Below are 144,179 nucleotides of genomic sequence, written 5' to 3' on the forward strand. Positions count from 1 at the left end.
TATATGCTAATTTGTTTCATTTATACAAGTTCATTGAACAGATCATTTTGTGCTATATCTGTTTCTTCTTTGCAAGAGAATCTTTCTGTTTATACTCTGAGTAATAACTCTTAAGATTATGATATAGTGTATTAACTATTGCTATTCTCTTATTATTTTGTTATGAAATTTTGTGGGGGTTTTTGTAAAATAAAAAAAGATTTAAAATAAAATAGCCATGGGCTTTCCCTGGGGTTAGAGCTGCTGCTCTGGCGATGCCACCTGGGGGCTTACCTTGGGCCCACAGGGACAGGTTCCCTCCCCAGGAACCAGACTGAGCTTTCCAGACTGCTTCGCCCTTTCTCTGTGTTGTGCTCTATTTATGTAACTTCTCTGTAGTTTCTAATTTCCCTTTACTTCCTTCCCAATTTGCAGAGATCTACTTCTTTTTTTTTTTTTCTTTCCACTAAATTGTTACTTTTCCAGGTGTGGCGGTGCATACCTATAATCCCAGAACTCGGGAGGCTGAGGCAAGAGGATTGATATGAGTTTGAAGCCAAGCTGAGCTACAACGTGAGGTCAAGGTCAGCCTCACTACATAGCAAGACCTTGTCTCAAAAAAGAAGACAAAAACAAAATGAAGTTGTTATTCTCCAGGTGTTTGTATTTCAGGTACCAGAGACGCTATATTGTTAATTGAACTGAAGCAGGGCACGATGATACACATCTGTAATTTCAGCATTCTGGAAGGCCAATGCAGGAAAACACAGTTTCAAGCCCAGTCTGAGCTACTTAGTGACTTAGCAAGACCCTGTCTCAAAATAAAATTAAAAGATGAACAGGAATGTAGCTCAGTGCAGAGGCCTTGTGTTCAAGCCCCAGTGCCAGAATGAAAGAGAAAAAATTAAATTCACAGCTTTTAACTTCTGAAAAACAAATATCCAGCCACAAATAGTTTTGTTGGAAAAAAACTGAACAATCAAAACATAGCATTAACTCTACATAATTTCTTCCTCAAAAGACAACGTTTTCTAATTATTTTATGGAATTAATGTTACCTTCATATCAACACCAGACATTGATCTGACGGTGTACGAGAAAAATTATACACCAAGATCAAGCAGGATTTATTTCACTTATGCAAGGATAGTTCAACATTTTTAAAGCAGTCCATGTAATGCACCATAGCAAAATGTATAAAAAGGGAAATCACATGATCATATTAACTGATGTAGAAAAATCATTCGACAAAAATTCAATACTCATCTACAATACAAAGAAGAATAAAGAGAGATTTCCTCAACTTTATGAAGGCGTCTGTAACCTTATGCTAACATTGCCCTTCATGGTGAAAGAATGGATGCTTCTTTTCTCTAAAATCATGAACAAAGCAAAATGTTCTTTGTCACCACTCTGATTCAGCATAGTACTAGGACTTTTTAAAAAAATATCTTTCCAGCCGGGGATGTAGCTCAGCGGCATAAGCGCCTCCCGTGCAAGCGTGAGGTCGTGAGTTCGATCCTCTGTACCAAAAAAAAAAAAAAAAAAAAAATTGATATACCTTGGATGTGTTTAAATGATGAGTTAAATCAGAACTACTGTGAGGGGAAAAATAAAAAGAATCCTTGCGAGCTGTCCAAAGCAGAAGAGCTGTGGGTGGTAAGTCAAGAGGGCTGGAGAGGGAACATGTTCCACAAACCTGCTCCCCCCTCATTTCCTGTGCCCAGGAACTGTGCCTGAAACACGGGGAGCACATGCAGAGCCTAGAAACCCTCAGGCCCGCAGAGGACCACTCTGCCCCAGGCCCCACCCCACCCTGCTCCAGGAGGATAGTCTGCCATGGCTGCTGCCATGCAAATATCCAACCCCTTTAAGAATAAACTTTGTTACCTTCCAGATTTACTGTTTTCTTGATGATATAACTTATAATGCTATATTTCAAATGCTAAATAATCTAGACACTCAAATAATTTTTAAAGCAGGTCATATTCAAATAAGTCTTTTTTTTTTTTTTTTTTTTTTTTTTTTTTTTCTTTTCTTGGCACTAGGGGTCGAACTCACAACCACATGCTTGTCAGGTAGACACTTATGACACTGAGTTAAATCCCCGGCTCTCAAATAAGTCTTTAAATTAATAAATAATCTCCCTGGCCCTGCCAAGCAAGCTACAAGAGAGATGTGACAGATATGGTTCCTTTGATCTGTCTCTCATCTTCTCCCCTATAAAGTAGCAATCATAATAACACCTATCCTGTAGGGAGCCAAGAGGATTAGAGCCGCTCATCCTGATAGGGTACTTAACAGCGGTGTTTGTGTGTGGTGGACCTCGAGAAGTTCTCCTAGCCTTTGCCCGTAGTCATTGAGGAAATTTCTCTTTCTGAAGCACACGGAAGGTCTTGCTCTGTATTAATCCTGACCTGCAATCAGAAACATTAGCCAAACATGGTTGCTCATCACTAGTCACTAAGGGCTAAAGAAAGGGAACAGCTTTACAAGAGTGAGTCAGAGATCACTCACTGGCTGGCTGCAGCTGCATCCACCTGCCCGGCCCCCTAAGGTGCTCTGTGATATCTGATATTTTGCTAATCATCTGCATTATAGAATTCCCCACTACTTCAACCAAACAACTATCATTTAATAGCTGAAAGAGAGCAGTCCTCCCACATGTAGAAGAATTAAAGATCTTCAGCATTTTTATCACTTCATGATAAATCACTTGTTTAAAGGTTTCATATGGGAAACCTCAAGACTAAATAAAGAAGGGGCTAGGATGGATTTTAGGGAGTTTTCAAGGGTACTTTGGGCTGTCTGTCCCGCTGGAAGCCATCTGTATGCCGTCCAGGTCCTCTTTCCACCATCTCTGACCCAGAACAGCATCAACAGGCAGTTCCGTCCGCTGGGTTAAGCCAATGATGCTCTGTCAGGTGACTGTCCACACACTTTCTCTGCCCCTGAGTTCCTATATTCAGTCTCTCCCATGGCCCCTGCAGGCCTAGAAAGGCTAGAGAACTTGCAGTGACAAGCCCCAGCTGCTGCCTAATGCTTCACAATTTACCTACATACCGCTGACACCTTCATAAAGGATCCTGTGGAAGCTCCTTAAGCCTGCAATCCCAGCACTTTGGGAGCTAAGACAGAAGTATCTCAAGCTTGAGCCCTGTCTCAACTAAATTGTAACTTAGAAACTCATCAGATATAGTGTCAAAATAAAAAAATAAAGCCAGGGATAGTGTAGCAGTCAGTGTTTTACTAGAGAAACAGATATAACACAAGATATACAAATGTATAAGAAATTACAAGATTGGCTTACCATGGTCGGCCAGAGTTGAATGAGGAAGGGTGCAAAGAGTGTCTGAGACCAAAAGATTGAGTCCAAGGTCTGGAGCTGACTGCAGGGTCCCGTGCGAGTCCATATGAGGGGCCAGCGGGTGTGAGGCGGAAGGCTGAAGAGCACTCCGGAAGCTGAGGAGTGTGCTAGAAGCCAAGAAACGATGTCCACGCTGAAGATGAAGACTGGAACTGCCCTGAAGAACAGAAGCAGGTCTGTCCTTCTACATTTCCCCTTTATACCATCCAGGAAAGGAGCCATCTTAGGTGGGTCTTCCACACCCTAGGGTGCAGAATCGCTGAGCCAATTTAGTTAAGCTTCTGTTAACTAAACTTTTTAATCTGACACAATCAAGCAACCATTACACATGCTGACACACATCCGTAATCCCAGCAGTCAAAAGGCTGAAGCAAGAAGATCACTATGAGTTTGGACTAGATAATGTGACTTTATTTTAAAAAAGAAAGAAAGAGAAGGTAGAGGAGGAGGAGCAGAAGGAGGAGGAGGAGGAGGAGGAGAAGGAAAAGAGGAGGAGGAGGAGACAAAAAAATTTTAAAAGAAATCTAACTTACTACAAAAACCCTGAGTTCAATTCTCAGTACTGCAAAAACAACACTCCTCAAGTTCTTCACTTGACATCTGTTTCCTGTCACTCTCCCTGGTGAATACATATGATCTCTCCACCTTCTTCATCTTTGAATCTAATCTTTGGTTAAAATCTGGCTCCCTGTACCCAGGATCAAAGATGGCAAAAGTAATAGTTTCCAACCTCAGCCTAAAAACCCTCACATGTGATGAAAATACAATTTTGTCAGCTTTTCTATAACCCAGCTTACTTCCTGTTTCTGTCCCAATCCTCCAGGGTGGCAGAAACAGAAGCTAAATCAGTACACAATGCCAATTGACAATTAAAACATGAAATGATGTGATAGATAACGTTAGAATAGAACGGCATGCCAGAAGTTTGGGAACCAAGAAGAGAGATACTTAGCACAGCCTCAGAGGAAGAAAGGATTGTCAGGGGCCTCCAGAAGAGTGTGACATCTGAGACAGTATGGTAAATAGAGTCGGGCAGGTAAGGACAGAAAATAATGTGCTAGACACAAGGTTCAGAGTGAAGGACAGCTCAGAGGCGAGACACCCTCTAATACGTGGGAAACCATGACCATTCAGTCTTGTTGGAGTATAAGGTCAAGCTAAAGAGAGGTGACAGATAAAACAATGACCAGATCATAAAGCCTTTGTTACACCAGTGTCTTAGCTGCTTTTCTCTTTGCTAGGACAAAACACCTACCACCCAAAGTTAAAGGAGCAAAAGTTTACTTTTAGCTCGCAGTTAGTAAAGTTTCAGTCTTTTGTCAGCTGATTTCAAGACTGGATGGGATGGCAGAGGGGAATCACAAAGGAGAAACCATCTGTGGTTTAGAAGACAGATGGCAGCAGCATGTCAGGGAAAGGGTTAATGCATATAGCAGCACAATTTGTAATAGCTAGATCTTGGAAACAACCCCAATGCCCATCGACTGAGGAATGGATAAAAAGATGTGGTATTTTTATACAATGGAGTACTACTCTGCCATAAAGAAGGATAAACTTGAAACTTTTATAAGTAAATGGATGCAACTTGAAACCATATTCATCACTGAAATAAATAAGACACATGTAAACAACATATTGTCCCATTATTGTGAGATGCTGAAAGAAACAACATGTATATATGTATGCATATACATATGCATAGGTATACAAAAATAGTTAAGATAGTTATATTCTGATTTCTCTGAGTTCACTAAAGAGAAAGATTTGTGCTGGTTTTGTTCGGACAATTGAATGCAGATGTCTTGTGCTCTGGGTGAGTCGTTTGGGGATGACAGTGTGCAGTGTATGTCCATTGTTGCCCCCTGATTGAAGTATTTTGAAATTTTGTTTTAGTTTTTCTCCTTCTTCCCCTTCTTCTTCTTCCTCTTCTTCTTCTCTTTTTCTCCTTGAAATAAAATGGATTTGAGGGGAAATGCCATACTGTTGAGCTCTTTGCTCTTGATTTTCAACATAGATCTGGCTAAAAACCCCAAAAGTATACCATCACTTTAATATTAGATTGTCTTGAAATTTCTTCTGCCAGGTTAATTATTCCATTCCCATTCCATTCCATTCCTTGGTCTTGGACAAAATCTCTAGACAAGAACAAAATGCACACAAATTTTCTGCCAAAGCATAACACACATAGTCTGTGTTATGCTCTATGCTTATAGCCCTAGTACCTGGAGCACTGACCACATTGTTATAAATGTGTTATAAATTAACTGAGCATGTCGTCATGCTGTTCTGTAATGCGTCTCCCCCCCCCCGCCACCTTAGTAACCTGTTTGCTGTGTCAACCTTTTTTCCCTTTGAGAGAGACAAATGTTCCTAGAATTGGCAGACCAAGGGCTATGAATTGGCTAACCACCCACTGTGAAATCCCTCTGACCTCAAGCAAAGGGGAACAAAGGCCCACCTTGTTTCTGTTTCTCATCACTACTTAATGATCAATGAGCTAATCATAAATGAACTATAAAAATCAGTCAAAATTCTAGCTCAGTTGCACAGCTTTGCAAATTCCATCTGCACTGTGTCGCTGGGCCAGCTAAAATAAAAGCGCTTCTTTTTAAAACGATGTCGTCTTGCCCCGTTTTTCATCATGGGGCACTTTTGGGGGGTTACAACAGTCTGGAGTCCAACAACCAATGCAGTCCTTCTTCCTAGCAAAAATATCCTGAGCCTGGTCTTTGCCAACAGCATTTATATTGGAATTTGGGTCTTTTGAGCTCTGGCCAGAATCTCTCACCAAGTCTGACTTACAGCATTTCAGGACTTCTTCTTTAGGAGCAACTCTAAACTTTTCCAAAAATCTTCCCACAGGCCAGTGCTAAAGGCCTCTGAACCACATGACCAAATAGCATCACAGCAACGACCCCAATTCTTTGGTACCAAAATCTGACTTGGTTACTTTTCTTGTTGCCGGAACAAAATACCCAACACCCAAAGTTATAGAGGTTTATTTCAGCTCACAGTTCACAGAGGTTTCAGTCTAGTCAACTGGCTCCAAAGCAGGGTGGCATGGCAGAGGGGCGACAGAGAGGAGAAATAGTTTATGGTGTAGTGGGAAGAAGGTAGCAGCAGCAAGCTAGGCTCCTCTTTTCCTTTTGTCCATCTAGGCTAGTCTCTTGGGTGGTGCCACCCACACCCAGGGTGAGCCTTCCCATTATCCGTACCCAGAACTATGCTAATTCCAATCAGCGGGCTAATTTAGTACCACACGTCTTTAATACCACTTTAACATCACACACCTTAGATCCAGTCAACTCTGAAAAGCCCCATCTATGAGCACAAGACGCATTGGGGGGACGTCTAGATCCAAGCCGTAACACCGGATTAAGGCAATTTGAATTTTATGTTATAGGCAGACCTCAAGGTGACTGTATATGCATAGGCAGGGGAGGGGATGGGAGTAACACACCCCAGGGCATGCACAAAATACCCCACTAGGCAATAGGACAAAAATGCTACAGCTTCTATCTCATGCTTTACTTTGCTTAAATTTTATGTTTTATAATGTACATAATATATTGCTATATAGGCATACACCAAAGTTTGTGTTCAGCCTCAAAATTCAACCAAAATCGGGGGGGGGGGCAGTTTTAGCATCTGCACACACGAGGTTGTGAGTCTGATTCCCATAGCCAAAAAAAACAACCAAAATCTGCCGCTTGACTTTGGCTTTGACCAGCTGTCTACTTTGACACTATTTCTGACATAGCTGAACCGAGTTATCAGTAATCTAGATCACTATCCTATCCAATCAGCAATAATTTTATAAAGAAGAAATGATTTGGTTAGTATATGTGATAGCTAGTATTAACTGTCAACTTGATTTTATTGGAAGACACCTAGGAGATTAGTAAAGCACACTTCTGGGTGTGTCTGTGAGAGCATTTCCACAGATGATTTGCACATGGGACAGTGAAGTAAGTAGCCCTACCAGATGAGAAGGGGACCCAGGGATGGGAGAAAGGGGCCAGGGAGAGATCAGGAGGAAGTAAAGAATGCACCAAATCTCCATGATGAATTGTAAGCACAAAAACCTTCAAATTGTCATCCAGGCCTCATGGCACACACCTGTAATCCCAGCACTCAGGAGGCTGAGGCAGGAAGGTTTCTATGAGTGTGAGGCCAGTTTTGAGAGAGTAAGTCCCAGACCAGCCTAGAGTAGGCAGTGAGACCTTGTCTCAAAAACAAAACAATAAAAGCTTCCAAAGTGTTAAGTAAATAAGTAAATAGATTGACAGCCAATGTGACAATTTAGAAAGAAGGTAACAGCTAGAAAATTTTATGACAAACTTTACCTTCTTTTGAGCCACTACATTTATAAATCTTTAATAATATAATGCAGAATAAAAATAATTCTAATATTATAATTCTAATATTTATGAAAGCATTTGGTGAACTAGCCTGCATATTATAATTCTAACATTTGCAGAATGTTAGAATTAATGAACTTGCTTGCATTCATAACACAATAGTCTATAAGAATTATATTAAAGTTTTAATTAGTTAATTCCATTTTGGCTATGAGGCTTTCAAGAAAAGAACACTTACTTGGGTATTCATTATGTCTTGTGTATATGAACTGTCTAATGTCAAATAGGCTGCTTAAAATTTTCATGCTTGGCAGGGTGACACATATCTGTAATTCCAGCACACAGGAGCCTTGGGCAGGAGGATCACTGTTACTTTGAGGCAATGTAGACTGCATAGTGAGACACTGTCTCAAAAAAGAAATGCTATTCCCAGGTCAACTACCACAACAACTGTGATAACTGTTATGGTTGATACACAGTTAAACTTCTAAACTTCTCAAGTTGACACAAAGAGACTCAGCAGGGAGCCAAGATCCTTACTTTGTATATAGCCTCACTCGGTGCAAGAGGAGGGCACAGAAATTTTTTGAATGCTACATCTGCCCTGGGGGTCTGGGGGTGACCTGTGTACAATATAAGGGGGAGGGGCTTGTACCTCCACTTTTGCTCTAGCTGCTTTTTTGCTGGCTGCTGTCTTTTTTTTTTTAATTGGTACTGAGGATCAAACTCACGACCGCCTGCTTGCAAGGCAGGCACTTATGCTGCTGAGCTAAATCCCCAGCCCCCTCTGGCTGCTGTCTTGAAGTGCGGCCCCTGTGTCATGCCACCTTGTCTTGGAGCCAGCTGATTATGGACTGAAACCTCCACAAACTGTGAGCTAAATAAACCTTTCCTTCCTTCATTTTGGGTGTCAGGTATTTTGTCCCAGCAACAAGAGAAAAGTAACCAAGACAATAACCAATTTGTAACTCATTATAATACAATTAACATTTAAAAGGGGAAAGTTCTAAAACATAATAACCAAAACATATTAATTCATCAAACTTCTATCATTTTCCATAGATATAATGAAAAAAACTTTTTAGATTTCCCAAGTTGAGTCCTAGGTATAAAGTTCTTTCAAGAACACAGGATTTTGGGAAAACTTTCTTTGGATCTCATTTGCTATGCACAAAAAATGCAGTGTTTTTATTGGATGTGCTGCTTCAGTTTTGTGCCTGTGAACATTTTGAGCACATCAGGAAGATCTGACATCTTTAAATTTGACAGCTTTGTGGACTAGTAGACCAAATCCTGTGTTTTCCTGCACCTTCAGAGGTCTCTGAATCTTCCCTCCAATCAATAGCAGGGTGAAACAGTGATAGAATGAAACATCAGCTCAGTGTTATGCAATTGCCATGGCGAGGAACAAGCAGGACAAAGGCTAAGAACAATTTAAGACTCCCAGGCTTTCAATGTTTTGTTCACATCCTTCACCTTTATGTGCAGTAAGGGAATTAAAGTCTAGAAAATGCAGTGGGGTTCCTGGCTGTGGTTTCACAATGGTGAGCCTCTCTCAACGCTCCAACTACCAGTAGCCACGGAATGTGTAAGAGTTTGGGAGCTCTTTTATCTTTTGCTTATCATGAAAGACATTCAAAGAGGGGGGCCAGCTCCTTCATGCTTAAAGTCACCAGAACAAAAGAAAAGCCTGATAGTGTCCTTCACTGAAAACAATGCCAAGGTAGTTGGGCTTCATAGCAGGTCAACAGGTGCTTACTGAGAAAGTATTTTATTTGCTGGAGCTGATAAGTAACTAAATTGACTTGCGTTGTGAATTCAAGTATCGCCTTTCCTACATGATGCCTGCTGTAGAGACGCTCCTATCACTGTATTTCAGGAAAAATCCTGAAAATGGCACCCAGGCAGTTATAACTGAGACACACGTGGAAATTTGGATGCTATTTGATTATTGTGAAAGACAGTTATACTCTGCCTTTGCCCCAATCCTGAGTTCAAGTTTCAAAATGATTTTCAGATGATTGTGTGCAACAGCAAGTAAATGCTAAAATATGAAAAGTTCGAAGTGTAAGGAAGGACATGAATCTTGTATTTATCCCAGAAAAATACTCAGAAGGCATTCTTTCAAGATCTGCTGAGTTAAGATTATAGGAGTCCTTCAGGGAAACAGCATTGTTACAAACATGTAAATCTTTGGTCTATGAGTAGATTTAGTGTCAGTTGCTATCACAAAAAGATTAACATTAACACAACATTAGTATAGTTATGCATGTATATTAGAATACCTAAAGCAAACACAGAAAACTATACAAAGCAATATATCCTACAAGCACCAATAAGTGAACCAAAATGTTCAGATAGCTAAGTACAGCAGTGCACACCTGTAATCCCAGCACTGGTAAGATGAGAGGGCGGATCACCATGAGTTCAAGGGCAGTCTTGGGCTGTATAACGAGTTTGAGGCCAGCCTGATCTATGTAGCAAAACTATGTCTCAAAAACTTTTTTTAAACTAAAAAAATAAAACGTTCAAATCAACCAGGCACAGTGTGCATCCCTATAAGCCCGGCACTCGGAAGACTGAGGTAGGAGAATCACCATGAGTTTAAGGCCAGCCTGGGCTACACAGTGTGTTCAAGCTAGCTTGAACTACATAGTGAGACTCTGTTCAATTAAAGGAGAAAAAAAAAAATAAATGAGCTAGGTGTGGTAGCACAGGCCTGCAATCCCAGCCCTCTGCAAGGCTGAGGCAGAGGTTCAAGTTCAGTCTGGGCTATTCAGCGACTTAGTGAGAACCTAGTTCAAAATTTAAATAAATAAACAAATCAATAGAAAGGACTAGGGATGTGGCTCATTGTGAAGGTTGCAGATTCAATCCCCAGTGAAAGAAAACAGAGACAGAGACACAAGGAAGGAAGGAGAGAGGGATTAGCAGGGTAGGTTTTCAAAAATTAGGGTCAAAACAAAGCACACTGATAGAGCCAAGAGGAGAAACACAAACACACAGACACAACCGGAAATTAAGCACTCTGCTCTCAACAACTGAGAGAACTGTGTAAGTAAAAAACGAAGATACAGAATTCAACAATACAATCCACCAGAAGAACTTAATCTACAGGATACCCAACAGTACTGGGTACATTTTTGTCAAGAACCCATAGACTATTCACCAAGATAAACCAAAGCCAAGCCACCAGATAATCCTCAACAAATGCAAAAGGCTTCCAAAATCATGCAGAGCATGTTCTCTCACTGTAATGGAGTCAAACTACTAATCAGTAACAGAGACAAGAGGAAAATCTTCAAACATTTACAAATTAAACAACACACCTCTAAGTAATGCAAGAGTAAAATAAATCATGAGAACAATGGAGATTATGGATACTAGATGAAATGAAAATAAAACATCAAAATATGTGGAATTTAGTTAAAGCATTGCTTAAATAAGGAATGTTATACTGTTAAATGCTACTGGGAAAAAGAAAAAGTTTCAAATCAGTGATCAAAATTCTTACTTCAAAAAGCTAGAAAGAAGCTGGATTACAGCTACAGACCTGTAATCCCAGTTATTTGAGAGGCTGAGGCAGTTCTGAGGCCAGCATGGACAATGCCTGCCTAAAATAAAATGTTTAAAAGGATGTAGCTCAGCATTCCAAGTCCAGTTCCCAGTGTTTAAAAAAAGAAGTACAAAGAGTAAAATAAATCCCAGGCATACAGAAGCAAGGGGGGAAAAGGAACAGAAATCAATGATATTTAAAATAAGAAAAGAACGGAGCCAGGAGTGGTGGCACATTTAATCCCAGTATATAGGAGGCTGAGGCAGGATTGCCGCGCATTTGAGGCCAGCCTGGGCTACACAAGGAAACTCCATCTGGAAAATGAATAAATAAATAAACAAAAATAAATCATCTGTTCCTGAGGATTTCACCAGAGATTTCAATCAAGCATTTAAAAAAGAATTAGCATCAATTTGCTTAATCTCATCCACAAAAGAGAAGAACATACACTATTTCCCAACTTTTTTCATAGTATTAACCTGATACCGTGGCCAAAGACAATAGTATATTGTAGTGTTGTAGCCTAGTTCTAACCAGTGCGCCTCTTTCCTGTTCTGTATGTGCCACTTCAATAGAGATTAAAATTCCATTTCCAGTAAAGATTTAAGTTTCAGCTCCTTGTAAATCCCCCTCCCCTCCCCATTCTTTTTAGGTTAAGTCTCCATTTCCCATAAAAGCCTTAAGTTTCAGTCTCTTGTAATCCCTCCACCCCGTTCAGCCTATCTGTAATAAAATGTGCTGTTCCTTAAAAAACGTTTAACCACAAGAAAATTACAGGAGATACCAAGAAGCCCAGATGCTATCAGACTGTGTCAAAGTTCACAACATTCCTGTAGTTTTTTTCAGCTTTAAAAACCCAACCCTTTAGCTGTAAGGTGCACAGTCTTCCATGTTGGCTCCCAGAAGCTGCAACGCCAGGCCTGGCCTAAAATAAAGCCTTTGCTCCCTAAATTTTAATTTCTTGCTTCCTTGGATTTTATTCTGGAGCCCGAGCTATCACATTTAGGGGCTCGTCTGGGATGGAAGCAAGACCCTGACTCAATTCTGAAACCTAAAAGTAAGTACTCTGGAGGGATTAATTAGACCGCGGTCAATTCTACTTTGTGAGGGGACGCCCTCAATTTGGGGAGCGGGAACCTCCCAAAGACAGAGTCCATTGGTTTTTTGGACGAATTTCGTCCATTTGTGACTCTGCCCCAGGTGGGGAACTGCTCCATTGGGAGGAGATGCCCTCAATTTGGGGAGCGAGGACCTCCTGAGGACAGAGTCAGCTGATTTTTTGGGACGAATCTCATCCATTTGTGACTCTGCCCCAGGAGGGGATCTGCTCTGTTGGTTAATTTATTGATTCCTCCAGATCCCAAAATTTGACCAGTTCCAAAATTTGACCAATTTTTGAGCAAAGGCCATTTTTGCTGCAGCTTATCTTGTCTTGTATGTATGTCTGTGTGTCTGTTTGGTCTAACTGTTCTCCTTTTGGTTACCCCAAATCTAACAGAACATTCTCTCCTAGGAACCCCTTCTACGAGCTCAAAACAGACAAAGGGATTTAGATATTTATGTTCAGTGTTTTTGTACTTTAGAATTGTCTACCTGTTTGAACTTGTTACTAACTTAGGGTTAGTAACCCATCTCTCAGAGTTGCCCATCTCTGTTGCAGGATCCATATGGCTTATTAGACTCAAGGTTCATAATAAAAAAATTATTTCCTTTAGCTCACCAAGCTGTGCACAAAACAACCTTTGTTTGTGTCTTTAATGTTGTGGCGCCTTGTTTAATGCTTTAGTCCTCAACTGATTACTTGCAACCTTGGCATGCCTTTTAAAAAGTATTTTTCTTTCTGGTTAAAATGTAAACATATGTGCACATATATATGTATAGTTATGGTTTTTAAAAATTATATCAACTTTACCAAGTAAAAACCAGGTCATACTGTAATTGAGCCAGTTAAAAGGTTACAGTTTTTTAAAATACAGCATTTTAATGTGGTAAAAAGACATAAAATGATTAAATATGTTTTAGACTACTAAAAAGGTCATAAACAGGATTGTTAAAGGTTTTAATGTCTAAAAAGCAAGAAAAAAAGGTAATTGACTGATAATAAGTTTTTTTAAAAGGGTGGTTTTGTCTTAAAGTAAAAATGTAAAAGAGAAAATGCTTTCTGTGTCATGGCTATTGTTGGGGGCTCTTAAGCAGCTATATGTTGCAAATCAAGAGCAAACAGCCCAACAGGATAATTTACAATACTGTGAGTTTGGGGGAGGGGAATTTCCAGAAATGTTATAGATTGTAAAAACAGACTTGAGATTTTGGTTGTAAAAAAAAAAATTTTTGTCTTGTACTGGAAAAAGCCAATCTAAATTTAAAAGGAATAACTATTGTGCCTAATGTGAGTGATTATAGAGATAAAATACAAGTTCTTGCATGTGCTGTAGACATCTAGGAGATTATGTGGCACAATTAGTTTTGTTACCCATGAAAAAGCCCTTTTTTGTTAAGTATATAAATTCAGTAAAATGATGGCCTGCCATGTGGCACCCTGGGACAAAAAGCAGTGTGCCATCCAGATGAAGCCTGCTCTCTGATCCGGAATGCCAAAACCATGTTCTCCTTTTGTCCCACCCCGATTGGACATCCAGAGGTAAGGAGGTTCCCCCAGTATAGCCAGTTGTTCTCTTTGCAACTCAGTCGGCCCCAAATGTTAGACAAAAATTGCAAAGGTTTGAGAGATTTGAGAAAATGTCCCTCAGCCAGTTAATGGGGATAGCACAAAAGGTCTTTGAGAACAGAGAAAATTTACAAGAAGCTACCAACAAGAAGATAACCAAGGTGTTAAAATTACTCTATGAGAGAGAAACTAAAAAAAAAAAAAGTATGGGAGTTTCTGGGGGCAGTTGGATACTGTAGGCTATGGATCTAAATTTTGCTGAAACAGCTCGCCCCTATATGACTCCCTTAAGGGAGAAACTCAAAATTCACTAAACTAGGCTGATGAATGTGAATGGGTCTTCCAGCAGCTCAAGCGGGCCTTGACAGAGGGCCCAGCCCTGGGACTCCCTGACGTTACCAAGCCATTCACCTTGTTCATAGATAAACTCAGGGGCATTACCAAAGGATTAGGCAGATCAGGCTGCTCGAAAAATAGCCACTACATCAGAGGGGCCAGCCAAGGAGGTAACTGCTCTGATGTTGGTTCCTCCCACTTTATCAGAACCAGTCTATACAAAGAAGGACCTGCAGTTAGCATCTCAACTTGGAGCTAAGTCCCTCACCCCAGGAGGCTGGTACCAATTAGCAGACAAGCGAGAGTTGTTACCTGAGGCATTAGGATGTGAGCTGCTACACCAGGCTCACCAAACCACCCATTATGGGGAACTAAACTTGCTGAATTGTTCAGAACTCGGTTTTTCATTCCAAGACTCTCCAAAGTGACTGCCTCTTTGAGCTCTAGATGCCTGCAGTGTTTGTTAGTCAACCCGACTAAAAGCTCTCCATTGGAGACCACCCAGCACCAAGGAACTGCCCCTGGAGAACACTGGGAAGTAGACTTTACAGACATGGTAAAACCTGGTTTACAAGGACACCGCTATCTCTTGGTATTAGTAGACGCCTTCACTGGCTGGGTAGAGGTTCTCGCTACTAAGTCCGAGTCAGCCTTAGTGGTAGCCAGAAAGCTATTGCATGAGATCATACCTTGATTTGGCCTTCCATTATCAATGGGGTCCAATAATGGCCCAGCTTTCATAGCCCAAGTCACCCAAAAGTTAGCCCAGGCATTAAAAATTGATTGGAAACTTCACTGTGCCTATTGGCCACAAAGCTCAGGGCAAGTGGAACATATGAACCGAACTGTCAAGGATGCTTTAACTAAGCTGTCCTTAGAAACTGGCAATAATTGGGTGAGCCTTCTTCCCTTTGCACTGTTAAGAACTAGATGCACCCCATATGTTTCTGGAATTTCCTCCTTTGAGGCTATGTTTGGAAGGCCCCCTCCACTGGTCCCGAGACTGTCAGAGGACAAATTAGTTGAAATAACTAACCAAGATCTCATTAAGTCCCTGCAGACACTCCAGCCTGTGTTGGCCTCGATCCACCAGCTGTTAAACAAAAACACCTGGACCTGCCTTCAGAGAAGCCACTCAAAGCACCCATCGAGCCAGGAACTTCTGTCCTGGTACAACATCACCATCAAGACTCCCTCAAACCCCCCTGGGAAGGACCCTTCACCGTGGTGCTCAGTACCCCCACTACCTAGCAGGAAAAACTGTGTGTATTCACCATACTCATGTAAAGGCACTGGAAACAGCGGACAATGAGGGACATACTCGTTGGACTATACAGCAGACTGGTAACCCCTTGAAGTTAAAATTGACTAAACATAGTTAGATTATACCAGTCATGAACTGCTTTAGCTTGCTTGTTTTTGCTCCTTCTATCCCACTGCTGGGGATTTTAATAACATTGATGCCGACCTTGCACAGCGGCTTTGGTCCTCCTATAAGCAAAGAACAATTGTTAGGATCTTTGTATGGGAGCCCCTGTGATTGTGGAGGGGGCTATGCTAAAGGTGAGGACACCGGCTGGGGGGAATTGTACATACAATAGGAAAAAAAAATCATGGTCCTTCCCACATAAATGATAAATTATATACATATAGTCTTTGGACAGATTGTGGGGACAAGTTAGCATTCCTTGTTGCTATACCCTCAGTTACAGGGGGTTTGACTCAACTGTGGATGTGTAAGTTAAAGCCCTGCGTGATACCTAACAAAGGCAGCCAGCGAGCGCCATGCCCGCAGAATTGTTCTTATTATTCAGAAATGCGTTCCTCCTGCTATGACTCTATACAACTATGTATAGGCATGGATAGCAAAACTTACTTCACTGCTGAGCTTATGAGGACACGGGTTGGAAGTGTTGGAGGCAATCCGACAGTAATAGAAAATTCAAAGTATGCCCAAGCCTCATGTCACGGCACAGTTGGTGAATCAGTGTGCTGGAGCAGGGTGGCCCCCAATACATGTGTCTGATGGGGGCGGCCCACAAGATAAGATCAGAGAACTCATGGTTGAGGAACAAGTCAAGCAGCTAATAAAGATAATGTTTCCCCAGATACATTACCACCCCTTGATGCGGCCTAAATTGCGGGGAGTTGATCTGGATGCTCAAACTTCTGATATTCTAGAAGCCATTCATAAAGCCTTAAATGCTTCCAACCCAACTTTGGCTGAAGATTGCTGGTTACGCATGGCACAGGGCTCCCCCATGCCCCTTGTGATCCCCACCAATGTTTCTCTGACCACGCTGGAGGAACAAGATTACTTAAATTGTAGTGCTGCCCCCCCTTTTAGAGTATAACCAGTAGGCTTCAAGGACTCTCTCTGTCTCCAAGGAGGTTTTCATAATGATACCTCCAACATTGACGTGGGGTTCGTTGTGTTTACTAATTGTAATTCTATAGTTAACTGGTCTACCTCCCTTTATCCCGCTGAAGGATAAGTATTTATTTGTGGAGGAAACATGGCCTATACTTTCCTCCCAACTAACTGGACACTGGACAGGGATATGTGTAACAGCTGTCCTATTGCCTGATATAGAGATATCAAATAACACCATAGCTGATTTCTCTCCTAAATAAGAAGATAAAAAATTAATTAAACAGGCCATCCTCCAAAAATCAGATGGCATTAGACATTTTAATAACATAAAGAGATACTTATATATGACATAAATGATATGTCAGTTCCTAAAATTCTCTGGACCGGTCCTCCTTATGAGAAGCCATTGCTAAACTCATAAATACCCTGTTGATTATATTTGACTCCTGCATACTTACTTAATTCTACAGATACCTTCTACTGTAGTCCAAATCCCAAACAAAAAGGCAAAACTTGACCTTCAAACCTCATAGAGACCTTAATATGGCTTTTCGTGTTTTCAACAACAGAGATAACAGTAACACTTGTGATACTCGGAGTTCTGAGACAGGTAAACCGACACAAGGTGGAGCTGCCTGGCCCCCCCCCATGGACCATGCCTCAAATGCAGCAGAAGACATTGGGCAAGAGAGTGCCCCATCCTGTCATTCCTTTGAGACCTTAACCCAGGGCTACTAGACTGTCCTAGCCACCAGAGTGGGTAAGCCATCCTAACTGCCAGCCCTCACAGGAAGTGCCAACACTACCAGATTCATCACTGACAGATCTGCTTAAACTTTCTGCTAAAGACTGATGGGGCTCAGGGCCAACAACAGCCCCCTTTATGGGTGCCCATCTCAGAGTCCAAGTCCCACTAAAAGTCTCAGGTAAGACATTCTCTATATTTGTGGACATAGAGGGCATATGTACAGAGTTCTTCCTGAGTTTTCAGGCTGCTATATTAAATCCTCAAACTCTTGGGGGTATTGAGGGTCAACCTATGCCATTTACAAACAGGGCCTATTTCATGCAGGTTCCAGACTGCTTCTTCCCAATCCACCCAGTGGTGCCAAATCTTCCCTCCACCACTCACTCTACAGTCCTAAATCTTAAAAATGCTTATTATTCCCTTGTGTTTATACAGGGTGACTCAGACACTGAGGTCTCAACAGCTTACACCTGTTATCGCTAGTAAACTTCTCCTCAGGGATATCCTATCCAGAGATGAGCCTGTCCCCATTCCTAGTTTAGATTACATTACAGTCCACTCAAAGAGGGCAATTAATTTATTCTTTTATTGGTAGGCCTAGAAATATCAAGAGCCTTAGGTATGGGAACAGCAGAAATAGGGGTTTTTCTCCCCCTTTCCGTGGGTTCACATGATGCTCTCAAGTCCTTAGACAGCCCAAGGCAGAGTCTTTCTGGACCACCCTGAGTTCACACTGAAAGGCTCTCACATCCTTCAGAGCTTTAAGCTCTTGTGGGCAGAGCTGTTACTAAAACCCACGGGAAATCCATTTGTGGATCTCTGTGACGACTGAGAAATACAAGCTCATTCCCCAAAATCCCTAAGTAATTGGCCAAAGATTTGGACTCAGTCACAACATCAGAGGGGGAATGTTGTAGCCTAGTTCTAACCAATGCGCCTCCTTCCTGTTCTGTATGCACCATTTCAATAGAGATTAAAATTCTCAGTAAAGACTTAAGTTTCAGCTCCTTGTAAATCCCCCTCCCCTCTCCATTCTTTTTAGGTTAAGTCTCCATTTCCCATAAAAGCCTTAAGTTTCAGTCTCTTGTAACTCCCCCCCACCCCCTTCAGCCTATCTGTAATAAAATGTGCTGCTCCTTAAAAAACGTTTCACCACAAGGAAATTACAGGAGATACCAAGAAGCCCAGATGCTATCAAACTGTCCAAGTTCACAAAATTCCTGTGGTTTTTCGGCTTTAAAAACCCAACCCTTTAGCTGTAAGGCACGCAGTCTTCCATGTTGGCTCCTGGAGGCTGCGACACCAGGCCTGGCCTAAAATAAAGCCTTTTCTCCCTAAATTTTAATTTCTTGCTTCCTTGGATTTTATTCCGGGGTCCGAGCTATCACAGTAGACATGTAATCCACCATATCCATGAGCTAAAGAAAAACAGTATATGATGATACATTTAATGGGGAAAAAACACTTGGCAAAATCTTCCATAACATCTTTTTAAAATAAAAACTGTAGGGTCTAGAGTCTACACTCTCAGACCTTTTAACTGTCCCCACGTGTGAACCTTCTCAAAAAATGCCCAAATTCAAAACGACCTCTGCCCAACCTCCAAAATCTCTGGGTTCCTGGCCAGCAGATCTTGGTTGTGGATTGGGTGATGTTAGGGGGTGAGGAGAAGAGGTGGGGCCCAAGAGGAGCCGGAGAATGTGGGACACCGGCTGAGCACCTCGGATTTGCGATAAGCCAGGCAGCAACAGGAGGAGCCTAAGCCGAGCAAGAAACTGGACCTGCAGTGCAGAGCCAGAGAGAGCGCCCCGCAAGACCAGGGATCAAGGGACAGATGAAGACCAGCAGTGGCCCACGTGGAGAGAAGGTGGCATAAATGCAGGGGGGAGCCACCATAAAGAGGCGGTCACGGACCCTGAGGGCGAGCGTGGCATTGAAATTCTTGAATCAGAATCCTCCTGCCAGGCGTGCCCAGGCTGGCATCATCCTGAGAGGCAGAATGGGAAGAGGTAAATGTGGAGATGGCCCTTCAGAGGTGTGTGCTTCCCTAAGCCACAGCAGACTCCTGGGTGCTTCAGGTTTTCAAAAGATGCTGGAAGGTGTTATCTAAGAATCACAGAGGGAGGGGCTGGGGATTTAGCTCAGCAGCATAAGCACCTGCCTTGCAAGCAGGCAAGGCGAGTTCGATCCCTGGTACCGATGAAAAGGAAAAAGACAAAAAAAAAAAAAAAAAAAAAAGAAGAATCACAGAGGGAAACAGCCTGAGGTTTTTGAAATTGTCCCTCCCCACAGTCTCCTATGGGAGGCAGATCTTTTATATCATGGAGTCTGAGGCCTGAAATGCAGCCCTCATGCACCAAGCCATCAGGATTTTCCTCTCTAACCCCAGGGAATGAGATGATGTCAGCCAAACATAAACACCTCAGCTTTCACTGTTACATGGCACTCAAGAAGTCACCTCTTCAATCCTGGAGTCTGGTTCAAAGGATCCTGACCTCTCTATGTGCCAGACACTTATACCCTCCAGCAAGCCCTCATCATGGGCAGCAGCATCACCAAGTGCCCCCACACCACACTGCACTCCAGCTCAGCTGAGGCCAGTGGGGCCAACAGCATCTTCCTGCAACTGCTGCTGGATAAGAAGTTGGCACTGCGCTATCAGGAGCTGGTGCGCTCATCTTCTACTTCCTGAAGGACAAGCATAAACTGCCCATGCTCTGCCATCAGTACCTTCTGAGACTGGCTCAGCTCTACAAGGCTGACTTGGCGCTATCAGCAAGAAGCTCTTCTGGAACTGTTCCAGCTGCAACCCCCTCATCCACAGTTGCCCCCCTAAATCAGCTTCAGAAGACAATCCCAGAGACGTGCAAGACATACCATGGAGTGAGAAAGTAGTCATCGAACTCTGTTCCCTCTTGGAAACCAAAGGTGACATGGTCTTCATGGCTAAGAACCTAGATCAGCACACTAACAGGTCACAGAGGCATCTGGGGCTCCCAATGCTGGGCAGAGAGGACTAAAAGTCTAGCTGTCTCCTCTTCCATTCTAAATCTTTGTCCTTTCCTTGCTCCTGGGGCCTGACTCAATTCCGCACCCCAATATTCCCACTCCCCATCTGGGGCTTGGTACAAGTACTTTCTCTCTGGCTGTTGTGTCAGTCACTGGATGCACATAAAAATAAAGGCTAAGAATAACAAACTAGAAATAACAGAACCTTCCCAACTTAATAAAGAATGTACTGAAACCTACATCTAATGTCACTCTTGATGGACAACTGAATGTCTTCCCTCTAAGGATATAGTAGTTAGGGGTTGTGAGAACAATTAGAATCAGGACACAGAATTTATTTTATTTTTTGTGATGGTCACCCAGAGTTAAATACATGAATGTGCAGGAAATCTGTCCACAACACTAAAAAAGACCCAGAATATTCAGCCAAGGGACTGGATCTCACAGCAATGTTCTGCATGAGTCCAGACAAAGATCTAAAGCCCATGATAATCCTTCCCACAAGTCCAATCAGCAGTCTAAAGCCAAGAACTCACGCCAGCCTGTTCTATGGATCTGCACTGGGAAGACCCAAAGTTCAGTGGTGGAAGCTAGAAAGTCTAAGCCAGCGGGGTGAAGGAACTGGGCCCGGTAGGTTGAGGTTCTACAATGTAGCCGAGAAGTCACACTTAGAATAAGGACAGGGGTACCCTGAAAAGTACCTCAGCGACACAGAAGTCCCAAGTTCTTCCAGTGATGAGAACAGATGAGTACATTCCAGAAAGGCAGTGTGACAAGCTTCACCTGGAGATTAAACCGCACACGTCTTCCCTCCAGAGCCAGGAAGCGATGCTCTGTGTAAGGACCGGGGCTCCCCAAAGTGAACCACAGCCACTCTCAACAAGGTCCAGAGCTCCTCCGATGATATTGGCCAAACTCATACTGGGGAAGCTAGTCATGACGAGCTCTTCCAGGAGAACCAACGGCCCCAAACAACACCGAGGAGAACCCACAACACCTAGCTCTTCTTCTCCATGTCTCTATTTATGCTGGCAACTTTCCTCAGGTGGGCCGTCTACACAGCTGATTTAATTCAGCTGATGTTAACTTGACTACCGGTTTTTAATCCATAACAGCTACCTTCTCACCACTTTCATTCAGCATAGTACTAAAAGTCCTAATCAGTGCCATAAGAAAAAGAAATTAAAGAAAAACCAGATAGATTAGTGTGTTAGTTACTTTCATTGTTGCTGAGACAAAATATCCAACACCCAAAGTTAAAGCAGGAAAAGTTTATTTAGCTCAGTTTGTACAGGTCTCAGTCCATAATTGGCTGGCTGCAGGGCAAGGTGGCATCATAGAGGAGAAACAGTTCATGGTGGATAGAAGGTACAAAGCAGCAGGGGCAATCAGAACTCTTTCTATTCCTTACATTTTACCCAGGCTTCTTAGGGCAGAGAGCACTCACACCCTGACCCCTAGTGCCCATAACCCTAGCACTGCACCTGTTGCATACACTCTAGATCAAATCACCTCTGGAAAAACCCCATCAACAACTACATGAGGTTTTGGGGGGACAACTCAACACAAGCTGTGATAATCAGGAAGCAAAAAATAAAACTGCTCCAATTTGCACAAAATACCAAGGAATCTACCAAAAACTTATAGAATAAAGTTCAGTGGAGTCACAGGATATAAAGCTGACATACAAAGAGTAATCACATTTCTGTAAGCTTACCATGCATAAAAATTAAAAACAATACTATACATATAATCACTCCAAAGAAAATTTAACAATTAAAGATAAATATACAAAACATGGATAAAATCTGTATGCTGAAAATTGCAAAAAACTTTCGAAAGATATTCAAGAAATAAATGGAAAAACATAACCATGTTTATGAACTAGAAAATTTAGCTGTTAATTCTATGCAAATTTATGTATAAGTTTCATATACCTCCCATATGAACTTTAGAAAGGTTTGTTGAAGGCATAGTGGATTTTATTCTAAAATGTACATAGAAGAATGTGGACCATAGAATAGCTCAAATGATCTTTAAAAACTAATTAAATCTGTGTGACTCTAGACTGGTAAAAAACAAAACTAAATAAATTAGGAAGACCTGCTATAAACCAATTCAATGTTAATATTACTAATAATGTAATTGTTACATTTAGCTTCAGTGATAGAATGTAATATTGGTGATCTATCTGATAGATCAATGAGCAAAATAGAGAATACATAAATAGATCTGTACATATATGAACTACTGATTTTAACAAAGGTATAAAAGCTCAGTGGAGGAAGGAAAGCCTTTTCAACAAATGGTGTTGGAGCAATTGGACAGCTACAGGTGAAAAAATAAACTTCAACCTAAGTCTCACACCTTCACAAAACCTAACACGAAATGCTTCATGGTCTTAAATATAGTCATAGCTTTGTTATTCAACTGCTTTGAAAGTCATTAAATTCGTTGTTCATGTCAACCCACTTTGACATGAACACTTTGTCCCAGTACTCGTTTGTTTGGTACCCAGCGCCCAAAATAGAAGTTATTGGCGTCCTTTACCTCTTGCTACTGTTTGCATCCAAAACAATTTGTTTGGTGCTTCTCCTGTTAGGTGCTTCCTGGGAACCAATTAACAATAAGTGCTAATATACCACTGTATAAAACACAAAACTATAAACCATTGAGTGAAAATGAAAGTCTTTGCGGTCTCAGGTTAGGGTGGATGGCACTCACACCCAGGGTGAGGCATCCTTAATCTTAGCATCACACCCTGAATCAACCCCGGCATCATATTTTTTTTTGTCTTTGATTTTGAACTTTATTTTTTACTCAATCATACTCCCCTGACCATTTCCAGCAGCATTAGGAATTATTTTGAACTATAGATTTCCATGGAGGATTGCCCTGGAGTGGTGGTGGGATGTTCACTGTTTTTCCAGAGGCAGCCTTTGTAGACCATGTATGAAGACACTCTCTGCAGGGCAGCAGGACAAATATCACCCAAGTTTGGCTCAGTGCTTCCCAGAGTGTGAAAGTATTTTTTCCAAATCACCAAAAACTTCTTTGTGCAATACGCGTTTCAATCATTTCAGTTTATCTCAATCACATTTTTAATTTTTTAGCTTCTATTCTATAGTTTCAGAGGAATCCAAGCATGAGACTTTGTACAAGAAGAGGCTGTGTATACTACACAAATTTGATGCCTGTGATGTATATGTGTGCATGTGTGTTGAAGACAGTCAGGGATATATTTTCTTCAGAGTTCCTTGGAGGACTTGCTAATTTTTTTTTAAATTTTATTTAAGGAGAAAAAGAAAAACAGAAAAAGGGTACAAGTTATACAGAATTTCAGAAAAAAATAAACAGTAGGGAATCACTAGTTAATAGATTACATATTTAAACAGTTGTTCAAGTTACAAAATTAAAGCATATAAAGTGGACTTTCAAACAGTGAGACTGCAAACAGTTCCACTCAACGATCCAACAAAACTCAGTAATGTGGTTATCTATTTTACACACTTAAATATACATGCACTTATATCCTTTAGAGCACTTTCTTTTCCTCTCTTTTGTACAATGACAATTATACATTTTAGGTTTTGTTAATCCCACAGTTCTTATTACTTTTTTTTGAAGAGAGTAAAACCAAATATGACATAACAGAACAGAGTCAGTCAAATCAAAAGGATGGACATAATACATTATGTAAAAACAAAATACAAAGTGATCAACAATGGTTACCATCCTGCCTCTTGCTATCTTAAGAAGAATTGCCTATATCATCAGTTATAATAAAATTGAACAAAACAGTAAAGAATAAAACCAAAACATTGGAGACATTACAGGACTTCAAAAGAAGATAATAGTCAACCAGAATGGGTGTCACAATGAATCTTATTGTCTTCACAGTTTGGCCTATACTTTCGAACTTGGTACTATCAAGCAAAGCAGAATAGGGGGAAATCAGTCAAAACAAGATGGTGAGGGCAATACAGGGTTTCAAATCAAGTTAATAGGAAATCAAAATGGGTTACTATAATATATCCTGCTATTTTTTATTTATTTTTCCCTTAATTAAAAAGATAAAAATATACACCAAGTGCTTCCTGAAAAAAAAAGATAAAAATAAAAAAGTAAATAATTTAAAAAAGGAGATTGAGATAAAAGAGGGCATAACAACAAAACAGCACAGGTCAAAACATAACCATTTAAGCAAAATAGTGTTTCACCACAAGATATCCTGACATAAAAGTAGTTACCGTAGTGTCTCTTTCCTTGAAATCTTTGAGTATACCTTCCCAGCATCATATTTTTTAATCCCAGCATCACACACCCCAGATTGAGTCACTTCTGAAAAGCCTCACCTATGATTGCATGAGGCTTTGGGGGATATCTAGACACAGCCATAACATTATTTAGATTATCTTGATAAATTCTTTTATTCTTAACTGAATTCTAGATGTTGCCTGTAGTCAGATGGTTTGGTAAAGAAACCAAAAACCCTGAGTCTAATTTCATACAGAGCACTTAATTTCTTCCATGCTTGCTTTCCCATTAACAAAATGTTACTGATAATTATAGTCTGCAAAATACTTTCCTTAGGAAAAAGTCATGATTTGAGTGCAATTAACTGTTTCTAAGTTCTTCAAACTCAAATTTCTATTTGATGTTCGCCTAAGAGTATGAATACTGTGCTCAAACCGATTGTTTCCTAAAAGCGATTATTTTTTGAGTCATGAATTCATTTTGAGGTAAATTCATAAAATGGAAATTAAATTGGAACTAACTCAGATAAAAACAATATCTCTTAATATTAGTCATCACAACAGCTCAGCATCATCCTAAGAGGAAAGTTGCACATCACGTGGAGGTAAGAGAAAAAATAAAAACAGTAAGAGGTCAGTGCCTACATAAAAATCCAGTTTCAATAATTATTCTATCCATTCATCCTGCAAGCTTTCTCACTAAGAAACTGGCAGAACTATACACAGTTGAAATTAATTTAAATTAATAAATTCATGATGAACAATAGGCTAGAAATAATAAGAGATTATCAGTGGGATGTTAGAACAAACTTTAGTGTGGGAGGCCAGACATGGGGCCGTCTCTTAATCTACATGGGGCTGGGGCTGGGGAGTTAGCTCAGCGGCCTAAGCACCACCCCAAAAGTACCTATGCCAACCCTCTCTGTTTACTCGTTTCCTACCTCTGCAGTAGGTCTCTCAGGTTATTGTCTTGTTTTATGTTTTGGTTTTTTGACACAGGGTTTTCCTATGTAGCAGACAGGCCTTGAATTCATCGTGTTGCCTAAACTGACCTTGAAGTCATGGTGATCTTTCCACCGCAGCCTCCTGAGTGCTGGGCTTACAGGTGTGTACCGCCACACCCAGTCAAACTGTTCTTGAGAAAACTGGCATTCAGGAAGAACAAATCACTCACATATTCATCATCTGTCTTCAGAGAGAAACAAAGAATTTCATAGTACAGTAAATTTTAAGTTATCTCCTTTTCTATTTTAATACCTCTAATTTAAATGGACTCATAAAACAATAGTAATCTTAAAATCATGAAATATACTGTCAGAACAGAAATCGAAGAAGAGCTAGTGCTTAGAATATGCCTGAAAAAAATTCTACCAATCACTTGTTAAACTGAGGCACATAACTCATACAGCTATCTAACTTTTAAAATTTTTATTGGAGTATTACTTACACACAGAGCAACGCATACGTCCTAAGTGTACAGACTGAAAATAAAAAGATCACAACTGTGTGACCTAGAATCAGGTAAAAAAATAATCTATGAAAAAAACTAATTCATGGAATAAAAAAAATCATAATAGTGATTATGGTTAATGAGCCAGGCATGGTATTACACAAGTGTAATCCCATGATCCTGGAAAGCTGAGGCAGCAGTAACTCAGTGACTTAGCAAAACCCTGTCTCAAAATTAAAGTTAAAAGGACTAGGGATAGGGGCTGGGGATTTAGCTCAGTGGCATAAGCGCCTGCCTTGCAAGCAGGCAGTCGTGAGTTCGATCCCTGGTACTGAAAAAGACAGAAAAAAAAAAAAAAAAAGGATTAGGGATGCAGTTTAGTGTGAAGGCCACAAGCTACAAGCAGATTCCTGAAATTTCTTGGTTCTATTAATTTGGTAGGACAGCCCACAATTTATAAGGAATTCATATTATTTCTCTTTGTCTTAGGTGTGCAAGTTACTGGGAGGTGAATCCAAAACCCTCACCCAGCCCTTTCAATTTTTTTTTTTAAATTTTGAGTCAGGGTCTCACTATATCCCTGAATTGCCCTGGTTAGCCTGGAATTTGAGATCTTCCTGCCTCAGCCTCCTAGAATGATGGGATTACAACCATTATGCTCAACTAAGGATATTAAAATTATCCAGAGGTACAACCAAATGATGAGATGGATGAGACAAATGTTGAGAGAATTAAGCTTCCATCCCCTCTTTAAGCCTAAAATAGATTAGGGCATAACAAACCTGGCTGAGGACTTAAGTATATCCCGTTGAAAGAGTTTTGGCCCAGACAGGACACTGTAGCCAGGAAAGCCTCAACTGGAAGCAGGAAGCCCTATCTCCCCTGCCCCTAGGAATTTACCTGTGACGCCATCTTCCCGCCCCTGGAAATTTACCTATGGTGCGAAACCTAGGACCAATGGGCTCCCTGTGCATCCCTAATGCCCGCCTTAGGTTCCACCCCAAACCGAGGCTACTTACATAGCTCCACGCCACGTGTCTGCTGGAGAGAGCACTGGACTCCAGCCATAGGGGGTGCCTGTCATCTCTCTCCGTGTTCTCAGAATAAAGACCGCTTTTTGTTGTATACTTCTCATCTTTTGGAAATATTTTTCATCTTTTGGAAATAATCCTATCACCCGTTACTTATAAGAGCTCAGAGACATGTGCAGAATAGTTCCCAAAGCCCTGCCTTGTGGACTTCTGGAAAGAACTCAAGCAGGTTTCTGATAAAATGGCCTGGATTTGATATCAGCCTGAGGCAAGAATTCATCTATAGAAGTTCTTTCCAATTTCCTCAAGATTTAAACAATAAGCCAGGCGTGGTGGCTCACGCCTGTAATCCCAGCACTCAGGAGGCTGAGGCAGGATGATTGTTGCAAGTTCAAGACCAGCCTGGGCTACAAAATGAGCTCAAGTCCAGCCTGAACTGCATATCAAGACCCTGTCTCAAAAAGACAAAAATATATATATACTTGAACAATATAAAGGACATATTGATGTCCGGAAGAGCTTGCTATCATAACTTTCCTCAATAACCCACGTTGTAGTCAGAGTTTGCAAGGAAAACAATTTAATACACATAATTTATAGAATTATTTCATAATAATCACTCAAAGAATGAAACACAAAAAAAGTGCTAGAAATCTGTCCACACACTAAAGACCCAAAGAATCCAGCAGGGGGCCTGGATTCCATGGCAATGTCCTGCATGAGTCCAGCTGAAATCTAGAGCCCATGACAAGTTCTCATCCAAGTCTTTTTCATGGATCTGTACTGGGAAGGCCCAAAGATCAGCAGTGGAAGCTAGAAAGTCTGTGCTGGTGGGATGAAGGATCTATAGCAGTAGGCTGAGGGATTCACATTGGAGCCAGGAAGCAACGCTCAAAGTAAGGGCCAGAGCTCCCTCAAAAGTGCCACAGCCATCCGAGTGACAACAAGATCCCGAGCTCCTCCGACAGTGAGAACAGCCTCGTTCATACCAGGAAAGAAGCTCGACAAGGAGAACAGCAGCAACAGAAGAAGCGACAAATCACTTTTCCCTCTTCAGTTCTTTTTATGTTGGCAACTATCCTCAGGTGCACCATCTTTAGACCCAACACCACGCTGATTAAGTTCAGCTGGGTGTTACAAATTGACCACCAGTTGTCAACCCACCGCGCCCATGCTGCATTTCCCAGAGGCAGTGTATACTCTTTTGCTTTTCCCCTTTTTTCTCTTTCCTTGGCCCAAAATTGCTTTGCAGAGCCAATTTTTCCTCCTGTCTACTTTCACTTTCCTGAGTAAACTCTGTCACCACTTTTTGATCATTTTGTCCAATTGAGCAAGGTTCAAGAAGAGAAGAACCTGGAATCTAACTCTAGATTCTGGAAAGGCGAGCAACCCAGAACCCAGTAACACTTAGTTGGCAAGTCACTTTTAGAAGTGGGCTATCAGGTGACAAGCCCACAACCCTCACAGCACTCCGCAGGGTCAGCAAGCCCTTAACTCTGCAAATCTTGTCCAAGCATTTTACTGGGCTTGATCTTATGTCCCTCAACTTCTTTGATGTTGGTGGGTAGGGCTGAAAGCATCAAGGCTCTGATCCTCTTATCACTTGGTCTTCCTAGTAACTGGCTCCATCCTGAGGCTATCTAGGGGTCCCACCCTAACTCACCTCATTAACGTAAATTCAGGCTGTGATCTGAAAGGGGTCATTGTGAATAATAAAAGACACTTCTATCGCTTAGGGAATTTCAGGGGCTTCTTTGTATCAAGAAGTCTAGAACTACTCAGGGAGGCAGTTCTGCTCAGTCTCCAGACTCGGATGGCTGAATACCGGACCACTTGGGACTCCTCAAATATCTCCTTTTGACTCTGCAAGCATGCATGCGTGCATGTGTGGTAGTCTAGCCCAGCAGCATCAGTGTAGCTGGATTTCACGGAAGCTCAGCATCCCTAGGCCATGTCTCATGGAGAAGGAAGGGCTGCACTTCCATTATGATCTAACCTAGATCACACAGCTTCTCCCCGGTTTGACAAAAGCCTAATCAGGTTCAACTGTTGGAACAGAGACCTGGCTCTCAATGGAGAAGTCATTGTAAAGAGCTGCTAAAATGAAACTCACAGTGAACAGTGGTGCTTATCAACTTTCAGAGTGTCATCCAGAGATATAGGAAATATGTTAAAGGATGCTGTATTGGCTGAGCATTCAAGATCCAAACTATAGCAGATAATAAGACAAAAGGCAGCATGATCCAGTTTATTTACTTATTTTTATTGATTGATTGATTGATTGATTGAGACAGGGTCCCACTATGTAGCTCAGGCTGGCCTCAGATCTGCAGTGATCCTCTAGCCTCAGCCTCCCAAGTGCTGGGATTACCATGGTGTGCCACCACACTTGGCTCATTTTGCATTTAAAAAGTTCACACTAAAGCCAAATGATCACTGTCCCTTGATGCCTGGAACAAGGTGTACTCAATTATATTTTAGACATAAAATCTCCATTACAGTGTGTTACACATGAGAAATAAGTCCAACTCAGAAAGATGAGCATTGTAATATATGCTCTCATAGTAGAATCTAGAGGCATAAAAATTGAAAGGCTGGGTGTGGTGATGCATGCCCAGCACTCGGGAGGCTGAGACAGAAAGATCACACTGGGCTACACAGTGAGTTCAAGGACAGCCTGAACTATATATAATGAGATTCCAACTCGAGAGGGAGAGGGAGAGGGAGGGGAGTAGAGGGGGAGGAGGGAGAGAAGAGCTATTGGAGAAGAGGTCAGGGACGGGGAAAGGGGAAGGTGGACAGGACGACAATGGGAGGGGGAAGGATGTGGTCAAAGTATGCTATATGCATGTATGAGGATATCACTGTGTGCTACATGCTAATAAAATTTTAGAATCCCGCCCCCGCCCCAAGAAAGAAAGAAAAAAACCTCAGTGAGATTTCTTTGACATGAAAACTCTGAGAGACATTGGCTGACTGCAGACTGTGGGGAGGAGAGGACCAGGCCTCATAAGGAGGTGGTCCCCACCTGGGAACAACATCGTTTTCATTGTTCCCTTGGGTTGGGTTTTGTTTGATTATTTTGATTATTTTGTTTTGTTTGATTATTTAAATCTGATGGCGTGAACAGCTATTTAAAAGATAGCAACACATACTATGGTAGCCATTTTGAATTTACTATTAGCATTTTGAAATCCTTTATTTCATTCATTGTTGTTTTTATTGTTTCTGCTCTATTGTGTTCTGTTCTGTTTTTACCACGTTTGAAGGTATCTGCAGTTATTTTGAAGACAACAAGAGGCATTATGGTAACTATTGCTGATTTCATAAGGTTTTGAAGTCCTGTATCACTTATACTAGTTTATCTTGATTGGTTTTATTCTGTTTAATTTTTCCTCTGTTTTATCCTCTTTAAAATTAAAAAAAAAAAAAAAAGGTCTGAGCAATATACTGTGACCTAGCTGCTTTTTGTACAATCAGGAAGCACACACTGAAAAACACTTGCAGCAAAATGGCATTTGCTTTCCTCGGTTCTGAAGACAGTATAGGAGTTCCAATAAATCCATGCTTCTAAACAATTTACTTCAAAGCTGACACACCTGTCATTCCAGCACGCTGGAGGCTGAGGCAGGAGTGTCACTACAAATTCAAGGCCAGCCTGGACTACATAGTAGTGAGTTCAAGCAAGACTCTGCCATACACAAAGTCATAATAACAATAATTTACTTAAAAGTTGATTTGTGGCTCATACCTGTCATCTCAGCAGTCTGGGAGGCTGAGGCAGGTAGATTGCCAGCCTGGCATTTTACGATTTATCAAAACACTGTTTCAAATATAAAAAATAAAGGGTGGGGATTGGAGATGTACCTTAACACAAAGGCTCTGGGTTCAGCTCCAGGACCACAAATAATAATAATAATAATATACTTCAAATTCTGAATTAACTTTTACCATTCCAACAGATACCACCTACTGCCACTCGGGCTGAAAAGCAAGCACCCCCCCCCCCCATAGCTACTGGGGATGTCTCAGCATCTCTTGGGAGGATGACCATACGCAGTATAGCAAATGTGGGGGATTTCCTTCTATCGTCTCTTTGAAGGCAGAGGTTGTTTTCACTGTTTTGTTATGTTTCTTTTGCTCTATTCAGTATTCTCAATTGGTTTTATAATGTTCTATTTTTGGTTTGATTTTGCTATACCTAATTGACTGGACAACTTTTGTGAAGTTAAGGAGTATACCATAGTACCTATTACTACTATCCCAGTATCCTACTGTGAGATCCTGTACCAATCTCACTGCATTGTCTCAATTGGCTTTGTTCTATCTTGTGCTGTTGCATTTTTACTACTTTCAAAATAAAATTTTTAAAAAATGCTAAGGATGCCATTAATTCTACAACAAAACAGAAAAGTCCTAAAAGGTGCTAAACTACTCCCACAAAAAGCCTTTCCTGGAAACCCAGAGCAGTGGCAGTCTGGTTGCAGTAGGGCTCTGACCTATATTGGACAAAGAAATGTTGCACCTGATTGACTCAGAAAATCAAATAAAACTGCCAGTGATGAGGTGGCCAAGTGATTAGAAGAAGGTGGTTAAAAATTTAAACACACTTTTTGCTCATTAATCTCCAACTGCTAAGGACAAACAAAAAGCAAAATTAACATGATTGTAAACTAAGCACTTGCATCCCGTGGCTACCTTTTGGGCCTGCTGAGAGGGAACGAGTCCATCAAAGCAAGCCAGTCTGGTGAGAACCGGGGGCGCCCAGGGCTGCTTCAGGGAGCGCACAGCCGGGATCCATTACCCAGCCTGTTTTAGGAGCTGGTGAATCCCGTAATTAATCTTGGCTTCAATTTGGAGGAAAGCAGGAAACCTACCTCCCTCTCCACAGAGTTTATATGTTAATCCCCTGAGTTCTGGGGAAAAGTTTTTAAATTGGTCTGAAGACTTTTTCTGACCTTCTGAATCACGGAGAAGAAACCGTTGGGAGGAGAGGGAACCCCAGGGGGCTGCTGTTTGCCACCTTGTTTAGCTGTAGTGCAGGCAGCAGAGGCTCTTCCAAATGAAGCAATCACCAGGTGTTTTAATCCAAGAAAATACTGAGCCCAGGGATCTCCACCCCGCCACGCCTAAGCCTGATAATCTAGAGACTTAAAATCGGATATATTCTCAAAACCAAACTCTTAATCAGTGGGCTCTTGATTGTTCAAGCCTGGTCAGGGTTTTACATACTATTCAAGGTACAAGAAAACAAAGAGGCACCGGCGTGCCCCCTGCACAGAATGTATATATGCAGTAAACTACGAATATAGAAATGAAGCGCTGTCACTCCTTGGTGTTCCTTGGACACTGGTTCCAGGGTTACTCTCCTGCAAATGCCAAAATTCACAGATGTTCAATCGCATTAATAAAATGGTGTAGTTTTTGCATATAGACTGTCCTCTGCCTACTTTTAATCATCTGCAGATTATAATGCCTAATGCAATATAAACACAATATGGAATAATTCCGGGGGTGGTTTGTACGTGTTTAATACCTACCTCGTTTTGAATATTTTCAATCTGAGGTTAAATAAATCTGAAGAGGTGGAATTTATGGATACAGAGGGCAACTATATCTGTATCATCAGAAAGTTCACATTAGAAAAACTGAGGAATTTATGCTAAAATGCAATCCTGAATGAACTGGGTATCAAATTAAAGCCAAACCACGGAAGGCAATCTTTCCTCTAAGGGGAGACAACAAATTTTGAGAGCCTGCAAGGTGCGGTCTGACACCCAGACACTAAGTTGTGAAGCCACGCTGTTGGGAGGTGCTAAAAAGTGTGACTGAGAGGCCTTTTGGGAACTGCAACACATGGGTGTCCTCCCCCTTCCACAGTTCCCTCAGTAGTAGGCTGAGGTCTCAACAAGGCACAAATTAGCCATCCATGAATAAAACTTTAAAAATTAGCATCATTTTTCCAGATGTCCTAGTCACTTTAGGCCTTCAACCAGGACTCCATGTACCTTACTCTGTTTGGCTCCTCCCTCACAACTTCATTTATTTATTTATTTATTTATTTATTGTCTTTTTTGAAACAGGGTCTCACTATGCAGTTGAGGTTGGCCTTGAGCTCACTTTGTAGCCCAGGCTGGTCTCAAACTCACAACGATCCTCCTGCCTCAGCCCCCCGAGTGCTGGGATTACAGGTGTGAGCCACCATACCCAGCTATCCCTCACAATTTTAGTCATGCATATTTTGTTTTTTGGTCTTTTTGTCTTTTGTCTTTTTGAGACAAGTTTCCTCTATCCAGTTCAGGATGGCCTTGAATTTACTTTGTAGCCCACACTAGCCTCAAACTTGCCATGATCCTCCTGCCTCAGCCCCGAAAGTGCTAGGATTACAGGTGTGCGCCACCACACCCAGCTTCAAATAGTTTGAGTTTTTCCCCCCTTTTGGTACTAGGAATCAAATTCACAACCAGACAGACAGGTGCTGTGCCACTGAGCTATACCCCCCACTCCAGCCCACTACATTTCTGCAGAGTCATTACTTCGAGTTCTTTTTCTTCCGTATTTCATGGGAATCTGAGGTCTTTCTGTTAAAAATGTGGTTGGGGATCCAATGTATTTCTGTATAATATCCAATTTAGCTCCTATTTGTGCAAAATGATGCAAATCCATTAAAAACAAATTCAACTATATACTGTATACTTTTTTTGTTGTTATTCAAAAAGAGCCACTTGTGTAACAGGATTCGGGCTGAATTCCACCTGGGCACTGGGCTTTAATGAAGAAACATACAAGCCAATGGTCAGCAACGAAACATCAGAGAAGTGCTGGGCATGCTGACACATGGCTGTAATTCCAGCACTCAGGAGGCTGAGGCAGGAGACTCTGCAAATTGGAAGCCAGCCTGAATTGCAAGTGAGACCCTGTCTCAAAAAACAGAGTGAGGAAAGAGAGGGAGAGAGACAGAGAGACAGAGAAAGGTACAGAGAAGAAAGATATGCTAAGGTTAAGTGATAGATGTAACACAGTAAAGGGACAGGTCCCTCCTGAGATGATACTTTCTTAGAGTAAAATATGAGAAAATGGCCTTATCAGAACATGGTTGGAGACTGTTTAGAGGCAGTGTAGCTAAATTTAGATACCAGCTGTTGTAAGAGTTGTCTGAGAAAGCCAGCTCCCAGCACCTGGGGATCACTAGGAAATGTCACCCCTTCTGTTAAGGACACAAGGCCATCTGATGGGAAGCTAAATGTGGATACTGTCCCTCCTGCTAATGGAAAAGATGACCTTTGTCCCAGCTGGCACTATATGTAGAGAGCCTGGGAATATTCCCAAAGACATTTTTTTGGATCATCCTACTTGAGGCACTAAACCTTTCTATTCACTTTTTTTATTAAGTGCTGGTCCTGGCTGGGGTTGGAGCCCAGGGGCAGACATGTGCCTAACATCCTGCAGGCCATGGGTTCAATCCCTAACACAACAAATAAAGACAGGCTAGTCATAAGCCACTATCATGACCTGTTAGTGACAAGTATGACTACCACCCTATAACTACCTAGCGGAAAAAGCAAATTTTCCGAGTTAGTGTAAGGCTGTCAGGGTTGAAAAGTTTCAATGAAATAACGATGTAATGTTCAGACACATCAACACACTAAGTTAGTGGTAAAGAAGACAAAATGGAGATAGTCTGTGAATTGAGCCAAAAAGATGGACAGGGGAGAAGATGAAGATACAGGAGGACGAGTTCACTAAACACCACGCTAAGTTCTGAGGCTGAACGAGTGCTCAAGACTGGGATGGCTGCTGCCTGATAGATCTCAAAATGGTAACACAGTAACTTGTGAAGATTTTCTCCTTGAATCGCTTGTGCTAACTTTTAACACTCTCCCGCATTTTGATGCTACTCACCAGAATGATTTTTTGCAGGAAGATAATCAACTCATAGAACAAAAGCAGCAATAGTTTTTCAAGTAGAAGAAAAGCAGTTTTTACAAAAACCTCTGAATCTCAATAAGCTCTTAATAAACATATTCAAGACCAGATGATCAAAAGAAAAAATCGAGGCATAATGAAGCCATAGCTCAAAGGGACTGGCCGAGAGTACTGACCTGTGCAAAATGGTAACTTGTTGAGAACAGTTTTGGTAATTGGTATAAACACTGATATAGCAATAGGAAATGGACAAAAGATATGAATAGGGAATCCATAGAGTAAGAAATATAAGTGGATGGTAACATGAAAGGGGATCACCTTCACTGTTAATCAGGGATCCACATGTTAAAACTGCAGAGAAATTGCTACTTTCTAACCTATTAAGTTGATTTTTAAGATATATTAACAGAGAAAATAGAGGACTCCATTGGCTAATGTTGGGACAATTTTAACATCAAACAATGACTATAATGGAGACACAATGGATATATAAAAATTCATGAGCTCATGATACTTAAAACTTTAAAAAGTGACAGCATGGTGGCACACACCTGTAATCCCAACACTCAGGAGGCTGAGGCAAGAGGATCACTGTGAGTTTAAGGTCAGTCTGGACTACATAGCTAGACTCTGTCTCAAAAAAATATATATTTTTTTAAGCTTAGGGATGCAATTCAGTGTGAATGACCTGGATCCAACCCCATATACAATTTAAGACTCTATCTCAAAACAGCACAAGAGTTCTGGGTTCAATACCTGGTGCTGGGAAGGAAAAAAAGTCAGAGACCAAATGACTAAATGCAATCGTGACTTTTTGAGTTTTTGGTTGGTTTGATTTGGTCTTTGGAATCAGGGTCTCAGGGCTGGAGAGAGAGCTCAGCGGCACAGCATCTGCCTGGTAAACACAAAATCACGAGTTTGATTCTCAGTAGCAAAAAGGGGAGGGGGGCAGGGATTATAGCTCAACAACAGGTGCCTGCCTGGCAAGTGTGAGGTCATGAGTTCAATCCCCAATACCAAAGAAAGACGGGGGAAGGGGAATAAGGGTCTCCTATGTCATGGTTAATGTCGGTGGCCCCCTGGCCTCCTGCGTTTACATTATACATTTGTGATTGGTTCATTGTCTAGTGCTTGGATTGATGGTGTCAGTGCTCCACCCACATAGGGGTGGAGCCAGGATGTGATGTAATGGCAGGAAGAAGGTGTGTCTTGTTTCTTGCCCGTTTCTGCCTTGCTGTTTGCAGCCACCATGAACTGTGGCCCCACCATGAACTGTGGCCCCGCCATGCCACCCTGCCTTGGAGCCAACTGAGTATGAACTGAAACCTCCCCAAACTGTAAGAAATAAACTTTTCCTTGTCTAACTTTGGGCATCAGGTATTTTATCTAAGGGACAAGTAAAAAGTAACTAAGACAGCTGTGAACTCTGTGTAGCAGGGGCTTGTCCCTGTGACTTCAGGCATGCACCGCCATGACTCACTCTGCATTCATGGTTCTTGATTGGATCCAGTGCAAAAGATTTTCTGGGAACAAGCAGAGAAATTTGAAAATAATAATAATATTACTACAGTCATATAGGAAAGTGTTATCAGAAAAACATATCTAGGGCCAGGGATATAGTTCAGTGGCATGAGCACCTGCCTAACAAGCACAAGGATCTGGGTTTGATTCCTGGTACCAAAAAAGAAAAAGAAAAACATATCAAAATGCTTAGACTAACAAAAATAGGTAAAACATGACAGACTATTGATACTATTCTATTCTCTGCCCTGTAGTTTTACGATAAGGATAAAAAGTATTATTGGGCTGGGGATCTAGCTCAGTGGTGCAATGCCTGCCTGCCAAGCATGAAGTTCTGAGTTCAATTACCCATACCAAAAAAAAGTATTATCAATACCTAACATTTGTGTGGGTCTGAGAAAATAGGCCATCCTATACAAATGTTGGTGACAGTATATACTGGCATAGACTTTTTAAAGGACAATTTGGAATATATAGATTTTATTTTTAAATATGCATATCCTTGGACACAATAATTCTATCATTAAGAATCTATCTGATAAGTTGGGCATGGTAGCACATATCGTAACGTTAGTGCTAGGGAGGCTGAGGCAGGCTGTCTCAAGGAAAAGAATCTATCCGATGAGCTGGGTGTCCTGGCACACACTGCAGGTCCAGCTACTCAGGAGGCTGAGCTGAACAAATCACTTAAACCCAGGGGTCTGAGAGCAGTCTGGCTCACTTAGCCCCAGCTCAAAACAAAATCATTCGATGACTGGTGACATGAGTATAATATGTACATGTATAAGGATGTTTATTATAAAAGTGTTTATAATATAACAAATTGGAGGCAGTGGGAACATGGTTAACTACTTTAGAATAATGTGCTCTCATAATGTGTATTATGACAAAGCATATCGTGTCACTATTAAAAAAGAAACAAGTAGGTATACATTTACTGAATTAGTTTGCTAGAGATGTCATAATAAAGTAATGGTTTGGGTGGCTTAAATAACAGAAATTTATCTTCTCAAGTTCTAGAAACTAGACATCTATGACAAGGTGCTCCCAGGGATGGCTACTTCTGTCCTTGGCGTAGAGATGGCCAACTTCTCCCAGGGCCTTTGCCTGGTCTCCCACGCTAAACATCAGTGTGCAGCTTCCTCTATAAGGCCACCAGTCACACTAATGACATCATTTTAACTTAATTACTTTTTTTGACATACTGGGCATTGAATTCATGACCTTGTGCTTACCAGGCAAGTACTTGAGCCACTGAGCTAAATCCCCAGCCCAATTTAACCACTTCTTAAAAGATCCTATCTTCAAACACAATTACATTCTCAGGGACAGTGGGTTAGGACTTCAGCTACAAAACCTGAAGAACATAATTCAGCTCACAATATTTGCCAACATGCAAAAATGCCCATAATCTAGAGCTGTTTTGTTTTGTTGTTTTTTTAAGCAAGCACCAGGCATGATGATATACACCTATAATCCCAGCACTCTGTGGAGCTGACACAGGAGGATCACAAATTCAAGCCCAGCCTGGGCAACTTAGTGATGTGGTGAGATTCCTGTCTCTAGGTTAAAAAAGTTTTTAAAGATCAGGATATAGTTGAGTGCAAAGGCCTTGGGTTCAATTCCCAGTAACACACACACACACACATACACAGCAGAACATGTAGGATACCATATTTTCAAAAAAAACATTTTTTTTTGTCTTTTTCGTTTTTTATCGGTACTGGGGATCGAACTCACGACTGCCTGCTTGCAAGGCAGGTGCTTATGCCGCTGAGCTAAATTCCCAGCCCCCAAAATTAAAAAACATAAAAATAAAACTTCTGGTACATGTTTGCATATGATTTGGGGTACTGGAAGCTGCTAAAAATTGTTCTTCTGAAGGGAAAATTGGCATGAAAGAAGGAATGCCTCTTTTTAGGAGCATAGATTACTTTTACAACTTGAAAAATATTAACAAATACAGCTATAATGTGTACTGGAAAAAGAAAAATGTTTTTCTTTATATAGAGATTTGTAAAAAATTTAATTTAAAAGTAAATAAATAAACAGGGATTTGGAGAAATCAACAAGCAAAAGGTCCTTGTTGAAATGGGAGGTTGGGCATTCAAGCTCATACAGATTAACAAACAGGAAAATGGAAAAGAAGCATTTAAAAGGCTCCTCCAAACCACAAATGATGTAAAGGGGAATAAAAACATATTGTTCTGATACTGACTTGGATTGTTAGATATTGTTTTACAGCTGTAGTTGAGATGGGAAGAGGAACCAAAAGATTAAGGAAGAAGGGCAGGAGAAGGAGGAATAAAAAGAATTAAGATGTTTTATGTGGAGGTACCAAGTGTAACCATGTTCTGCAAACGCGTACTAATAAAAATGTTTACATTTATTTTATTTAAAGAGAAGAAAAAAACAAAAAACAAAAGAGACCAACAAACAACAACAACAAGAATAACAAAAAACCCAAAATAATAATAATATAGGCCTTCAAAACAAGATGATAGGAATTTGCCAATGGTTGTTGTCGTAGTCAGAGGTTGTACACAGAGAACAATTCAGATCAGGACATGGAGTTTATAATATTTTTATAATGGTCACTGGAAGTTAACAGGAAAATGCAGGAAATCTATCCGCAACACCAAAGACATAGATTATTTAGTCAAGAGCCTAAACCCCACGGCAATGTCCCACATGAGTCCAGATGAAAACCCAGAGCTCAGGACAGTGCCTTCCATGAGTCCAACTGGAGGTCCAGAGCCCACAAGAAGGACTCACGCCAGTCTCTTTTACAGATCCGTGCCAGGAAGACCCAAGGGTCAGCGGTGGAAGCCAGAAAGTCTATGCCAGCAGGATGAAGGAGCTGTGCTGGTGGGATGAGGGTTCTACACAGGAGCCGAGAAGTCACACTTACAACAAAGACCAGGGCTCTCCTGAAAGGCACCACAGCTGTCCTCAGTGACATGGAGGCCCCGAGCTCCTCCAACGACAAGCACAGTCGGGTACGTGCCAGGAAGCAGCGTGACGAGTTCATCCTGGAGATCAAGCAGCACATGTCTTTCCCTCCGGAGCCAGGAAGCAATCAATGCTCGATGTGAGAACCAAAGCTTCTCCTGGAGAACCAACAGCTCAGACAGCCACTCCTAGGAGAACCCACAGTGCCTCCTTAACGCCTCAACCCTCAGCACCTCCCTTCTCCACCTATTTATGCTGGCAACTTTCCTCAGGTGGAGCATCTTCTCTCAATGCATGCTAATGTAATCCAGCTGACACTAAGTTGACCACCAGTTCTCAACCCATAACACTGTTATGTTGCATACTGTTATCTTCAAAAGAGTTGCTTAGATTACCAGATACAGACATGCAAAATTGATCAGATCGTATGAGTATTAACTGTTCTTTTCCAAGAACTAAGAGGATTAGTAGTAGAATCATTTTAGCTATCTTACACAAAAATACACAAATACATATCTTTCCTTTTTCCCTTCTTTCTTTCCTTTCCCCTAGCCCAGTTATTTTCCCCTTTGAGTAGTTTCTTACCATTTCACAATATCTATTATAGATTTTGGATCTTATTTACATTTTCAGTTTCTTACATTAGGGAGACAATACAGTATTTGCACATGTGATTTATTTCACTTATGAGTATGGTCTCAAGTCACATCCATTTACCTATAACAGCTTTGAGGCAATCCTTCTTTATAACTGAGTAGTACTCCCATTGTATAAAAATACTACATCTTTTTTATCCATTCTTCAGTATACGGGCATTTCAGTGGTTTCCAAAATTTGGCTATTATAAATTGTGCTGCATAAATGTGGATGCACATATATCACTGTGGTATGATGTTTCCAATTCTGGGAAAATGTCCATAAGCAGGATAGCTGGGTTGAATCCACACTGATTTCCACAGTGGTTGTACCAGTCTACACTTACACCAACAATAGAAAAAGGATCCTTTCTCCCCTCAGCCCCTCCAGCATTTGTTATTGGTTGATTTCTTGATCTTGGTCATTCTTTCTGGAGTGAGATGGACTCTCATTCTATTGTTTTAATTTTCATTTCTCTAAGGACCAACGCTTCTGAACATTTTTTCATATATTTATTTCCCATTTGTATTTCTTTATCTGAGAAGTGTGTATTCATCTCAGATGCCCATTTTTGGATTGGCTCTTTGAATTTGGAGGCCTGATTTTTTAAAATTATTTATATGTTATAGATAGAATTCCTTGGTCTAAGGGACAGTTGGCTAAGACTTTTTTCTAATTCTGGGTTTTTCATTCTGTTGATTTCTTTTGACATGCAAAAACTTTTTAATAAAATGAGATCCCAATTGTTGATTCTGTGAAGTATTTCCCATATAGTTTGATTTTTGTTCATGAATTCTCTGCCTACCCCTCTGTCTTCAAGATTTCTGTGTACTTTGTCTTCCTGCAGAGTTAGTGTTTCTGTTTTAACATTTAGATCTTCGATTCATTTTGACTTTAGTTTAGTGGATGATGATAGATTTGGGTCTAGTTTTAGTTTTCAGCATATGGAAAGCCAGTTTTTCCAGTTATTCCTTTTAATTTTTTTTTAAATTTTATTTTGAAAGTATACAACAAAACAAGACAGAATAAAGCCAACTAAGATCGTACAGTGAAATTGGTACAGAACTTCACAGCAGGTTACTGGGATAACAGTAATAGGTATCACAGTATATTTTGTTACCTTTATAATAGTTGTTCTTTCAATCACATATATCAAAATGAGAAGAAGTATAGAACACTGTAGAACTTATCAAAACAGAATATTGAATAGAGCAGTGCCATTAATCAGAAAAGAGCAAAACAGTAATAAAAATATTTGCCTTCAAAGAGATGGTATAAGGAAGTCCCCCTTATTTGCTATGGTCAACCTCCCAGGAGACTCAGATTTCTGGTTCCCATTTGCTAATGGATGGGGGAGACATGAGAAGTGGGGTAGGGGAAGTGGGATGTTTGACTCTAGGCCATGCATCAGTAGGTTCACTATTACTTAGCAGGGAGGCAGGCTGGTTGTTTGGTTTCACAGCGTCCTAAGTTCCAACATGGTACAGATCTCAAGAGCTGCTGCTGGTTCTCCCCCTGGAAGGGCCACAGTCTGCCAGACTACCACTGCTTACCAGGGAGGGGAGGTGCTTGCTTGGCTTCCGAGGGTCCTCAGTTCCAACGTGGTGTGGATCTCAGGAGCTGCTGCTGGTTCTCCCCCTGGAAGGGCCACAGTCTCAGTTTTCCCAGTTATTAAAGAGGCTCTCTTTCTTCCAGTGAATGTGTTTGATCCTACTGTTGAAGATAAGGTGGCCGGGTGTCTTTGTAGTTGTGGTTGTATCTTCTAATCTATTCCACTGATCCTCAGGTCGGTCTTTTTACCAGTACAATTTTATCATAGTAGCTTTGTAGTGTAATTTCAAGTCAGAAATTATGATGCCTCCTGCCTTGTTTTTGTTGTTCAGAACTGCCTTTGCTATTCTAGGTCTCTTCTGATTCCAAAATGTTTAAATTTAAATAAAACAAGTTTAATTTCAAAAACAAGACTATATTTGAAAGTAAGATTTCATTGAATTAGTAGGATTTTTTTAAATTAGTAGAATCAAAAGCAGAGTTCATCTTTTTTCCAAATAGTTCAAATAAAGCATGCTTTATTTGGTAAAGAAGGAAAATAGGGGCTGGGGATTTAGCTCAGCGGCATAAGTGCCTGCCTTGCAAGTAGGCAGTCATGAGTTCGAACCCTGGTACTGATAAAAAGAAAAAGACAAAAAAAAAAAGGAAAATAAATGAAAGAAGGAAAAGAAATATTTCAAGAATAAATAAATGAGAAATACTGAGATGAAAGTTTGAACCATCAGTATAAATTTTATTGCATTAAATTTATTGAGTCCATGTATTCCTACACCATGCTAAGTAGGTGGCACTATGCGGATAGCAGAATCAGCCTGCAAGTCTTTCTGGCTTTTGTGTCTGAAACAAGAGTAATCCCCCAAAAGAAGTCTATGCAGTTAGCAACAAATACTTTTGTTAGAAACCTTGAGGAGAGGAGGCTTTCTGTCTCCCACTGGCAAGGCGTAGGTTGGGAGAGCTGGAAAGAACAGGCCCTGTGGTGGGTTGGGCTGAGAAGAACACCAGCCCTCCCTGTGAGCCCCAGACATAAGATGAGCCAGCAGAGAAGCCCCACACGTAGCTGCCAAGAGGACAGGAAGGTGGTCCTGGACCAGATATGCCCCATCTGCCATATCCCCGGCGGACAGCACAACCAACATTGTGTGCTTACTCAGAAAAATAAGAGCCGGGCGTGGTGGTAGACACCGATAATCCCAGCACTCAGGGGGCTAAGGCAGGAGGATTGCTGTGAGTATGGGCTACAGAGTGAGCTCAAGGACAGCTTGAACTGTATAGTGAGACCCTGGCCCAAAAGAGGGGGCGGATCAAAGACAAAGTCAAAAGTTAAGTTTTTAAAAATAAAGTGCTAAGCCAGGCCTGGTGGCTCATGCCTATAATCCCAGCACTCGGGAGGCTGAGGTGGGAGGATTGTTGCGAGTTCGAGACCAGCCTGGGCTACAAAGTGAGCTCAAGGCCAGCCTGAACTGCACAGTGAGACCCTGTCTCAAAAAAGACAAAAAGAAAGAAAATTAAGAAAGAAAGAGAAAAAGAAAATAAAGTGCTAATTTTTGCATGTCTGGATTTTTACTCTTCCTATTTGATTCTCTTATAATTCTATTATCTTCATTTTGGCCACGAGGAAACTTTTTTCGTTTCATTGATGTTGTATTTTTTTTTTTTTTGTGGGGTGAGATCATTTGTGTGTTTTGGTCCTGGGGATTGAATCCAGGGTCTTACCTTTCTTTATTTTTAAATTTTGAGACAAAGTCCAGTTAACACTGGGCTTGAATTTACAATGCTCCCACCTTGGTCTCCCAGAGTGATGGGATTAGAGGCATGTACCACCACACCTGTTTTAACATGGGGTTTGATGGGAAAGTGGGCATGGGGGATTGAACCCAGAGCCTCTGTGCTAAGCTACACCCCCAATTCTGTTTATTTATTATTTAATCTTGAGACAGAGTCTTGCTAAATTGGAAACTCCTCAGGCTGGGCTCAAACTCACAGTCCTTCAACCTCAGTCCCTCAGAGTCCCTGTGATAAGATCACAGGTATAGACCTCCATGCCCTGCTAACACAAACAACAACATTTAAAGGTTACTTTTAAAGCTTTAAAAAAATTCTCCAAAAAGAATAAAGAGTATGATGTTACATGAATCAAATAAAATACTTTTTAAAATAAAAAAAATTGTAATGTAATCGTCAATTTGAATAAGAAATGCCCAGCTCAATTAGATTGGCATAGGATGTGGATGACCCACCCTCAGGATTGTCCCCTGAGTCGCATAAAAGGAGGGGAAGAAAGAAGCCTTGCTTCTGTTTCTTCCAAGGAGCACCAGTCACCTTGGATGCCATCTCCTGGCTTCCAGTGCAGACTTTTCTGCCTCTTGATACCAATTCGAGCGGTGCTCTGCAGCAGGCTCCAAGCCTTCAGCCTTCCAGTGGCTCATTCAGATCTCCGCACGCAGGCAGCCCTTTCGGGCTTTTCCACACCTCATGCCCACAGCAAGCCAGTCTCTTAAACTCTCATATATTTATATATCTTGCATTGAATCTCTTTTTTTTTTTAGTGAGCACTGACTAATACAAAAAAGTTCCTCAGGTCACAAAACTACTAGGAAATCTGGAAATCAAATTAGGGTCTGCTTTGCGCAAAGCCCACAATGGCTGTTATTACTCTACAGTGTCTGGAAAAGGTTTCACCTTCTCCCCGCCACCTGTGTGCCACGCCTGCTCTCAGTGTCCCCTCCTCTAGGGAATGTGGGTGGCTTTTCACTCCAATCCCATCGGTGTCACAGAACACACTGTAGTTTAATGATCTGATTGAACGCTCTCCTCCAATGGACAGTAACCTCCTCAGGGCAGGAATCAAGCTTCTCCTGTGCCTGACACATGGTAAACAAGTGCTTGAGTCCCACAACAGGAGAATATCACTTATACCTAATAGTTGCCTCCACTAAGAATATTTCTGGTTTCACGCACCAATAAATCCCTGAAGTTTACCAAGTGCCTCACACTGACCAGGTTTTCAATAAACATTTTTCAGTAAGTAAATAAGTATTCACTCGGTAATCTATTTACAGTGACTCTGAACCACATTTCAAGAATAAGCAGCTTCTTGACATCCTTTCTTTGTAATGACCTTGAGCTCACTTTGCAACCTAGGTTGGTCTTGAACTTGAACGATTCTCCTGCCTCAGCCTCCGGAGTGCCGGGATTACAGGCGTGCACCACCACCCCAGGCTGCGATTACTTTAAATCACTCAGCTGAATGCCAGAATGTCATGAGTCGGGGTGGCACTCAAGAGGTGGAATGAACGGTTAACCTCTAATTTACAAGTTTGCTTTTCCCTGGGATAATTGTCTTAAAGTCAAAAGTTCCTTGGTATGACCTTTGACACAACAAAATTCCCTTTAAAGACGAATTGATTACGTTAATGCCTAAAGATGTGGCATAATGGAAGAACTAAGATAGAATTTGTTAAGTAGGCTGAGATCTTTTAAATATATATATATATATATATACATGCTTTCATTGGTAGCGCGAGGAAAACATATTTCCAAATCATCCCCCCAAGAAGTCTGCCAGAACTGACAGCCCAGCGGACACAGGGTGAGCCCCAAGGCGACGCACCTCTCTCCTGCCTTCCGGGACCATAGCTCACTCCTCGTGGGCGGGGCCGACAGCGTCCCCCGGGACCCGCAGGCGGGGGCGTGGCCTAGGGCTGGTCCAAGGCTCCAGGGGCGGGGCCGCGGGAGGCGAGAGGCAGGCTGGGAAGTGGCGCCATATTGGCGTCGGCCGCGCCGTATTGTCATAAATAGAACCGGTTTTGTGGTGTTTTCACTACTCGCTTGGATGCCTCGGTCATAGTAAGTGGGGGAGTGAGCGAGCCAGTGAGCTACAACAAGCTACCAGAGGAAAGCAAACAGAGGGAGAAGGGAAGAGCAGAAACTGGAAAGACCCCAGAGTGAAAGACACTCGCCGGGAGGGAGGCGCAGGAAGCGATGAAAGAGATGTCTGCGTAAGTGATGGGGGGCGGCGGTAGAGGACGAGGTGGCCAGAGGTGAGCAGAGATGGTCGTCGCGGTGCCCGCTTGCGTCCCCTGTCCTGCGGACCCTGCCCCGGCGTGCCCTGATGGTCTGCTTCCCCGCTCCCAGCTGGCCTGCAAGGGCACCTCCCCTAGACCTGGCGCTCACCTGGCTCTCCCTGCCCGGACGCGGGGACTCCGGAGTCCCCAACTGCCCGCGGCTGTCCCACCTCTGAGGGCACCCCCAAACAAGGATGAGGAGGAGCGAGAGAAGCGCGTGTGTCCGTGGGGAGAAATCGTCGGTCACTCCTGCCTCCAGCACTGTCTGCTCCTGTCTGCATTGGCGCAAATACCATCCCCCTGCCTCCCCCTCCTCCCAGCCCGACCTGCTGTCTTCAGGTCTTCGGGAGCGAGCGAGCGAAAGACCGGGCCCAGCCCAGGGGCTTCTCTTTAATAAAGACTGAGATCCAGTCCCCACCTTGGCCTCCCCACCTGCCACGGTGTCTGCTCGTCTATACCTCCTGCTCATACTTTGATAAGTCAGAGACAGTTTTTGTCCTTGCAAGGATTTTGTATTACCATCTTGTGTTTTGACTTACTAGGAAATAATTTAAAAGTACAGGAAAAGACAAGATAACAAACACCGTTTGTGTAGCCATCACCCATTTCTCCCAAAGAATAACATGGTGTGTGTATACCTATTTATTTTTAAAAATGCAAGCATCCCTAATACATCTAAAGGACTCTGCTATCCCTATTCCGCTTCCCTTCAGAGGTCCAGACGTCCTGAATTTGATGTTTATTTTTGCAGCATTTAATGCTGTTACTATATATGTATTTATCTCTATTAGTTGTTATTATTTTACTTGTTTTTAAACTTTATATAATTAGTATTACACTTGTCATTCTACAACTTTTCGTCTTTAGAGTAACGTGGTATCTGTGAGTTCTGTTAATAGTTTCAGTTCTAATTGATTCATATTAACTAATGTGTTTTACTCAATTATAGAGATTCCCCTAATTTAGTCCTTTTCCTTTTAGTGACAATTTTAGGTTATTTAGAAGTTTTTAAAGTTACAGTGTGCAGTGAATATTCTTTTACATGTCTCTTTGTACATTAATATTGATACAGAGTGTTTTGTTTTTTTCCTGTTTAGATAGAAAGATTCAGAGCCCTAAATTTGGGATATTAGGACCAAAAGGGATCTAAGTAGCCAACTCTCTTCCTCCCCAACACTCGGCATTTAATCGAAGGTCTTCAACTAAGCTACATTCCCAGGGCTGCGAATTTAGCTTCGCCGCACAAGTGCCTGTCTGGCAAGCCTGTGATTGTGAGTTCGAGTGCAGGGTACTAAAAAACACCAAAATAAACAAACAAAACCACATACATTCCCAGCCATTTTAAAAAACTTTTTGAGACAAGGCCTCCCTCAATTGTCCATGCTGGGCTCAATCTTGTGTGATGCTCTTGCCTCAGCCTCCTGGAGTAAGTGGTATTACAGCTGTGCACCACCACACCTGGTTTTTTTGTTTTGTGTTCTTTTGGGGAGTTTTGAAAGAAATTGACACCTGGGATCATAGTATCTGAACTGAGGTGCTTTCAGGGAGAAGCATGGAATAGGGGAAAGAGGCTTAATAATTAGATTTCTGGCTCTTTTCTCTCTTGAAACCTTATGTTATTACTTTGTAAAATAGCACTTGAGACCTGCCTCTCAGAATTATTGTTGATTAAGTGAATGGTCATTTGTAAGGAATCAGTCTGTTCCACCTATTTATCATATATGTATAAATATAAGTTATAAGCCGGGCATGATGGCTCACGCCTATAATGAGGCTGAGGCAGGAGGATTATTGTGAGTTCTAGACCAGCCTGGGCTACAAAGTGAGCTCAACTGAACTACATAGTGAGACCCTGTCTCAAAAAGACCAAAAAGAAAAGGAAAAAAAAAAAAAATTATACCAAAACACCTCTATAGTTCTTTGAATATAGAATGCCAAATCTATAGGTAAATGCAATCTGAAATAACTAAAGTTTTGTTCTACAGTGAATAAAATGTCAGAGAAATTAAAGTTTTGATGTTCCCCTTTTCTTTGAGCCATTTTGGAAAGTATAGTCTATTTTATCTGCTCCTTGATTCTTCTCCCATCCTTATGAAATCTTTTAAAATTTTTGTTAATACATGTTTGCAGTACCTAGTGGTTACATTCAGCGTGGACAGTAGTACATAGCCACATCTTAATTCTTTTTATATCCCCTTTCCCTCTCTCCCACAACCCTCCATTTATGTGATGAAGTCTTTAAGGAGCATGCTTTATTCCAGCAGACTGAGTAGTGATAAACTCATGTTTTGAGCAGTTAAAATCCAAAAACAAGCAAGCATTATTATAGTTTCTGTGTTTTTAAATTTTTAAATACACAGTACATGTTCATGGGCACAGCACCACATTGCAATTCGTGTATACAGTGGGTAATAATAAATAGATAAATTGGTATATCCATCTTAGATGTTTGTTGGGATCATTTAAACCTTCACTATTCTGAAATAACCGTATACAGTTGTCATCAATTACAGTTGCCCCATTGTGCTGTAGAAGCTTAGAAGTTGATCCTCTTATCCAGCCACACCCCTGTATTTATTAGCATTCATGTCTCAGTCCCCATGTGTGTTATTTTTTTAATAAGGCTAATGTGTTCAAGTAAAAAGACTGCTTTTCATTTTGTGATTACATTCTTACTGTTGGTATGAACGGCCCTTTATGAGACCATGAGGATAGATGTTAGGGTTAGGTGGTTAGTGTGTGTGTTTGTTTTCACTGTAAAATAAAATTGTACCAATCCTTAACAATCCAGAAATTTATTTTTAAAACTCATTGGTCTGTGTAAACACGAAATCTCAGGAATTGTGTTGTACTTTATTCAAGCCTAGGGTCAATGGAGGATCACTTTTTTTTTTTTAAATTGGTACTGGGTATCAAACTCACCGCTCCATGCTTGCAAAGCAGGCGTTTATGCCACTGAGCTAAATCACCAGTCCCCAAGGGTCACTTTCATTGTGTCCTATGAAAGGTTGCCATTTAGTGTAAAGAATTTGGTAATTATTCTGTGTGAAATGGTTAAATACCAGTCTACAATGAAGAGAACAGTTAATTATTGAATCTCAAAACATTAGAACTATAAACTCTGGTTCAAGCAAAAGGATGTTAGTGTAGGTTTTCCAAGGATAAATCTGTTGTGATTTCTTTTTAAAAGCCAGATTATTTCACAAGGACCTTGTTGGTGGGATGTTTTTGTTTCTTTAGGAGGAAAACAAAAAAAAAAAAAATTGTTTTTTATCAAGAGGTTTCTTTTAAGTGTTTGACTGCTTTTCAGATTCTAGAATCAGACAGTACTTGACTTAAGTCTGCAGGATGTAGTGAACGTGGCCCTGGCACAGATCCCATTCATGCTCTTTGCATTTGAACTGAATGGTGTTGGTACAGTTGTCCTGCTGCCCACATAAGCTGCTTTTGGCTTGAAAAGACATCTTAACCATGGAGGCAGTATGTGTATGAGTAGCCCTTCATCAACATAAACATAAATTACCAATTTTTTTCTTTCTTAAAAAACTGTCTGTTCCAACTGTTAGCACTAAATAAACTTTTAAGATAACTTAATTAACCTGAGTAGATTGAGAGATCTGATGTACCAATATAATATGACTTCAAGTTTTTGCCGTTTCTTTTTTCCTAAACAGAAACACCATGCTGGACAGCCAGCATCAACAAAAGCATTATGGAATTACCTCTCCAATTAGTTTGGCATGTCCTAAAGAAATTGATCATATTTATACACAGAAATTAATTGATGCCATGAAACCATTTGGAGTGTTTGAAGATGAAGAAGAATTGAATCACAGGTATGAAATTGAAAATGAAATATTTTATAGTACATTACTTAATTGTTAATTCTACAGACCTTGAGTATTCACTGCGTGCTACCTAGGAATACAGAAATGTCAAAAAGAAGAAAACTCTTGGCTCTCCTGGAGTTATTTATTTATTTATTTATTTTTCATTTTTTTGTTTTTTTGCCAGTACCGGGGATCGAACTCACAATCACCTGCTTGCAAGGCAGGTGCTTACACCACAGAGCTAAATCCCCAGCCCCTGGAGTTTATATTTTAAGTGGAGTTTAAGAAGGAGACTGATGATTAGTCAAATAAGTAAAATAAATACAGTGTTATACATAATAACCACTGATGAGAAAATAAAGCTGGGTGAGAGGTTTCCAGAGAATGTCACTGAGACAGCCGCAAGGGAAAATTTGGAGGTGAAGGAGGTTGCAGGGGAGAACACTGGATAGAAAGTCTGAGGTGAGAATTCAGCAAATTCAGATCCTGGATATCTTAACACTGCAAATAAGTGAAGAGATTTAGGCTTGTAAGGTAGGAAGGAACTTGGAGAGTAAGGGCAACGGAGGACCTTATAACTGAGGCATGATAAATGTTTTGCTTTATTCTGAGTGAAGTGAGAAGCTGCTAAGAGTTCTGAGTAGAAGATTGGTATGATTTGACTAATGTCTTAACACAGTCACTCTGTGTTGAGAATAGTCTGAAGTGGGGTTCAGAGTATTCTAATCTGAAAAGGAAATGATGTGTTGGAAACTAGACAGAGGCAGTAGGAATGAAAAATAGTAGTAGAACTCTGGATTTATTTTAAAGAGAGGATCGTTTATGACAGTCTTAGAGAGGATTCAAGGTGATGCCAAAGTTTTTAGTCTCAGCACCTTAAAGGATGGAGTCCATTTTCTAGAGAAGACAGAGAGAGGAGAAAGTTTGGATATATCAGGAGTTCAGCATGCCATCTTTAAGGTGTCTAAACCCTGCTTTTCTTTTTTTAATGTGGATTTGTTTATACCTTGACTGCAGATTGGTTTTAATAATGTCAGCTGCAGCTGGGCATGGTGGCACACACCTGTAATCCCAGCACCTGGGAGGCTGAGGCAGGAGGATTGTTGTGAGTTCAAGACCAGCCTGGGCTACCAAGTAAACTCAAGGCCAGCCTGAACTACATAGCAAAACTCTGCCTCAGAAAGAGAAAAAATAATAATAATAATAATGCCAACTGCTTTTATTAAATATTATTTCATTTTAAAAGTTAGCAATTAATTTATTCAGTTTAATTTTCCCAAAGTCAGGTTAGGCAGTGAGAAAATGCTAGTCTTTTCTGATTTTTGAAAATAGCTCAAAGGCCAAAATACTATTATCAGATAAATTATCTCTTTGGTGTTCTGGGAATCTGAGAACACCAACCATGTGCTGCTGTGTATCATTATATATGATAACGTTAGCACATGTAAGCATATTTGCTTATATCCTGGTGCCAACACACCGGTATTGCGTACGTGTTCCTTTCTTTAATAGCGTTTGTTTTCTTTTTTAAATTTTAATCTAAGGTTTTAATCTTACTTTGTCCTTATAGGCTGGTTGTTCTTGGCAAATTGAACAATTTAGTAAAAGAGTGGATTTCTGATGTCAGTGAGAGCAAGGTAAGATTATGCTACATGGAATTATTTGTTTCAGTATTTCCTAATCGTTCATCTGGCAGTAACATGTAAGAGTTGAGAATTATCTGAAATATTAGAGCCTGGGAGTGAATTATCTAGATGCTTGAGTTTCTAAGTAGATCAAGGTTTACTGTAGAAATAGCCAATTATAGCTGCATGTCCACATAAATGTCTTGTGGACCAAAATGTAGTGGACCAAATGTAAATAAATATTTAAATTTTACTTTAAAAAGCAGGTTCTGAGGCTTATCATGAAATAATATATATGGTAACACTGGCCTGTCGTGGGGCATAGCAGAGTCTTGAGTTTTAAGCGTATTTTAAATATAGCAGTTTTCATTATTACAAAATCACTGCTATGAATATTTTTAAAGTTGTACTAGAATTGGGTAGAGCATGTTCAACTGAGTGATAAATTTATATTCATCTGTGTTCCATCACTACAACAGAATACCTGGGATAGCTACTTATGAAGAAAAGAGGTGTGGTTAGCTCACAGTTTTGGACATTCAAGTTCAAGATTGGATGATCCCATTGTTTTGGGACAATGGCAAATGCATGGAAAGGAGATTGGGTTATGAAGTAAATTGGCAGTTGGATTCATAAATGTACTGATCCTATATAATTTGCTTAGTAAATTGCAGAATGCATGTGAGTACTTGTTATGCTAACAACTTAAATGATTGTGTTTTGCTTTATTTTATTTTAGAATCTTCCCCCTTCTGTTGTGGCTACTGTTGGTGGTAAAATTTTCACATTTGGATCATACAGGCTTGGAGTACACACCAAAGGTAACTGCTTTTCTGTTATGACCTAATGATAAGAATTTTTCAATAAACACATATTTTGTCATTTGCAGAAAATACAGCAGACGAAATTCACATTATCTCACTACTTAATGCTAACCAGATAACTTTTTGTTGTATTCCTTTTCCATACTTTGTTTTGTGTATTAACATGAACTTTAATGAAAATACTGATCTCTTCTTAATAAAAAATACTTTGATTTGTAGGAGCTGACATTGATGCACTTTGTGTGGCTCCACGACATGTAGAGAGATCTGACTTTTTTCAGTCTTTCTTTGAAAAACTGAAACACCAAGATGGCATTAGAAACTTAAGAGTAAGTATTTTTTGGCATTTACTGTTTTGAACTTAGTAATGTGCCTTTAAAAGCTAAGTCTTATGATTATTGAATTACCACTTAAGAAGTTGCTATGTCTTGAGATCATAGACTTTATAGTTATACAGAGGTACAATTGCATCTAGAATATGATAGTTTTAGCTCTTAATTTTTGGTCCAGTTAGTTACCTGTTCTCTTTGAGCTGATTTTCTCATCTATAGAAAATAAATGTATTGATAATTTTTACAAGGTTTTTGTTTTGTTTTTATCTTTTTGAGACAGGATTTCACTATGCAGTTCAGGCTGGCCTTGAACTTACTTTGTAGCCCAGACTGGCCTTGAACTCACAGTGATCTTCCTGCCTCAGCCTTCCGAGAGCTGGGATTATAGGCATGTGTCACCATATCTGGCTTTATAAGGTTTTTTAATGAAATAATTTATATAAGCCATTTAAAATCTGATAAATGGTTGATATATACCAACTTACAGATTCTATTATGTTAATAACTAACTATATGTGTATATATAGCCAGCTATTCATTCAGCAAATAAAATTTCAGTACCAATAATTTTTATTGACCTTAGTCCTCAGATACAATTTTTTTGAAGTCATCAGCTCCTATTATTTCTAAATTTCTAACATCAGTGCTCTTTCCAAATACTGAGTTTTCAATTTAGACCAAGGAAATACTAAGTACTTTGATGACATCAGTTCTGCCATCCAATTTCTGACACACATTTTAGTGGGATAATACTTAGATAACTACTGCTATACACATTTTATGTATCTTAAATGCCAGGTCACAAAATAGAAGTGCTTAACTTGAATGTAAGATCAAGAACATTTTCTCTTTTTCTATTGAGTTTAAGTACAAATTGAGAGCAAAGACACTGGCAGTTAATGAGGGCAGAGGAAGGATTATACTGGTGTTATAATTGTTTTTCTCTTTTGTAGGCTGTTGAAGATGCTTTTGTACCTGTCATAAAATTTGAATTTGATGGCATTGAGGTAAATATTTTTCTGGTTTTATATTTGAACACTAAGCCATAAGGTTTATGTTTTGTTTTTAAATGAGACTTAACACAGACTCGTATCTTAAGGAATCAGTTTAAACTGCTCCTCACTTTCCTTTTTCCTATTTCTGCTGCTGATCATAGGAAACGTATCAGTCTCCATTCCTACACCCATGATTTTTTTATATACGTCTTTCTCATTACCATGCTCTCCTAAAATAATGGTATTATTATAATTTTGTTTGGAACAATAGTTTGTGTTTACATTATTATCTTATAAATAGAATTCTATTGAGTACCAAGTATAGTAAATACCATTCTTTGCCTGCCAATACTGTTTTTTTCCTTAGGAGTTAATAATTATTTTGGATATTGTGTGGTTTTTTTTTAAAAAATAGGGCTAATTTAAATCCAGTCTTCCCTAGTTAATTGTCTCTGGCCCTTTTAACAAATTTAGATTTATCAGGTATTGTCATCTTGAAGAAAAATCTTACTCATGCTTCTTACCTGTTCCAGTCAAAACTGATTGTTTTTCATGACTGAAAAGCAGCTGTCCTGGCATCTTCCTTTATTGTCATCTTGGAATTTTGCTTTCTTCTAAAATTTTCTTTCTTGATTTACTCTATCTAGCGGAGCTTAGCCAGTAGCCTCATGAAAAAAGAGCACTTCTTTTTTTATACCTTGTATAGTTAAAAGTGTCTTCTTTTCCTTCACTAAATCGATCATTTGACTGAGTAAATGGCATTCCAGGTAAGAAGACCTGAAGGCCTTTTTGCATAGTCTTCCCGCTTCTGTGGAGTGTTGAGAATTGTTAGGAAGTCTTGATTTTCTTTGTTTATGATCAGTTTTTGTCTTTTGGGAAGCATAACCTTTTTCTTCCCATTTTAAATTTCTTAATAATACAGTGTGTTTTCAACCAATGTGCTAGGAGTTGGTGGTCTTCTTGGAACCTGGAAACTGTCCTTCAGTTCTTAGAACTTTTTCTGAATTCTGTTGAATTTTCTGTCTCTTTTTTTTTTGTCTATTGAACCCCTCATGTTTGAATGTTGGGCCTCTAAAATGTTTTTTTAAATCTCTTCCTTTCTACTTATCAAGCACATCTTTATATTTTTGTTCTGCTCTTTGATGTTTTCTTACCTTTAAAACTTCGCTGTTTTTTTTTTAAGTTTATTTAAGGAGAAAAGGAAAAAGGGTACAAGTTATACAGAATTTCAGAAAAAAATAAACAGTAGGAAATCACTAGTTAATAGATTACATATTGTCATCTTAGAAATAGTTGTTCAAGTTACAAAATGAAAGCATACAAAGTGGACAGTGAGACTGCAAACAGTTCTGTTCAATGATCCAACAAAAACTCAGTAATATGGTTATCTATCTTATACACTTAAATATACATGCAGTTATATCCTTTAGAGCACTTTCTTTTCTTCTCTTTTGTACAATGACAATTATACATTTTGGGTTTTATTACTCCCACAGTTCTTATTACTTTTTTTGTAGAGAGTAAAACCAAATGTGACATAACGGAACAGAGTCAGTCATATCAAAAGGATGGACATAATACATAGTGTAAAAACAAAATACAAGGTGATCAACAATGGTTCCCATAATGCCTCTTGCTATCTTAAAAAGAATTGCTTATATCATCAGTTATAATAAAATTGAACAAAATAGTAAAGAATAAAACCAAAACATTGAAGACATTACAGGACTTCAAAAGAAGATAATAGTCAACCAAAATGGGCGTCAAAATGAATCTTATTGTCTTCACAGTTGTTGCCTATACTTTTGAACTTAGTACTATCAAGCAAAACAGAATAGGGGCAAATCAGTCAAAACAAGATGGTGAGAGCAATACAGGGTTTCAAATCAAGTTAATAGGAAATCAAAATGGGTTACTATAATATATCCTGCTATTTTTTATTTTTCCCTTAATTAAAAAGATAAAAATAAAAAAAGGAGATTGAGATAAAAGAGGGCATAACAACAAAACAGCGCAGGTCAAAACATAACCATTTAAGCAAAATAGTGTTTCACCACAAGGTACCCCGATATAAAAGTAGTTACCATAGTGTCACTTTCCTTCAAATCTTTGAGTATAACTTCGTATACTGCAGCATCAAACTTATCAAGACAAGGTAAAACCATTCAAGAGAATGAAAGTATTACAGGGTATTTAAGACCAACTAACAGAAAATGAACAATGGTTTCTGTATTATCTCCTTCTCTATAAAAGTTTTTGTTCATATTATCACATATAATAAAATCCAATAAGATACAACATGTTAAGACCGATGGAGACAGAAGAATAAAAGCTTGATGGGACTTCAAAACAAGATGATACTAAATCAGCACTAGCTATTATGATACCTTGTTTTCTCCAAAATAACTGTTCCTACCATCCAACCTTCTCTGCCTCATTTCTGTTGAGCTCTTTTTCTGTTGTTAGTTGTCAGTTTGTCTTCTTCGTTTCGCTTTCTGCTCCATTCATTGTGGCCTCTCTGCCACTGTTTCTGGAATCTTGGTATTTTTCTTTTTTAGAATATCCTGCAGTATTCTCTGTAGAGTTGAATTGGTGGTTGCAAATTCCCCTTGTTCCTCTTTATCCTGGAAGTACCTTGTTTTTCCATCAATTTCTAGGGACAGTTGTGCAGGATATATCGATCTTGGCTGGAGGTTATTATCTTTCAAAGCTTGAATTATTTCCCCCCACGCTCTTCATGATTTGATGGTTTGTGCCGAGAAGTCTGCTGTAATTCTGATGGGTGTTCCCTTGTAAGTGATCTGTTTCTTGTCTCTGGTGGCTTTTAATATTCTGTTCTTATATTGGATTTCTGGAATTTTGATTATTACATGCCTGGGTATAGCTCTGTTTGGGTTGTAGGTGGCTGGGGTCCTGTATGCCTCATACATCTGAGTATCTTTACCTTTTGCTAAATTAGGGAAATTCTCCTGGATTATTTCTGCGAATAGCTTTTGTAGTTCATTTGTTTGTGTCCCTACCTCTTCTTTTATGTTCTTAATTCTTAAGTTATAGATCCTCTTATCATCTTCTAACCTTTGTATTATTGCTGTTTGTTTTCTTGTTATTTTTAAGAAGTTTTTCATTTCATGCTCCCACATTACAAATCTGCCCTCCAGTTCAGATAATCTATCCTTAGTTATGCCAGCTTTCGATAGAGTTTTTATTAGTTTCCTGGTTATCTCTTTGAACCTGCTTCACATATTCTATGTTTTCTCTATTTTCTCCATCAAACATTCTCCCCTTTTTTTTCTGTTCTTCCATTCCACCATCTGTTTTCTCTTGGGCAATGCTTAGCATTTCTCTAACTATATTACTTATATCTTGCTTTATTTCATTAAATACTTCAGTTTTGAACTTGTCTATGAGGCTCCAGACATACTGCTTTATGTGTATTGGTGCTGTGTCCGTTATTGCATGTTTTCTGTCCTCATTCTCTTTTGCATTTACCTTTCCTGGATCCGTATTGGGGACTGAGGACCCTTTCTTGTTGCTCCCTCTTCCCATACTTTTTGTTTCTTCCATATAAGCATATATAGGAGGCCCAGTTTTTTTTTTTTTTCTTTGTCGATTACAGTTTGTTTGAATCCGTCAGCTAGGTATTCCCGCCCACTGCAGTGTACTAGGGAGACACAGACCTGGGCAACCTCTGCTGGGCCCTCTCCTCCAGATCAACTTACTGACAGCTTCACTGCTAGGGTGCACCGCCAGGCGCTGGGACCTGGTTTGGGCTAGCCTACTGGGTCTTAATCCGTGGTGTCACCCAGGCCAAGCGCTCCCCACCACTTCTGCTTGAGAGGGGAATATGTGACTAAAGTCACTGCAGCGTCCTGTTCTGGCTAGTTTGCCTGGTCCCAGAATGTCCTCTTTTGGAGCCTCCTAGTCTATGGAACGGTCCCTGTTCCTCTCAGTCACCACAGGTCAATACAGGACTCCCTGCCAGTCCTACTTTCAACTCCATTTGCCAATTCCCGCTCTCAGAGCTTTCGCACATTTCTCTCCCTGTTGTGCCAATTTGTATGCAGCAGCAGCAGCAGGAAATTCAAATTGTGGCTTCCAGAGGCACGAGTTCCAGCTTCTGCGCTGAGATTTTATCTGTTCCGGTTATAGCACCGGGATTGAATTTCCAGTTGGTTTCTTCCAGCTTAGTTCCTTCCTGGGTTGGCAGGTTATATCTCCCCTTGCTTCGGACTCCTCACACTGCCCCATTCCTGGATTCTAAGCTGGGTATCTCAGAGAGCCTCCATAGCTGCTGTTATCTATCTGCCATGTTCTCCCGAAGTCCCAAAACTTCATTGTTTTTCATTTCTGCTGTCATACTTTTAATTTCTAAGAACATTTTTTCATTTTCTAAGTGTTCTTTTTATTAATGTATTTATAGCCACCTGTCCTTATTTCCTGAATACAACATTTTGTATCTGCTTTATTACTGTACCTGTAAGTGGGTCCGTTTCCACTTGCATTTCAGCTTTCATAGCTTTTGCTGTTATCTTCTAGAAGGTTATGCCTTTAAAATAAAAATTAAACATAAAACAAAATTTTACTTGTATTTTAATTGAATTTTAAGAAGGAGTAATAGTAAATGTGTGTTGGACCATCCATCTTTATCTAGAAATTCACTCATAGTTTTGATTTTTTTTAAAAAATGTTCAATATATATGCTAAAATCAAAATATTTTTCTTAACTAGAAGTTTTCACTACCTTAAAATTTACAGTGCTTTTTCTACAAGATTGCCTATGTAGGCCTTTCAAAATATTGGTAGAACTTCCCAAACTAATAATTAGAACTTTTTTTTTGAGATGGGATGAGGAAAAATGAACTAGAAAGAAAAAGTGAAAAAGTAATATCTCACTTTTTTCCTTTTTTTTTTTTTTTTGCCTCTTTCCAAAGATTGATCTAGTCTTTGCACGACTAGCAATACAAACCATATCAGATAATTTAGATCTAAGAGACGACTCTCGCCTGAGAAGCCTTGATATAAGATGTATTCGCAGTTTAAATGGTAAGCTGAAAAAGAAATCTCAGATGTGTGCTGGGGTTCTTTTTGTACAACTATTAATGGTCTTTCTTAGGGATTGGCTTAACTCATTAAAAGTGATGTTGGCTGAGAGTATATGTCACATTAGTAGAGCACATGCTTAAAATGTGAGAGACCTGGGTTCAATTCCTGAAAAAAGTTGTAATTTTTTATACAAATAATTTGATTATATTTAAGCAACCTAAAAACCATAAATTTATGCAAAGGCTGGTTTATTTTTAGAATCGTGGTTCACATACTTAACTGGTATCACGACCTCTTTAAACCCTTACTAAGATTTTGTGAACTGCAGAGTGAGGGCTAGGATGTAGGCGCGTGGCAATGCAGTTGCCTAACATGAATGAGGCCCTGGGTTCAACGCATAGCACCACCAAAAAACAAATTTTTTTTTTTAACATGCGTTATATCGGTCACTTTTAAAAGAAAATTTTAAGATTTATTTGACTCATTTCGAAACACCAGGAGCAATAATAAACCAGTTATAAATTCAAAATTTTTTGTGTAAAGAATGACATGGTGGCTCACGCCTGTAATCTCAGCACTTGGGAGGTGGGGGCAGGAGGATCGTTGTAAGTTCATGACCAGCCTCGGCTACAAAGTGAACTCAAAGCCAGCCTGAACTGCATAGAGAGACTCTGTCTCCAAAAAAAAGAATGACTTCTTTAAAACAATTTTGCAAATCTCTTCAACATTTGAATTAAAAGACAGCTAAATTTTTTATAGTCAACCCGAGTTTATCTTAGTCAAAATATAAGAAGAAAATCCGTCCTCTTACAGATACCTACTCAATAAAGGGAGAGCGTTTTAAAAGAGTTTCCAGATAATTGAGGTTATTCTTCTTTGATAGTATACCAAAACTTGACCATTTATAGTTTTATGAGCTTTTTTGAGATATAATTCATCTTTTCCAGGTTTACAGCTTGCTGGACTTTAGTGTGTTCACAGCATTGTACACCATAATCCAATTTTAGAACATTTCATCACCTTCATGAGGCATCAATGAGATGCCTCATTTTCCTTTTCAATCCCCAGTCTCACGCAACCATTAATTCTGTCTATAGATTTGTCTTTTCTCGATATTTCATGTGAATGGAATCATGTATACTGTAGTCTTTTGCACAAGACTTCTTTCACTTCTGCAATGTGCTTGCAATTCATCAGTTTGTATTTATTCCTTTTTTGTTGAATAAAAGTGACGGTTTTCTAAAGGTTAATTGGAACATGCAATCTGTGAAATTTTGTACTGTTACGTAATTATCCATTAGTCTGTCTTGTCTTTTGATTGCATCCTTTTATCCATGAATGATTTTATACTGTCAGGCATTGGTCATTTGAAAATATTGGTTCACAAAGTTATGTGTATTTTTAAAATGTTAACATGCATTATAAAATTGCATTCATTAATATCACCACCAATTTTGGCTTAAAAGTCTTAAGTATTTAAAAGTTTCCAGTAACAGTTGGGAGTTATCCAAAATTCCAACTTGACTTGAAAGTTTACATTTCATTCTTAAGATAGAGTTTATCATTTTTTTCACCTTTAAGTAAGAAGTTCCCTTTTGGAACATCTCCTAAACATCTGAGTAACCATACTTTCTCTGTTAGCCATACTTTCAAGTAAAACTGGTATTACTTGAAAAAAACTCAGGTGGTTCAGTTTATTACTGATCATTCACACTTTTTCCTTTAACTGTGTGTGGTGGTGAAGATGTATTGTGTACTAACATATTTTCATGCTATTACCTTGATTCACTGTGAAAGTAGCAGCAGTTTTATCTATCCTTGGTCATACACCATTGGATCATTGCAACTGTTAACCCACTAAGGAAGGCAAACTAAGGCTTGGTATTTTTAAGATAGGTTTTTATTATTATTTAAAGATAGATTTAAGCAGATCCTCAAGCCCACAAGCATTTGAGAATGACTTGTTTATAGTGTCTTATTTAACATTGCATTTTACTGTACTTACAGAATGTAACAGTGAATCCGAATATGTGAAAAGATTTGTATTAAAGCAATTAACAGTTTTATATCTGATGGGCATTCAGTTAACAAAGTCGATGTGGAAGAGAAGTGCAAAGATACTCAGACGCATCTATATTATAATATTAGATTTGATTCTCATGTACTTTTTAATTCATCAAAAGCAAAGTGCTTTCTCAAATATACCTGCTAAATTTCAAGTACATACAGAAAGTAAACCATGATATATATTACTGTCTTTCATATTTGTAGCATTTGAGAAATTGGAGGTTAGGAAAACATTTTTTTTCTTTCTCTTCTTGAAATAAAATGGATTTGGAAAAAAAAAGGGGAAACATTTGAATCAAGTTTTGTATTGTGAAAAATTAATGTTTTGTCTTTTTCAGGATGTAGAGTTACTGATGAAATTTTGCATTTAGTGCCAAATAAAGAAACTTTTAGACTCACTCTAAGAGCAGTCAAATTATGGGCAAAACGTAAGTATCCAACTCTTCTGTTTACATTATAAAATTCTAATTTTGTTACTGGTGATACAGGTACATGTGAAACTCTGAGCCTATTTATACTATCAGAGATTGAGCCCAGTAAACTTTGAAAGTTTGTTTTTCAGGTTTAATAGTTAAGTGTTCTGGGTGAAAGCTAAAAAATCTCCAGATTTTCCATCTCTGGTTTCAGCCATATACATACATGCACAGTTCTATATGTACAAGAGGTAATCAAAAATAGTGTTTGGTTTTTTTTCTTTCTAATTTATTATTGTAGAAGACACACCACCAAGAATGCTAGGACAAGTATATTGAACACTGAGGGAAGCCAGGCAAGTTGGTGCACACTTTTTTATTTTTAATTTTAAAGAGGATAAAATTAAACACAACAAAACAGAACATAAGAAACCAATGTAAGAGACATAAATGTCAAAGCGAGACAATCAGAGATCTTCACTGTCTATCTTATTGTCTCTTGTTTTCTTCCAAATAGTTGTCCATATCTTCACATTCAGAGAATCACAGGAAACAACATAATATAGAACTAATCTGAACAGGATGAGAAAGGTGTTTTAGTCTTCAAGACCAGACAATAGGGAAGTCAACAATAGCTGTCATAGTGTCTCATCATTCTCTTTAAAATAGCTGTCCATATCTTCATATATATTGAAATTATACAAAACAAAATAAGCTAAAATCGCTCTAAACAGAGAATAATAGTTTTGCTGGATTTCACATCACATTACGGAGTCAGCACTGGCTACTGTGGTGTCTCTTTTTCTTTAAAGTAGGTGTTCATTTCATTATGCATTGTATAATCAGTTCTCATAAACCACTTATAAGTTCTATGCATGCATGAGTCTCTACCTGTATATCTATCCTTTCTGTATTGGGAAAACAAAGCATAGCAAGACAAAACAAAACAAATTTCTATAAAAACATGAAATGAAAAAGTCATATAAAATCACAGTACAAGGCAATATGGTTCCTGTGTTGTCTCTGTTGTCTTCAATATAGAATTGTTCATATCATCAAGTATAGTATAATTGAATATAGCAGTACATAACAATGTTAATAAAAACAACATTGTAGACAGTGTAAAACTTTAAAAGCAGGTAATAATCAAACCAGAGTGGGTATCCTAGTGAATCTTGTCATCTTCAGTGTAGTTGCCTATGCTCTCAAGTTTGCTGTTGGTTACTGAGGTGCAAGCAGGGGTGGCGTATGCTGGCCCCTCCCCTCCAGGCCAGTCAACCTGCAGGGCCTTCACAGCGTGTTTGCTGCACATATGGAATTGGTTTGGGACGATTACTGGGTCCTGACCAGGGTTGTGACCCAGGCCAAGCAAATCCCACCAATCTGCTCTGGGAAGGGAGTAACTGACTGAAGTTACTGACATTCCTAGTTTAGGCCCGTCCTGCCGGGTTCCAACATGTCATCCAGTTGGCCACCCCTTTCCCATTGGAGGGTCTTGTTCCCAGCACTCACTGTGGGTTAATGTAGGTCCCTCACTAGCTCCATTCTCTATTGGGCTCGCAGCCTCCAACTTCAGCGAGACCAGGGCTCGGGGAGTCACAGCAGCGTGAGTTCAGGCCACTCTGGTGAGAGTGCCATGACCACTAATCTTAGCTGCTCCAATGGTAGCCCCAGGACTGTGTGTTTGACCAGCTCTTTTCCCTTTAGTTTCTTCCTGGGTCGAGAGGATCCATCTCCCTTGGTCCTGACCTCTCCAAGACGTATTATCCTGGCATCTCCTGGTGCACACTTTTAATCCCACTCAGCACTCAGGAGGCTGAGGCATGAGGATTGGCATGAGGCCAGCCTGGGCTCTCTAGTGAGTTCAAGGCCTGCTGGACTACACAGCAAGACCAAAAAAAGCTAAGGGAGAGTACTTTGATGGGAATTAATGGCACTATTCTTTTACTGTAATGAAATTTTAAGTATGTCATAAAAGGCCTTTCCCTAGTCCCCAGCTAGCATAGGACATTCTATATTATTTGTGACTGTTACACATCACTTAAAAGAGGTGATACATTCCAAGAGATGCATCATTAAGTACGGAATCCTTGTCTTCACATACTAGGACTTTCAACCCCACTACTCAGACTTAGGGCCTATGTTTTTTGTTTTTTTTTTTTTTGGTACAGTACTATACATGTTTCTAGAGCCTTGGTGGGTTTTTTTTTTTTTTTTTTTTTTTTTTTTTTTTTTTTTTTTTTGGTTGTTCTTCTGTTTTTTGTTGTGTGTTTATTTTGGTACAATACTCCTTTTTTTTTTACAGTACTGTAATTTTTGCCGATTGTACTGTACAATACAGTATTGTAGTTTCATTCTGTTATATATGACAGCACTGCCTATAAGAGTTATGCAGATAAAAGCAGTCATCAGATTGGAGTTTCCTTTGACCATTTCTTTGTTCTGAATATTATAATTTACATACTGTATTCAACTCCTCATTTAGCACGTAGGTGCAAGATCATGACTCTGTCATTAAATGAGAAATGTCTGTAATTCCATTGTGCAAACACCATAGAACACACTTCTATAAATCTAGATGATACAGCCTGCTACACACATAGGCTGCAAACCTATACTGCATGTTATTGCTCTGAATACTGCAGTTGTAGCACATTAGTTGAATGTTGTAGCTTCAGCTACAGTTATAGCACACATACATCTAGAGATATTTAAACAGTGAATAGGTGCACAACATTTACCATGAATGGAGCTTGTAGGACTAGAAGTTAGCTCTGAGTGAATCAGTGGAGTACCTGCTGATCTACTAGGCTATGGGCTTAGCACGAATGGCTGCTTGTCAGTTTTAGTATTGTGCCCCTAAGGGAAAAATTCTAAGAACCCACTCTTATGAATGAAGTTACGCTATTGAACGGCGAGGATTGTATTATATCCTAACAATAACTAATACATTAATTTTCCAGGACGTGGTATTTATTCCAACATGCTGGGATTCCTTGGTGGTGTCTCCTGGGCAATGCTGGTTGCGAGAACTTGCCAACTATATCCAAATGCAGCAGCTTCTACCTTAGTTCATAAGTTTTTTTTAGTTTTTTCTAAGTGGTAAGTATGAGTACTTTGAATATTTCTACCTATATAAATTTATTTGGAAATTTAAGAGCTATACATACACTTTTTCTGTTTTTTTATACATTTCTTAGTTTTAAAACTTAGCAAATTCAAGGCAATGTTAAGACATCCAGATATTTTATTTATTTCTTTGTTTTTCTTTGATATCCAAGTATTACATATGTTTACCAGAGTACCATGATGTGATGTTTTACTATGTATATATATTATATGATATTTACATCAAGATAAGCATATCTGTCTCCTCAAATATTTCTCATTGTTGTGATGAAGATACAGTAAATATTTTCTTTCTAACTTTTATGAATACACAATACAGTTAGCATTACCGTTAGTCACTTTACTGTGCAGCAGAACACTAGAACATCTTTCTCTCATCACACCATAACTGAGTACCGGTAGACCAACGTTTCCTTATCCTTGGCTTTGCCGCACTCTTCTAGCCTCATGTTAATATTCTACTCTTAAACCTCTATAAGATCTATGTTCTTAGATTTCCACCTAGGCGTGAGATCACGCAGTATTTGTCTTTCTTTGCCTGCGTATTTCACTTAACATAATGACCTCTAGTTTTCTCCATACTGTCACAAATTACTGCATTTCATCTCTTTTTTTTTTTTAATGACTGAATAGTATGCCACTTTCTTGCAGGGAGTTTAGCTTGGGAAAGAAATTACAATAGATTTTGCTCTGCACATTACAGCCTGTGAAGAAGTGGTTTAACCTCTTTTTATGTGTAAGCTAGAGACAGTAATCATAGCCAACATATGCTGATTATTGATCTGTCACTATTTTCAGTAAATGTTAGTAGTTACTGTTACTTAATTATCAAAATTAAATCCAGGAAAGCAAATAAGAAGGAACGAGAAGGAACAATTAAACAGGCATGGTGGTACATGCTTGTAATCCAGCACTTTGAAGGCTGAGGCAGGAGACTCTCCATAAAATCAAGGCCAGCTAAGCCATATAATGAGTTCAGGGTAAGCCTGAACTACATAGCAAGACTTTGTCTCAAAAAACCAAATACATAATTAGTTACAACTAGTAAAAAAAGTACTATTTGTTCTTTGAGAGAACACTCCTTCAAAATAAGTTTTTCCTTTTTGTGTTTTTTCTTTCACCTTTTTTTTTTTAAATTAACAGATACCCAAAACATCTGCTGTGTAAAGGTTGAAACAGTCTTATGATTTTAATGTTTTGTTTGGAATCTGTAGTGGTACCCTATTTAAGTTAATGTGCCTTGTTTACATTAGGGAGTGGCCAAACCCTGTGCTGTTGAAACAACCAGAAGAAAGCAATTTGAATTTGCCTGTCTGGGATCCCCGGGTATGTGAGTTATTACAGAGTTTCATTAGGGAAAGAACATTTCTGTAAATTACAGTCTAAAGATCATTCCCCTTATTCCTGCTCATTTTCCTTCTTGTAGTTGTAACCCTTTCTTTCCTTGCCTGCACTGGGTTTTCTAGTGTAGATGATTTGGATCATCTACATTAGTAACACTGAGTTAAATGTTATTCATTAGGGCTGGGGATTTAGCTCAGTGAAGCAGTGCCGAACTGCCACGTGTGAGGTCCTGAGTTCGATTTCCAGTACCCTACCCACCCAAAAAAAGTTATGTCATTAAAAACGGCCCATGTAAGACTAGATAAACAGGTGTATCAACCACAGTGCTGAATCTATTGTGAAAAATAGATGACAGCTGTCTTTCAAGCAATTACTTAATAATAAGGTACATAAAAAATGGTCTTTACAGTGCAGTTTGGACTAATAGTTCCAAGATAGCCTAATTCTTGCAGACTTTGCATTTTTATTTGCTTTTAGAGTGGGTGTTCATTCCTCTGAGTAACCAAGGAAAAGTTATCATTGAATGGGTACAGAAAAGGGATTGAGAGTAATTGGGCCGAATAATGTTTATTGCAGTTATGATACTGTGTTTCTTTAATTCTAAAAGGCCATTGTTTATAAGATGCACCATCATTTTAACAGCATTTCTGGGGAAAAGTAAATTGCAGTTTTCTTTGACTTTGACTGTTAGACACATCTGACTTCAGAAAAAAATGTTGGGGAAAGGGAATATACTTCTTAGAATTAAGGAAATTCTAGCCAGGTGTGGTGTTGCATACCTGTAAACCCCGCACTTGGGAGAGTGATAGTGAAGAATCGCCAGAAATTCCAGGCTACATAGTGAGTCCAAGTCCAGTAGCCTGAACTACATAAGGATATGGCTGCCTCCAAAAACCAAAAAAATAAAAAATAAATAAAGGATTAAATTTATACTTCATATTCTTTAGACTTTTGGGGAAATGAAGTGAAGCCAGCTAAAATAAGAAAAATAGACCAATTATTCTACTTCTCACTTCACAGGTAAATCCGTCAGATAGGTATCATCTCATGCCCATAATCACCCCTGCCTACCCACAGCAGAATTCTACATATAACGTGTCCACATCAACCCGAACAGTAATGGTAGAAGAATTTAAACAAGGTAAACATGCTGACCCCTTTTCCTTTACATAGTCCCATAAGGTTTTGACTGACAATTTTATTTGCTGTCGGCAGCTATGGATTAGCATTCAGAAATGTGTAATTTACTCTCCCTAAAATTATTCCAAATTTTCCTAAGTATATGTTAATATTTAAAGCCAGAAATTGAGCCAATTCAGTCTAATCTGGCTGAACTTCATTTTTGTATTCTGAGAAACAACAGAATATATTTTCATTTTCTAACTCAAGAATTTGTTGGGGATGGGAAGTTTGGGAGTAGTGATAAAACGGTGTCTTTCTCTGTCAATGTCTGTCTCTCATTTAGGTCTTGCAGTTACAGATGAAATTCTTCAAGGGAAATCAGATTGGTCTAAACTACTTGAGCCACCAAATTTCTTTCAAAAATACAGGTATTTGAAATTTTGTATTTTATACGTGTGAGTGTGTAAGAAGAATGTTAGATTTAGAGAGGTAATACCTGATGGGTGACAGCTGTTACATAGATATCGGAAGCAAGGGAGAGAATAGGTTAATAGAAACCCTAAATGGTAACAGAATTCCTTTAGCATAGCAATATTAAATCCAGTACAGTATTAGTGATTCTTAAAATATTTTTTAAATTGTGGTTTCTAGAATTAATTTTGTGAAAACCAAAGTATGCTTTAATTTTTATAAACTGTGTGCCTTTATTGCCCTTTTGTTCATTGGGAAGGAGAAAAACAAAGTAAATGATGGAAAAGTGAACACTAACTGATGTTTCTGTCTTTTTTTTTTCTGATTGTTACTTAAAATCCTTCAGACATTATATAGTATTAACTGCCAGCGCATCAACAGAAGAAAACCATCTAGAGTGGTAAGATTTAACATTTCAAGTTTTCTACCTGCTGTGTGGTGATAATATATTTATGTGATGCTTTAACCTTTTATAAAATACTTTCTTGCTTGATTTGTAAAATTATATTGATGACTGATATACATGACCATGAAGCTTCAATGGTTGAGAAATACAATCAAGTTATGTTTCAGAATCAGTAGTACTCTAAGTATATGATTTTAGCTGTACTTAGATATATCTAAAAATAGATATTACTTCTTGATGCTTTTGAGTAAAATTTAAGCATGCTGTTTGGATGATTCTGATACCTAGCATCTTACTTTTCATCCTTGTTACTATAGTTTCCTCCATCAAAACTTGATGGGAATATCCTATGTATATCTTCAGAATTCTAAGTGTCTGTCAAGAGGTGGAAGATAACATTGTGCTCCAAGAGCAGTGTATTTGTTCTAGTACATTTAAATCCCCTCACACCACCAGCAAGTTCCTATTCCTGGTGCTGTTAGGTGAAAGCTACTGGGCCACCAGAACTTGTTAGGCTTTCCTTGGATCTGATTCTGGAACTCTAAAATCTTTTTACCTAAGATTATTTAATTTGTTTAGATCAGGTGTCGGGAAACTATAGTCTTTGCCAAATTCAGCCTGCCAGCCTTTATTTTTAAAAATTTTGGTAGAACACAACACATAGTTGTTCATTTATCTTGTGTGAGACTTTCCTTGACGGGTGTTTGAAAAAAAATTTTTTAATGTTGTTATTCTAATTTATAAACTCAGTAACAAATTGAGATGTGGACATTACTTACATTTCTTATCCAAGTCAGAAAAATGAAGTTTCTGGAATCTAGTGAAACTACTTTTTTAATACTTAATTTTGAGTTTAGTGAAATATTTTTAAATGTAAGGTCTAGGCTATTGTAACTTTCTGTGATAGCCTACTTTTATTTTAACTTTTACCCTCTTTTTCTCTTTACTTGGGTTACTCTGCAGAGCCAGTCTTTACTTTCTCAAATTAATAAGTGAATAAATAAATAAGTGTAAGGTCCGTATTCACTTTGTGAATCAGAGTATGTTTACTTCCTGAATTAGGTGCCAGTATCAGCTTTTTTGTTTACATTATAGCCTCAGTGTTTAGATACGAGATTTGAGCAGAATCACATTCAAGAATATTATCCAGCAGTCATGCTCAAATCATGACCATTTTATAGTCTTAACCAAGGCAGGGTATTTTAGATTCCGAAGTGCATTAAATAGGTCAGTCTTGCTAAAAACAAGAAAAATTTGTCTTTTTATCTGAATGGTATTTTAAATAGGCCCTATTATATTGGACTGCATTATTAAAATGAATTTGTTAAGCTTCATAGCTAATGTGCTGTTTGGTTTACTTGAATATAATTTGCACATTTAATATGCTCATAAGAAAAAACTGTTTATTGTAGGGTTGGATTAGTAGAATCTAAAATCCGTGTGCTTGTTGGAAACCTGGAACGGAATGAATTTATTACTCTTGCTCATGTGAATCCCCAGTCATTCCCAGGAAATAAAGAACATCACAAAGAGTAAGTTCATTGTTTTATAATATTATATTTCTTAAATAACATCATTTGGCTTATGCATTGTTTCAAATCAGTTGCAACAGTGGGGTAGGATTAATAGTTTTGTGTGTGCACAAGCGTGTGTGTATGTGTGTGTGTTACTGGGGATTAAACTCAGGGCATTTGCACTGAGCAACATCCTTACTTTTGTATTTTTTGAGACTGTCTCACTAAGTTGGTTCAGGCTGAATTCAAATTTACGATCTCTCTTGGGGCTGGGGATTTAGCTCAGCGGCATAAGCACCTGCCTTGCAGGGAGGCAGTTGTGAGTTCGATCCCCGGTACCAATAAAAAGTTAAAAAAAAAAATTTACGATCTCTCTGTCTCAGCCTCTGAGAGCGCTGGGAATATAGGTTTCCCCACTTTGCCCCACTTACGTTATATCTTTGAGCATGAGTTACATGAATTTCAAATAAGTACACATGCTTTGGTAACCCATAGACTCAGCAAACATTCTGTCTAATTTGAGCATCTTTGTATATTCAGCGAATCACTTTCAAGGCCACTTAATCTTCTTTAGAACACCATAGGATAAACTAGTTTTGGATGTGAGTTTTAAGAACTTAATCAAACCACTGAAATCTATTCATGAGATAGAGACATAGAGATGAAGTTTTAATTATCAGATAGCTTTTGTAAATTATTTTTTAAATTAAGGAAATTCTTAAATTTTACTTTACAGCAACAATTACGTATCAATGTGGTTCCTTGGGATAATTTTCCGGAGAGTAGAAAATGCAGAAAGTGTTAATATAGACTTGACATATGATATACAATCATTTACTGATACAGGTAAGACCTTGTCATCATAGTGCTGTGATTCTCACCTTTAATTGTACTCAGCATTATCTGCCTAGGATCTGCTAGCTATATTTTTTTGAAGTTTCACAGTTGATTAAATGAAATGGTACATCCATATTTGTGGAAATCTGCTGATATTTAAAAAAAAGAAAGACATAAAACACTTTTGGAAGGGTTGCAGAATAATGCACAAAGTGTGCTACCATTTGCATAAATAAGAAAAATGTACATGTTTGCTTATAGATGCATAAAATATTCCTGAAAGGATACTTAGTCTTTAAAAAAAAAAAAAAACTGGCAAGGTTGTTGCTTCTACTTGAGAGACAGCCTATCAGGGAAACAAGTGTGAAGAGATTATTGTTAAATCCTTTGAGTTATAAACTACGTGAATATGTTACCTCTTTTAAAACAAAAAGGAAAGATAACTAAAACTCCATAGACGATTCTTCTTGTGCACAGCCTTTATTTGTAATCACAAGAAGACTTAATTTTTAATGTTTTTTATAGGAAATAAATAGCAGTAGGTAAGACTTGCTGAATATATTTCAGAATTCAGAATATCTTTCTTATCTAGCCACCAGCCACACCTCTCTGGAATATTTTAATATATGTTATAAATTTGACTTATCTTAATCTTAAATAGTATACATTCATGCTATGATTATCCTTTGACTCATCTGAGTTTTCTAAGTGCTTCTGAACTAGCCCACATATTTATCATGATAACACAGATTCCTTAGAATCACTCAGTCACATTCCTGGGGAGCTGGGCCTGGTGGTGCATGTCTGTAATCCCAGCACTCGGGAAACTGAGGTGGGAGGCTCACCATAAGTACATAGTGAGACCCTGGCTCAAAAAACAAAAAGCCAAACATTTCTGGGGACTGGAACCAGAGAAACTGCAACTCGAAAAGGGACATAAAATAATTACTTTATAAGCAATCTGGAATGAGAACATAGGTATAAATTTTTCCATTCTAATTTGATCTCAAATTCTTCAAAAAGGGACTGTTGGGATGCTCTGTTCAGTATAGATACCAAAGTACTCTTCCCGATGTGGAAACTTCAGACCCTAAGAAACTTAAAAATTTATTATAGTTCACAATAGTTACTGTGTAAAACGAGTCTTCTGTCTCTATCTTCAGTAGGTTTTTAATCTAATTAGCTATTCACAAATACATTAAGGATCATGTGATAATATAACTGGTTTGCTTACAAAGCACTAAAATGGAGTTCTAGGCTTGTATGTGTTCAGAGCTATTGAGCCTCATTTCCTGCCTGTACAGTAAGGATGTACTTACAGATGGTTTGTGAAGTCTGATGTTCTATAATTAATGTGAGCTACAGGAGGAAAGGAAGCTTCATGGACAAGGGAAAGATTGAGGTGCAGATTGGATGCTTAGTATAAAAATTGACTCAGGCCCCAGCAGGCAATTGTGAGGAGAGGTTGTCTTTTGGAAAAATAGCAAAAAACAAGATTTGGAAATGTGTTTTTGCCTGCATATTTATCTTGTTAATGAGATTTGATTATGATAGAGTCCTAGAAGATAGCTATGCAGAACTAGTCAATTCTTGAATAGGACTGTGACTGACAGAAGTGCTTTAGAAACATTGGTTGTGTTAGAAGTGTGTGTGTGTGCGTGTGTACACGTTACTGGGGACTGAACCCAGGGCGTGTGCACTGAGTAACATCTCCATCCTGCTTGAGGAAATACTGAAGGAATGTGTGCTTCAGAATAAGAAAACAGCTCTTAGTTCAGAAAGAAAATTCCTATTTAACATACTAATAATATTGTTACAGTGTACAGACAGGCAAACAATATAAACATGCTAAAGGAGGGAATGAAAATTGAAGCAACTCATGTAAAGAAAAAACAGCTTCATCACTACCTGCCAGCAGAGATCCTTCAAAAGAAGAAAAAGGTAACTTTGTAACCTTTACTTTTCTGAGTTCCACTCAGACAAACAGTGGGACCAAAGTTGGACTTTTTTATATCTCTCACAACTATCGAAAGAAAAGATACAGACAAGTCAATAATAATTTGCTTACATGCACTTCAAAGTTTAAGTACTCTGTATTCTCAATTGTTTTTTGAAATTCTAACCACTTTTTCTATTTTAGCAAAATCTTTCTGATGTCAGTCGAAGTTCAGGCGGTCTTCAGTCTAAAAGATCATCTCTGGATAGCAGTTGTCTGGACAGCTCCAGAGACACAGATAATGGAACTCCTTTTAATTCCCCAGTGTCTACCAACAAACCTTCTAAACCTGAAAGTCCTGCTGCAGGAGAAACAGACAGGTTTGCATAGTAAAATTATCTCTTCAATCTTTAGTTTATTTGAAGATAGTGAACTTCTCTATATCTTTGCTAAATGCCTTTTTAATCATTAAAAAATTTCTTTTTTGTAGCTGCTAGTCAGTTTCTTGTTTAGAGAGACTTGATAGAGCTGTGGGAGATGGTATGGGCTTAAGAGCATGTAAGAGGGGCTGGGGATTTAGCTCAGCAGCACAAGCGCCTGCCTTGCAAGTGTGGAGTCATGAGTTCAATCCCCAGTACCGATTAAAAAAAGAGAGAGCATGTAAGAATCATTATATAAAAGTTAAATCATTTAATGATGATAATTTAATACTTTTACTAGAAATAGTGCTGAGCCTGCTGCTGTAATTACAGAGAAGCCACTGAATGTCCCACCAGCTCAAGGATTATCTATTCCAGTAATTGGTGCAAGTATGTATCTAAACTTTATGAATGATTCTACTGAATAAATATTTAATTATCAAAGTCATTTTTCAAATAAACAATAAACATATTAAAATTTATTTTTGTTTTTCAGAGGTTGACTCTACTGTAAAAGCTGTATCTCCCCCAGCTGTGTGCACCATTCCTACTGTAGTAGGGCGAAATGTCATTCCTAGAATGACAAACCCTCACAACCCTGCCCAGGGACAGCCACATCTAAATGGAATATCAAATATGACCAAGAATGTTACACCCAAAAGATCCCATTCCCCATCCATAGATGGCACACCTAAGAGGCTGAAAGACATAGAAAAGGTAAAATTACGGCTTTCAAGGTGGTTCAGTGGTTGTGTTTAAGATTAGCTTAATACTAAAGGACCCACAATTCTCCAAAGCTATGTTAGTCTCTTCTTAGGAATTAACTGTTTGAAAAGAATACTTCAGACCCTAGGAAGCAATATCAAGTGCTCATCCTAAATTCAAATTATTGATATATTAGAAAAATTTGAATGGTTGGTCTGAATTTCTCTTATACAGATTACTATTGGTAACTAAATTATGTTGTTTCTTCTGTGTTATGTTGATTCTCTTTGCTTCCAGTAGGTGGTGGTAAAGCTATGTAGATTTGTTAGAATCTGGCTTGATTTAATCAAAAAAATCACTTAAACTGTACAAATTCATGTTGGCAGTTGAATTCAGTGTAGTTTAACATCTCCTCTCACTCATGTTTGTGGTAGTCTTTGATGATTTCCTGTTTATATAAGTTTGTATGGTCTTTATAGATATATAACAACTTTCTTTTAATGTTTATATTTTAGTTTATCCGACTTGAGTCAGCATTTAAGGACTCCCGCACTGCTGAAGACCGAAAAAGAAAATCAGTGGTAAATATATTAATAATGTGCTTTAGAATACTTTTTTCCCTTCAGTTTTTATTTTTTTAGCACATTTGTATTATATAGTGGTTGCATTCCTTGGGTGGAGTTGGTCCCCATAACACATCTGTATTCTTTTTTCATCCTCTTCCCCTCTTCCTCCATCTCATGACCCTCTACCTGTTTGAAAAAGGTCTATCTCCGTACTTTCTGTCTTTATTTTGCTTTTTAATTGTACAGGATTTTTAAAGAGCAATGTGTTAGGAAAAGTTCTATATTGCAAAGTAGGTCAGATTAGATCTGTAAGGTTACATTTTATTTCAAGTAGAAATAAGTGTTATATATCCAAAAGAAAGTTTTGCTTATGTATGATTACTGTGTTTTTAGGATGCCGTTGGAGGAGAATCTATGCCTATTCCAACTATTGACACATCACGCAAAAAGGTAATAATAGTCTTATCCTTAGGCAAAACACTTGGGTAGAAAATCATAGGTGATTTGCAAGTGTAAACGGGTTTATTAAAAGCGCAGCACTAGAAAAGGGTAAGAGTTTGACCCTGTTCTCAAGGAGCAGCAGTATAATTGATGTTAAGGATGGAGATAGCAAGCCAAATAGATAGTTTTGAATATGCATACGTCAGAAGCCTAAAAAAGAGCAGGTAATTTAAGAAGACTTCATGGTTTACTTAGATTGTGTTCACCCTTAGTGTCTTTGTCTTTAAAGAAACAGAGCTGGGAGTGTAGCTTAACGGTAGAACACTTGCCTCGCATATGTGAGGCCCTGGGTTTAATCTCCAGTTTAAAGGGGAAAAAAAGCATCCCTATAAATCTTAAAGATTTATTCTTTTAAGAATCACTAATAATATATACTGTTATTAAGTATGGTGAGCTAATAGCTTAAAAAACAACCTATATAAATCAGAGAAAGCCCTTCTCAAGAGTTTACAGTGAACAAAATGGCTTATTGTCACCCCACCCATTAAAAAAATGCTTTTTGTTGCAATCAGTTGTCATCTTCCCAGGTTTCCTGGAATTTATTGACCATTTGAAAGCAAAATGCCCTCATAGGCTATTAGTTGTAGAATTTGTAAGCACATGTATATGTGTATGTGTGAGATTATAGTGTGAGAGTGAAAACAAAAGCAGTTTGAGATTCTTTTTTTTTTTTTTTTATCGGTACCGGGCATCGAACTCACAACCCCCTGCTTGCAAGGCAGGCGCTTATGCCGCTGAGCTAAATCCCCAGCCACAAGAGCAGTATGAGATGGGTATTAGATAATACAAGAGTGAAATGACATGTCAGGATTTTTAAATGTTTTATATACAAAGGCTAAGTGAGTAACCCAGACAAATGTGGCAAACTTTTAATGTCTGAGGTTTTGTTTTGATACGGGAGTCCTCACTGCTGTATTTCTCTGTTCTCTACTTTCATGTATGTTTGTAAGGGGTTTTTTGGTAGCTTTTGCAGGGTTTTGTTTGTTTTGTTTATGAATGGGGGAATAGAAACAGGTTTGTTTAAAAGCATTAACTGATACAGTCATCTATTGAAAGAAACTTTATCAAACTACTTCTACCACACAAAAGTCTGTATTATAGAAATCTTTCTTTGCTTCTCAGTTTCTTAGATTTTCCTTTTCTTATGTAATAATCTTTAGTGTCCTCAGAATCCACACACAGATGTCCCTGAGTTTCTCCATCACCAAGGTTACCTAGCTAGACTACGAAGTCCAGTTTTCCTGGAAACTTACATATCTCACGGTTGTGTTAAAAGTTTTCTCCATAAATGTATTAATGAAACTGAGGTATGTAGCTCTCAGAGAGCAAGTTTTCCTTCTTATCACTCATTTTTCACCTCGTACCCCAGAGTTTCCTGTTTAGTCACCAGCCACTTCCTATTTCATTGCCTGACTTCAGGGAGGACTGACTTCTCGCAGTGTAGCAGTGGCAGGAGATCTTGCTAAGTCTTTTTCCTGTACATACTCACTGTCCTGCACATTAACCTTCTCCCCGCCTGTCTGTGTCTTAATTCTGACCCCTGCACCCCCCAAAGTTTCTAAAGCAAGAAATTACCAGTGAACAAACAGCACACTGGAAGGAATTATTCAGCACACACACACACACACACACACACACGAGTGTTTAGGAGCTGCAGGGATTTGGAAGAAAGCACAAGAGTTTTTGACTTGATCTTTGTACCTTTGTAATGTATACCTATGCTTTTCCTTTTTTGTTTGTTTTTTCTAATAGAGACTGCCCAGTAAAGAACTACCAGATTCATCTTCTCCAGTTCCAGCAAACAACATTCGTGTCATCAAAAATTCCATTCGCCTGACCCTTAATCGGTAAAGCAGTGCCTCCTCACTTAAGTGAACATGCAATCATATAGTGGCATAGATGCACTATGTATTTTCAAAATACAAGTGGCTGTCATACATAAAATACATGAAAGTTACAATCATCAGCCTAACAGCCTTGAAGTGGTTTTCAAACTCTCACACTTTGACCTGCAGATGCTGTAGCATTCGCTCACTGATTGCTACATACACTCCTGAGGATCACCTGCTATCAAATTGTCATCCACAGTATTATGGCTTTGCATTTGGAGGTTTTACTGCCTTAACTTTGTTTTATTTCTCTCTTATGGGAACCGGTTCTTAGCCACTTGGACACTGACAGAACAAATCTTGAACTTTTTTTGTCTTTGTGTATTAGTCTTATGTTGTAATTAATCATTGTATAGAGTTGAAAAAGTTGAAAACAAAAAAAAAATTGTTGTGTAATTTTTCCAGTGTTAATGTACTTACTTTAGCATCGAAGTCACTTTGTAAAACCTGAGATAAATGAATGTGAGATATCTTTTCTGCTTTTTTTCATTTGTGTAGATGTACTGTCGGTTTTGTTGATTTAAATTATTTTTTTCCAGATTGGCACATGGAATATTTAAACTTTTTTTTTGTGCCTCTCTGTCCAAATGTTACATAACTACCAGGAGGATTAGTCCAGTGATTACATAACAGTTGGACACCGTAAATTCTCTATATTTTGCCTCCTATGGAGGCCTTTGAAATGCATCTTTATTAAAAAATCAAAACATAACCAGGATACTGAAGTCAGTATATGAATGGTGAAATTATTACATATCCTACTGTCTCATGCCATTCTTGTTGGTTGACTGGTATTTTTACTGAGGAATAACTCATTTCACCATCAATGATAAGATACCTTTAAGTATGGGCAAACTTGTATTTTTGAGGTGTACAATTAACTTGGCATGATAATCCCTGACCATAACTGTACAACTTCAGTTTCTTTATGGACTAGGCATGCAGAAATAGCAGTGGATTTTCTTAAAACTTAAAGACATTTTTGAATGACACTGTTACCAATCATTAATTGGCTCAGGACCTTTGTAATTTTTATTTAACGTATGAGTTATCTTTTTTTACACTGCTTTTTTCAGTGCATTTCTTAATATTTTTTAAGTTTCATGAACGCATGCTGAGTTTATTAAGATCCATAACCATGTAATTCTTGTAATATGTTGATTCAGTGTTTTGTAAATGAAGTCCTATGTATTTTCAGAGTATTTTTGTATGTACTGTAAGATATCATCTTTTCAAAGAGAAACCTTTAAAACCTTTATTGTCTCTTTAATTTTTTAAATGTGGATTATGCTTGAACTATTTAAAATGAAAAATGTGTATGTTGATTGCACAGTCAGAAATGCCAGTATATACTAACTTCTTCAGCTTTCACTCAGCACTTAATTGGTCTGATAGGATAACACAAACTGGTACATTGAATATTGAGAACAAGTAAAGTTGGTTGTGTTTGTATAGGACTCGTAAGATGCCACCTCGTCAGTGGAGAAATAACAGTCCATTGTCACGTGCAAACCCTTTGCCACTGAGTTTAAATTCTTGAATTAAGATTATCGGAGAGCAGTATCCTCCCTTTCCTGTTCCTGTCTCTTGGCCCATAGGTCTCCAAAGTGCAGGTTCTAGTGTTTAACATGTACGAGGAAAGCAAGAAAGAAAAGAAAAAAACACCTTAGGAAAACAAGGGGAAAATGTCCTGTTACTCGGTTTTTGGTTTTGTTCTTTTTCAAATACTGGAGGTTGGACCCAGGGCCTTTCACTGAGCTACATCCAAGCTGTTCTTGGTTTTTTATTTGAAAGTAAGGTTTTACTAGGTTGTCCAGTTAAGCTCACACTTGCACCCTCTCACATCAGCCTCCCAGAGTGCTGGGACCCCAGGGGTGCACCACACTGCGCTCCATTACTCACTTTTCTCACAGCAGCAAAGGACAAAAATGCAACCCATGACCAGGTTAGAGCTTCCATGCTGACCCTTCTCTTGTGTCCAGCTATGTCCACAAATACACTGGACAAAAGTGAATGACTGTGAACGGACTGAATAAGTATCACTTGACTTCAAACGGAAAATTCTTAGGTAGGGAGTTTGATTAAATCTTATGTATTTGTTGCATATGTGTTTCTGTATTTCAAATTCCCTGCATTTAAATCAGCCTTGCGTTAGGAAGTCTCTAAGAATTCCCTGTATAATATATCCATGTTAACACTATTATATAATGTTTATATAATTCTTGGGCATGACCGGTGGAGTTTAACAAGAAAGAACAAGTGTGTTCCATAATGTAGTCATTTCTCTGGATTAAAGCTCCAAGCATCATGATGTTAGGGTTTGGTCAATGTTTCAACCTTAGATGCTCAGAGATACTATTCTACAATGAGCACCAGCTCCTTAGTTAACTGAGGAGTTGGCTGAATGCTTTTGATGAGATGGATTTGTTCAGACATGAGGTGCTTCCTAATCCTGATGGTAAGAAAGGACTTTCAGTACCATAAGGAGCAAGGCCTTCACTGTACCGATTCCACCTAAATAGAAGAAGGTATGGTCTGGGTTTGTGTGTTATATTCAGAGGCAGTAACTACATGTGTCTGTTTTCAGGTGTGAAACTGCCTAGAAATACATTTTATCAAATCAGTAACCTGTTCTTCAATATATAGATACATGTTCTTTTCATATTATATTAGATTTTAATTTGATTTGTTAGGGACCTGCTCTGGAAAATTGTGTATTTCAAAGGAGATAGTTTAATCCTCAGGAACTTAACCAGTTTGAGATAGAAAGTACCTAGTTTACCTTCCTTTACAAGGAAGTACCTTGTAAAATTGGTGAAGGAGAATGACTTTGTCTTAAGGCAGCCATTAAGCAGTGTTATTAAAGTGCTTGTTTTGCCAGGCATGGTGCTCACACTCGGGAGGCTGAGGCAGGAGGATTGTTGTGAGTTCGAGGCCAGCCTGGGCTACAAAGTGAGCTCAAGGCCAACCTGAACTGCATAAGCAAGACCCCGTCTCAAAAAGACAAAATAATAATAATAATAAAGTGCTTGTTTTATACTATAGTAACAGTGAAAATGAACTAAACTTTTTTCCCACTGTGTCCTAATGGTTTTGAAATAAGAATTGCTAACTTGGAGATTGTGAACCGTTAGGGAATCTTTTGTAATAGTATGTAAGTTTCTGTTTATAAGCATTTTTCGGCAGGGGGGGAATAATATTGATGTGCATTTTTCAACAGTTTCTCAAAGTAGTTCATAATCCCAAAAATGGAAAGGGGTTGAAACCATTGGGGTTGAACAAGAGTTTTTAGAATATCCTCCATTTGATTTTGCTATATTTCAGAAAATACACTGTAGCTATTAATAAGTGGACTGGCAGAGAGAGGACTGGAACACTTGAGTTTTTGAGGTTCTTTATATTCTTTAGTTGAAACATTAACATTTAGAAAAAATGTTTACTAGCAGATTTACACATGTTTTGTGTTAGCTTTGATTTGTTAAAAAGGTCAAGGTTTAGTTCATCAAATTTCAAGCATAGGTTGACCCAAGTACAATATTTAGACTGACCATTCAAAGAAACAAAACAGAAATCGTTAAATAGCCTAATCCTTTCAATTCAATGGCAGAGTTCTCACTTGCATTTCCTGTTTGCCTCTTAACACCACAACAGATTGAATTACAGAGCTTTTGCTTAAAAATGCTTTCTGTATAAATTTATTTAAACAACTAATAAGTTTTCCAACCTTAAAATTTAAATTGATTATAATAATGACAAGGCAGATGGAAGAAAATGTTTCAATGACTATTTCCTTGAGGTTTTCTTTAAAAACTGTTGTCATTCCTTCTCAAATTCTGCTTTGCCTGAAATAATTTTAATGTAATTTTAAACTTGAAATTAATTGAGCATAAGATTCATCAGGTTTGCTACGATTTTGAAGGCTTTGCTGCGTTTCAGCAAAGACCCACATGCTAAGGCCGTCTTGGATGTAAACAGTGCTACATCACTGCGGTCAGTATTCTGTGACATGAACACAGCTGCTGTTCCCTTCTAGCTAGCTGTTGTATAGTCCATAAAATTTCCCCTTTTATTTGGATTGTCTTACTTCTTAGTTGCACACACGAGCCTCATTTGTGTGAAAAAAGTAACCAAATAAACTTGATTTGATAAGTAGGTGATGATGAGTGATACTATTTGCGAGAACTCAAAAGTACTAGAGCACTTTTTTATTTTTTTTTAATGGCAGGGTCTTCCCTTGTAATTCAGGCTAGTCTTTTTTGTTTAAAGAGAACAAAACAAAACAGTAAAAGGGTACAAGTAATACAGGATTTCAAAAAAAAAATAAACAGAGACCACTAGTTAATAAATTACATATTGTCATCTTAGAAATAGTTGATCAAGGTCAGGCTAGTCTTAAACTCGTGGCAATCTCTTGCCTCAGCTTCCAGAGTGCTGAGATTACAGCTATGCATCATTACACTCAGTTTCAATTTTTTTGTTTTAGTCTTGACAACCATTTTGGTCATTTACCACCTAGATTCTTTTTGGTCGATAATATCAGCTACCCATTTACAATGAAAGCAAAACTCAGACTCAATTCGGTTCACACAAAATCACTTACTAAAATTTATCAGCAAGCAGTAACACAACTGCATATAATCTAAATTTTTAAAAGTCCCAACTTTGCTTTTTTAGTTATCTGATCACATTTTCATGAACGGGTCACTTGAGCCATTCGTTAAGTCCTGGCAAAATTCTCTCACCCTATGGTCCAGCATCAGGCAACTGGAATCCTCTGTACAAACAGCTAACACAAGTGTTTACCATTGAGCCTTCAGTACTATCCATGCAAGCACAGGTTACAGGTCTTGGTACATTCTTATACTTCTTAGGCTAAACAGTGGCTATTCTTTTTTAGTCAGTTCACATACTTGTGCTCAATTCACAAATAATAGTCTTTTCCATGTCAGCATTATTAGGAAGACACGATTTCACCAATGGGAACATGTTTGGTGTTAAACTAATCAGTAAAGTCCACTGGATAACAAAGACTCCTATAGTCACTGGTGAAGTATGGGCATCCTGACTGGATTGCGAACCATCTCTGGAGTGTGAATCTCTAACTGGGACAACTCACTATTTCTAAGAATACAACTTATAATAACAGTTACTACACTGGGCTGAAATGTTTTCAGGCAAATTAACATTGTAATAGGTTCTCTAAATCCAAACATTACAGCATGTAAGGCAGACCCGGATGTACTGCTCTTACAGTCCATATTATAAAAACTATAAACTTCTGATCCAGCTGCACTATTTACCAAATAGACGTTTGTTTTGAGACATGGTCTCACTGTAGTTCATGCTGGCCTTAAGCTTACAGTGTAGCCCAGGGTGGCCTCGAACTCAAGATCCTCCTGCCTCAGCCTCCCAAGTGCTGAAATTACAGGCATGCACCACCATGCCCAGCCTGAATAGCCTTTTAAGAAGCAACTGCTAAGCCATTCCTTATCAGTCTTTGATTACTTAATTTTTTTTTTGTCTTTTTCCTTTTTATTGGTACCAGGGATCAAACTCACGACTGCCTGCTTGCAAGGCAGGCACTCATGCCGCTGAGCTAAATCCCCAGCCCCTGATTACTTAAATTTTTAACAAGCTACATAACTCTTCCCATATTGCTTGTGCCTTTTAACATTTAAAAAATTCTAATTTGTGTAATGTCCCATTTACCTGTTTGTTTCCCTTAACAAGATAGTAGATTTGAAAGTAGTGACATTTGTCCAAAAATCTTTGAGTAGTGAGTGCCCAGAAAATGTTGAGGAAAACACTAAGTTTTTATCTGGTTCCTTGGGGTTTATTATTTTGTTTTAAATTGGAAAAATGGAAAGATACTAGATCATATGGGTCCAATAGTAAAGATATTATACTCCCATGGAGTTCTAGACCAGAATGTAAGTGTTTAACATTCACTAAATATTTACAATGTGCCCTTTGAAACAGTAGTGCTTAACCCAGCCATGATGATCCAGTGAGGTAGTGTTCTTATTTTACAAATGAGGAACCTGAGGCTTAGATAATATGAACAGCTCCAAATTGCATAATGATTAAGTGACAGACTCCAGAAGCATGATTCAAAGTCCAAGTATTCAACTAAATCTTGCAGTTAGGGAAGAAGAAATATGTATCCGCTGTCCTCCATCCTACATCATTCCAGTGGCCTGGAACTTTTGAGGGTCGGTTGACCAGTGGCGGCGGCAGCAGGGAGCACGGAGCCTCCAACAGAGCAGCCCACGGTGGTCTGGCTTCGCCTCCCCCATCTATGTAACTTTGACATTTAATACTCCCAACACTGCGCTTTATTTTCTCCCACCTGAAACACTTGCTCTTCGAGCTGCAGCATAGCTATGATATGAACCTGTTCCAGAAGCTCAGCAGGGCTCTCCAGATGGAAAGGACAGCTACTGTCCCAGGCTAACAGCTGTGTAACAGTCATCACTACCCAACCAGGATGCAGCAGAAAGACCACCCGATCCAGGAGGCGTATCCCCAAGAAAAAAAGACAATGAATGCTTACCTGACATGCTTGAGCAGAGTGAAAAGACGCTAGCATTTCTGTCCGGGCTGGAGAACAGGCAAGGAAAACTTTTTAAATAAACTTTAGTTTCAGAGAAATTCAAATGCTAAATAAAAAATAAATGTAACTACAGCACACTGCATGAGTCAGGTGTGAATACTCACATAGTCTTAACGTAAGTGGAAAATACTGAAGCAGCCAAAAGTTGTATACAGAGAAGGCTGCAGGAGCGAGGGAGGACAGGTGTAAGGGCATGAACTGCTTGTGTTCAGTAGTAAGAAAATCTAAAACTAGGGGCTGGGGATTTAGCTCAGCGGCATGAGCGTCTGCCTTGCAAGCAGGCAGTCGTGAGTTCGATCCCCAGTACCGATAAAAAGGAAAAAGACAAAAAAAAAAAAAAAAAAAAAAAAAAAGAAAGAAAATCTAAAGTTGAAAATCCAGACTACTATATGAGTTTATTTAGAAATATGTGACTAGGAGGAGAAAAGACTTACAAGGTTGAAAGTGATTGCCCCTTGGAAGCAGAAATCAAGAACAAGACGAAGTAGCCAGGCACAGTGGCCTGTATGCCACCACTTGGGAGGCTGAAGCAGGAGGACTGCCCCGAACTTAAGACCAGCCTGAGATACATAGTGAGTTCAAGATCAGCCTATATAGCAAGATCCTATTTCATAAAGACAAAAAAAAAGTGTGAGGAAAAAGGTAAGAGCTGACTTTTTCTTTTAAAAAATGAGAAGTGGGTGCTTTCTGTCAATGAGGTAGTGAAAGACGAAATAACATAAGCAGTGTTGGGGGTGGGAGTACGTACGGGGCTGCAATCCCACAGAACCGCATGATGGGAAGGTGTTGTCAAGGGAGGAGACCGGGACGGTGCAGCAGTGCACAGCAAAGGCCACAGCCTGTCTGAGAGTCACCTTCCGCCTGCATCATGAAGAGGATGACAAGGAGGGCAGTGGGGCCACTGGTCCCAGGAAGCCTCTCAAGTGCAAAGTGAAGCCCACAGAGAGAGCAAAGCGAGAAACAACAAGAAGGTGGCCCGTGGCACCTTCTCCCCGAGAAGCAGTTCAAAGCTGCAGACCCAGAGGGACAGCTGGCAGCCCCGGAGGCCTCTGCAGAGGCACAGCAGTGGAGGGCAGCTGCCTGTGTGAGGGCACAGGTGGCACTGCTGGCAGTGGTGCGGAGGACTTAGACCTCCCGGAGGAGACAGAGATTAGCCGGGAGCCGTACGCTGAGTGTGGTCTCGGGGCAGGCCTGCTGAGATTATCCACGACCCTGCCAGGAAACTGCTGCTGGCTTGCTGGGAGAGAGCTGCACACACCAAGCCTCTGTCTCCACACACTGTCTGCCAGTGAAACCAGACAGAACCCAGGAAGGGGACGTTTTTCTTTCTTTGCTTTACTTTTTTTTCCTCTTTCTCTTTGATTGTTGGATCCTGTTTTCATATGACTGTAAACGTGCTTCCTGGCCTCTTTGTGGGTGTGCTTCTGTTCTCTTGCTTTTATCTTTTCCCTCTTTTTCTTCAGTCTTCTGCAAGTTTCCCAAAGCTGGTGTGCTCCGACTCTGTCCTTTGACCTTGCTTCTAATCTTTTTCCTCTTCTACTTCTCTGTTTCCCCTTAAGCCATTTTAAATCCTAACTCTTGAAGGCAAAATTGACCTGTATACCACATATAATTTTCTGGTTTGTTTTAGATGTTGGTTTATAACCACAAATCTAGTTCATACAGTCAAAAGTGGCAAATTGAGAGTCAGCTCATTTTGTCATTTGCTAGGACGTGTTTGATGCGATTGGTACTGCTCTAGCCAAAACCGACAAAACTGTTCTAAACAGCTATTATTCCTGGTATTCCATGACTGAAACTGACTAAGGGTCACAGAAAATACTGCGGCACAGTGCCAGGAAGCTCAAAGTAAGGACCAGAGCGCCTCCGAAGCAAACCACAGCCATTCTCGGTGACAAAGGCCCTGGCTCCTCCAGTGATAATAGCTGAGTTCATATCAGAGGAGCCAGCATGACAAGCTCCTCTAGGAGAACCAACACCTCCAAACAACAACACTGGAGAGCCCACAGTGCTCCGCTGTTCTGCTCCTGGTGTCCTTTCCTACTGGTAACTTCCCTCACGTGGGACATTTACACGCAGACCCGCTGATTTAATTCAGATGGTGTGGATTTGACCACCAGCTTTTAATCCATGAAAAACCCCAACAAAAGGAATCCACCAAGGAAGGCAAACAATTAGAGGTAAGGGGGGAAAGGTGTGTGGAGGGGAGCCAACACCAGGAAAATAACATGACAGGATCAGTCAACACACTTCAGTTATAACCATCAATGTGAATGGTCTCAGTTCACCAATCAAAACACACAGACTGGCACAATGGATCAAGAAGCAAGATGCAAAAATATGCTCCATAAAAGAAACACATTTAATTAAAAACGAAACTCATATTTGTTGGATCATTGAACAAAACTGTTTCCAGTCTCACTGTTTGAAAGTCCACTTTATATGCTTTAATTTTGTAACTTGAACAACTAATTCTAAGATAACAATATGTAATCTATTAACTAGTGATTTCCTATTGTTTATTTTTTCTGAAATTCTGTATAACACGTACCCTATTTCTGTTTTTCTTTTCTTTTTCTCCTTAATAAAAAAAAAAAAAAAGAAACTCATAGACTGAAAATCAAGGGATGGAAAACAATATTCCATGCAACAGGAACCCAGAAAAAAAAAACAGGGGTAGTGATTCTATTTACAGACAAAGTGAATTTTATTTTTTTTTAATTTTTTTTTTATTTTTTTGTATTTTTACTGGTACCAGGGATTGAACTCATGACCACACACTTGCAAGGCAGGTGATTATGCCGCTGAGCTAAATCCCCAACCCTGACAAAGTGAATTTTAAGCCAAGACTGATTTAAGAAAGATAAAGAAGGTCACTACATCCTTGTAAAGGGAACAACCCAAGAGGAAGAGATGAAAATCATAAATATATATGCAACAGGCCAGGGATTTAGCTCAGTGGCATAAGCGCCTGTCTGGCAAGCACAAGGTCATGAGCTCAATACCCAGTAATGAAGAAGAAGAAAAAGAAGAAGAAGAAGAAGAAAGAGGGGAAGGGGAAGAAAAGAAAATATACAACAAATACCAGCACACCCAACTATATCCAGCAATTACTAATGTACATGTAACATAAATATGCCCTAATACAATTAAACTGTGAGATCTCAATACTCCACTGTCACAAAAAGAAAGGTCATCTAGACAAAAAGTTAATAATGAAATATTAGAACTGAATGAAACTTTGGAACAAACGGACTTAGATGTCAATAAAGTGTTCCACTCCATGACACTAGAATACATATTCTACTCAGCTGCACAAGGTACTTTCTCTAAAAGAGACCACATACTGGACCATAGAACACGCTTAAGTAAATGCAAAGGGACTGAAATTATCCCATGCATAGTATTAGACCACAGTGCATTGAACATGGAAATGCATGGCGAAAGGGACCACAAGAACTTCATAAACACATGGAAATTAAATAGCATCCTCCTGAACAACCAACGGGTCACAGATGAAATCAAAAGAAATTAGACAATTTTTACAGTTGAACGATAACAGCAATACAACTTACCAGAACTTATGGGACACAATGAAAGCAATCTTTAAGAGGAAAATTTATAGCAGTAAATGCCCATCTCAGGAAAACAGAGCAAGTTTAATGGCAAACCTCAAAAGTCTAGAAAAAGAAGAGCAGGCTAGGTCAAAAGCTCTTGTATGTGAGGAAATTATAAAGAGCAGAGCAGAAATTATCACACTGCAGGTTTAAAAAATACAAAGAATCAATGAATCTACGAGTTAGTTTCTTGAGGATTACATAAAATTGACAACCCTTAGCCAGCCTTATAAAAAAGCCTCAGATCCATGCAATTAGGAAGAAAAGGGTGAAATCACCACTGACCCTGCAGAAATTCAGATCCTCTAACTTACTTTGAAAACTTAAATTCTAATAAGATGGAAAATACAGAAGAAATAAACAGATTCCTAGATACATATGAATTAGCAAAGCTGAATCAGGGAAATAAAAATCCTAAATAACCTAAAATCAATAAATGAAATCAAATGTAATTAAAAACCCATCAACGAAGAAAAGCCGAGGCCCTGGTGGAGTCACTGAATTCTACAAGAAATTTGGAGAAGATCCAACATGACTACTTCTCAAACTCTTTAATGACATGGAAAGGGAAGCAATATTCTCAAATTCATCCCTGAAAGCAAGCATTGCTCTGATACCAAACCCAGAGAAGGACCAAACAAGATAAAGAATTACAGGTCAAAGTCCCTAATGAAGATAGATGCAAAAAACCCCAATAAGATACTGGCAAACAGAATGAAGCAAAACATAAAGAAAATTATACACTATGATCAAGTGGGGTTCACTCCAGGGATGCAGGGATCATTCAACATACGTAAATCAATAAACGTAACACACCATATTAACAGGGCCAAAGTCAAAAATCATGATCATCTCAATATATGAGAACAGCTTTTGACAAAGTCCAGCACCAATTCATGATAAAACAAAACTTACAGAAAACTGGAATAGATGGTATTTATCTGGTAAAAGGTGAGAAACCAAGAGCCAGCATCATACTAAATGGAAAAAACTGAAAGCTTTCTCTCTAAAATTGGGAACAAGACAAGCATGTCTGCGGTCTCCTCTCTTATTCAACACAGTCCTGGAAAACTTGAACAGCACAATTAAGAGAGAGAAATAAAAGGAATAAAGATAAGAAAGGAAGAAGTTGAACTATCATTATTTGCAGATGACATGATACTCTACATAGAGGACCCCCAAAACCTTACTAAACTACCGGTAGATTTTTTTTTTTTTGTCTTTTTCCTTTTTATCAGTACCAGAGATCAAACTCACAACTGCCTGCTTGCAAGGCAGGTGCTTATGCCACTGAGCTAAATCCCCAGCCACTACTGGTAGATTTAATAAGCAAATTCAGTAGTGTAGCTGGTTACAAAGTCAATACTCAAAAATCAATAGCCTTCCTATACATGAATAATAAAGTCACTGAGAAAGAAATCAGGGAAACATGGTACCAATAAAAATGAAAAAGAAAAAAAAAAAGAAATCAGGGAAACATTACCTTTCATAATAGTATCCAAAAAAAAAAAAAAAAAAAGGACTAGGGATCAATCTAATGAAGGATGTAAAAGACCTCCACACTGAAAACTACATTACTATGAAAAAGCAGATTGAAGAGGATATTAGAAAATGGAGAGATAGCCCATGTTCTTGGGTGTGAAGAACCAATATAGTGAAAATGGCCATAATTCCAAAACTGTTATACAGATTCAATGCAATCCCAATCAAAATTCCAATAGTATAGTTCACAGAACTAGACAAACAATCATAAAATTCATCTGGAACCAGAAGAGACCTAGAATAACAAAGGCAATCCTGGGCAACAAAGACAAGACAGGGGGCATCACAATCCCTGACTTGAAAGTATGCTATAAAGCTACTGTGACACAAGCAGTGTGGTACTAGCAAAACAACAATAACAGCAACCAGACCCAAAGATCAAATGATCAGATTAGAAGACACAGAAACAACCCAGACACACTAAGTCACCGTGTCTTTGACAAAAGTGCTGAACACATTCACTGGAAGAAAGCCAGCCTCTATAAAAAACGGTGCTGGAAAAACTGGCTCTACACATGCCAAAGATTAAAACTGGACCCCTATCTTTCACCATGCACTAAACTAAAATCAGAATGTATCAAAGATCTTAATATTAAAACAGAAGCATGAAATCTGCTGGGAGATAAAGAAGGTAAAACTCTTGAGGACATAAATGTAGGTGAAGACTTTATGAACAAACCCCAATTGTACAGGAAATGTCTCAAAGAATCAACAACTGGGATCTCATCTTATCAAAAAGCTTTTGCACAGCAAGAGAAACCACCAACAGAGTAAAGACACAATCCATAAGACAGGAGAAAATGTTTGCCAGCTGCTCCTCAGACAAAGTTTGCCAAAATTCCTCAGATATCAAGAACAAAGAATTAAAAAAAAAAAAAAACAGTCCTCCCAAATTTAACCCAAAAATGGGCATTTGAGATGACTACACACTTCTCAGATGAAGAAATACAAACAGCAAATAAGTATGTAAAAAAAGTTCAACATCACTGATCATTCAAGAGATGCAAATAAAAACAACCCTCCACCTCAGTCCAGAAAGAATGGCTACTATCAAGAAATCAAGCAATAACAAATCTGGCAGGGCTGTGGGGAAAGAGGAACTCTTCTCCACTGCTTGTGGGAGTGTAGACTGGTGCACTCACTGTGGAAATCAGCATGGGGATTCCTCAAAAAACTAGGACTAGAGGTTCCGTTCAACCTAGCTATTCCCCTTTTAGTATCTTCTCAAAAGAACTAAAAACATCATCACAGTGATATATGTGCACCCATGTTTATAGCAGCACAATTTGTAACAGCCAGATCTTGGAAACAACTTAAGTGTCCATCAACTGAGGAATGGACAAAAAAGTTGTGGTATTTTTATATGATGGAGTACTACTCAGCTATAAAGAAGGATAAACTGGAGACTTTTGTAAGTAAACAGATGCAATTTGACACCATACTCATAAGTGAAATAAATAAGACATACATGTGTAAACATCATGTTATCTCATAACGTAAGAAGTTGACAGAAACAATGTATGTATACGTATACAAAAAATAATTAAGATAGTTATACTACTAATTTCTCTGAGTTCTGAAAGGAAAGATTTGTGACATTTTTTGGACAATTGAATGCAGAAGTCTTGTGCTCTGGGTGAATGATTTTGGGATGACAATGCACCAATATATGTACCATCGTTGCTCCCTGAAGGAAGTGTTTAAAAATTCTTATTTTTTTCTTGTCTTTTCTTTTCTCCTTAAAATAAAATGGACTTGAAAAAATAGAATAATGCATTTCAAAAATAATAAAAAGTGAGAAGCCTTATTTTTTAATTTTATGTTTCAACTAGTCTATGCACTGTCTCCCCCATATCGGGTATAAGAAGGCTGTAGTCTGAGGCAGACAGACCTGTGTAGACACCTTTGCCTCATCTCTGAGCACTTGGGGGACCTTGAGAAATCATTTAGCCTTGTTGAGCTCTGGGTTGCTACTCTGTGAAGGAGACTCACAGGAGTGCAGTGTCAGAGAACTCTGCCGTCAGACCCCCCAAGCTCAGGCGTCAGCTCTATTTCTCACAGTCTGGGAGGAATTGTGACACCTATTTCATCTCTCTGGGCCTCAGTTTTCTAAAAAAAAAGATGAATATAATAAAATCCACCGCAAAGACTTGCTAAATGGATTCCAGGCAATCCAAATGTTCCTGTCCTATAGTAGAGTTCAATAAAGCGCTTGTAATAAATGACGTCATCTGTCCCATGAAACAGTGTAGCCATGCGCTGTGCACAGCACTTACCATGACCTGCATCTCCTCTCCCGAAAACACATGGAAAGACCCGGGGAGGAGGCGAGGTCTGTCTTCCCAGTCCGAGTACAGTAATGATCTCCATCTCCCTCCTCTGCAGTGGTGTGGACACGCGTGGCCTTTGCCCTGCCCCTGGGCCCTTTCCTGAAAACATACTTCTCAGAACAGCTGCTTTATTTGAGGAAATGTGTAGGATTCAATGAATTCTTACTTCACTGAACTGTTTTTCAGTCCACTTAGCGATTTCAGCAGGTTAGGCTGCTTATCAAACTGTCTGCCAGCGAGCAGTGCCCGGCCAAACAGGTACCCGCCACCACGACACTCTGCCATGTCAACAGGCAGCAGACCCCGGGAGGGCCCAGAGCCACCACGGCCAGATGCACCTGTCCCTCACCTCTCCCACTTGTGGCTCTGAGGCAAAACTGTCCCAAGTCACTTCCTACCAGGGCTTCGCAGCAATTCAGAGAACCTCTAGGTGCAGTTTCTTTCCAAATAAACTGGTTTGTTGAAACTCACAAGAAGTCAAACACCAGCAGAGAGGGGATTTCTGAACACCACCCACTTGGATGGCAACTGGTACTTGGTAGTTTCAAATATTAAGAAAAGAAACAAATCGACCTTGATTAGGCAGTATCTGATCTCCTGAGCACAGGAAGTCTGATTCGCAGGAGGCCCTGAGGCTGCACCAAGCAGTCACTCCCCGGCAGGGCCCACTGGCCGCCTGCAGAGAGGCCTGTTCTGCCTGCTCCCCTGAGCCGCCGCTGGAAAGCACCACCAAATTCCCTGCGAATTCTGCAACCAATGAGCTGAACCAGGTCACTAGGTGAAGGGGGAGGAGAGGGCAGAGATTTCCTGGTCGCTGGGATGCAGTAGCCACCAGTCCCCTAAGTTAGCGGGGCACCAAGTCCTGGTGAGGACAGCCCGGTGTGGGGACACACGCCTAGAACCCAGCACTGCGGAGGCTGAGGCAGGTGGGTTGTCGCGATCTCCTCTTAGAACACAGAGAATGGAATGCCCCTTGTCCCTGTTCTGAAAGGCCTTCAGGAAGGTGGGGCACTAACATCTAGGCTGTGCTGCCCCGCTGAGCGCACGGCCCAGGGACTCCTGATTGCACCTGGGGCCGAGACGAGGCTGAGAAAGATCCCCAGGTCTGCGCGTTGTCGGGTCAGTAGGAGTTTTCTGGGCAAAAGTTAGGGAGGGCGTCGAAAGGAAAACAGCGCAGAAGGAAACACTTGTCACGGAGGTTCTGGGTGCTGTAAAGGCCGCGCGGCACGCAGGGCGCACTTGGGCAGGGTGGGCAGCTGCGGGTGGGCAGCTGCGGGTGGGCAGAGCCGCACCTGCGGAGGGGCAGCTGCAGCTGCGCCCGGGCCGCCAGGAGGCTCCTCCGCGGGGCGGCTAGGAGCCGAGGAAGGAGGCCGGCGGCTGGGGCGGAGCGCAGGTGGGAAGGCAGTCGGAGCCGCACCGGCGGCAGGGCGCCGCTGGGCCGCGGGAAATGCCGGTCAGGAGCCCCAGGAGCCCGGGCGCCAGTCCAGGGCTCACACTGCGGCGGTCATCGGGGTCATCAGCGGGGCGTCCTGCGCTCGGGGTTCCGCAGACAGCACCGGCCCACCGAGCCTGCGCCGCAGCCGGAGCGGCTTATCTGCCCCTAGCGCGCTGACCGGGTCCTGTGGCTTCCTGGACACCCGGTGGGCTCGTCTGTAGAGCAGTGTTCCGAGGAGACCCACAACTGCTCTCTGATCATTGTCTCCATAATAAAGCAAAGGCTGGGCGTGGTGGCATAGGCCTATAATCCCAGCCCTGGAGGCCGAGGCGGGAGGGTCGCCTTTGAGTTTGAGACCAGCCTGGGCTACTAATGAGTCCAATTCCAGCCCTCACTCCACGTGGGACCCTGTCTCAAACAAAACAAAAGTAATAAAGCAAATGTTTTGATCTCTGCCTCCTACAAACTCACTGGGGACAATGTAGTGAAATCCACTGCCCAACTCCCAAGACGGGGCTGTTTCGTTTGCTGGGCACCTGTATTCTGAGCAAGGGGCCAGGTATCTGAAAGTTGCTTTCTTGAGATGTTTCTCTACCATAAAAAACAGACACCAGTCTATGCTTGATGTCCCTAGGGTGCTCGCTGTGAGTACTGCACGAGAAGAGATGAGACCCTGTGAGGACTGGGTCTAGTGGGGCCTGGCCCAGAGACGCCAAGTCACCAAATAGGGCAACTGATCCACGTAGTTCAGAGCACTGAACCCCAGGGCTGAGAACATTAACTCTGCTACGATTTGCTCCACGGGGTGAGGCCATTGGACCAGAAGGAACCGCTGGACAGGCGCAGGGCCATCGCCATCTCAGGGAGAGCTTTGCCCAGCCAGGCCTCCCAGCAGGAGCGAACCTCGGCATGCCCTGATGGAAGACAGGACATTACAAATGACTGAGATTGATTTCCGGACAGTTCAGTGGGGACTCAGCATCAGACTGAAGTTCACGTAAACAAAAAGTCAAGAAGTGTGTTACTCCCATCACATCAGATTCACAGCTGCACCCAGTGTCACAGCATACAGAGGCTGTGGGCATGGTGCAGGCACACTACAGCCTACGCGCGTGGGCAAAGCTTGGGCGATCTCAGATTTCAGGGTAAGTGAAGAAAGAGGCTGTGGGAAAGATGAAGTCAGCAAGATGGGAGAAGCTGAACAGGGTGCTAACGGCTGGCTGCAGAGGGCTGGAGTGTGGCTCAGCCGTAGAGCATTTACCTATCTGAGGCCCTGATTTAATCCTCAGCACTGCAACAGTGAAATTTTAAAAGATGATGCAGAAGTTGACTTAAAAATTGAGAGGCAGCCATGTGACTGGTGACTTAGCAGAGCAGTGCTGTGTAGATAGTAGTAAATGCAGGGAACTAAAAGTCACATTCTGGAAACGAGCAGAAGGGCAGGGAAAGAGAGACCAGAGGTCATACAGCGAGGTGAAGGAAACTGGGCATGCTCTAAGGCTGAGGAAGGAGCTGGTCCAAAAGATTAAGAAACATTTGCTCCTGTTGAGGCACTAGCCCTGGAGGGGAGCGGGAATACAAAAGGGAGGGCAAAAGCCGTGGCAGGCATTTTCCAGGATGGCTCCGGTGCTCCCTGCCTCCTGACACCTGCATTGTGGGGACCGCCTGAGAGGGGCCAGGATGACTGACTCACTTCTAACAAGTAAAATACTGTACAAGTGACATTAGGCACACTCTTCTTACATCAAGGTTTTTTGAGCGGGTTTTGGTTTTTTTTCTGGTACCAGGGATCGAACTCATAACCTCACGCTTGCCAGGTAGGGGCTTATGCCACTGGGTTAAATCCCCAGCTCAGCACCAAGCTTTACAATGACTATGGCTTCCAGCCGGGGCCCTGGGTCTTGTTCTTTCTTGGCTGGAAGAACAAGGACTGGGCTGCAATCACTGGGCCGCAGGAAGCTGGCTGCCATATTGGACAGCAGCCTATGTACTGACCCACATGATTGATCTTAGCAAAAGGGATGAGTGTGGCTCCAGCTAATAGACTGATTACAATCTTAAGAGACTTGCTGAAGGAGAAGCAACCCACCAAACCACTCCAATGAGGTGGTCAGGCCTGTGGAATTAAGGTAATAAATGTACAGATTTTTCGCTTTTGTTTTTCTCTAGAGGGGGTCCTGCTGTGTAATTCAGGCTGGACTTCAGCTCACTATGTAGTCTAGGCTGGTCTTGAACTGGCAGCAATCTTGCCTCCACCTGCAGAGTACTGCGCTTACAGGCATGCACGACCACACCCGACTGTTTGGGCATAATCTTATTACACAGCAATAGACAACTAGATGAACCAGCTGGGTGTGATGGCATGTACCTGTAATCCTAGCACTCCGAGGCTGAGACAGGACATCCCTGTGAGGCAGAGGACAGACTGATATTCAGTGAGTTCAGGGCCAGCCCGAATTCCATACCATTTTGTTTGTCTCAAGCAAAACAAGAAAAAAGAAAGAAAAGAGATAATTAAGTAAACAAGTTTGCAAGAAAAGAAAATCAGTCAAGCCTTTTATTTTCTAAGCTTTGAACAAGTTGAGAGAGGAACAAATATTTGGCATGGCCACAGTAAAAGATGAGGCAGTAAGGTGACCAATAATGTATAAAGAACAGACCGTGCTGAGACTGGCAACAACTTTTTTTTTTTTTTAATTTTAAAGAGAATAAAACCAAACAAAGTACAACAGAATAAAGTCAATCAAACCAAAACAATGAAAGTGATACAGGACTTCACAACAAGATACTTTTTTTTTTTTAATCGGTACCAGGGATCAAACTCACAACCACACGCTTGAAGGCAGGCACTTATGCCACTGAGCTAAATCCCCAGCCCCCACAATAAGATGCTTTTAAGGGCCTAATTGAGATTGCTGGCAGAGAAGCCACTGCAACATGAACACCTCAACATCATAACACATAAGATCAGCCAGGATTAGGAGTTTATAAAATGACAGGACAGAGAGCCAGAGAGCCAGATTAGCCGAGGATGCTGCAGGAGGGACCAGGAGGCCAGCTCATGGACTGAGGGGCAGGGAACAGCAGTGAAGCTGATGGGTCGCTGTGATGGGCTCCACAGTGTGAAGACCCAGAAGATGCCAGGCCTGCTCCCCAGGGGCGCGGTTCTGAGTCACCAGATGAAGGGGTGTCCCCTGGGGGCTGTTAAAATGAAGTGCCAATGTGAGTCATCTTCCCATCACTATAAGGAAATATCTGAAATCATTAGCTGATGGACAGAAAGCTTATTTTGGTGTGCAGTTTTGCGGGTTCCACTGCATGATCAGTTGCCCTGTCTGTGCAGTCCTGCGGTGAGGCTGCTCAGTATGACAGGAGGGTGGAGACGCAGAAACACTCATCTTGTGGCCCTGAGTAAGAAAGGGACTAAGTCCTGCAGTCCACCACCCGTACGACCCAAAGACAGTGGACGACACCCCATCTCTCGCGGGGCCTTCAGCCTCTATTGCCTTTGGGGGATACTCCAGATCCAATGCTGGTGGTGCCCTATACTGACATCCCCAGCCTGCACCCGCTCTGACCTCCCTCACACATTCCAGCCACAGAAGACCCCACAGTTCTGTCCTCGTTTGCCCTCCATCTGTCCCCAACACACACGTTAAGTATCCAGCTAAAATCACATTCTGCCTCATAAACATCCCCTGTCTGAATTAGTTTCCCACCTCCAAACTAGGGTTGCATCCATGACAGCCTTGAGGTTCTCCGTTCATCATCAGCAAGAAAATAGGACCCTCCGTTTTCTCCACTAAAAGGTGGAAAATGTGGGCCAGGTTCTTTAGGTAGCTGGAGTTTCCAGAAGAGTGGCTGATTTGTAGCTAGTGATTAGGACTAAACCAGATCAAATAGTGAAAGTACAAGTCTGACGATGCTAAGATCCAAAGAGAATGGCGCAAACAGTGCCTGAAAATTTTGAGCCAAAAGTGTAGTGGGCGAGGGCTGTCCATCAAGCACGTGGACCCTTCTGCATCTGCTGACACAACTATTTGAGAGGTCTGCCGTAGTGTGGCTCTAGGCATCGAAGGGCCAGATGCTCACCCATGACTTGGGTCTGATCTCCTCCTAAGGGCCTGTCCTGTCTCAAGACTAAATTCCATGAGTTTGCTGACGTCTGCTAGGTTTTATTTCCCTCCACACTGTGCCTCTCCTGAGCTCTAGACAATTTCCAGTTGGCTACGATCTCTCTCAGAGACCTCAAACGTCACACATCAAAAGCAAAATCCTGGTTCCAGCCTAAAATGTGTTATCCTGAAGTGTGTTATTCCTCAAGTGTCTCCATCTTGATAAAAGGAGAATCCACTCTGCTACCACCTAGTCAGGACTAAAAAACTTTTTTTTCTTTTTTTTAATATTGTTTTAAAAAGGGAAAAGTCAGAAAAGAAAAACAAAAAACAAAAGGCATAAACAACAGCAAACTCAATAACAATATAGGTTTTCAAAACAGAATGAAAGAAACTTAACAATGGTTGTTATATTGCATATTTTTCTCTTTTTTTCAAAGAAAGAAAAGAAAATTAAAGAAAATAGAAAAACAGAAAAAGAAAGGTAGAACAATACCGAATTCAAAAAATATTATCATCATAGAATCGCTAGTATATATTGCTCATTGCCATCTTAAAAAATAGTTGCCAAAGCCACAAAATCAAAGCATGAATAGTGGCTAGACACTCAAACATTGACAGTGAAAATCCTTCTGTGCAATGTTCCAACAGAAATTCAGTAATATGGTCAGATGCCCATATTACACACTATACGTACCGTTATACTCTTTAGAGCACTTTCCTTCCCTTTCGCTTTCATAGTATCTATTACACTTTTTGGATCCCATTATTCTGTCAGTTTTATTATTTTTTACATTAGAGAGACAATGTGATATTTGCTCATGTGAGTCTTGTTTATTTCACTATGAGGATATTTCAAGTTGCCTCCATTTATCTATAAAGGCCTCAAGATCATCCTTTTTATAACTGAGTAGTACTCCATTGTATAAAAACACCTAATTTCTTTCATCCACTCTGCAGGTGATGGGCATTTTGGCTGTTCCCAAGATTTAGCCATCAAAAATTGTGCTGCTATGAACATGGGTGCACATATATTTCTGTGACATGATGTTTTCAATTTTTCTGGGAAAATACCCAGGAGGGGAATAGCTGGATTGAATGTAACTTCCAATCCTACTTTTTTGAGGAATCTTCACACTGATTTCCACAATGGCTGCACCAGTCTGCACTCCCACCAACAGTGGAGCAGTGTTCCTTTTTCCCTGCATCCTTGCCAACATTTGTTATCAGTTGATTTCTGGATGGCGGCCATTCTTCCTGGAGTGAGATGAAATCTCAATGCTGTTTTAATTTGCATTTCTCGAATGACCAGTGATGGTGAACATTTCTTCATGTATTTATTTGCCATTTGTATATCTTCATCTGATAAATGCATATTCACCTCTGATGCCCATTTTTGGAGAGGTTCTTTGAATTTGGGGGGCTTGATGTTTTTCAGCTCTTTATATGTTCTGGATATAAGTCCTTTGTCTGAGAGATTGTTGGCTAAAATTCTTTCCCATTCTGTGGGTTTTCTTTTTACTTTATTGGTGATTTCTTTTGAAATGCAAAAACTTTTTAGTAATATGACATCCCAGTTGTTGATTTTTTGAAGTATTTTCTGTGTGGTTTGCATTTTTTTTTCATGAATTCTCTCCCTACCCCTATGTCTCCAAGGTTTTTACCTACTTTGTCTTCCAGTAGATTTAGTGTTTCTGTTTTAATATTTAGATCCTTGATCCATTTTGACTTTAGTCTATGGTGATAGGCATGAGTCTATTTTCAGTCTTTGGCATATAGAAAGTCAATTTTTCCAACACTATTAAAGAAGCTATCTTTCTTTCCAGTGAACATATTTAGCCCCTTTGTCAAATATCAGGTGGCTGAGTGCCTTTGTAGTAGTGTTTGCATCTTCTAATGTGTTCCATTGATCCTCAGGTCTATTTCTTTGCCAGTACCATGCTGATTTTATTACTGTGGCTTTGTAGTACAGTTTCAAGTCAGGAATTGAGATGCCTCCTGTCTTGCCTTTGTTGCCAGAATTGCCTGTGCTATTCTAGGTTTCTTCTGCTTTCAGATGAATTTTAGGAATATTTTTTCTAGATCTGTAAGGCGTGTTGACAGTATTTTGATTGGGATTGCACTGATCTTTATAACAGTTTTGGGAGTATGGCTATTTTCACAATGTTGGTTCTTCCTAACCAACAGCAAGGAATATCCTTCCATTTTCTAATATCCTCTTCAATCTCCTTTTTTAGTATAATTTTCAGCATATAGATCTTGTACATTCTTGGTTAGGTTGATTATTAAGTATCTGATTTTTTAGGTGCTATTGTGAAAGGTGGTATTTCCATAATTTCCTCTCAGTGAGTTTTTTGTTTGTGTACAGGAATACTATTGATTTTTGAGTGCTGACTTTGTATCCAGCTACACTGCTGAATTTATTACTTCTAACGTAGTTTTTTAATGGAGTTTTTGGGGTCTTCTATGTAGAGTATCATGTCATCTGCAAATAATAATTTAACTTCTTCTTTTCCTATTTTTATTCCTTTTATTTCTCCCTCTTGTCTGATTGCTCTGGATAATATTTCTAGAACTATACTGAATAGGAGTGGTGATAATGGACATCCTGTCTTGTTCCTGATTTTAGAGTGAAAGCTTTCAGTTTTTGCCCATTTGGTATAATGTTGGCTGTTGGATTGTCATAAATGGCCTTTATGAGATTGAGGTACATACCATGTATTCCGAGTTTCTGAAGGGTTTTTTATCACGAACTGGTGTTGGACTTTATCAAAAGTTTTTCTGCATCTATTGAGATGGTCATGTGATTTTTAGTTTTGGCTCTGTTGATGCGGTGTATTACATTTATTGACCTTCATATGTTGAATCATCCATGCATACCTGGAATGAATCCCACTTGGTCATGCTATGTAATCTTCTTGATGATTTGCAGCATTGTATTTGCCAGTATTTTATTGAGAATCTTTGCATCAATGTTCATTAGTGAGATTGGTCTGTAGTTGTCTTTTTTGTTGGGTCTTTCTCTGGTTTTGGTATCAGGGTAATACTTGCCTCCAAGAATGATTTAGGAGGACTGCTTTTCTTTCAATTTCATTGAAGAGACTAAGGAGTGTTGGCATTAAATCTTCTCTAAATTTCTTATAGAAGTCAGCCGTGAATCCATCAGGACCTGGGCTTTTCTTTGTTGGTAAGTTTTTAATCATGTTATTGATTTCAGTAGCTGATATTGGGTTTTTCAAAATTCTTATATCTTCTTGATTGAGCTTTGGTAGTTCATGTGTTTCTAGACATCTGCCCATTTCCTCTGTGTTTTCCACCCTACATGAGTAGAGATTTTCAAAGCAGGTGTTCATGACCTTTTGAATTTCCATGGGATCTGTAGTAATTCCCTCTTTTCAGTCCTTATTGCATGGGTTTGAATTTTTTCTTTCTTTTTCTTGATAAGGTTGGCTAGAGGATTATCAGTTTTGTTTATCCTCTCAAAGAACCAGCTCTTTGATTCATTAATTCTTTGTATTTTTTTTGTTTCAATTGCATTAATTTCTGTTCTAATATTTACAATTTCCTCTCTTCTATGAGCTTTGGGTTTGACTTGCTTTTCCTTTTCTAGGATCTTGAGATGTAGCATTAGGTTATTTATTTGTGTTCATCCCATTTTCTTGATGTGATTATTTATTGCTATCTATTTTCCTCCTAGGACTGCTTTCATTGCATCCTGTAGGTTACAGTATGTTGTGTCTGCATTTTCATTGTATTGTAGGTATTGTTTTATTTCTTCTTTAATTTCATCTGTAACCCACTGGTTGTCCAGAAGGTTTTTATTTAATTTCCATGTATTTATGCAGGTTTTGTAGGGTCTTTTGCTGTTGATTTTCAACTTTAGTGCACTATGATCAGATACAATGCATGGGATAATTTCAGTCCCTTTGCATTTACTTAAGAATGTTTTATGAGTTACTAGATGGTCTATTTTGGAGAATGGTCCATGTGCAGCTGAGAAGAATAAATATTCTGATGTGGTTGGGTGGAACATTGTAAACATCCACTAAGTCCATTCGTTCACAGGTGTGATTCAGTTCTGTTATTTCTTTGCTGACTTTTTGTCTAGTTGATTTATCTCTTTGTGACAATGGGGTGTTAAAGTCTCCTATTACAATTGTGTTCTTGCGTACTTGGTTTTTCATGTCCATTAGTGTTTGTCTTATATAGTTGGGTGCTCTTGCATTTGATGCATATATATTTATAATTGTTAGTTCTTCCTCTTGTAGTTTTCCTCTTACAAGTATGTAAAGCCTTCATCTCTCTCTTTTTTTTATATATATACTTTTTTTGTCTTTTTCCTTTTTATCGGTACCGGGGATCGAACTCATGACTGCGTGCTTGCAAGGCAGCTGCTTATGCCACTGAGCTAAATCCCCAGCCCCCTCCTTCATCTCTTTTAATCATTTTAAAGCCTTCATCTCTTTTAATCATTTTAGGTTTGAAGTTCACTTTGTCCACAAACAGAATAGTTACCCCTGTTTTTTCCAGATTCCTGTTGCATGGAATACTGTTTTCCATCCTTTGACTTTTAGTCTATAAGTTTCTTTTTGAGTCAGATGTGTTTCTAGTGTACAGCACATAGTGGGGTCCTGTTTCTTGATCCATTCTGTCAACTTGCTTCTTTTGAAGGTGAATTGAGCCCATTTACATTTATGGGTATCACTGATATGTACTGGCTTGACTTTGCCATATTACGTTCCTGTTGTTGGTTTCCTGCTTTCCTTCCTTGTTTAATTTCTTGTCCAGCCTGGTGGTTTCCTTCTGTTGTTGTTCTAGAGACTGTGATCATTTTTGTCTCTTTCTAGTATGTCTTTCAATACACTTTCTAGGGTTGGTTTGGCAGATATGAATTTCTTCAGTTGTTCTTTGTCATCATGGAAGTATCTTGTTTCTCCATTAAATGTGAAAGACAGTTTTGCTGGTACATCAGTCTGGGTTGAAAGTTGTTTTCTTTTAAGGCTTGAAATACTCCACTCCAAGCTCGTCTTAACCTGAAGGTTTGTTCTGAGAAGTCTGCCATGATTCTAATAGGCTTCCCTTGATAGGTGAGTTGTGTCTTTTCTCTAACAGCTTTTAGTATTCTGTTTTTATGCTGTATGTCTGGGTTCTTAATTATTATATATCTGGGTGTAGATTTATGTTGGTTATGACTGTTTGGCATTCTATATGCCTCACTTATTTGTATGTCAGATTTTCCCCCAACGTTTGGGAAATTTTCTGCTATTACTTCTGTGAACAGCTTAGTTATGTCCTTTGCATTGTCTCCTGCATCCTCACTGAAGCCTATGAGTCTTACATTGTTTCTCTTGGCATCATCTTGAAGCTGCTGGATTCTCATTTCATGCTTCTTTGTTGTTTTTATAACTTCTATTGTTTCATGGTCTCTGTCTGCAAGCCTGTCCTCAAGGTCTGAAAGTCTATCCTCAGCTTCATTTAAATGGTTTTGCCAGCTTTCAATAGAATTTTTTGTTTCTTAGATATCTCTTTGAATTCATTTCATGGATTCTGCTTGTTTTCTACATTGCTCATTCAAAGTTTCAATCATGCTCCTGTATTTTTTATCTATTTCTTTCCTAGCTATGTTGGGCAAATCCTTTACTAATGTTGTTATTTCTGTCTTTACGTAAGACATTACTTCTAATTTGATTTCCTCTATAGCCTCCTGGATTTGTTTCTTTACTTCATTTGCTATCTTTTCAGAGATTTCTGGTATATGACTTTTAAAGTCCTCCATTTTGCTGTCGCCTGTTCTTGTACCTGATGGACTAGATGTTTGAGATTGCATTTTGGTTTTTCATTTTGTCATTTTTACCTTCAGGGCCAATATCTGGTTATTTAATCCCAATAGTCACAACTGTCAACAGTGTATGTCCCAGGGTCCTACTGTGTGGTTGATGTCCACCCGATTGTTGGGTACATAGTGACTAGAACCTACCAGGGTCCTCTGTCTGGGCAAGGGGCCACTAAGTCTCCCATCAAACCAGCACTGCCAGTCCACCGCAGTTCAAAGTTCTGGGAGGGAGAATGGGAGCCAAACGTTCACAGCAGTGCTTGGTCTAAGAGATGGGGAGGATAGCCAAGAGCAGCGGTCGAGCCAGGGTGGGTGCAGCAGTCCCCTTGGTCAGCACACTGGAGGAGCATGGTGGGCCACAGGCACAGCTCAGCAGCCTGAGCTGGGAAGCAACATGTTGGTTGTCCTCTGTGCAGCAGTGGTGGGGGGTGCCAATGTGTGCAGGCACACCCAGCGTCCCAAGCAGAGGCAGAACTTGGTGTTCTTCCTCCACGCAGCAGTGGCTCGCAGTGGCCAGGAAGGACTAAAAAACTTTGATTCTGTTTTTTATCAACTTTGACTCACACCTATACTTGGCACTTTCTGCCAGCTCTACCATCAAAGGTGTCTGCATTTAACCTCTCACTCCCGTTCCCACTCTCCCCTCCCCTGGATTGTTGCAATTAGCTCTTTACTCAGCTTCTTGCTTCTATGCATGTCCTGTTTGGCCTAATCACAATACAGAGACAGAGAGATCCTTCTTTAATATAAATCCTCTTCTGCTTGAGGCCATCTGACAGTGCCCTCTCTCTGAAAAAGTCTCTGCATGGTCCAGTCCCCTATCAGCCCCTGCTTGGATTCTGAAACAGCTTTATTAAGATACACCCTACAGTTTCCCCAGCCATGGTGCACAATTATAGAGTTTTAGCGTATTCACAGAGATTTTCAACCATCATCAGTGAATCTTAGCACATCTTCCTCATTTTGGAAAGAGCTCTGCATCCCAAAATCTGTACTCTACACTGTTACCTATTTGCCCAACCCTGATCAACCTACTTTCTGTCTCTAGATTTGCCTGCTCAGAGTAATTTATATAAACTTCCATGGCTTTATCTCTGCTCCTGACACATCCTTCCCTTAGCAAAGTATCCTGCTTCCTCGAGGACACTCCCAGCCCGCTCTCCAACCCACCACTGGCTCTCGGAACTCCCTGCCCCAATCTCTGTGTGACCCCGCCTTCCCTTTATGCTTCTGCTGGTAGTCAAGCCTCTCTTGACTTCCACACAAAACACCACTCCTACCTTCCTTCCCCCTCTTCCCCACCTCACTTAATTTTTCAAAGTGTATTAAGTATATAAGATGACATGAACCACCATATGTAATATTTTTCTGTTTTACCTGTGGCCTTTTACCACCCTTACAATATAAACTCCAGAGAGAGGGGTCTGATCTCTTTTATTCACTGTTGTACCCATCATCCCTTGATGGTAACTGACATATTGTCAGACAAATGGCAGAAATAGTATTTGAGCACAAGTCTATCCTACTCCAAACCCCCTGCCCTTGATTATTAAACTCTCAGGCCTTAGAGGATAAGAAACGTGAAGACAGGAGGTAAAGGCAGGTTGCTGCCGCACCCCAGGCCACAGCTGTGTCCAGGCAAGCTACCCCTACTGCAAGGAAAGCAAACCAGGCCTGTATTCTCATTACAAAGGGCCATCCTGATTCCAGAGCTCTTGGTGGCCCTGGCAGAAGCCTCTTGTAATAGCATCGAAATTCAGCTTTTCCTTCTGTCCCTCCCACATCCTCCCTTCCCTCCCTGTACTAAGGACTGACCTTAGGGGCTGGGGAGTTAGCTCAGTGGCATAAGTACCTGCCTTGCAAGCAGGCAGTCGTGAGTTCGATCTCCGGTACTGATAAAAATGAAAAAAAGACAAAAAACAAAAAACAAAGGACTGACCTTGAACACTCTCCCCAGTGGACAGGTCATATGGCCTGCTCCCTAGAGAACTCAGCCCATGATGCTTAGAATAATTAATTCCGTGGATTTCTAGGGACGACAGGAGGTCTTTGGGAAACTGGACATGTAACAAAGAAGCTGGGTCCCCAAAGCCGCACAACAACCAGATGAACTGATCTTACACATGTTTGTGTGACCCTGGATCTTCATCTCCCCCTTAACAAAACAACCTGACTAGAAAAAGTAGGTGGGTGCAGGGTCCCTGGTGGCCTCCACAGCTGGGGCTCATCCCTCATGGGAAAATAGCTCCACTGTTTAGTCAAAGCTTGGGCTCCTGTCTATGCTGTGTCCTTGCCCGGCTGAGCCAAAGTATACAGACTCATGAATCACCAGGGGCTCAATCAAAATTTCCTCCAGTTTCATAGCTCGCTCCAGCCCAGGGACAGTGATAGTCTCCACCTCCGCCTTCTGGAGTCTGGCGAGTAGGGGTCAGGTGTGGGTAAAGCAGCACTGACTACCCCAAGGGAGCAGCAATATCCCTGCCTGACATGCAGAGAGAAACAGGAGAACTTAGCAAAATCATGCTTGCATATCAGTCTTTTTTGATTCAGAATTTAAGCCAGCTGTGGTGACTCATCCCGGCCATGCCAGCACTCTGAGAGTCTAAGCCAGAAGGACAGCAAGTTCAAGCTCAGCCTGGGCATTTTAGTGAGACTCGAGTCTCAAAAACCTTAAAAAAAAAAAGTTTTAAATGGGCTGGAGATGTAGCTCAGGCTGAGTCCAGTCCCCAGGAACTAACACACACACACACCCAAGAAAAAAGAAAAAGAAACCAGAAGGTTCCCCCTCCCACTGTGTGGGCAGTTTCATTTGTCATTTGCAATCTTAAAAGCCAGTGCTTGTTAGGGAGACTCTGTGCCAAGTTCTCAGAGTGGAGCTTGACTCGGTCCTCACAACAACGCTGGGAGGGAGGGACCGCTCTTAGGTACCATTATTAACGCTCCTGGTCTGCGGACCAGAAGCTGGAGAATGGGTGTGGGACTCATCCTGCCTCTAGGCAGACTTAGCAGGGTTCGCCACTGCCCAGGGTGGCTCAGAGCTGCAGGCAGTGCCTCTGGCCCTTCTCACACGGGTCCACGGCTCCATGCCTGATGCCTGTTTTCCCTCTGGTGCACTCATTCTTTCCAGATTTTTTTACCTTCTTTCCACTTGTCACAAGGGAAGGCCTGCTGGGGTGGAAACATAGCACATGAGCTAGAGGAGAACAATGGGTGCCAGGCGCCGAGTCAGCCTGGAGTGTGGTGGCTGTGTTGTGGTCCCTGAGCTTCCTCCATGCAAGATCTGATCTTCACAACGCCCAGCAGGGCCAACAATCATTTCCTCCCTCAACAAAAGGTGCAAGTTAAAAAAAAAAAAAAAGCTGTCTCCCCATGGGCCAGATGATCCCTGCGCTGACCAGAGCAATCTCTTACGGCTGTGATGTTTTCTTGCTTGCTCAGGGCATTATTGTGCCGCTGAGCCCCTGCCCTGCCAAGTGCTCACACAGGATCTGAGCTCTTTGGTTTTCCCTGGGCATTTCTGGGTGGTGTTGCGTATAGTCCCCAGTTTACCTTGCACTACAGTTTGGCTGTGGCTTGAGCGTGTCTGCGAAGGATTCACGTGTTGGAGGCGTGGGCCTCGGTGTGGCATGTTAGGAGGCGGTGGTGCCTGTACAGATGAGCCCTGCTGGGAAGGCACTGAATTTCGGAGGACACTGCCCTTGGAAAGAACTGCGATAGCACTCATGGGATTCTGGCCAGTCCTGATGAGAAGGTTGTCATAAAACAGACAGCCCGACTCCTGAAGCATGTTTGGGCTTCCTGTCCCGCGGTGTGACTTCCCCTGTCACACGGGCTGGTACCAGTCGATCTGATGTGATGCAGCTGCCTGAGGAGAATCCGTGCCCATGCCTCCTGAGCGAAACAACCTCTTTTTTTTTTTTTTTAATATAGTACCCAGCCTTTAGTAATGGAAAACAAATACACTTGGGACTATTGACAGAAAGTAAAATTATTCCTTTAGCTTCCAGAATTGGAGACATGAGAAAGACTCAATTTAGCTAAACCAATCTACCTCAAGGGTTTTTCCTTGTGACTCCCAAGAATCTCTGTCAGATTTTTTTCTAACTATTCCTTTCCCCCTGGTATTACCATTTGTCAACATATCTGAAGTCCACTGACCATCGTGATATCCAAGGTTCTCTCTCTCTCTCTCTCTCTCTCTCTCTCTCTCTCTCTCTGTCTCTCGCACACACACACACACACACACAGAAGCACAGCTCAGGAAACATTTTGTATCCTCCTGGTGCAATATCACCCACTGAGAAAACATGGGCCACACTCCTCTCCGTTAGGGCCGGTGGTGATTCGTGGCCTCTTTCCCTACACTGCCCTTCTTGCTCATAATTATAAACACCTACTCACCGGTTGCATTCAAACTTTCACCCTGAAACAATTTCATTTCTAGGTAATTATCCAAGGCAAACAAGTGCAAAAATAAAAAACAGTCTCAAAATGATCATAGCAGCTTTATCCATATTGGTTGAAAAACTAGAAACCATCTAAATGATCAACAGGAAAGTAAATAATAAATGGGACTTTCTCATATCATGCAATATTACCTTCAATAAATATAACTAACTACTGCTACCCATAGACTGATTGTGAAAACATAATATGAATGAAAGAACACAAATGCAGACCACATATACTGCATGATTCCAAATCTATGAAGTTCAGTAATAAGCAAAACTAGTCCACGGTGGCAGTCAGAACATTATGAACCCCTAGAAGGACTTAGAGAGAAAATTTTCTTCTCTATCTTGATTTAAATAGTTACGTTGGCATATAATTAGGTTAAAATGTGTGTGCTTACACAAGAGCTCTAGCTATGCACTTGAGATTTGTGTATCTAACTTTATATAAATTATACCTTAACATTTAAAAACAGTCCTTGAAAACTTCCTTGTAAAAAATCCAGCTGTGGGTGCCAGGTGAAGATGCAGATTTCAGGGTGCCATCCATGAGCGCACTCCACGGGACAGAACTCTGAATCCCATCGGAGCCCCTCGGCAGCTCCAGGGCCAGCCGTCCTGAAGCCACATTAAACTACTGCTGCAGGAACTTGGTGGCTCATCTTTCCTTCACATACACCTAAAGCATTTGAAATGAATGGAAAGTATCGCCTGAGAAGCCGTGAGGATCACAAATAGACGCCCTGTGTCTCATGAGCTTAAACTGATCAATGTGTGAGAAGGCTGAGAAGTTGGAGGCAAAAACAGGCAAAGAAAGGACCACTAGACTAAACCAGCTGAGTATCCTGCTCCCAGCTTACTCTGAATTACTGTGTAGTAGGAGACATGGAGTCACTGCTGGACCCTAATACTAGCTCCTCCTGTCAGAGCTATGTGATTTTAGGTAGCTGCCTAGCAATGCTGGTCTTCAGTGCTTCTCTGTCTGATGAGAATAATAAGAGTCAACTTTATAGGATTGTTCTAAGGACTAAAAAAGTGAAAGTCTTCCCCTCCCCACCTGCTAGCCTCCTAAATTCTCCTATAAAGTCTATAAATGTGCACACCCTGCTTTTACACGGGAACCTCACAGCCAAGTAACTCAAGGAGGTGGATCTGGGCTTGTGGGTCATCTTAACAAATGAAAATAAATGTTTAGAGCAGTGACAAGACAAAGAAAAGGAGCGTCAAGCTCCTGTGACAGCCAAATGCATGACGGGAGGCCCAGGAGGGCACTGAAGGGGGCTGGGGGCTGAAAGGCGAGGTTTGTGGAGAAGTCTTCTTTGCACGTCCTCCTTGGCTGACAAGGGTCTAGTTGTGTCCTATTCTTGGTAGTGAGGGGACGATGGACATCTTTACAGATTTATGGCCCACTTCTAGGCAAGCAGGAGGAGACCGGAGACCTTTCTTTACATCTGCTCCTTCTCAGTTGGTTTCAGCCCCAAATAATCCTTTTCCCAAAGGGACATATTCTAGGGTCACTTTCTGCTGCCCTGCATATGACTCCCATGAAGAAGGGGCATGTTGTGTGCCTTTCTCAAATCTTTTCTGAACCTCAAATTCCTTTTTCACCCACATTCACACACATTAGATGATTTGTTTTGTTTGTTTTGTACAGGATCTTGCTGTACAGCTCAGGCTATCCTTGAACTCACAGTTATCCTTCTGCTTCAGCCTCCCAAGGCCGGGATCACAGGTGTGTGTCACCACGCTCAGCTGGCCCTTTAGATCTTTACCAGGTCAAACCCTGCACACGAACCAGGGATAGAGGACTGAACAAGATGAAGATATCCCAGTGGAGTGAGTCTGTACAACACTCTGTGAGGACAAAGATTAAAGAGTGTCACATCTTCTCCATCCCAGAGACACTAGCAATGCTTCCTGGGGCTAACCTAAGCTGAGTTCATTAGGACGCACTGATGAACCGGGGGGAGGAGGTGATCTAGCTGTGCAGACTTTCCAGGTTCTCTTTCCAATCCAGATTGAAAATATTCACAGAAAACACTGTGTCTGTATTAAACATGTATAGACTTTTTCTTGTCATCTTCTAAGGGATATAGTATAACAACTATGATAGCATTTACACTGTCTTAGGTGTTCTGTCACAGAGATAGAGATTCAACACACATGGGAAAATGTAAATGATGTGTGTAACTACAATGCCGTTTCATACAAGGATCTTGATCCTCCACGGATTTTGCTGCCCAGGGAGTATCTGGAGCAAACCTTTGCTGGATAGCAAGGGACAGCTGATTATATAGGCGAGCCTGGGCCTCAAAAATATGGAAAGTTTCTCCATCTATCATACCTTGTACCTAGAGGAAGCAGCCCCCTGACAGCAGGTAAACTTCAGTTCTTTTTTTAGCAACTTCAATGGCCCTATTTTTGAGAGTCCAGAATCTCTCTCTCTCTCTCTCTCTCTCTCTCTCTCTCTCTCTCTGTTTCTCAGCATGAGAAGGATTTATTAGAGGTAGAGATAGGATGTATTCATGAGCAGAGTGCAGGCCCAGAGCAATGAGGTGAGATACAGTTAGGAACCGGGGATCTTTTCTGTGCTTTGGGTGATGCGAGTCTGTGGGTTTCCATAACCTACTGTGAGGCAGGAAGATAGTGTGGCTGGAGCTGGCGTGGAAAGGGGATGTGACAAGGTCCTGGACACATGCACAGAACAGTTCTCAGAGCTCTGCTTGTGAACTTCCCGCGAGAACTCAAGCAAGTCTTTGATAGAATAAGCTGGACGTGACGCCAACGTGGGAAACACAAAGAGAGACCATTGCCGTGGAGAGCTCACTGTTGCCCCTCTTCAGTAGCCCATGCTACTGTAGGGTGTATTTTTATTTTTAATTTTTCCTCCCTTTTTACGCAGCCCAGACTCACTCTGTACAGCCTGTTTTTCCCTACCCTTCTGCTTTTCTCCCACCTTTAATAAACGTGAAACTGCCACCATTTGTGCTTGTTTGGTTCAATTCTTTGTTCAGGACAGAAAAGACCTAGAAACCACCCCCAGAAGGCCTCGCCATCACCCCAGGCCTGTAACAATAGCCTCAGGCTTGTCTCAGGAGTAGGAGAGGGTAACCCAGCCATAGTGAGATAATGGTTGATTCATGTAGGACACCCCAAAGGGTGGTCTATTCCTAGGGGAAAGAGGAGAATTTTCAAGTCAAAAGAGAATGGGTAGACCCATTTGGAGCCAAAAGGCTATTGCCCAAGTTTGCTGTTTTGAGAGAAGAAAAAGAAAAAGTAAAAATCAGGTTTGTGTCCTGAAACTGCAGTCTTTTTTTTTAAATTTCAAGTATAATTTTTGAAATAGCAAGTTCCTTGCCTCCTTTCCACTTGGTTCTCATTTCCTTCATCCGACCTCACCCCCTGCCTTTCTTCTCGGGGCGTGAAGGAGGCCGAGGAGCTGCTTCAGACGGAGGAGGCGGCACCGAGCCTGCCTAACCAGGGCTGAAAGTCTTGTCCCGACTGAGGAGACAGTAGAACTGCGGGGTTACATGCTTTGAAGAACCATCATCCTCCAACAGTCTGAAACGGGGGGCAAGGACCTAAAAGACAACAAGGAATCATACGACAGGACAGAAGTCCAGTGTGAAATAGAAAAATGAGAACTTTCTTCTACCAGGTTGTTTGAGAGAACCAGCAAGCTAGCCAGTCATTAAAGCTTACGGCAGAAACTTGATTTGTGAACGCATTGATTTGTGAACGTAGATTGGGTAAGGTAGAGGACACATTTGCAGAGTTTTCAGGAATGTGCACACAGCCCCAACGGGAGGTTTTAAGGGTAGACCTAGTGTCTTCCTGCTGTGTAGCTCATAAGAGGCTCCATGTGTCTGAACGGGCAAATGTCTGTGGGACGAGAACCACATAGCCTGCTCATTGCTTCATACTCGTGAAGCCACTGGCTCGTTAAACTTGAGTTTGTTCAGTCATTCACTTCTCCCTTCCTTCCCTCCTTCCTTCCTTCCTTCCTTTCTTTCTTTTTGTTTTTCTCTGTATTTTTTATCAGTGCTAGAGATCAAACCTAGGGTCCTGCACTTTCCAAGCAAGCACTGTACCACTGAGCTACCTCCCCAGCACAGTCGTGGCTTTTTTGCACTGCCGGGCTCTGTGCCTGCCCACAAGGGTTCTATATCGAGCTGCACCCCAGCCACTTCTCACCTCCCACTCAGTCACCTGCTCAGGGACCCCATCATCTGTTTCCTGCTGTGATGAGCAGAGCCAATGGCAACAGGGACACAAGCAAGGACAGCCGCGGTACTTACTGACTGCTGTGTTTTCTGACCACAGTGCGTGCCTAAAGGGCAGGCACCACCTATGTACCAGTGAAACAGTGTTAGTCATCATATGACATTCCTCAGTTTTCACAGTGATGACTCAACTAATTCTCTATACAAAAGCTTGACAAGCTAAAATTGTCCACCAGGGTTTCTGCTCACTTGCCTGAGAGGACTCTCATCTGGCCAAGTGCAAGAAGCAATTTTAAGTGGTAGGGAAGAGGGTCATAAAATTATCGTCTATTTTTTGGTGGAAGGATGAGAAATGATTTGAGTAGAGAAGCTAATTGACAAACCATAGCCAATTTCCACATCACTTTGAGTTTCCTACACACTGGCATGTGTGCGTGTGCACACAACAACTCTACCAAGGTTGGATATAAATATGAGAAGTAATTCTCCAACCTTTTCCATTTAACCGCAGGAAGTCTCAGAGGCAACCTTTTAGCTCAAGTCGGTCTGCGTAGTTAAGGTATTACTGTATTCTGTCCAGCTGGGATGAAACAGGAAAAGTGCGTATTTGACTCAAGATGAGTAACACACAGTCGTTCTCAGACGGAAGTACTTTTGTTCTAGGAAGACTTAATCGTGGCCAAATTATAGATTTCTCACCGGCCCAAGGTTAAATCTCACTTCATCGTTGATGAGAGTTGATCTGGTCTGGAGGGGTTAGCACCACATCCCACGCTTGGGTGAAGAGTCACCACTGCATCACTTCGCAGGCTTCTCTTGTAAATTTTATAGCATTAAAACCTCTTTTTCCCCCTTAAGAGATATAAAGCTGTTATTTTCTCTAAATTAAACAAAACTCAGCTTTTCTGAATAAGCCTCTGACTCCTTGAGTTAATCTGGGTAATTTTCACTTATGTCATTAGTGATTGGCAGGGGGAAAAACCTTCTAATGTGTAACTTTTGAAAGCCTAAGTCGTTCCTGATAGAACACTGAGTGTAGTGATTCATAACACTCTGGGTATGAAAGATAACTCTGCACATATGACTAGATGGGCCCTTCTAACGCTTATTGTCCTTTTTGGAGGGATGACATAGGTGGAAGCCCTATCTCGACGGCCTCCCTCCCTCCCATCCAGTCACTTAGGGCATCCAAAACATGCTGCTGTCCATTCCTGCATTTAAATGAAAAGTCCCCCAGAAGATCAGTCCTTTTGCCCTCATCTGATGTATTGGGGTGCAGTGGGGGCATAGAAGGCTTCTTGTGGTTGGCGCTTGCACCGAGACTTCCCACTAAACATTGAATCAATGCCTCAATCACCCTCTTTTCCAGAAGCCTTCAGACAATCCCTAGGAGTTCTGAAATTACCTCAGAGACACAGATGTGAGGTTGGGATGGAGCTGCTTCATGCGAGTTGGGTGACTTTGGGTAAGTTACTGAACCTTTAGGAGTCTCAGTTCTCAGATCCACAAAATGGAGGTAAATCTTGCCTAGCACAAGGAGGCCTTGAGTTTAGTCCCCAGCACAGCAAAAACAAACAAACAAAAACACCCAGCATCCACTTTATGTGCCTAATGTCTTCTAGGACAATAACCCCGCTCCTTGCTTCCCCCCTTCTCTAATCCAGGGTGAAAGAATCTGTAAATCCTTTTAAACTCTCCTCTATGGCCTCTCTCCTTTGACCTGAGCCTTCCAAAATCCTGTTCCCCAACATGAGCCCTCCTCCCCCGCCTGCCACACTCGGCTTTACATTGGGTGTTACCGTCTCGGGGGAAACTGTCTCCTATAACCCACACCTACATTTTTCTTATGCAGCTCCCAGGTGCCAGGTTAGACCACGGTCCCTGAGGACAGCCACTGGACCTAACTTCTCCAGCAACAGAGGCCACAGTTTTGATGTATATCGGTGGAATTAAGGAATGAATCACTGGTTTCACAGATGGAGGAAAGCTAGGCATGAATTTACTAATTTCATACAGATGTTTCAGAGGAGAGAATATGAGAATAAAATTACCCAGTGAAGGGATCTTTACTTTCAAATGTAGATTTAGGCCCCAGATGTTAGTCACCTTTTAAAATTTATTTTCTTGCTTATTGCTTTAAGACGGGGTCTTGTTGTACAGTTCAGGCTGGCCTTGAACTCACTATGCAGCTTAGGCTGGCCTTAAACTCGCAGTGATCTTCCTGCCTCAGCCTCATTAGTCTTTTTAAAAGTAATGATATTTAGTAAAAGTTGGTGGCTAATGCCTATAATCCCAGCACTTTGGGAGGGTGAGGGAAAACTGCAAGTTCACATCCGGCCTGGGTAATTTAGTGATTTAAGAAATACTCCCAAAATAAAGGAAACAGCATTTTAAAGGAGGCTGGGGATACAGCTCAATGTGAAGGCCCAGGATTCAACTCCTAGCACTATCCTGAAAGTAACTGAAGACATTTAATGCCAAGAACCCCAAAATTACTGGATTTTGTTTGTTTGATCGGTTGTTTGGTTTTTTTTTTTTTTTTTTTTTTGAGACAGGGTCTGGCCATGCAGCACAGGCTGGCCTCAGATTCATGGTGATCTTCCTGCCTCAGCCACCCAAGTGCTGAGCTTACAGGCATGTGCCACTGCACTTGGCCAAAGCTACTTATACTTTATTTCTACATACATAGCAATGAAACACTGTCAGGACAACAATATTCTAGAAGTTTCTTTTAGGTATTACTTTTTTCTTTTTTTCAAGCAGAGGACAAACAGGAAGGAAAAACAGGAATTGAATCCCCTAGCACGCAGTCATGTGTCTTTGTTTCTCAGAGCCTCGGTTAAAGCGAAGAGGTAAGTGACATTTAGATACAACGCTAGTGACTTTGGATCTCAGTCTCTGGTGAAATAGGGTATTTCCATTTGGTAATCACTGCTCTGAATATGTCAACAGTGTATCATCACTCTATTAAACAGAGCTCCAGCCCAAAGGAATTTCCCTGGAAGCCCTGATTCAGCCATCTCCTGAACCCCAGGGCTGTGCTTGTCTGGTTTTTGCCTTGTTCTGAATATGAGGCCTTCTGCCGTGCTCTGCAGGACCGCAGCCCAGGCACAGAGGCAGACAGACTCGGGAGCCAGCCAGGAGGAGTGCAAGGCACCTACCCAGGACGGACAAATCCTTCCCGGATTTGTGCACTGAGTTATGAGGAGAGGTGACTGCACAGCTGAAGGGGGACAGAGGAGGTGGCCACACTGGAGAGTGCAAGAGCCTCTTCCTCCAGTGACCTGTCAGCAGCAGGTGAAGCAGGAGTGTGGGCGAAGCCCTGAGAGGAAGCACACTTGTAGGAAAGAGCCAACAAGGAGGAGAGGAGATGAATGAGCTCCTCAAGGTGGTAACAGATGGAGAGAGGCAGGAAGAAGACAAGATCAAGATGGAGGAACGAACTTGCGAGTAGAAAGCCTGTTTCTTCCTCTGAGACTATAGCCAGGTTTTCAGGGAGGGGAGAAAAATGTAGGGAGTTCTTTCGGTAGTTCTAAGGGAACTTTGGGAGTGCTGAGACCAAACAGCTGCAATGAGACTGGGAGGAAATTAAGGTCTGGTTTCATCATTTGCAAAACAGTGACTGACACCTCAAGATGAACTGCAGTAGTCTCACCAGCAGTGAGCTGCTGCTGCGTGAGCGGGATGAGTGATAGTTTTACTGCTATTCATCTCTGGAAAGAAGGAGGCAAGGTCGTCTATGCAGGGGAAACAGGAAGGGAATGGCTTGGGGGAGGAAGCCGGACGGGAGTGAGGCTGAGACAGCTGGAGGGCACCTCGCAGGAAAGGCCTGAGGCAGAAGGAGCAGCTCAGGCGAGAGGGCAGGAATTCGCACAGTGAACTGGGAAGCAGGATCTTAGCAAGACCCACGCGGGATCCCAACAGCCCGGGGGTAGGGATCCACATTCACATCGTTGATTGACGACGGCTGCCTTAGTTTTGGGGAAACTGGTCTGATGACGGGAGCTGCACAACTAGGCACTGCTCCCATGCTTGGAATTCGGAGCCCCAGTTTCTCACCCATCAGTGCCAGACAGGTGTGGGCTGTTGTCCTAGAGCCGTGCACTGTCAGCCTTCAGTTATGTAAGAGGCCAGGGAAGGTGTGACTAAGGAAGCAAGAGCCAGATAGATGGTGAATAGTAGTTTACGAGGGAGACCTGACTATGCAGTGGCTTTGAGAGTCTCTTTATACAGCCAGGTGTGCTGGCACCTGCCTGTAATCCTAGCACTCAGGAGGCCGGGGCAGAAGGATCATCATGAGTGCAAGGCCAGCCTAAACTATACAGTGACACCTTGTCTCAAACAAAAAAAACAAAAACAAAAACAAAAGTGAAGTTACCTTACACTGTATATCATTTCATTTGACAAGAATTGTCAGTTGACATACAGCAAAAAGAGTTTCTCAACCTCAGGACTTTGCCACTTACTTGAGGCCATATAAGTCTGTGTCATAAGGATCTGTCTTGTATATTGGGGGTGTTTAGGAGCACCCCTGTGTTCTACCCACTGGATACCAGTAGCAGCCCTGTAACCATCATCCACTTTTAACTATCACAAAATGTCTCTTGCCATTGCTAATTTTGCCCAAGGGTAAAATTTCCCCTAGTTGAGAATCCTAGCAGGACAATGATCACTCTTAAGGAGAAACATCCTTCTCTTCATGTCTCATCATTATTTTGAACTCAGCTCTGACGATCTTCCCTCCCAGGTTCTCCTTCTTCCTCATTAGCAAATCCTAAAGCTGTTGCATCACCTCAGGCAGGACCAAGCCAACAGACTGCAAAGCACATTTCAGAATTAGACTTAAACATTGCATGGTGCTTACTTACACAAGAAACCCTGAGTACAAATAAAGAGATAAACGAAAAGACGGTAGAGAGATATTTCTCAAATGCCAAAGGGATCAAGAGATGAAGGAAGCAGAGGGAGAGAAGGGAAAGGCGATGTGAAGGGAATTCAGATGTTACATACATGGACCAACTCTACGAAAGAAATGAGGAATGAATGAAGAGGCATTTCATCTGGAGGAGCTCCAGCTCTGCAGAACCTGAAACCCATGCAGTTTGCGAAGCTCTCCTGATGAACAGTAATGCAAAATTATAAACGGCGCCTGCCTGGGAGGAGGCCAAGTCAGGACTAAGCCTGGCTCCCCGGCTCCACCAGTGCATCCATCCCTCATCCCAAATTCTCTACTTCCTGTGAGCTTAATTCTTGGTTTAATTTTCTTCTCTAGCCTGTTCTCCTCTCCCTCCATATTACCTTAGATAATCCCCAAAGTTCATCAAATCGGTGTGTTTTTCGCCTGTACACAGCTATGTAAGATGCTATGTCTTTTGTTTCCTTTTCCCACAAGTTGTTGAAGATGAAACCACTGCTGTTTTCTCCAAAAGAGGTTCAAATTTGACCTGAGACTATGTAAAAGAAACCCTCTCATCTTAATTTCCCAGGCTACATGGAAAATGAAATTGTTGTACTTATTAAAATAGCTTTTCTTCAAATTCTTGTGACTTACTAAAAATGACCATTAGCATTTTCAGTTGGTTCCATTTTGGTTTTGGTCAGAGTTTCTTCTGAACTCAGTTTCACTAAGAACTTTGGTGACATTTATCCTTCACTTCCCCTTTTTTTTTTTTTTTTTCTGATGCCTTCTGGACCAGCCTAAGGGATGTGTCACTCTAGTTGGCATAACAGCTTCTCTTTTTTGGATAGGATCAGTTGAGAGCCAGCACTTCAATCAGTGGTAATAACTCAAAGTCTTACTTTCCCAAGGACTCTAAAACTGACTCTCACTGGTAGTAGATTAAAACCCTGTTGTGAGCACAACATACAGAGGGCTCAGCTCGAAAGTCAGCAGTGGCTAAGGTCCTGCCCTCACCCCCCACAACCCTGCAGCCCAGAGGGAGGGATACACATGAGCCATGTACTATGTTCCTATACTGTCTGAACCACTTCACAAACATGAACTCACAAGTACAGGGCCGGGTGTGACATAGAATGACAGGTCACAAGCAGTATCATCTGAGGCCATGTGAGCTGTGGCTGTTGGGGGAGCAGAGGGAATCTGAACAGAGACTTTGGGATCACCATACTTTTTCAAATTTTTTTATACTGGGTACTGAACTTAAGGCCCGGAGAATGCTAGGCAAGCACTCTATCACTAAGCATCACCGCTTTTTGTTGTGTGGTTTGAGCTGTCCAGGTTTGTCTCAAACTTGTGATCCTCATAGCTGAGCTTCCTGAGTAGCTAGGATTACAGGCATACAGCGTGCTGCCTGGCTGGTCATAATGCTTTAGACAGGCAGAGATATTCTGAGTCATGGCACATGGGTTTACTTCTTATTAGTCCAGAGGGGTTCATAACATGGCACCCCAATATTACTGAATGTGTCACGCTGAAAGAATCTGAGAACATGGCAGAAGCGGGCAGGCCGCTCTTTCCCACCCTTCCCAGAAGCAGGGCGGGAATCCCTCATGGAAGAGGTTCCTTTCTATGCCCAGAGGAAGGGAACATCCTTATTTCTGAAGACATGGGGAAGAACAGGAACACACATACGTTACGACCCCCTCCCCCTGGTTTATTACCATTAGATCAGATTTCCATTGTCCAATTGCATTTCTCCACAGCCAGCCATTCTTCACCCAGCGTAGCATAAAATATGTGACTACTCTTCCATCGTGTTCATGAAGTCTCCCAGATCAGGTAAAATTTCTATTAAATAAATTTAGATTTTTTTTCCATATTAATCTGTCTTTTATCATAGAGGTGCCCACCTAATCAAAGCAATAGATGAGGAAAAGATATTTCTACACTCCCGAAACCCCTTACATTTTCACACAATAGTTGAGGCTACTTATAATAAAAAGTTCAGCTCGGAGTGGTGGTACATCCCCCATAAACCTGAACTCAGAAGGCGATGCAAGAGGATCGTGAGTTCAAGCCCATTCTAGACTACTTAGTGACTTAGACTGTCTCAAAAGTTCAAAAAAGTATGATCATCTAGGAATACAGTCAGTGTGAAGACCTGGGTCCAATCACTTGTACTACAAAGACAACAACAACAACAAAATAGCCACAATAGAGTGTTAAAACGAGAATTAAAAACATGGGTCACTTATACAAGAGAGCCTGCCCTCAGCTAAGAATATTTTTAGAATCAAGTTAAAAATGTAAGTGTCCAGGAAATTTAGGTATAATGAATTTCATAATTTTACCTTTAAAAAAAAGCAAGCAAAAAACAAAACCAAAAAAAAAAAAAAAAAAGGCAACCCCAGGCGCATGTGCTTACTCTAAATTGTAAGAAAATTGACAGAAAATTGGCACATCTTTATCCAAGGGAATAGTGAATGATAATAAAATTATTTTCCACAGATATGAAAGGTCTTTTATGTGCCTGTTTCTCTTGCTGAAAAAGTTTGGTCTCGTGGTGATATTTCTGTAAGGAGATGAGGAGCTGGGACCCAAGAAAGCACTTTCAGGTGCTGTAACTGTACCTCTGGTGGCAGTTTAGTGTGCTACTTTTCAGACTGTAATGTGCATCTGAGAGATCTGCGGGCTCTAATTCAGTGGGGTGGGGTGGGGCGGGGCCTGAATTTCTGCCTCTCTCCCACACTTGAGAACCAAAAGCTTAGAGCTGTAGTCTGAAACCTGAGCGTGCACCAGAATCACAAGGAGGCCACAAAAACATGGATAGCTGGGCCACATCTCCAGATTTCTTTGTACAGTCATCCTGCGGTGGAACTCACAAGTTTGCATGTCTAACAAAATCCCAGGTGACACTGTTTGTGCTGTGCACCCCCCCAAACCACAATTTTAAAAACCACTGACTTAGAACATCCTTCACAAATATAGGTAAGTGGTTCCTCCTGAAGTTTGCATGAAAGCTGGGGGACGGAATTCAAAATGAGTCTTCCAAACAGATATTTTGTGAACTTAAAAGAGATCTATACACTTTAGATAACAAAGATAAGGGTCACTCATGTCTTTTGACATTTTCTCTGTGCACTAAACTGGGGGTTTAACATGCATTATCTTACTTAGCATCTGGCCTGAGCAGCAGCCTTGATGTTTGAGATGTGGCTGAGGAGCCAGCCTGTGCTCCTGCGGGAGTGTACAGCTTTGGCACATTGGTCCACAGACGTACCTGAGACAAGACCAAATCGTCTTGCAGGAAACACCTTTTGATCTGGACAAGTAGTCAGTAGAGCCCGAGGTTCTGCTTCAGAAGGCCTGCAGGAAACAACTGAAAGAATGTGAAGCCAGGTGCTAACAATCATCTGTCTCAACCGCAAAAGTACCTGAAAATAGAATAGAGCTTATAAATTGGCTCTGCTGTGATCAGAAGCACCTGGATGCCTAGGACACATTCACGAAGGGTCGATGAATGTGGTCTGGGGAGACATCTAGGTATAAGATTTTTCAGGGGATGAATGGGCGTTGAGGCACGGTCTTGTTATGTAGACTAGGCTAGCTTTGCACTCACTATGCAGTACAGGCTGGCCTTGAATGTACAGTGATTCTCCTGCCTCAGCCTCCTGGGTTCTGGGATCATAGGCACAAGCCAGCATATCCAGGTTAGGCATCAGCATTTAAGAAAGTTCCCTAGGCAAGGTTGAGAACTACTAATATATTGACTATACCAGGCGTTACACTTGATCAGAAGGGAAAAGTAAAAAAAAAAAAAAGAGAGAGAGAGAAAAGAAGGGAAAAAAAAGAGACAAAGCTTTTGTAAGTGGGGAGGGGTTGAAGAAAGAGTAGGAGAATGGGAAAAAAAGAAACAAGTTATATTATGTACAGGTACAAATTATGAGGAATGTGATCATTATGTATATTTAAAATGTACTAATAAAATATGATTAAAAAAAAAAAAGAACTAGTAATATAGATTCGATTTTACCTTTTCCCAGGTGGAATCTCTTAAGGATCGCCCAAATTGGTTTTTGGCTATTGTTTGGAGCTCTGGTTGTCAAATGTCACTATGCATCAGAATCATGTGGAAAACACAAGAAAGCTGATTTCTGGGCCTACCTCAGCGTGTCTAAGCCAACAGCCCTCGTTTGACCAAGAATCTGTGCTTTTGTTTTGGGGGTTGAGACACTGATATATAATTCTGGCTTGAATCCAGAACGACCTTGAACTTGCAGCGATCCTCCTGCTTCAGTCTCCCAAGTGCTAGAATTGGAGGTGTGTGCCGCCATGTCCAGCTGAGTTCTTTTGCTATGTTGGTATTGTTCCTGTACTCCCAACCCTTCTGGAAACAGGGGCTCCCCGAGTTGCTAAGCTGCCCAGCCTGGGCTCAAACTTGAAATCCTATTGCCTCATCCTCCCTGAGTACTGCATTACGAGAGCAGTGGCAAGCAAAACACTGAGATGACACCCAGAATTTGGAGGCTAATTTATTTTACATGGATGAGCACTGATCTGAATCATTTCCAAAATAACAGGCCCTGATCTCCGGTGGTCCAGGGCTTACATGGGATAAGTAGGAAGTACAGAGGCAGAATGGCTTGTCAGCTGAAGGTTGGTTCTTACAATGTGCATCACAGTGACCAGCTGCTTCTAAGAAACAAAAGCACAAGAATGGTCACCAGAACCATTACCTGGACAACTAACAGACTGACGCATGCTGGCTGGGGAGGAGGAACATCATCCACTACCCAGGTGTGGGCTTCTAAGCCCAGCAAAAATTTGCATTTCTGAACTCCTGGCAATCCTGACACCTCTGGTCACTCGATGTTAATTACTTTAGTATTAAAGTCTTAATAGGATGTGGAGAGGGATGTCTGTGTTTCATATATCGCATTTCTCAGCTTTTGTTTATTGGAGGAAAAAATGCAGACAATCAAAACTGAAAACATCAAAACTATTCATAATCCAATGATAGCCACAATGAATAACATTTTTCCTACAATATACAATGTATTCAGTTTCTATCAAAAACAGTTGTGTAAAGAACTTTTTTTTGAAACATGGCCTAAACTCACTATGTAGCCCAGGCTGGCCTCAAATCTGCAGCAATCCTCTTGCCTCGGCCTCTCAAGTTCTGGGATTACAGGCATGCGCCACCTCAGATCTGAAGAACATTTCTGCACCTAGAAAAGTGCTCACGCACACATTAGTGTGTCCTTGTCTACCTTAGTCACAGGATCTGATCCCATGTGACTTCGGGCTTTTCTCTCAAATTAAAATGACCATGAAAGGGAAATGTTTGAATTGATTCAGGACAGTCAGGACAGCACAACTAGACTTGGAGAACTGCTTTAGAAAGCTTCAAAAATGTTAGGATAACTGTTCAGCATGAAGGGAAGTACTCTTGAGGGAGAGTCATGGCAATGTGCCTTTTTTTTTTTTTTCTTTTTCCTTTTATCGGTACCGGGGATCGAACTCATGACCGCCTGCTTGCAAGGCAGGTGCTTATGCCACTGAGCTAAATCCCCAGCCCCAGCAATGTGCCTTTTACTGCAATACAGTTTTAAAATATTCAAGCATCCATTGTATTTTTGGAACATAACATGTATGTCATTATGCTTTGGAAACGGTCTGGTCTCACGTGGCTGCAGTGCTTTAGGGTTTCACTAACACTGCAGGTCTAGGCCAGTGGTCTGATCATCCGTTCAGAGGATATCGGTACGCAGTGTGGCATGGGCGGGGGGTCTCTTCTAAGCGTTGCAGCCATTGTTAATTCCCTATGGTCTTCTTTCGAGCTCCTATCTCGTTTCCCTTGTGTCGTTGGGTTGGGTTTTATTCTTTTTTGTTTTGTTTATGTCAAATCTGATGGCAGGAGCAGCTATTTCAAAGATAGTAAGATATATCATGATAGGAATTTTGGATTTACCATAGGCTTGTTTTGAAGTCCCTTATTGCATTCATTGTTTTGTTTTTATTGTTTCTATTCTATTCTGTTGTTTGATTTTTACTATGTCCCAAGTTATCTACAGCTATTTTGAAGACATCAAAAAGCATTATGGTAACTATTGTTGATTTTGTAATGTTTTGAAGTCTTGTATCTTTTACCCTGGATTGTTTTGATTGATTTTATTCTGTTTTATCCTCTTTAAAATTTTTTTTAAAAGACAAAAAAGTGAATGACTCAAAATCCTAACAAGGCTGCACGTGGTGGCACACACCTGTAATCCCAGCACTCAGGAGGCTAAGGCAGGAGGACTGTTGCAAGTTTGAGACCAGCCTGGGCTACAAAGTGAACTCAAGGCCAGCCTGAACTGCATTGCAAGACTGTGTCTCAAAAAGACAAAGAAAAAAAAGTCTTAACAAAAAACCTCCTTGAGGCCCAACCCCTATCTACCCACCTACGCTAGTGGCCTTCACCTCTTTTTTTTTTTTTTTTTTTGTTCAAACTTTGAACCCAGGGCCTTCACATCCAGGGCTCCAGGGTCTCATGAACACACCTGACTGCATTAGAACTTTCTATACTCCTGCTTAGTGCCCCAGAGTGCGGGGGTTATAGGTACAAGTCACCATGCCCAGCTCATCCTGTTCTTGATTGAGTCACACTGGCCTGCATATTGATCCTTAAATTTTTCCAAGTACACGCTTGCTTCTGCCATTGCATTTGCCAATTTCTATGCAAAGAATGATCCACCCGTCAATACCCAAGTCTCTTCCTCTGTTCAGGTATTGTCTTATATGTTACCTTCTCAGAAAGACTTTACCTGGTCACGGTACACTTCACCCTTCTTTATTTTCGCTCAGGACTTCTCATCACCTAACACACACACACACACACACACACACACACACAGACACACAAACTGCTTGTTTCCCCAACTAAATAATACAGGGCATAAGAAGAAGGTTTTTTCTCACTTCCGGTCACTTCAACTCCCTCCATCTTTTCCAGCACCTGAAGCAGTTTTTAATCTGAGCTTTTAATCTGAGCTCAGGAAATGTTGGTTTAATGAATGGATTCGTCGTTACTCATAAATTAAAAATAAACATCCTTGGAGAAGAGAGATCCTGGGGGAAATCCCCAAGAGTTCTCTGGCCTGAGAAAAACTCAACTTACTTGAAAAGGGAAATAGTTTTGGTTTTCCCCTTCATTTCTGAAAGTTATGTTTAATAGAGACTAGCCGTGCCTGCTCAATAATCTCTTCCTAATCCTTAACACACCTCCTTAAAAACACAGAGAATGGTGAGCGGCGGCCTGCGAGAGGAGGTGAGGAAAAGGGAAAGAGAGGAAGACAAATAAAGGTCGCTGGCTGGGACGGACGCATGATCCACGGGAAATGGACTAGCCCCGGCCTTTCCTGCCCTCGTGAGATCCTGCACCAGGTTTCTTTCTGTGTCTGTGTTCTGCGATCCTCCAGGGTTCACCACTCCTCCTATGGGAAAAGTCCTCCTGCCTGGTTTCATCACTGATGAAGCTTCTTCGCATCAGCGCTTCTCCACCACACATTTTCATCATCCAGCTGCATGTTTTAGAGACCATACCAGCCAGAGTGAAGAGCGTGTTTCCCATTAAGGGGGGAGAGGATCGATGGAGCGCAGAGAGCCACAGAATCACATCAGGCAGTTTGCTTTGCTCATCTACACACAGCAGTGACAGCAGAATGACTGATTCTCTGGCCAGGACCAGCTGGCAAAGGCAGGTGAGCCAGCCACTCACCTGACGTGATTTCAGGGCTACTGAGAACTCTTCAGATCACCCATGGGCCACAGTATTTGCTCCAAATAGCTCTCCCTTGGGTTAAGCTGCTTTAAGGATCACCCATCAAAACCCCACATAGCCATTTGGAATGCAGAAAGTCCAATCCAAGACAGGCCCTTGTACTTGCAGGGCAAGAGTTCAAATGGAGGCCTGCAGTACGGGTGTTCTAGTCCCTACCATGGCCTTAACCTGGAAAGCTGGGTTCAAATTTAGGATTCTTAGGTGTCTCCGCTTCTGTGCTGGGAGTGGTAGACCTCCCACCTCAGCTGTTTCCCATACCACAGGGGCCTCCTGCACATGAACGCAGATGCCCAGTCTACACCTCCAAACTCCGTACAGCTTGGTCACCTGGATTTTGAGTGTTTATTTCAGGAAGAGCCCTCAAAAGGACCGGAGCCCCCCAACACATCTGTTGGGGGACAGGACTGCTGAGATCTCAGATTCTGAGAATGTGACCTTAAAGGATAGCATGCAGTCCTGGCGGGGAGAGGCAGTGTGTCCCCTCTGTCCTAAGAAAGCCCTTACCCCATGAGAGGGACACAGCAGGAGCGGGGCCCTCTAACATGCAGGACTCAGGACAAGGGCTTTTCGTCCAGGCCTGACGCTGGTACTTGCCAGTTCTATGAAATGAAACCAAGAGCAGAGAAGTGTTGAGAGTGAAGAAAGGATTATGCGGACCCTTTAGGATGCTGCCTTGGGAGGAGCTCCCAATGAGAAGTCGCTGGGCCACCAGGGGGACAGCCTAAAGGGGGAAAGGAGGTTAGGAAAGCAGGAATAGAAAAGTTCATGAACGAAAAATAAAAATAAACCTACTTAACCAATCTTGCTCTCCTTGTATATATCTTACTTATTCATATATGATGCATGCATTTTTAACTCTACCGCTAACTCCTGTTCCTCAGTTTGTGGCACATAATCATCATCGTTAAACCTTTGGGTGGTACAAAGTCACTTTTAATTTATTTATGCATTTATTTTCTTTCATCTTCATCCCCTCTGTCATCCCTCATTCCTATAAGCAACGATTGCGTACGTTGTTACATATCTGCCAGGAGTCATCCTGGTGCCTCTCTGTGTCTGCAGACAACAGCACTGTCGGGAACCAACGCGCCATTCCTGTGCACAGACTGCTGGTTCACCATGCCCAGGACAGGATCTAGCCAGCTCCTTCCCAGGCCTCACAGGAAGACTAGGACTGTGTTAAAAGTTCTACAAGGTCCTGTTAGCTCTAGACTGGACTTTCACGAAGATCAACTTGCCTTGAACCCCCTACGAAAGAAGTGCCTGAATCTCATTGAAAGTTCTTTTTATCTATACATAAATCCATGCCATTTTGTTGTTACATTGGTTTCAAGCCTATTACATTCCAGTGTCATATTTTATCTGCTAAAAAGAGAGCTTGACATTAGTATTATTTGGTAGATAAAATAATACATCGGCAATAACTTTGTCTCAGACAACAATGTTCAAAGTCTCTGGCTGTCTCAGGAATAATTTTGATTGTCGTACATTCTCTTTTATAATGAGGTTATTTCTTCTAAACATTTTCTGATAATAAATCATTATATTTGTCTCAGGGTATGGTGGTGCACACCTGTAATCCCAGCACTCAAGAGGCTGAGGCGGGTGGAGTTCAAGGCCAGTCTGAGCTACATGGTGAATTCAAGATCAGCCTGAACTACATAGTGAGACCCTGTCTTGAAACAAAACAAAATAAAACACACTATATTTGTCCCTTCAGTTCTCAAATACTAGGTCTCTCAAATACCAGGCAAATGAGGAGATTTTCATTAACTTAAAATTGTTGATTAATGGACTTATAGTATCTGAGGGGTAGCCATTTATAATCTAGCTATTTGATAACAATGTGTGTGTTTAATGATAGTTTACACACCTAACTTTAGGCCAATCTTTAGGCTAATCTTTAGGCCAACTTAAAATAAACTTTCGGCATCAATCTTGACTTTTTCCTTCAACAATTTATTTAAACTCTAATTTAAACTAAAAATACCTTTGTAATAATATACTTTTTATGATAGGATTTAATTAATATTGCAGAAAAACAAACACATTAAGAAGTAAAACAAAAACTATGAGATCCCTAGAAAAACTGCCCAGTACTTTTTTCCAAGCCCGCTTACGGTCTCCCAAAAATGTAGGCCTGCGACACATGGTTTAGAACTTGTAAGAGGTCAGTATTCACAGGGAGAAGTCTATCACTGAGAAATCAGCAGTGGTGATATTTCTGCAATATCATGGTTTGAAGTCACACTAATTAATTAAAAATAACATGCTATAAATATAAATACAGGTTAAACCCATGGTTATAAAAACTGTCTAAAGATCAGCTCTGAGAGAAGACAGGCTCTGAGAACATCGAGGGGAGAGAAACAGACCACCAGGCGGTCCAGGGAGGCCCACTCCAATCCTGAAAACTAAAGCTGCTGTTATGGTCAGGTCTGTTCACCATTACAGGAAAGGGAGAGACCCCAGAGAACTAAGAGGGGGGCATCATTGTTTTAGGGAAGATTAGGACCATTGTTTTCTGATCATTTTAACAGATTAGGATTTAAATTCTTCTCCAATTGGTGCTAAGATAATTAGGTTCTTCCCAAAACACAGGGAAAGACTTAAAAAGTGAAGAAACACCGTTAGTACCCCTTCCCTGGGGTAGCTTTGGACTTTTCTCTAAACTTGGAGCCCTCAGTTTTGCAGTGACCTATTATTCCCTCTCTTTTTGTCCCAGAATCTCTCTGATCCAGGGCTGCTATGAGCTCACACCTCAGCTTTGTGCAAATCAGGGGAAAATGCACCAGATGAACCAGTGTAGCCCTGCACCCAAGGCACTGGTCTGCAGCATGGGTCTCGTCCACTTCCCCCACCACACGCACCTGCCACTAGCACACATGCTACCCTCCCTTATCAATTTCCAAACAAGCATTAGCCTCCACTATTCTTTGAAAACCCTTCCCCTGGACACCACACTGCCCTCTGGTAACTACCTCAAAGTTCATTTCCCCTTCCCACCCTTCAGTGAGATCACAGTGGTTCCAGGTGACTAAATCCAAGGAATGGTTTTCGTTCCTCATATCAACTGACCCGATAAGGAAACTGACCCTCCCAGTCACTCTCTCCTGCAAATGCTCTTCCCTTGGCCCCAGTGACACCGCAGGTTCTGGTATTCCTCCTCCTACTCTCTGACCTCTTTTCTCGGTTTTCTGCCTGGAGCTTCCTCCTTGAAACAGTGTTTAAGTATGAGCTTCGCTCAAGCCTCAATCCTGACCTTCCTCTCTTCTCATTCTGGAATTTCCCAGAGACCTCAAATACTCTTTCCACAGCCAGGGAAAACTTATGCCTCCATCCTCACATCCACCCTGGGAGAGAACAGTCCTAGAGCCACACCCCTGGCCAACTCCCCACCGCTTCAAACTGTTCCCCAAAGACCAAATAAACGAGCTGAGCTGACTGTGGAAGTTGAGGGATTCTGCACAAACACCAGGGAGCCAAATTGGCCCTCAAAGGGCTGGCTCTGGCTACCAGACCAAACATTGCCCATATCGAGGAGCACCCACAGCTGGGGAGGCAGATTCAATTCAGGGGGAGGAATCAGGAAGCCCACGGGTGGCTGCAGACGCCCAGTTGCATTTTCCAATTCAATGCTATCAGCAATAAGTATGATCTACTGATCCTTAGCTATGGCCTAGCTCTACATCGCAGTTGACTCTCACTCAGCGGTTTATACCTCTGTCACCAACTTCAAACCCTACGTTTGGCATACAAATCAGGAAAGCCTGAGGAACAGCTGTAAGATCAGGCTTTGAGAGACTTAAGAGAGAGATACTTCAGGTAGATCTGGGACAGGAGGTCTCTGCACTTTAATAAACAAGGGCTTCTGGTTGTTGGGTTTTATTCAGATGGAACATTTTGATGAGACTGGTGTCTCAGGGTCTCAGCAAACCTAAAGCCTTTACAAGCTGCATATACACAAACTATACAGACTGGGGATCTATAGATTTCAGCAGGTATGCGCAGGGGGATGAGTTACTCAGTCACTTAAAACATGCTCAGGTTCTACGAACAATTTTTTAAGATATTTGTGATTGGGATCATTTTTTTTTTTTTTTTTTTTTTTTTTTTTTTTGGTGCTCTTACAGTGTTTCTCAGATCTTTGGAAGCTAAGTTTCATGTGGGTTAGAACTGCAGTTTTCAAACTCTAACGTGCGTAAGAATCACCGAGGCAGCCTATTAAAATATAGTTTCCTGGGCTCCCATGCCTGACTCGGTTGTCTTGGAAGGAGGCCCATGAACTTGCATTTCTAACAAGTCTCAGGAGATGTTCATGCTTAATGCTCTGAGAACCAACTGAGAACCTCTGGGTTAGAACATAAAAAGGTGAATGAAGCCTTAGGAGCATTAAATCAACTGCCTCAACATCTCTTCCTCTTTATATTATGCTGAACTGAATCCAGTTTTAGGGCCAGAAAGAAAATAATGGTGAAATTAACCTCCTGATTCCATATGACTTAACTTACAGAGACCTAGAACCACACTCAAACCCCACTATGCTGCTCAAAATTCTCTCTACATTTATTACTCAAGTCTATCCATGGTTTGATCAGAGATTCAGATTTTGGGGGCTCAACTAAAAAGGGCAGTAGATTTTTATCAATGAACCAAAGAATACGGGCTCTTATTGTATAGGTGGTAGGTCATTTGGGGGACATTAATGAAAATATTAGTAAAACCAAAGACTCGGCAGGATAGGAAAAGGCTTGTTCTAGGAGCAGACTGTTCTAGGAGTCAAAAAGAGAAAAATAAAGGAGCTGGGTTGCGGCATTCAGTTAGGAACATACCTTACCTGTTTGCAGACAGTGTCATTCTTATTACCTGCCCTGCGCTTTATCACAACTGCCAAGGAGAAAATTTCCTTAGGGAAGAATTTTTGTTGGTTTGTTTGGTTAGCTAGTTTGGTTTCTTGTTTTCTTGGGGTGCAGAGTATCAAACACAGGACTCATATATGCTAAGCAAGGGCTCTACCACTAGGCTACATCCCTAGCCCCAAGGAAAAGGTTTTGATCATGTAGGTCAGGCTAGTCTAGTACGACATGAGACAGGAGTTATGCTTGGACATGATCACTCTTAAAGAAGATATTAGAAACTCTTTTGTTTTGTTAGCTGATTAGGGTCCAAAGAACTCTACTAGAAAGAAGATAGATTCAGAGAACAGATTAGAATAATCTCCACACCCCCACCACCTTCAACCAGGGAGTGCAGTTCCAGGAAGTTCTATAGAAGTGCCCTCTTAAAGGTCAGATAAGGAATCAACAATAAATTTAATTGGGGAATCACCCTCCAAAGACTGTGCAGTTGTAGTAGGCAGTCACACAACTGTGGCCAGGTTTGAAGGAGGAGATATAAAAATACATGCATAGAACACTTACAGCATTTACCCGTGATTTTCTACGTAGTTCCATTATTACACATGGATTGGGAGGCAGCATGGCATGTACCTCGAGGGCGTGTACCTGGGAGGTTTTTGGGGAAGACACAGATGAAATGAGTTCCAGGTGACCAGGCAGAACAGTGGTAGACTTCCAGGTCCGATCAGATTTTGGCCCAGTAGATCAACACCATCCTGGAAAGATAAAGAAGAACAAGATTGATTTCCACAGCCATGTTTTAAGCAGACTCACAAGTACATCACTCACTGTGGTAGACCCAACAAGACAGAATACAAGGAGTCTATCAGGAAAACAATCATCTTGACTCAAAAGCAAAGAGAAATAAAAAGGAAAACACTAGTCAGTATAACCAACGGTTCTGGCTGACGTGATACGAAAGGAAACGACGCACTGATGAAGCAAGGTTCTCAAAATGTTGAGAACTTGGCTGCATCTTCCTATAAAGAGACGTGGAACTGAGGCAGGTTGGTGATGAGAGGAATGTTCCACCTTGCTGAAAAAAAGAGATATAAGGAAAGTTTCTATTACTGGTGACACGGCTTCAATAGAAAAAAAGAGGGTGGGGGGAGTATGGTCTGCACAGGGTGGATATTTATCCTCGATGGACTCAAGGGGGGAGCCTTAGAACCGCCACCATCTCAAACAAGTACTGAGAGTGTTCCACATGCAGGGAGGGTACCAGGCCCTGGGTGTACAACCATGAACGAAACACAGAACTTTGCCCGCATGGAACACTAACAGCAAGAATCTACTGTTTAGTCTCAGGACAAAACAAATGGGAAAATTGCTTCAGGAGAGCCATCATAGGCCTAAGAAATTCTAACCAAGAAACAGTGATTCCAGGAGTTCAGAAAAGGTGATAAATATTCAGAGATTTTTGTTAAGTCACAACTTCCGCAGCTTGAAAGCTTCTGTCATGGGAGAATTTTACACCAAGAAAACTGCAAATTCTACAAATCATGGCTTCTTCTTACACTGTCCAAAAAGCCAACTTAGCATCACAGAATTACTATGGTTGCTTAGATGAGAACATGTGCCTGGGTCCTTGGCTTGCCAGAGACACAGGGTGTTATGGTTTGAATATATCCCTTAAATTTCATGTGTTGGCAATTTAACCATCAAAGTCACACATTAATGGCATCTGGAAGTGGTACAATTAGGCGGTAATCAGTAATTTACAGATGAGTTATCACGAGAATGGCATTATTACAAAGTGGGCTCTTTCTGGCAAGCTTGTTCTGTCTTGACAGTGACTCCCTGTGCCACCTTGCAACTTTGCAGAGTCCACACAGGTGAGAAGGCTCTTGATTTTAGACTTTCCAGTCATCAAAACTATAAGAAATAAATTTCTCTCCTTATAAATTTTCCAGTTATAGCAACAGAAAACAGGCTAAAACACAGGAGATGGAAATGAAGGGATTTAAAACATATAGAACAGAGAAACAGGAAGTCTAGAGTAGGTTCTAGAGGACAATTGAAGATTTTTAAATTTTGAAGAGCCTATGAAGTTTTGATTTCCAACTGTAATATGGTAAATATAGGTCATGATCAATCTCTTAGTGAAATACCTCTCCCAATAGAGTGTGAAGTTCACAGGTCAAGAACTATGGAAAACCGACCATGGACCAAGAGGCATTTAGACAAGGCCGCCATCTATAATAGATCTTCCCTTTTTTAAAAAATGCTTCTCTGTCTCCTCTCCTTCCTTCAGATATTACTGGACCTCTGCTTGGGTCATTAGTTAATGTCAGTACTGTGTGTGCATGCTGGGAGTCCAGGGGCTTTATTTTCATGGGTGAAATGGACCTTCACAGGAGTTTGGCTATCCACCAACTGAACCTCTTCCCCTGCCTGAAGCGTCTTGGTGGGAAACAGAGTCTGTCTCCTTTTGTAGAAGCAGAAAATGATGCTCTCCTCTCCTGAGTCTCTTGCAATCGTGTGACCAAGTCTCAGTCAGTTAAATGCACCTACCTAGACTTTGAGTCAGAGGTCAGTGAAGCACAGAAGAGACTCAACAGAGAATCTCCCAGATAAAAGGCCCACAGCTCACCATAACAGCATCTGTAGGTCATATCATTTAGAAGTCGGGTTTTCCAGGCTTCCCTGTCATTCTCTTAGCTACCCAATGGGCTTTGCTTAACTCAGCAGTGTCAGTTTTCAGAATCAGGACTGACATAAATGGTTTAATTTCTATAGGGACCACAGCTCACGTTTTTTAAGTTTCTTGGGTGTGGGGCTGGTATTGGGGTAATTTTCTGTGTCCTGTTAACCCTTTAGGCTCTAAAAGTAGAATACACAGACGTTAGCTGTAGCCACTGAAGGACTTTTGCTCTTCCCAGGCACTCACTGAGGTCCCTGGACTGAGGCTACACAGGATGAGAGTTTGTGCAAGAGATAATCATGAATCTTAATATCCATGGCCTTTACCTTACAAGTGCAAAAAGATTAGGTTCTAAGATTAGCTCCTTGGGGATGAAATACTGTATTTTGTAGCATCTAATATACTACAACAAGGGGGAATAACTACCAATTAAATATTGACAAAATGCTTTTCTTTCACTTAAAATGTTTATTTTATGCTTAAACATTTTAGACTTACTGAGCTACAGATTTTTAATCAAATGTTGCCTTTCTGCATACATAAAAGGGAAATAGAAGCAAAATAACATAAAATATTCTTAGTAGCTCTTTATATTCAAATATCTTAGTATTATAAATCATTTCTTTTTTAAAGTTAGAAAAGAGCTATTATCAAATATCATCTTCCCCAATCAGATAATTCACACATCTATAACATATTCTGAATGTAGAATTTCATACATGAAACCTCCCTTTCTGAAGGCATTCCAGAAATATTTTAAAGCTTTTTGTTTTGAAAGCATTTTAGATACAAATCAAAAACAGTACAGAGTTCCTACATACCATAAAATTCACCCTTTTAAAGTGAATGATGCAATGTTGTTTTTAAAGGTATAGTCACAAAATTTGCAAGCATCACACTACTTGCTACAGAATAATCTCTGGCACTTCTCCCCAACAAACCTTGTACCCATTAGAAGCCTTCTCCTCCTCTGTTGTTCCTACGACCCAGTCCGTGCAACCACTAATCTGCCTCTATGACTAAATCACTTTTTTTTTTTTTTTTTTTTTTGTCTTTTTGAGACAGGACCTCTGTGCAATTCAGGCTGGCCTTGAGCTCACTTTGTAGCCCAGGCTAGTCTTGAACTTGCAAAGATCCTCCTGCCTCAGCCTCCCAAGTGCTGGGATTATAGGTGTGAGCCACCACGCCTGGCCGACTAAATCACTTTTTAATTCAAAACAGTCTGTGTGTGTTTCAAACAGTGTCACCCTCTGTGTTACTAAGAGCACTAGCGATTGAGCATTTTATAAGAGTGCTCTGGTCTGTTTACAGGGCTTTTGTCTAAGCTACTGATCCCATGGGGACAGTTTTGATGTGCATAGACAGGCTGTGACGACTTCTTTGTAACTAACTGTAGCCTGGGTGAGACTATAATAAAAATGAATCTCAATTTCAGGAAGGTTAAGACGTGAAGGGGAAAAAACTTCCACATTTTATAATCAGTGAGATGCTGTAATAGAAGAAGGTTATTTGGGACATTATTATTTGAGTGACACTATGGTTCTCAAACATAATATTGTCATACGTTTCCAGTATTCTCTGATCCCATTGCATATCTTCTGGTGAGTTGGCTGGACAATACAGCTGAGGAAATATGAGATGAGGAAATAGGATAGTAATATGTTCCAGGGTGTAATAAGCACTATTAATTTAATAAAAGAATTGTTTTGCTCCCATTTCAGAGCCTTCTTGGAGTGAAGGTTCTCCTCCCATCGGGCTGGAAGGAGGCTCTCAGAGGAAGCGAGGGTGGGTGGGGAAGGGGGAGCATCACGAAGGCTGGAGAGGGCAGCAGCCTGTTTCCACCCTCCACTCGGGGAGTCTGCTGTTGGGACAGAGGAGTCGGACACCTGGCCCTCTCTCCACGCCCGTCCATGCCGGCTATTTTCTCTTGCTCTGACTCTCCACCTTCCCTGCCCCACTTTGTCCCTGAGCCCACTAACTGCCACGGACTATGTTCCCTGGTCAGCACAATCCTTTGGCCACGGGGAGGAAGTTGAGAGGTGGGAAGAAGTTCAGAGGCGAGGCCCCATCTACGCAGACCCCACCCTGTCCACCCTGGCCGCGAGGACAACATTTTTGGCACTGGCTTCTTTCCTCAGCCTCCCTCCTGGACAGTTCTGGTAACAGCTCCCTTCCCTTGTCCCTTCCAGCACTTACCAGTATTGGTTCCTGGAAGCATCTGCCACCCTTGTTTAGCCTTGCCCACACCTCTGCAAATTATGTCCTTGCTAAACTCTTCAATTACAGCCTTGAGTGCACCTTTGGCTTCCTGCTGGAACGCTCCTTCCCCCAGGGTTGACTCACTGCATCTCAAATGCCTCTCCCTCCTCTGAACTCCCGGCCCCTGTAGCAGACACCTAGTCCTGTCTCCTACACGATACACCGTAACTGGGCTAACCCTATTCTGAGTAGGGAAGGAGGTCTCCAGAGGAGACTAGTAAGTGAAATTCAGAAGGAAGATAATAAACAGCCCAACTTATCTACAGATCAAAGCTTTATTCTACAGTCCAATTTACCCAATAAAGAAGTTAGGATTCTGAACCCCAAGATTAATATTTATATCCCAGTGGATTCTGAGCTCAGAAGGTAGGGGCATTATTCACTGGTCCCCTTGAATCCCAACTGCCACTGCCAAATCTGTATCTCCAGTAAAATAGCTGGCTTGCTATTTTACAAACTGCTTAGATTGAACATTCCCACATCAAATTTATAATTTTCCTCTCTACCTTAAACATGGGGATCTTCCAATACTCTGTCATTCCAGGGGACCGCTTTCTATCTAGTTGCTCATGCCGGAAACCTGAAAGTCATTCCTGACACCATCTTATTCACCTTTTCTACACATAATTTTATTTTGGGTTTTGTTGAGACAAGGTCTTTCTATGTAGTTCAGGCTGGCCTTGAACTCATGGCAATCCACCTGCCTCAGCCTCTCAAATTTTGGGATGACAGGCACGCTCCGCCAGGCCCTGCTAAACACCATAGATTTTACCTGTGAATAATCATTAACCTATTCGCTTCTCTCCAACGCCATGGATACACACTTTACACAAGCTACTATTAATCTTTGCCTGAACAATCATACTAACTTTCAGACATAGAGCCTTATCTCATTTCTGCCCTGCTTTCTCAACCATGTGTCTTTCAAGACGCAAGGAAGGGTTTTTTCACATTTTAAAATCAATGTTGATCACAATACTCTCCCGCACAGAAGCTTTTAGGGTTCTCCAGTGTTCTTAGGATAAAATTTAAATACTCACCATGGTTAAAAACACACTGTGAGAGCTGGCCCCTGCTTCCCCTTCCTATTTTGTCAGAACTAAGTTATCTTCATACACAGTCTCCGGACATAAATCTCTTCTCTCTGTCCCTTGAAAATGCTTTTCTGCCCCACTGCAGGCCACTGGACACCAGATTCATCAGCCCAGACTCTCCTTCAGCCCCACCGCCCAGGCCAGCCGTTCAAGTCTCCTTTCCTGACTTGGGGCCTTACAACTCCCGTATTTGCCTTAATAACATTTGTCACAGACTGTACGAACTTTTGCTCATTTTCTGGCTCCTCCACTAGACCTGAAGCTCCTGACAGGAGGGAACCATATCTACCTTGTTCACCCCTAAGTTTCAGGGCCCAGCACAAAACCTAGTGTACAGAGATTGTTCAGTATACATCTGTCAAAAAAATGGAAGAGTGATCTTTGTTCAATTATGTTATTTATTTATTTGTTATGTCCAATTGTTTACCACTTTGAACCAGTTTCTTCATCTGTTAAATAAGAGAAAGTGTGGCTCCTTTCAATGTGAACTTTTTGATTTCATAATACAGTGCACTTCTTCAAATACAAAAAAAATTGCTCAGTTAAAGACAAAGTGATTAAAAAGGATGCTCTTGAGACAGCTCTGCTGACCTCACAATCCAAAGACTACTGGGAAATAACGACATATACAATTGCCTGGCAGGTCAAAGAAGCATCTCTACTTCCTAGAGCTGGCCCACTCTCTCACAAAAGCGAAGCTCCAGGTTTGGACTTATGTTTTTAGTTGCTCTTGGAGGGTGTATCAGACAACTCATTAAACCTCCAAATTTTACTGAGGTGTCCTGGCCCCAAAGGCACAACCAGCGATAGTTTTCAAATTGTGGGTTTTTGGTGGTGTTGGTAAGGTGTTGTTAGAATCTGTTCACATTTCATCATTTTAAAGCAGAAACAAAATAAATAAACAACAATCAGCCCATTTTCTAAAATCTCAGATGCATTATGAAGCTTCCCATAAAATGGCTAAGAAATATTCAATCTAGTACAGAATGAGTTTTTTTCCCTTATAATAAATTATACAATTTCTAATGAAAGCACCTAATATAACAAAACCAAAACAAAAAAAATAGGTCTCCCAAGTGTTTGGGAACTTGGATATCATGAAGGGTCAAGCTCTCTATTTGTTCCTACTCCCCAGGATAAGAACTAAACTACTTTGGCCAGGTGTGAGGGCACTTACCTATAATTCCAGCACTCAGAAGGCTGAGGAACCTTGAGTTTCAGCCCAAACTGGGCTACCTCGTTCAAGGCCAGGCTGAACTACCTAGTGAGACCCTGACTCAAAAAACAAACAAACAAAAAACAACTCAGCTAATTTGGTGGTCATGAATAGCATCACTTTTCTGATGATAAAAGTATATAATAAGGATTTCAGACATCTTTGGGCTGTGAACTTGCAGAATTCTCCCCATCTTTTGGTATCGTGGGTCAAACTGCAATCCCTTCAAAAGATATATTCAAGGCCTAACTCCTGGTACCTATGAATATGACCCTATTTGGAAATAACTTACATAATCAGTTGCAGATATAATTAGTTAAGATGTGGTCATATTGAACTAGGATACCACTAGTGGTTTCTTGTAAGAAGAGGAGATGCAACGTATAGTTACAGAGGGAGACGGCCATATGAAGACAGGTGGAGCTCTGACCGAGGCTGTCGGGAGCCAAGGAATACCTACAACTACCAAAATCTGAACGAGGAAAGGAAGGCTCCTTCCTCCCCAGAGCCTTTGGAGGATCATGGCCCCGCCAGCACCTTGATTTCAGACCTCCACCCTCTAGAACTGTGAAAAAAATGAGTATCTGTTGTTTTAAGCAACTCAATGTGAGTTACTTTGTTACACAAACTTTTGACTGGGCAAAAAAAAATTTTTTTCAGAAGGACATTTGCAATCAGTTTGGTGACAGGAAATGCTAACTTTAACATTCAATTAAGCAAAATATTATTCCCCTGAAAGAATTCCATTCTTATTAGATGACCTGGGTTATAATAAACTATATTTGATTATATTTTTATTTCATCAACAAAAGAGCAAAAATGTGTTCTTTCCTTTTATATGAGTGTTTAAAATGCCTACAGTTCTACCATTTGACCTGAAAAGCCCTAAATACTTTGTATCCAGTCTATCTCAAAGAAAATTTGCTGAACTTTGCTTTGGAAGAATATCAGTATTTCCTTCTCGTTTAGGCAAGCCATTTCTAAATTATTAGTGAACACATTTTAGTTATGATCAAGAGGTTTGCCTTTTATCTGCCTTCATCTTACATATATTTTTTCTCATGTTACTTCTTTTATGAAGTAACATGAGAAAAAATATATGTAAATTAGCTTCACTAATTTTATGAGGTGCTATCCATATTCCTTACAATTTACCCATTTCAAGTGTACTACCCAATGGTTTTTCTTTCTTTTTTATTATTTATTTTGAGCCACTATCTTTCTATGTAGTTCAGACTGGCTTTGAACTCACCAGGTAGCCGAGGTTAGCCTCGAACTGCCTCAGTCTCCCAGTGCTGGGATAACAGGCTACACAATGGTTTTTAATGCACGTTTCTTTTTCTTTCTTTCTTTCTTTCTTTTTTTTTTTTAAGACAGAGTCCCGTTACACAGTTCGAGCTGGCCTTGAACTCATTCTGTTGCCCTGACTGGTCTCAAATTTGCAATGATCCGAGTGCGCCACCACGCCCAGCAATTACGTTTCATATTCCTTTTCTGGAAATGCTTGTGATCAAAAGTGTCTTTGGATTTTGGATTTTAAAAATATCTGTATATTCACAGTGAGTTAGCTTGGTAATTTATACAACCCTTTTACTTCAGCTGTTTTTTACGGCACCCTGTCACACGAGGTCAGATAAGGAATTTTCACTTGTAACATACTGGTACTCACAGCTTCAAATTTAGGACCAATTTGGGTTTCAGATATTTGAACTAAGGATGGTCAATCTGTTTACTCAGTTTTGAAACCATCATCACAGTCAATTTTATAACATTTTCAGGAATGCCATAAACATACCCAATACTCATTTTATACAATAGTAGTCAGTCTTTACCCTGCAGCCCCAGGTAACCACAGATCTACTTTCTGTCTTTATAGGTTCACCTTTTCTGAATATTTTATTTGTTAAGGTGTTTTTGCATCATCTTAATTTTAAAATGTTCTCCCAGGACTTTTATTTTTTTTTCTGAGCGAGGATCTCACGATGTAGTTCAGACTGGCCTTGAACTCACTATGTAGGCCAGCTGGCCTCAAATTTGCAGAGATCCTCCTGTTTCAGCTTCCCAAGTGCTGGGATTACAGGTGTGCACCACTCAATCTGGCTTTTTGATACTTTAAAACAAGGATTAATACTACAGTGTGAGTCTTAAGAGGCTCTGGCATGTCTGATATCTATCTTTCCTATACTGAAATTTATCTTACAGATACAGTTCCACTCATGTTTCCCTTTCAGAAATATTAAATGATTGAAAATCCTAAGTATCCAGTTCACAGGCATACTAACCCTTGTTTGCCAAGTTGTAGCATGTCAGGAATTAGCCCAAATATCTGTCATAGTGCGTTGGTAATATGGACTAGGAAGAAAAAGTAGAAACAAAAACTCACCTAAATTGTCCTTAAGAGATATTTAAACTTTTCATAAAATTTTACTTCAACATTTTTTGGTAGGACTCAAACTCAGGACCTCACAATTGCCAGGCAGGTGCTGAGCTAAATTCCCTGCCCCTAACATTCTTTCATAATCAAGATTTTAAAAAAAAAAAACTGCTTGGTTTCATCAATTATTTTTTATTGGCGATAGGTCCTCTGACTGGGAATCACTTCACCTTGCTTGTCATAGTAGTTACATAGTAATGACTTCTAATGGGTTTTTGGGTTCTTTCCCTGTTGAAAAACCATAGCATTTACGTTATCTCAACCTATGTTCTAGTTTCTGTTGCTACTTACTAACCTGTCCCAAAGCTTATTGGCTTAAAACAATAATCCTTTTATGATTCCTTATGGTTTCTGTGGGTCAGGAATTCAATGGATGGTTGTTACGGATTAAGAACTGGTGGTCAATTTAATGCCGGCTGGATTACATCAGCATGGCACTAAGCGTAAATAAGAGGGTGGAGAAGGAAAGGAAGGTGTGAAGGCATTATTGCCTTGAGGCGTTGAGGCATCGTGCATTCTCCTACGAGTTGCTGTTTGAGCCCTTGGTTCTCCTGGAGAAGCTTTGGTCCTCACATGGAGCATTGCTTCCTGGTTCCAGAGGGGAAGATATGTGCCACTTGGTCTCCACGATGAACTCATCACACTGGCTTCCTGGCATGACCTGACTGTGTTTGCTGTTAGAGGAGCTCAGGGCCTCTGTGTCACTGAGGATGGCTGTGGTGCCTTTCAGGACAGCCCTGGGCTTTGTTGTGAGTGTGACTTCTCGGCTCCAGCATAGAACCCTCATCCCACCAGCACAGCTCCTTCACCCCACTAGCATAGACTTTCTAGCTTCCACCAGTGACCTTTGGGTCTTCCTGGCACAGATCCATAAGAGTTTGGCATGAGTCCTTCTTGTGGGCTCTGGACCTCTAGTGGGACTCGTGGGAGGCATTGTCATGAGCTCTGGGTTTTCATCTGGACTCATGTGGGACATTGCTGTGGGGTTTAGGCCCTTGGCTAAATATTCTATGTCTTTGGTGTTGTGGATAGATTTCCTGCAGTTTCTTGTGTTAATTCTGGGTGACCATCATAAAACAATATTATAAACACCATGTCCTGATTCTAATTGTTCTCTGTGCAACCCCTAACTACAACAACGGTTCTGGGTTAGAGTCCCTCATGTAGTTACAGTCAGAGGCAAGAGATAGGAGACCTTGGGATGGCTGGACACCTTTTCTCCATCTGACAGTCTCCGTGTATGTCCTGTCTACATAGTTTAGTTGTGGTTCCTTGTGACATGGTAGTCTTGGGGCAGTGATGTTTCTTATGCACTGAATCAAGGTTCTAATGCAGGATCCAGACAAGGAAGAATCTACCACCTTTTATGACCTAGCCTAGAAAGTCACATAGTCAATTCTGCCATATTCTTTGGCTAACCTGTCACCACGGTTTGGCCCAGATGGCTATGTAACTCGTGTCTTCATGGGAAGATGATGGAAGAATTTGCAAAAATGTTCTAAAAACTGTTGCTACCTACACAGACATTTTTTGGTCAATGCAAGACTTATGCTGGTTGGAGACATTTTTCTCTGCCTGTTACTTCCCTGTTTTCCCACTCCCATGGCTTCCTTTTAATGTTTAAAAGTTAAAAGATTTCAGTTCTGATTTTTTTTGTATTTTCTGTGTTCTATAGATAGACAATCTTACATTAGACCCAAATATTTCCGGCTGTTCTGTTCTACTCTGCCTACTTCCTGTTTGGCTGACGTTTACTTCCTGCTCTCTGTTCAAAGGCTTTTGTCAAATTTCCATCATGACCTAGGCACTGTTTTATTTCTGCCAGTTGTCTTGAGCAAGTGTAGGCACACAGGAACTCTTAAGTATAATACAAGAAGTGAAAATTAAAATTCTACGTCTTAATAGCGATAGGATTAAATGACCAGTTTAAAGAAATACATGTATTAGTGAAGGGCTATTGTTTGGCCCACAGAGGATCTAGAGATCTTATTTCTGGGTGATTACAGACTTGGCTAGCAGTTTCTTCTAGGAGTAGTTCTCAATCTCTTAAATTTTGAGGGTCACAAATAACAAGAACCGTGTCTAGTTTAAATCATAAAGGAGCACTTTTCCCCTTCAGATGATTTTATTAGTAAATGTTTGTGGTGTGTTTATGTTCCTTATGGAGGAATGTACATACTACATAATACATCTTACTTTTCTGCATGTACATATACATAGTGCACCTTAATTCCTTTTATCACCCCCTTTCCCCTCTTCCCTCTCCCACTTACCCATTTTGTGATCCTTTTCATGTATGTTTACAGTAATGTCTACAATCCTCACTTTGTACATGCATATAATACATCTTAATTCCTTTTTTACACCCCCTTTCCCTCCTCTCCCTCCTCTCCCTTCATTTCTTGACCCCTTTCCCCTTTGAGAAAGACATAGCTCTCTACTTCCTATTATCTGTCTTTGATATGATCCCACTTGTCGATTCTTAGTACTACTGTACTTCCCATCCAGCTGGGATTCTTTTCAGAATATCCTTGCCTATTCCTATTTCTAGAGTTTTACCTGCTTTGTCTTCCAATAAGTTGTTTCTAACATTTAGTTCTCTGATGCATTTTGATTTTAGTTTAGTACATGGTGAGAAATATAGGTCTAGATTCAATCTTCCACACGTGGATAGGCAGATTTCCTAACATCATTTATTAAAGAGGCTATCTTTCCCCCAGTGTGTTTTTGGCCCCTTTGTCAAGGATCAAATGTTTACTGTTTTCAGGTTGTTTCTGCACTTGTTATGCTGTTCCACTGATCTTCATGTCCGTTTCTGTGCCAATGCCATGTTGTTTTTATTACAGCAGCTTTGAAATATTACTTTAAAGCCAGGATTGTCATGCCTCCCACTTGGCTCTTTTTACCCAGGACTGTTTTTGCTACCTGGGTCTCTTCTGGTTCACTGTGAATTCTTGTTTTCTCCAGTTCTGTGAAGAATACTGTTGGATTTTGACCAGAATTACATTAAATCTATGTATTAATCTTGGAAGTACGGCTATTTTGATTATGTTGGTTCTGTCTATCCAAAAATAGCAGAACTTTTCCATTTTCTGATATCCTCTTTGGTTTCCTTTTCCAGAGTGCAGTTCTTTTCAGCTACAGACATCTTGCATTTCCATCAGGCAGTACTTATTATCACATGTAACACAGTCTCAGGTGCAGGTGGGAGAGTTCCAACTCAGCAGTTAACCATCAAAATTCAGGCTCCTTCTAGATCTTTATGCTCTAACACCTTCACTATGTTGGCTTTATTTTTAACTCATGGCCTCAGAATAACTTCTATAGCTTATTTGTCATATGCAGACATAGCAAAGTCCAAATGAACTGTTGGGTCTTTATGTAAACAAAAGAAAAAAACTTCTTAGTCTGTGCTATTCTAATAAAATATGTGAGCCTGAAGAATTTATTCAGAACAGACCTTTGTTTCCTCATAGTTTTGGAAACTAGGCTATCACATGACAGAAGGCAGAAGGAGGGAGTGCAAGATGATCTTCTCCCCTTTAACTTCAAGCCCTTTCAAAAGGTCTAAAATCTCATCCATGGATGCTCCAGCCTCATGATTTAATCATTTCTGAAGGACTCTGCCTCTTAATATTAGCACACTGGATATCAGGTTCCCAGCACTTGAAGGAGGGTACATATTCAAAAACCATGGCAGAAAAATATCCCAGAAGCTTTACAGCAAATTTCCCCCTCATGATACATTAACCAGTATTGTATCACTTGTCCATTTTTGAACCAGTCTTTGGCTTAAAGAAGGGATTATCATGATTGTTTTAGAGAAGTACATAGTGTTTGTAGCAGGTCAGAATACCCAAACAAAAGCAAGGTTCTGTCAGAAGAGTGGAGGAGAAGCAAGAATAACAGGCAGTGGGTCTTCTAACATTTGGATTTACTCTAACACAAAATGAGACATTTCCCCCTTGTAGAGTTCTGGGGTCACTGAATGGCACCACAGTTGATACAACTGTGCAAAGAAGAAACCCAGAAATTCTCTTTTCTCTGTGGTCCAAATATCTATTCCTCAGAATAACTATTTTAATTCAAATACTTTAGTCTTCTCTCCTCTCCATTATCCCCCTACTAAAAACCCTGCCTGTAGTCTTACACTTCTTATCCATGTTCCATATTTTTGGGAGGATGAGCTTTCTTTCACTGGTTATCAGGGTGTTCTCACTAGGGTTTAATCCTGGGAAAATGTAGATAAATGCCATTGTTATTGTCCCCTTCGTCCAGTATTTGTTAACGTATGGAGAATTTTGTGGTTAAAGAAGCATGAAAGAGCTTTGGTACAGGAGACAGAAAAGTAAGAACATTGGAGGAGCTGGGACGGCATCTGTGCCTACCATCACCTTGATGGTCTGCAGAAGCAGTTAGGAAGAAATCAGAGCCAAGATACCCAAGAACCATATTCATGATGGACTCTCTCAGCCTTTGAACACCAATGGTCATTTCTGAGGCATAGTTGAGAAAGTATCACAGAATGGTGGACAGAAAGAGTGGTCTTCTGGGCTCAGTAAAGCATGAGAGAAGACCAAATAATTAATTAGCCTATCCTGTATATTTTAGCACTAATTACCTTGTATTGGAACGACAATCTATGTCTCTACCACAATAAGAGCCTTGAAGTTAGGACATCATTTCTCCTTTGTATTCCTCACGCTTAACACAAGGTGTGGTAGGTGGTAAGTACTTAGCGCTAAGTTCAACAAATATTTATTAAGTTCAATTTTCATTTATATATACAGCACCCAACAAATACTTAGAGAAGTAATGTGACTAGGAGTATATAAAAAGTTTAAGGCAAAGAATGTATTAAAAATGTTTGCAGAATATGAGGTAAACAAGTATTAAATAAAAATTAGGGTATGCATGTTTATTGTGAAAATGAAAACATTTCACTGATCTCCCATACATTGGAGGAAGCACCTGTGACCCTGCGGAAGTAATTCCTTGTACTTCCCCAGAATCCACAGGGGCAGCAGCTAGAGGTAGGTGGTGGCCCTGTAGTAAGAGCTGTGACAGTAGGAAGAGACTTAGCTGTGGTGTGGACAAGAAACTCGTAAAGTTCTTTTGGAACCAAACATAATAGATGGCAAGGAGAAAACCTATGGTGGTTGCTAAGGCCGCGATGCTAGGTAGGTCAAACTGATATTTTCTGACGGTCACGAACATATTATAAAAAACAGAACATGCACTAACATCAGGAAAAATAAAGCCATGTTGAGTGACCCAAATCAGTTTGCTGAAAATAAAACCAATGAGGTTAATTTTAGAGGTCCCTTCACATGTGCTTTCAAAAGTTTGCAAGTATTTTACTCACAAGGTTCACCACACTAGCAGCTCCACCAAGATTTCTGAATTTGCCATTGCACCTAAAATAGCACTGGAACTGCTGATGGCTTCGAACTTCCTAGATTGTTAAATAAAATAAATTATAATTTTAAAAAATTAAAATATTTCATATGATATGTCTAAAATTAGGGTTAATATAATTTGAAGCACAGAGATTTTGATAGAAAATGTTATTGTTAGATGAAAGTTATGCTTGTCTTCAGTTTTGGTTATGTTAGGTATCTTAAATACAGATTTTTATTTTTTATGCAATAACTCAAACCAATCTCTTGCTCATTGATTCCCATTTTTTTCACTTTTCCCACTCCATGGTCACATAAAATTGTTAAACTGATTGAGACATACAAAACCTTGAAACTGTTCACAAGTCCTAGGATATCTATTCTCTAGCCAAATTTGCCCCTTACAGAGATGAGTATAAAATCTGTGTAGCAACATGGCAAAATGTGAAAAATACCAAATGAAAAAGAATCAGGCTACTAAATTTTATGTATATATAGAATGCAGGATTATAGCTATACTAAACAGGCAATAAAAGTTATATGAGAATATACCCTAAATCATTGCTCCTAGATACTTATGCCACAGGGGTAGGGATTAGCTGACTCTCTTTCTCTGATTTAATATTTCATCATGATCAAATAATAGAAGAAAAATCAAACCTGCATATGAACAAGCTCTGGAAGGAACGTATCTGCATACATTCATGCATGCACATGGGTAAGTGGAAGTACAGGTATATTTTTCTCCAATCTTTTATATTTTACATACGTATTTTTAGATTATAATTTTAAAATAAACAACAACATTAGCAAAAACCTAAGACTTTAAATAGTACTAAGGAACCTGGTGGCCCAGCTTGCTTTTGCTATAATTTTGGTTTTTGTCTTAATAAAACTGCTATTACACCTCTCTGCAGGCATAGTTACAGTTTTAGGATAGAATTGAACTTTGTGTTCATTTTACTTTTTCTCTTGTTCACTTGCTTTTGTGATACTGAGGACTGAATCCAGGCCCTCATACATGCCAGGCAAGTGTTTTATCACTGAGCTACTCTCCTAGCCCAGGTCGTTTTAAAAAACTTTGTTCCACTACAGTGGCATTTTAGCAAATGGATGTTTTCTGGGTCTATGATTCCAGAAAAATATGAAAAGAGAGTGACAGACAATGAATGAAATGTACCATATTTGTGTTGAAAGAACAAAAGGCGAGCTGTCATTAAAAAGATTACAACAAAATTTCCCCCAAAAAACCCCATTATACTCCTGATAAACTCAGAAAAGCCATCCAAATGCAAGGTGTACAAAGCACTTGACACACGTGGTGTGCTGTTCAATAAACCATCTGAGGAATAAAGGTACTGATCTCACCAGGTTAATTCACTCAACGAATGGCATCTGATAAGTGCCAGCCACTGAAAACAAGAGATTCCAAAAATAAAAAACTAAAATTAAAAAAACCAAGAGATTTCCTGCTTTCAAAATTTTAGTAGTTTAATATAGTAGGCAAGTCAGGCATATGACCAGCTACCTGTAATTCAATGTGGTAAACAAGATGAAAGGTAATCTGGTGCTTATTATGCTGCACAGAGAAACAGCATCCT

The 144,179-nt window shown here is 40.6% G+C and overlaps 1 protein-coding gene, 2 long non-coding RNA genes and 2 pseudogenes across 5 annotated transcripts; 4 read left to right on the forward strand and 1 right to left on the reverse strand.

The window, feature by feature from the left end:
• The first annotated feature begins 19,265 nt into the window (after positions 1 to 19,265).
• On the forward strand, positions 19,266 to 20,225 carry LOC134471540 (bystin-like; annotated as a pseudogene).
• A 25,228-nt stretch (positions 20,226 to 45,453) lies between these two features.
• Positions 45,454 to 77,009, forward strand: Papolg (poly(A) polymerase gamma). 3 transcript variants are annotated; one of them, XM_063229457.1, is made up of 23 exons: positions 45,454 to 45,719; positions 45,856 to 46,411; positions 49,460 to 49,621; positions 51,186 to 51,252; positions 51,980 to 52,061; positions 52,284 to 52,393; positions 53,350 to 53,403; positions 58,323 to 58,434; positions 60,840 to 60,929; positions 63,878 to 64,016; positions 65,297 to 65,369; positions 66,408 to 66,528; positions 66,853 to 66,937; positions 67,327 to 67,380; positions 68,799 to 68,918; positions 69,637 to 69,746; positions 71,557 to 71,678; positions 71,878 to 72,053; positions 72,394 to 72,482; positions 72,589 to 72,809; positions 73,313 to 73,378; positions 73,757 to 73,813; positions 75,617 to 77,009. In XM_063229457.1, exons 3-23 carry the CDS (start codon positions 49,467 to 49,469, stop codon positions 75,713 to 75,715), a joined length of 2,202 nt encoding a protein of 733 aa, XP_063085527.1. In that variant the 5' UTR covers positions 45,454 to 45,719; positions 45,856 to 46,411; positions 49,460 to 49,466; the 3' UTR covers positions 75,716 to 77,009. The 3 variants fall into 3 exon arrangements, with proteins under 3 accessions (XP_063085527.1, XP_003467562.1, XP_063085528.1); XM_003467514.5 differs by lacking the exon at positions 45,856 to 46,411; XM_063229458.1 differs by lacking the exon at positions 45,856 to 46,411 and having other exon boundaries at positions 45,468 to 45,567.
• Positions 77,010 to 90,494: 13,485 nt separating this feature from the next.
• On the forward strand, positions 90,495 to 116,373 carry LOC134471271 (uncharacterized). Its single transcript, XR_010040571.1, has 5 exons — positions 90,495 to 90,781; positions 91,925 to 92,435; positions 111,282 to 111,377; positions 112,676 to 112,764; positions 114,660 to 116,373. It is a non-coding gene; the product is annotated as an uncharacterized LOC134471271 (long non-coding RNA).
• Positions 108,510 to 118,226, reverse strand: LOC134471272 (uncharacterized). The gene is made up of 3 exons (XR_010040572.1): positions 118,093 to 118,226; positions 116,534 to 116,660; positions 108,510 to 109,270 (listed from the first exon to the last, which is right to left on the reverse strand). It is a non-coding gene; the product is annotated as an uncharacterized LOC134471272 (long non-coding RNA).
• A 22,762-nt stretch (positions 118,227 to 140,988) lies between these two features.
• Positions 140,989 to 142,733, forward strand: LOC134471541 (elongin-C-like; annotated as a pseudogene).
• The last annotated feature ends 1,446 nt before the right edge of the window (positions 142,734 to 144,179 follow it).

This window comes from Cavia porcellus, unplaced genomic scaffold (assembly GCF_034190915.1).
Source record: "Cavia porcellus strain 051 isolate PalLab524CR breed Dunkin Hartley unplaced genomic scaffold, mCavPor4.1 scaffold_18, whole genome shotgun sequence".
NCBI classification, from domain to species: Eukaryota; Metazoa; Chordata; class Mammalia; order Rodentia; family Caviidae; genus Cavia; species Cavia porcellus.

Excerpts from the sequence above, each read along its gene's own strand:
- Papolg (XM_003467514.5), top strand. Across the intron at positions 51,253-51,979 it reads CTGATGTCAGTGAGAGCAAG|AATCTTCCCCCTTCTGTTGT; the intron begins GTAAGATTATGC and ends ATTTTATTTTAG. Across the intron at positions 53,404-58,322 it reads TTGAATTTGATGGCATTGAG|ATTGATCTAGTCTTTGCACG; the intron begins GTAAATATTTTT and ends CTCTTTCCAAAG.